The sequence below is a fragment of the Macadamia integrifolia genome, chromosome 10, assembly GCF_013358625.1.
Source record: "Macadamia integrifolia cultivar HAES 741 chromosome 10, SCU_Mint_v3, whole genome shotgun sequence".
NCBI classification, from domain to species: Eukaryota; Viridiplantae; Streptophyta; class Magnoliopsida; order Proteales; family Proteaceae; genus Macadamia; species Macadamia integrifolia.
This window is the reverse complement of record NC_056566.1, coordinates 16,407,468-16,551,646: the sequence shown is the minus strand read 5'-3', so window position 1 is coordinate 16,551,646 and position 144,179 is coordinate 16,407,468. Positions and strand designations below refer to the sequence as shown.

Genomic DNA, 144,179 nt, shown 5'->3' with positions numbered 1-144,179 from the left:
CGTTCATTGTTTGGTCTTGAACCTTAACTCTGATCCGCTGCAATTCAGGATCCAAAGGTTGCTTCATTATCACCTCTTGCCTAATTGCCGGATGCACCTGTAGAGCCGATAAGGATACCGTCAACCATTTAAGGTTTTCTGGTTGAGGTTCAAGCTCTAGGGTTGCCCCTTCATACAAGAGGGTTTCATCCATTAGCATCGCCTCTTGCACAAGTGGTGAGCTTACTGCTAAGCATGAAAGCGACACAGTCTGTGTCTTCCGACTCAATGCATCTGCCACTACATTAGCCTTGCCGGGATGATACTGAATATCGCAGTCATAATCCTTCATGAGTTCAAGCCATCTTCTCTGTCTCATATTCAAATCCTTCTGGGTGAAGAAGTATTTCAGGCTCTTGTGGTCACTGTATATCTCACACTTCTCCCCATACAAATAGTGTCGCCAGATCTTAAGGGCAAAAATGACTGCCGCTAGTTCCAAGTCATGAGTGGGGTAATTCTTCTCATATTCCTTTAGTTGTCGGGATGCATATGCTATTACCTTCCCGCGTTGCATGAGAACACAACCCAACCCAACTTTGGAAGCATCGGTATAGACCGTCATTCCACCTGTGCCTTCAGGGATAGTCAGCACAGGGGCAGTCACTAACTTTTCTTTCAATTCCTGGAAGCTCTTCTCACATTCTTCTGCCCAGTCGAATTTCACACCCTTTTTAGTCAACTTGGTCATTGGTGCTGAGATCCGAGCAAAATTCTCGATGAAACGCCGGTAGTATCCAGCCAAACCCAGGAAGCTTCTAATTTCAGTAACATTCTTGGGACTTTCCCATTCCACTACTGCTTTTACCTTAGCAGGATCTACTTCGATTCCAGCTTTAGACACTACGTGCCCCAGGAATCCAACTTGTTCAAGCCAGAATTCACACTTGCTGTACTTGGCAAACAACTGTTGATCTCTCAATCTCTGTAACACCATTTTCAAGTGTTGAGTGTGCTCCTCCTCGGTCTTGGAGTAGATCAAGATATCGTCAATAAAAACAATTACCCATTTGTCGAGCACATCCTGGAATACTCGATTCATTAGATCCATAAATGCTGCCGGCGCATTGGTTAACCCGAAGGACAACACTAGGAACTCATAATGGCCGTATCGAGTCCTAAATGCTGTTTTGGGTATATCACTACTCTTTATCTTGAGCTGATAATAGCCGGACCGAAGGTCTATCTTTGAAAATACTCTGGCTCCCTGCAACTGATCAAATAAATCATCGATGCGTGGCAATGGATACCGGTTCTTAATGGTCAGCTTATTCAACTCCCGGTAATCTATGCACATACGCAGACTACCATCCTTCTTCTTGACAAACAACACCGGGGCACCCCAAGGTGAAACACTTGGGCGAATAAACCCCTTTTCCAATAGTTCCTGTAACTGCATCTGCAACTCCTTCAATTCAGCTGGTGCCATCCTATATGGAGCCTTTGATACTGGAGCTGCTCCAGGAATCAAGTCTATGGCAAACTCCAACTCTCTGTCAGGTGGTAAATGCATCAGATCATCTGGGAAAACATCGGGAAACTCTTTAACCACCTTTACTTCTTCTAGAGGTGTAACTCTTGCATCAACATCAAGTACCGAGGCTATGTAACCCTGACATCCACTTTCTAGTAACTTTACCGCTTGGAGAGCGGAGACCAGAACCTTCCTCACCCTTTTCATGGTATCTGCTCGGTACACCCACTCTTTCCCTTCGTCATCTGTTACCTTAATCAACCTTTCCGCACAGATCACATTAGCTCGATGAGCCGACAACCAATCCATACCCAATATAGCATCAAAATTCTGCATATTGAATTTAATAAGTTGTGCATCAAAGTTCTTCCCACTAATCTCCACTGGGCACGGTCCATACACTTCCTTCAACTGTGCAATTTTACCAGTAGGCATACTAACAATCATCCCCTGGTCTAGGATCCTGGGTGACATCCCAAGCTTCCCTACAAATCTCTTAGATGCGAATGAATGAGTAGCTCCTGAATCGAATAAAACATAGGCTGGTATGCCCGATATGGGTAGGATACCTAATATAACAATGTATATAATTTCAGCAGGTCATCAACATTAATCATAATGAACTTCTTAATTTAAAATGTACCTGCTACAACTTCTGTACTAGCCTCAGCTTCCTCGGCTGATAGGGCATACATCCTTCCCTGCGGTTGATTGCCTCGAGGCAAGGGAGGTCGGTAAGCAGAGGGCTGACTGGAGGGCAAGGCTGGTCGGGACCGACAGTCTTTCGCATAATGCCCATAGGAATGGCAGTTGAAGCAACGAATCTGAGACGTCGGAACTGGAGCGGGGCCCCTCTGCACTTGACCCGATGCAGATGAAGGTCGAGGTGGCCTTGGAGCTGTAGGAGCCACACTAGTGTTCGGGCGAACAGAGGTTGAACCCGAACCACCAACTGGCCTAGGAGGATAGCCAGATGGCCTATAGGGCTGCCTATACATAGGCCCCGAGCTATATGATCCACGGTATGCCTTGGAGGAATTCCCCACATCTGGGAATGGATTTGATCTCTTCCACAGTCCAGGAGTGAGGGACTGTTCACCCTTTTGCTTATCTTCCATTGTTTTGGCCTTCTGTACAATCTGGCCATATTCGGTCAAATCCAAGACTTCAAGCACCGACCCAATAGATGCTTTTAGGCCTTTTAGGAACCTTGCTGCCTTCTCTTCAGCTGTTCGCATATGCCTTGGGGCGAAATGGAACAAACTTTCAAATTGTTGCTGATATTCAAGAACAGTTTTACCTCCTTGAGTTAAGGCCATGAACTCAGTCTCCTTCCGATCTCTGAAACTGCGCGGATAATGGTTATCCAAGAACAACTCCTTAAACTGCTCCCAAGTGGGTTCTGGATGAGCAGCCATCAATATAGGCTTGGAAGCTTGACACCACGAATTTGCCTCTTTCTTGAGTTGTAACCCAGCACAGATGAGCTTCTGGGCATCCGTGCACTCAAGCACCTCAAATATCTTCTCCAATTCTTGGATCCATTGATCCGGTTCTAGAGGATCACTCCCCACCTTAGAGAATACCGGCGGTAAGTTCCTCTTGAACGACTCTACCACCCTTGACGTATTACTCGTCGCCGGGAAGTTAGGAGCATAGGCAGGATAGTAGGCATAAGGATGAGGCATCCCATGCTGAGGAATGCCGAATGGTGGGATTGGAGGTGTACCCACTTGTGGTCCCGTTCCCGACCCGACAGGTGGGTCTTGCGGAGTGAGTACCCGGGGAGGTTGACCCGGTTGAGAAAAATCCAACTGTTGCTGGATGGCAGTCATAAATGCTTGCTGTTGCTGAAGCATTTGTTGTTGGAAAGCTTGTTGGGACTGCTGAATTATTGTAGCAACATCTCCCGGTGTAATGACCGGTGGAGGGTCCGGGAGTGCAGTCATAGGTGGGTCCCCATGTGCCCCACCCTGACCATGGGTCTCTGCAGGTAGTGGAGGCGAGGTATGCCCCACAGAACGGGCCCATCTGGGATTTTGTGGTCGACCGACCCGACGAGGACCCCGCGAGGTACCTCGGGCATTATTACCGGATCTAGTACGTACCATCGTATCCTTGTACCTGGAACATATCACACACCATATTGGTTAAACACCATAGACTGATTTAGGCACATAATCATATGCCATTAGGTGAGGTGTTGTAGTGTATGATAGCCTGTAATTATTCATAGCTCCATTCCAAGATACAGGCAAAGTTCACAACATACATGCTAATGGTCCCACTTGACCGTAGCATATCGATCATAGGATTAATCTCCACCATAAAACCAATGCATTCATAATAGGAGAAAAGAAGGGAAAAGACAAAGAAGGAAAATTTTAAAAATTTTAAAAATTTTCCCCTCTGTCCAAACCGGTGGGATGAACCGGCGGGTAGGGACCCGCCGGTCTGACCCGCCGGTCCCAGCACCCCAAACCGGTGGGTGTCACCGGCGGGTAGGGACCCGCCGGTCTGACCCGCCGGTCTTGCCCGAGGTTAAAACACGAACAGGGCCAGAAAGGCCCTGTTTCGTCTGTCACTCTCACCCTCTCCTTTCTCTTACTTCCTTTTTCCTCTTGGACGATTTTGGGAGTTTACCCGGCGCTTCCACTCGCGAGTCTACTCACCCACTCGACGCTTTAGAGAGGATTCAACTCGTCTTCATCCAAGTAAGTTCTTCTTCTTCTTCGTTTTCCAGAATTTCAAATTGGGTGATTTATTTGAATAGGATTTACTTTTTAGGCTTTCTTTCTCTATTTTTTCACCATAGAAAAGTATTATCATGTGTTTGTGATGATTCCACTGTGCTCATTTGTAGTTTATAGGATTCATCACCCTTTATTTGGAGAAAAACCCAAATTGATGCCCTAGGTTCCCAAATTTGGGGTCTCTTCAATCCTACTGTTTTTCTCAAATTGACGTCTTCTATGTAATGCATTTCACTTGTTTTACGCTAGATATGAGTTAGATTTCATTGAATCATCCATTATGCTTGAAATCCTCATGTATTTCCATGAAAATCCCTATTTTGGCATTGGTTTCCTTGATTTTCATCCATACTTGTACTCATGGAGTTTCATAGTCCTTTTTGGGGTATATTCTTGAAATTTCATCATCCCATCACTATGGCATTTCATTCTAGACCTAGGGTTTCAAGCTTTCTCTCCATTCCATTCCAATTTGCGCAATGGACTTGAATTTCCCCATTTCATTCATGCCTATTGCTTTTGCTGTCCTTTGCTGTCATTTTACTGTTTTGGCACGTTTCCATGCGTTGCCATCACCATGTTTCATGTCATAAGTTTTTTATCCTTCCTAGATCGTTGCCGTTCCCATTTTGCAGAAATTGGGTTTTGAATTTCCCCTTCTTTAATGCTGCTGTCTTTTCTTACTGTACTAACCCAACTTTCTTTACTTATTGTCAGGATGTCTTCACGCACCGGCAGAGGACCATCTTCCTCTGGTGTTCGACGCAAGACCACCGCTTCTAAGCGGAAAAGTGCGGAGACCAGCACTTCAGCTCATCGCACAGGGAGACCTGCACCTGTTCAGTCTGACCCTTCAGACTACGATGAGGAGCACTTCACTAGTGCCGAGGCCGCAGCCAAATGGCCTATCTTCCTGAAGGGGCCAGTGTTGATGGAAAAGACCGTGGTAGTCGAGGACTTCCACAAGGCCCAGCTTCAGGAGAGGTTCTCAGCATTGGGCTGGGACACTATTCTTCAGGTGGACCGACCGTGCTACGATCAGCTCGTCCGTCGGTTTTATTGCAACCTGGAGGTGTCGTATCAGTACGGGGAACTCACTGTCAGCAGCCTGGTGAAGGGAGTGGATATCCAGCTGACGGTAGACACCCTGGCCAGTATACTGGGCATATCGGCGGCGGGACACCGATACTACAGTCCCCCCAGGAGTAGACCTCAGGGACCGTTCATGAGCATGGAGACACCGGACTTCATCTACGAGACCATCTGCGGCAGCAGCAGTCGCCCGGAGTCCGAGACATCTTTCTTCCCTGAGGTCCGTCTCTTCGCCCGGTTGATCCAGTTCAACCTGCTCCCCAGAGGAGGTCATCGGAACCAGGTAGGTTTCATGACGGCTTTTATAGCATTTTGTATTTTCACAGCCGCAGAGGGAGGCAGGGAGCACTTGTGCCTTCCCTATATCATCCTCAGAGCGATGGAGCACCATGCTTCCCACCCAGAGGACGGAGGATTCCCATACGGCAGGATCCTCACTAGGATCTTCGAGTTCTTCGGGGTGGACCTGAGCGGAGAGGAGGGGAAGACTCCGGCCGATAGGTTCGATCGGAGCAACCTCTTGAAGATGGGTCTCCACACCCTCATGGATTCACCTCCGAGATCGGGAGCTCGGAGAGGTAGGGGTAAGAGGGCTGCCCCTGTAGAGGATGTCCTCATGGAGGAGGAGTCCAGTGAGGAGGACGAGGACTACGTTCCTCAGGACGAGGAGGCGGATCTGATGGGTGGCAGTATCCCTGAGGAGGTGCCTCAGGAGTCGAGAGGTACGGGCCCTAGTTCTTCCAGAGCTGCAGCCCCACCATATGGAGCCCCACCACCTGGGAGTGGTGACTACGATTATGAGGACAGGACAGCCTCCATGCGGGCCTTGCAGGATGGCCAGGTCCAGATACTGGGGCGGCTGGACGAGATTGCCTCCCGGCAGATCACCTTGGAGGATTCCTTCCGTAGGCTGGGTCAGGACTTGGACACCAGGGCCACCGCCATCTCAGCAGAGTATGGCCGGCTTCGGAGGGAGGTACGGTTGGTGAACACAAGGTTCGATTACTACGATCATCACTTCAACGTCAACTCCAGGCCTCCGGCGAATGTGGTGATCATCGACGACGATGACGACGACCAGTGAGGGGTTGGCTTGCCCACACTAGCTGTTTATCCATTTTCTCTCTTTTTGTAGACATTGTGTATTTATTTATCTCATTCCTTGTAATTGCGATGTAACTTGAATTTCATTTATGGAATGAAATATCTTTGGATAGTGGACTGTTGTGGTGTTTTCATATGTGTGGTGGTTTTGTGGTGATGTGACTTTTCTATTTTTGCTCTTTGTTATATTATTATCTGTTGTTTATCAGGTTTTGTGTAAAATTTTTGGAAATCCCACTTTACGCCGTTATGCTGCCGAAATTTCGTCGAAATAGTACTTTATAGGTTATAGTACCCACCTAATTACCCTTTATCTACACTCACGCATGCCATGAATGCAGCTTATAATATAACTCCATTTTATACTTTCTTTCTTTGACTTTTAATCTTTAAGCTTTTATCTTTAGCCCAACCCCATTTTCCTATTATAGAGTCTACGGGATTCTAATGGTATGCTGTGAGTGGAGCAGAGCATCACGCTCTGATACCACCGTTTGTCACACCCCGTTCACCCTGAACCGGAGCGGTGACCGAGTTAACACCGGTTAACCCAAACCTGCCAGGATCATCAGATACTGTATTCCACCACAGCATACACACACTAACATCAATTCATCATATCAGCGGAAGACTAAGTTTTACCTGTACATAATTCCCATATACTTGATACCCAATTGGTAATACAATAAATATATACATTTGGGCCCGAAGGCATAATATATACACAAAAAGAGTAAAGTTCAAATATCAAGTATATACAAGAATTAACCAAAATCATCAGAGTACACAGCTCGGCTCGGTCTCAAGGCTGGAGCTCAGCTCGGCCTCAGAACTGCTGTCTCACAGCACAGCTCTCACACGCGCAGTCTATGCCGTGCTCAAACTCCTCAGGGGTCCACCAGTCCTCATCAGGAAACTCGACTGCGGGACCCACCCCCTGCTCCTCAGATGCATGACCTGCAAAATCATCTAAAAAGGGGTGTACATGTGGAATGAGCTCACTAGCTCAGCAAGTAGAGAGGTGGACCACACACAACAGTCCACACAATCACAACACATCATATGCTCTACATGCCATGTAAGTCATTTTAAATCACATACACCTAATCAACATTACTAAGTCTTTGGTTTTAGTGCTACTACAACCACAGTGCGCGTATACTCCGGGTACGAGCCGCGAACTCCCTCCCGCGATACGCCCATAGGGCTGTTGGAGAAGGCCCACCGTGAGTACTCGGAAAAATAAAGACAATGCCGTCCACCGGCTCTCAACAGAAATGTAAATAAATTAAATGACAGTGCTGACTCCACCAATTTAAAAGCAGTACGATTGGCCCTCTTGAAATACCACCGGGGTTGCCGGCTGTCCTACACGACTCGCCGGGCGTAATGCCTAACCGCCACAGTGTCCGACAACCGCGACCCCTGCTTCCCCCAAATGGCAACCCAACACCTCAACCCCTGTTGGGAAGGGTCGTAGCACGGGATGGTGAGAATCCTAATACCGCATGCTCCTATATGCAGTACGACTGCATAGTGCCTCCGTGTCCCATACCACGGGCCACCAATGCATTCGTTTCCAAGCCGACCACGGCATCTAATCTATCAATGCATTATGCAACATGATGTCCACATTCAACATATAACATCTCATTTAATTTGCAATTGAAAGTAAACATAGCATATATGCACATCAATGAGTGGAATGACTAATCTATATAGCATATTCATGATGACATGACTAAATTAGATATAGTTATGTGAATGCCAAACAAATGCCTTGAAACAAGGCCAAACGTCCTCTCTCCACTTACTTGTAGCGTATAAGGATTCCCGCTCGGTACGGGTGAGATCCGGAGCGAATCGGGAAGGCTTTGGTGAACCTAACAAAATTGAGCGGGGTTAGTACTTCACCAATTTATAATCAAAATTAATGAAATCCGACGTCAAAATCGTGTTTAGAACGTCGAAAGAAGGTCCCACGTCCGATTTGGGCTCAATCGGACCTAAGAATCACATTCTGTCTACTCGGGTGGGTCACTCAGGTGGGTTGTCCACCCACCGGTCCAACCCGCCGGTTTGGGACCGGCGGGTAGGGACCCGCCGGTAGGACCCGCCGGTCCTACCCACCGGTTTGGCCAGGGACCCCCTGGCCCTCTCGGGTGGGTGTCTCAGGTGGGTAGGGACCCACCGGTTGTACCCGCCGGTTTTGGCGGAAAAACCCCAGTTTCTTCTCATCTTCCTCCATTCCTTGGGGACCCAAATAGGGCTTTTCTCAACCCATTCCTCACACCTTTAGAGTCCTATAGGATGGTTCTAGCTTAGATTTAAGTTAGATTCAAGTGAGGGGAACCATCTTACCTTCTTTGCTCAAGAATGACCTCAAACCCTCCAAATCACTTCCAACTCACAATGCTCCTTCTACCTTGTCAATATCTCTTCAAATCCTTCAAGATCAACACATAAATCATCTATTAAACCTTAGATCCATCATTCCAAGAGGTGTTTACAAGATCTTAAGAAATCATACTCGAACCAAGGGTTTAAAGCGTGGGTTTGGCGAATGTTTATAAAACCCAGGTTTTCTTACCTCCAACTGTAGATCTCGAGTTGAAGATTACTCTCCCGGCACCGGAATGGCAAGATCGAGCTTCGGCGCCGCTGAAATCCTTCCTTTCTTCTTCTTCCTTTCTTCTTCCCTTTCTTTTTCTCTCTCCTCTTTACTTTTCTCACCAAACGTACGAGGGGTAATAAATGGAAAGAAAAGAAGTCATAAAGCTTTATATACTATTCCTACTTAAGTGAATAGTGATGGATGGGTCACTCAGGTGGGTGGGTGTACCCACCTGACATACCCATCCGAGAGTCAAAACTTGGGATTTTGACCGGGCTCGGACCTCGGCTCAAACCCCACCCCAGGCATACATTGTAGCCTACGTATATATCTTAAAATACAGATATAATACCTGTTTATCCGTACATAGCCTTATGGTAGGTGCACGTACACGGTTTGGGCACTCCCGTCTCTTCTGGCACTGGCTCGGACTTGTCGGGCCAGCCGGTGTTTAAGGTCACCCGTGCCATCATAGCCCATAAGGAACCCGCTCTAACATCCTCTGGCTCGGTTCCTGCATGGTTAAACCGGTTCAACCACGAAATCAGACCGGGTTTAAGAAGTGGGATATTACAACACGTCCGATTTGGGTTCGATCAGATATAAGGATCACCTTCGGGGCCACACGGGTGGGTCAGACAGGTGGGCTGTCTACCCACCGGTCTTACCCATCGGTTAGGACCGGCGGGTAGGGGCCCGCCGGTTGGGCCAGGGACCCCCTTGCTAGGACCGGCGGGTAGGTGCCCGTCGGTTGTACCCGCCGGTGGTACCCGTCGGTTGGGCCCGAAGGCCCCCTGCCTTCTCAGGTGGGTACCCACAGGCGGGTAGGAGCCCACCGGTCTTGGCGGAAAAGACACTGTTTCTTCCCCATTTTCTCCATTCTTCGGGGAATCAAATGGGGCTTTTCTCCACCCATTCTTCACACCCTCAAGGTCCTATAGGATGGTTCTAACCTATATCTAGGTTAGATTCAAATGAGGAAAAACCATCTTACCTTATTTGCTCAAGAACGACTTCAAACCCTCCAACCACTTCAAACCCACAATGTTCCTTCCACCTTGTCAATATCTCTTCAAATCCTTCAAGATCAACACATAAATCATCTATTAAACCCTAGATTCATCATTTCAAAGGGGTTTTACAAGATCTCAAGAAACCATACTCGAATCAAGGGTTTAAAGCTTGGGTATGGTGAATGTTCACAAAACCCAACTTTTCTTACCTCCAACTATAGATCTAGAGTGGAAGATCACTCTCCCGGCACCGGAATGGGAAGACCGAGCTCCGGCGCCGCTGAAATCCCCCTTTTCTTCCTCTTCCTTCTCTTCCTTTCTTCTTCCCTTTCTTTTCTCTCTCCTCTTTACTTTTCTCACCAACGTACGAGGGTAATAAATGGAAAGAAAAGAAAATCATAAAGCCTTATATACCATTCCTAATTAAGTGAATAGTGCACTTGGATGGGTCACTCAGGTGGGTACACCCACCTGTCCTACCCACCTGAGAGCCAAAACTTGGGATTTTGACCGGGTTCGGACCTCGGCGCGAACCCCACCCCAAGCATACGATGTATCATACGTATATACCTTAAAATACGGATATAATACCTATTTTATCCGTACATAGCCTTATGGTAGGTGCACGTACACGGTTTGGGCACTCCCGTCTCTTCCGGCACTGGCTCGGACTTGTCGGGCCAGCCGGTGTTTAAGGTCACCCGTGCCATCATAGCCCATAAGGAACCTGCTCTAATTTCCTCTGGCTCGGTTCCTGCATGGTTAAACCGGTTCAACCGCGAAATCAGACCGGGTTCAAGAAGCGGGGTATTACAAATTTACTCTTGGATTTTGAGTTTAAATTATGGTATTAGCCGATTTGAATTAGAATTGGTCGTGAATTATCTAACTCCGGCAGTTCTAAAATGGTCAATTTAGAATTATAATCACTAGAGGGATTGTTTTGATACTCAATTTCAAGTTTAAAATCATTGGTTGAATAAACCAATTTCGATCCAAATCGACCATGGTAATACCTATCCAGGTTGTTTCATAATGACTGATTATAAGGTTTTTGTGATTGATTCTATCTATTTCAAATTTTGGTCACTTTGATCTATATTTTATCTAGTATTAGGCCAAACTGAAATCAAAGTTCAATTTCAATTCAGACCGGTTCGGTTTTTATTGAGTTGACTTAATGGCCTCTTGTAGGTAATATGTTATCTTTTATTAACTTTTTTAAGTTGTTATAAGGTTTTTTACGGTTTCGATTCGATTCACTTGATATGGTCAAATTCAATTTTTGATCGATTTGATAAAAACTCGAATCAATAAAGGTTCGTTTCACGTTTCTCTTGATTAGTCCAACCCGCTTGGACTGAAAATGGACACCCTTACTCGAAGCAATAGACCCAATCACCCAACGATTAGTATAATTTTTTTTTTCAATCCCATGTTGGATTTTAGAGAGACGAGGAATTGAGATTTGATATTCCAAACGTAGTGATGGGCCTATTTGAGGATAAAATTCCATTTCTACAATTTTTAAACACTTTGTTATAAAAAGTGGTGCAACAACTTTTTAAGTTTTTATTGGGAATATAAACACATGAAATTACTTTTTGAATCCTCTTGAATCAATCATTTATTTCACATTATTGGACTTTTATGTAACTAGAAGTGGGTTACAAGTATTTTGTAACCTACATAGGTTACAACTAGACAAACCCATCAAAGAAAGCCTAACTTTTTTTTTTTTTTGCTAATGATGAGTATTCATACCTTTGACCTGACCAGTCCCGCGGGTCCATATTAACCCCACAACCGCATGGACTGGGTCATACCATGGTTGAATGAGAACCATTCAACTTTCACTGAAAACAGTGAAGATCACTAAACACCCCCGTGTGAGTGGCCCAAGGTGTGCCTAGTACGAGTCGAACTTAGAACGTCTGAGTTTACGGCTCGCACCAAGTTCATTGCTCACCAACTGCACTACCCCCTTGGGTTCAAAGAAAGAAAGAAAGCCTAACTTATACAATATAAATATGGGTGTAATAAAACTATTCAAAACAATGTTCATCCCCATCTATTCATTTGTTTTATGTATTTACCCCTCCATGCCCAATGCTATCGTTGTCGTCAATTTGTGGTCATCGTTTCTCCTTGGATTTTACATCTAGATTCACCATGGACGCTCAGCTTCATTGCCGTCTTCTTCTTCTAACTTGATTTCAGGTATTAACAAAAGTCGGAAGAGGAGAACCTCCTACCAAAATTCATATTTACAAGAGTAGGAGGGGGAGATCACCACCAATACCTAGACAAACTAGACAGGGAAGCCCCTTTTGCTGAGACATGGGCTTTTCTATAGTAGCTGGATAGCAATGTCTAATGGCTAACGTGTTTATGTGTTTCATACATGGGTACCCATGTATAAAAGCTTATCTCTTTATGTATTAATAATATTAATATTCTATCAATTACATATAGTTTGTTATTTATTAATATGAAAAGATATGTAAACAAGATGACATAAAAATAAAATAGCGATTAAGAGAGAGGATTGCACCAAGAAAAATAGAGAAAAGAGAGAAGCTTTAAGAACACATTCATTGGATATCTTTGGACCACATGTATGATATATAATCGAGGGTTGGATTTTTTTTAGAGATGTAGGTCCATAGACCCTGTATCACATGTCAAATTTTAATTCAATTGGTGTTGGCCAAGCAGTAAAAAAGAAAATATTTTAAAAAAATATAGGTCTACCAAGAAAGTGCATTTTCGTACATAGTCTACTAATAATGTGCTCTACAATAAATATGAGGGATATTCGCCAAGCGGTGAAAAAGAAAATATTAAAAAAAAATATAAGTCTACCGAGAAAGTGCATTGTAGTACATAGTCTACTAATAATGTGCTCTACAATAAATATGAGGGATATATGATTGAGTTTAAAAATTTGGCAAGCGGATAGTCTAAACCTTTATCTAGATATCCAATGATCATAATTTTCTCGTCAACAATCCCAATGGCATAGGTCTTTTCACCAAAAAACACAAATGTCACTTATTTTTCCTCGAAGTGTTTGGCATAATGGAATACAACAAGTTTCTCATTTTGCAATTTGTTGCACTTTTAGTTGTGTTCATTTCCCTAGAATGTATAAAATATAAAAGGTGGAAACAAAAAAGATGGGACTTTATTTGTGGAAACAAATGTGACAAATTATTTTTTTATTGTCATATTTATCTATGGAGACACATGGTGGAGTCTCGATCATATAGGAAGGATATGAAGGTTATTTCAAAAAAGGGAAAAGAGAAGTGGGCGCCAGTTTGCGATGAAATGGCGGTGTACCCAACATTTTCACATTTATCTATTAATACCTAAACAAAAAAATATTTCCAAGCAAAATTTACAAGAGATACAAAGAACAAAAGAAAAAACAGAAAACAGAAAACAAAAAATAGAAAACAAAAAACAAAACGCATAATAATAATTTATGAAAATGTATAAATTTTATTGTCTAACTAACAACAACAATAGCAATGATAACCTTAATCTCAACTAAAGGGGGCCGGCTACATGAATTCAATACGAAATTGACTGTTTTTTTTTATTTTTCTAACTCTAGATTTAAAAAACAAATAAGAGAACAAATATCAATATCACACTATACCACGGACTTATTGAAATATTATTGTTCCTTGCCTACTTTCTTTTACTGTTTTACTGTTTTACTGTTTTACTCTTTTACTCTTTTGATAAATAAGAATACTCTTATGATAAATAAGGACATAGAAATTAAGGGATTGAGTCTTTCCCCTTCCGCCACATGAGAAGTTAAAGAAAAATTAAAGTTTACATCTTCTTCACTTCAACCACTCTTTTCCAACCACCTAAAATTAAAGACAGGTAGGTCAGATTGTTGTGGCTCTCATAAAACACAACAATGAAACATTTGTGTACTGGTACATTTGTCATCATGACATTTTCTTCTCCATTTCCTTTTTTTTTTTTTTTTTTTTAAACCCAAATATAAGTATTACCATAATATTGTCATTTAAAGATTGTCCTACTTTACGATTAATGCATGATTAAATAAATTGTATCCTAATCGTTTCCGGGATGGTACAGAAACCTCATGACCAATTACAAGTTATTAGGTGTATGGATTAAAGATAATTCTATTAAAACTCAAATTTTGTGGAGAGGCAGACCCCAATCTCCATTATGATATGTCAATTTGGTCCATTTATGATTTGTCAATTTTGTTTGACTACACATGTCAAGTTTCATCATGACTAGAGTCTCCATAATGACAAAGTAAACCGTTAAAAAATAAAAAATTAGGAATAATATTCATGGAACTAGGGGTGTCAATCCTAAGCTTGCAGATTCGATTGATTAGGCATTTAAATATCGTTTTAGCCAGTACCAATTATTAAACGTGTTGGGCTCAGGGCCGGCCCATTTATAAACATGTAAGACATGATGCAAGGGGTAAGCCCAACGGCTCCCGATTGGTCCAGCTTGTTTACAAGTTTGACTCGGCCATACACGTTTATATGCGTTTTTTTTTTTTTATATAGGATAGGGTATATATTGATATTTTAATCAATTATTGAATATAATTAAGTGTTTTTTTTTAATTGTTGATATTTTTAATAAAATATATTATAATTTAAAATACAAAACAATTAAAGACCGCTTAATGCTTTACTTATATATTACCCTATTTAAGGCCCAATCCGATAGAAAAGTCTGATTAAATCTCAAAACTCAACCAAACATGACATGACCGATTGACACACCTACATATTCCTACAAGGGACTGCATCACACATATAAGATGGGGGTTAATGATTGAATTTGATATTGAAAGTCCATACATGGCCAGGCCAATTAGGACCTTCTCTCTCTCTCTCTCTCTCTCTCTTTAATGATTAACGGGACCTTGTCACATTTATCCAACGGTTATAATATGCAACATCATACTCTAATTTGGGGCAATTGTTGTCGACCTTATAGTTGGAGGCATAGAATTTATAACTTGGCACAAAAAGAAAAAATAAAATAAAGTTTTTCTCAAGCCACGGCGAGCCTTTTCCTCCTCCCCCCTCCTTCTCCGTTGGTCATCATTGTTCTTTGATGAATGTTAGCGATCAATGAAAGTCAATTCATATGTCAAGCATATAAAGGGAGTAAAATCTATTGTTTTATGGATGTCATTGTTAGAAATTCGACCACGTGACAGTGATAACGTGGTTAGTTTGGGTGACGTGATAGCATTCAGTATCACCGATGAGATAACAGAGCCACATGGTGTGAATTGAGTGGGTTGATACATCTTTTGTAGGTAGCACGAGTTTCTAGGTCAAAACCTACAAAATTGACCTGTTTACTCTCAGGGACATTTTTTGCAATGAAAATGACATTTTTTAAATACTACTTACTCATGAAAAAGATAGATTGTAATTTCTTTAATCCAATTCTTATAATTTTGTCGCGTTTCAATACTGTATGAAGAAGTTACGACATCTGCGATCAAAATATAGCTATGGGGCAGTTGGGGGTAGTTTCGACATTGAAGATGCATCATCGAAAAGGTCTAGGGGCTTATTAGTCTTTTTAGATGGTTGAGTCAGATAATTGGGTTTTATGTAAAGTTATCAAGTGTCCATTCGTGGTTTCAACGCACTTTGTTTTGTTTCGGTCGAAAATCGTATCGAAAAGTTACATGCATTTCCGTGAAGCTAGTACGGAATTCGAAAATGAAAAATCTTAGTTTGCTCTCGACGATGGGATGATTTTTTATATTTTATTTTTTAAAATTGAGGGGTTTCTATGTAATTTCAATATTTTTAAGGTATGGGTTGCTAAGGGTGTTTTTGCAAATAAATAAATGGAAGAGGGGTTGTCTACAATTAGAGGTAATTGAAAGATCCCAAATGGAGGGTCGAGATCTTGCCGTGTAGGCGAGATCCAATGGCTTCAAGTTATTTCAGCTTTTGAAAAAGGGGAGACAAAGCTATTGATACAACCGATCAGGCGTCAACAATGAGTCGGACGATGTTAGCAATGCGTTAGTATGATATCATATTTGACTAATTTTAATCCTGTGGTGTAGATTCACTAAATCTAACAACTCAAATTGATAGATACTCTTTGATGATATATACGGCCAGATCTACGCCTATGTTGCGTGCACCATTGGCATAGATTACGCCATTCATCCGAATATTTGATTTTGAGTGTTATGGTTGGGCCAACTTTAAATGCCCATAACTTCCTAACACTAACTCCAAATGACTCCATCCAAGTTGTTGTCTTTTTATTTTTTCGAGCTCTACACAATAGAATAACCAAAAAAACACTTTTAAGTGAGAGAAGGCTACAGTTTTGGCAAGAGAAGCTCCCCCCTCTTTATTGGTTATTGAATGAACATGAATGCTTGATGATAATTGTGTTTATGCTATTAAATGGGCCAAAATAGGTGATTGAGGTGTGTTGATGATACATTAACTCAAAGACAAAGAAGACAAAAATAAAGCAAGGAAAGGTTTACTTGTCGTTGCTTTGAAGAGCAAGAAACCAAGGGGGGATAATGTGTGAGTACCGAACTTGTCAGTGCAAGTCTTCAGTAATCCCAAGCAATCGGTTGTGAGATTTCCTAACATTGGATTTACATTATATGCACATATGATGATATGTATGTATATTATGGTTAATTGTGGATGAATTGTATACATGCTAGGTTAATTATGGATGAATTGTATATATGTTAGGTTAATTGTGGATGAACTGTAAGCATACTAGCTAATTGTGAGTGTATATACTAGATAGTGTTTGGATCATAGGGCATTGATATAAGTCGTAATTTATTTATTGTATTATAATATTCAGTGATTTGTGGGTGCACTGGGAGTGGGTGCTCCCGTGTAGTGGGTGCTATACATTGTATTGACATTGCGAGAGCCATCACAGCTTCTGCTTGAGAAAATTCGGTGTGGGTGCTGTCAAAAGTAGTGTATTGAGTAGGTACGAAGCCTTTACAGACACTACTTCGAAAACGTAAGCAAATTGTCGAATCTTGTAAAAATCCTGTGTTGTGGATGTGCCCGTTATTTGCATTATATATATTGAAGTGTGTAGAATGCATAATAGGGGTGCACACTTTGAAGTATCTATAAGAGGCTGAGTATGCATACGACTACGTGCGAACATGGACAAGTACAGGGACATGTATATCAGGATTTATTGCGTCAGATACCGAACAGGTTTTGGGGATCATAATTTTATTCACTGATTCACCCTCCTCTCAATGACTGTCGAGTTATAACAAAATCAATCATAGATTCATGTGTTTTTTCCTTTATCATGGTGAAGAAAAACTTTATTGAGTTGAAAATGGATCGGATGAAAAAAAAAAAAAAGGGGAGGAAACAATTTCTTTCCCACTTACTTATATTTTTCTTGGAGTGGTGATACAAAAGTTTTGGGGGAGTATAGATCTCATGCGAACCATAATACTATAGTTTTATGATATTTTTGGTCGAATCATGTGAAACTTATAGTCTTATTTATTTATTGAGCCATATACTATTCATATATCATAAATATGTATTTGTTGTTGAAATAAACCATACGTTCGTTCTACAACTAAATATAACTCTAAATTTTTTATTATTTGTCTTCAATACTAGCATTTTTTTCACGTTCAAATCAACCATAACCGCACTCCCTTGTCACTTATAGAGAGAGAGAGAGAGAGAGCGAGAGAGAGAGAGATGGATGACTTCCCTTGACAAAGTTCGACTCATAGTTAGCAAAAAGCGGGAACGACAAAAAAACATAAACGGACAATACGGGTTTTAAATAGTAAAATTTTTGAATGATACGATCAAATAAATGGTAAAAATAAATAAATAACTGAAAAAACGAAAAACGGATGGGTCGGGTTTTAAACGTGTAGATTTCAAACAAACGGGACCAAAAAAACTGTAGCATACTCTTATAAATTAAGGATTTATTATATGAATACTTGCATCTAATGTTCAAAACAACTGCAATATCCAACACTAATGCATATATATCTTATGTCCCATTATAAGTTTTATGAAATATAATTGATTATCATTCAACATCGATTCTAAATTCATACACCACACATGTCCAAGTTTTATTGAGCAATGTGGCTTGGCTATGATGTTGTTCATTGTTGTCAACATAGTCAATACACTATTGGAGTAAGGGGAGTCAACAGGTTAGTCCAGCTCGGTTTCGGTGTGGGAAGGTTGAAACCGAAACCAAACCAATAAGAAAATTCTGATTTCGATTTGGTTTGGTTTCGATTTGTCTTTGGTTTCTTTAATCGGATTGGTTTCAGTTTTTTTTTTTTCAGTTTGGATTCGACTTTCCATACAAATGTATACAAAACTATGCAAAATTTGTTTTTTTTTAACAAAATTTTGAGTGTTTCGGTTTCTTATCGGTTTCGATTTCGATACGGGTTTTGAGCAAGTTTCGGTTTGATTTCTGGTTCATCCGATTTTCGATGCGGTTCGATTTGGTTTTGGGGTTGCAGAAGTAATGTATGTTCAACTTGAGTTGTGAGTCATCACTTTAGAAACATTTTTTAGCAAATGTATCAGTTTGTATCTCTATTTCGAGGTCCATACGTTGATATTGAGTCGAAAGATATATCATGAGAAATATAGGCATCGAGTTAGCTTCATGTCGGCAAAATAATCAGGTCGATCATAATTCAAAATAGAGATATGGTCAATTAAGTTGAAGTTTTTTTAAGTATCTTTGGAAAGCATACAAAAAAACGTGTTTTAAACAGTAAAAAACGAGAACGCATTTAAAACATAATTTTTATTGCGATTTTGCTAATAGTGGTTCAACTTGCTTGAGTTACCAAATAATGAAACAGTGTGAGTTGAATAGAAAACCTAATTTTTAAATTATGATGAGTGCACGGTAGTATAAATTACCGTAAATTCCATGGAGCGGCATACAAGGATACAACCCACGACATTAAGGTGGGAACCATTTGGCTTACATGTGCATTACAATATTTGTGATTTTATGAATCCAATTGAATTTATAAATCTAGTTTCATGCAATATAAAACATCAAATTGCCTTGAAATTTTACATGTTTCATATGTTAAATAGAAGAAGAAAAAAATCAAATAATATAAAATTTTATTTTTTTATGGTTGTGTACTTGTGTATGACAATTATGCATATTGAATGAGGAAAATATCTTAGTTAATGTAGCCCAACCCTGTGTTATACATGTTATATTATTTTCATTTTTCGGTTCAAGAATATATGCTATTTATTTAGGGAAAATGGTAGACATGCCACCAGTATAGTGTAAGCTAGCACCTTCTATGTTTATCTCTCTCCCCCTTTTTTATTTGACCATTCTTATTCCTGCATGATATCTCATCCTATGCGTCCATTGGTGTTGTTCATTGGCTTATTGTACACCGGTGGCATACCTATCCCTCTCTCATTTATTTATAAGATAAAATGTTTGGAGGGTAAGCTATCATCTTCCCTTTATTTCTCTCATTGTCATATAAAATGACCTCACTTCCCTCATATATATGTAATCATTCCATCATACCTCATAGGTGCACTCAAATTAAGAAATTGCCAATCGACCTAACCTGAGGTTCCTCAAACTTAGTCTAGACCTAGCCTATTCAAAGGTTGGGCTAGGATATCTCAGTACAAATTGAACCTTGTAGGCTCAGCCCAGCCCAACCCAATTCGGCCCTCGTCAACTTTGATTGGGTTGGGCTATGCTAAGCTCTTATGTATAATATAATCATAGATAATTATAATATGGGACATATATATATTTTTGACAGACCCTAAGCCACGGTGAAGGTGATTCCCTTGATCGTAACTTTCTTATGGACGAGGGAGGTGCAACAGTGAGGGTGTAAATAAAAGGGATGTTTTAGGATCAGAAAATCGTGGCACCTCAGCCACCGTTTGATAACGGTTTTGCTGTTTCTATATCTAGAAATTGTAAAAATGGCTTTTCATATTTTTAGAAACAAGAGCGGATTTTTTGATGTGAAAATGGCGGCACCTCAGGCACCGTTTGATAACGTTTTTGCTGTTTCTATGTCTATAAATCGTATAAATGACTTTTCATATTTTTGGAAATAAGAACGGATTTTTTGGTGTTTGATAAATATTTTTTCAAAACGTTTTTTGTAGACATAATGTCACTAAAAAATCCAATAGTATTATTGGATGCCCAAAAAGGAGAGAGGGTTTAGTTGCCTTTTTTTAGGTTTAAATAATTGAGAGATTTATTGGGCACAACAACATTTTTTTCTCTCAAATTCGTTTCTAGAAACGACGAAACAAGTCCGACTTATGTCGTCAAAATCATTTATAGAATTGTAAATAGACATAAATTTTGTTTTATTTTCTAGAAACGAGTGAAATGAACAACTTTTTATCAAACACTTTTTAGGCTTGTTTTGTCAAAGTCGTTTATAGAATTGTAAATAGACATAAATTTTGATTTATGTTTCTAGAAACGGGTGAAATGAAACAACTTTATCAAACACTTTTTAGGTCGTTTCTCCATTTATAAGAACAAGAAAACTCCAAAACAGTAGAAATAGGACATTGTCAAATGATGCCTCATTAGTCTACTGGTATGGTGTTTCCTATGTCAAACGGATAGAGTTCTCCCGCTCATATTAATAATCAAGGTCGGACAGGGTTCATAATGAATCTTAAATTCAATTCCAACCCGACAAGATACTGGGCCAGTCATCCCAGGCCCATCACACAGGCTGGAAAGCTCAACTCGACGGGTTCACCGGCCCAAACATGCCCTCATCCTGTGCTCTTTGACTTATTGGGGATATATCCGTAATTTGAAATGAAGATGAGGGCAAATATGAGGACAAAGGGAAGAGATCCGCATAGCTGTTGAAGAGCCAGCGGCAGTGAGCCACAGCGGTAGATGGCCCACAGACTCTTCAATTCTATTAACGAGAGAGAGACGAGAGAGAGAGAGAGAAAACAAACACAACACAAAGCACAGAAGGAAAAGCAAAGCATATAGCGAAAAGGGGGGCAAAAGCAATGTGAGCCAATAAAAGGAAAGCACAAGGATCGATGACGTGGCAAAGATTTTTCAAATCCCGCCCAAACCCGGATTTCATTTCAATTTGTGATTGAATTTTAATTTTGGTTCTCTCCTTATCACCCCCTCACCTCGTCAAGCCTTTTCCACATACACCAAACGAGAGTATCGCTTCTTCTCTCGTTCTCTCTCACTCGCTTTCTTCTCTCCCTTTCTCGGGGAAACCCTAACCCTAAAGTAAGAAAAACTCATTTCTACACCTAACCCTAACCGATTCTCATCGTATTTCAACGATTTGTGGCCGATTCTTCATCATTTTTAACTGATCCGTTCGTTTTTTCTGCAGGATTCATCATGAAAGGAACAAGATCGAAGCCGGATTCCAGGAAAGCTGACAACAAGTGAGTTTCGATCTTCCTTTGCTTTGTTTTTCATTTTCCTTTCAATCATCTAGGGTTTCTGGTGTTTTTGTTGTGAATACGTTTAGATCAGATGGTTTATATGATTGAGAAGTCGGTTTTTGGTTTTCGTATTTATACCTTGTGATCGTGGGTTTTTTATTTTTTGGGTAAGGTTGTCTGTGAAGAGGAAAGCTGCCGCTAGTGATAGAGGAGCTGGGAAAAAAACAACCAAGAAGGAGAAGGCAGTAAAGGATCCTAACAAGCCAAAAAGGCCTGCAAGTGCCTTTTTTGTGTTCATGTAAAAAGTTTCCTCTTTTGTTGCTATTTTTGTTCTTTTAACAGATCTGATTTTTTTCGTTGATCTCAATTTTTTTTTTAATTATAAATTATAGGAGCTAATTTCTGTACTTTTTTCCTCCTTTCTTTCCTGCTTGGAAAATGAAGGGAAGAGTTCAGGAAGTCGTACAAGGAGAAACACCCTAACAACAAATCCGTCTCTGTTGTAAGATCCCCATTTACGTAGATCCATAAATTTTTTAACCTTCAATTTCTACTGCTATCGCCAATTTTATTAATTTCCATTGTTCTTTCGTTACACAAAAAAATAAAGGTCGGCAAAGCTGGTGGTGATAAATGGAAGTCGTTGTCAGAAGCTGTGAGTATTCTAAGAATTATTTGGGAAGAAAATTCATTATTCGCTGCTTATAAAAGTAAACGATTCGAAATAATTCTTCTTTTTAGGAAAAAGCTCCTTATGTGGCCAAAGCCGAGAAAAGGAAGAACGAATATAACAAGAACATGCAAGCCTACAACAAGAAACAGGTTTCATTCATTTCCACATCTCATTTATGTTCTGTATTAACAGTTCTTCAATATCGAATGTGATTTATAAATATATGTATGGGTTTATTGAATCGGTGTTATTACCAGGCGGAAGGAGCAAATGCCGCCGATGACGATGTGGAATCTGATAAATCCAAATCTGAAGTGAACGATGACGACGACGAGGATGATGAGAGTGGAGAGGTTTGCTACCAAATTCCATTGCTTAGTTTATAGGAAATTGATATTAATGTTTTGTGTGCGCAACCCATTAATGGGATCAAAATTGTGTTTGGTTATAAAATATATAATTTGTTTTTTAACATTTCACATTCGATTGCCATTTGCAGGAAGACGAAGATGATGAGTAGATTTGAATAGGCGACTCGAAGTCTGGAAGATGGGAAAATGGAACTTTTTTAGTTGTGTAGGGCCGTTCTAGAATTATCTTCCATTTCTTGTTGACTTTCTCTTCTGTGGGAAATAGATTGTCCCCCTTTTTTTTGTTTAACTTTTGGATTATCAAGAAAGAAAAAGCCATGCTTACGATCAACCTCTGTACTTAAATTTTCATGTTCTAATGATTTCAGTTTAGGGCCCTAATTTTCTGGGTGTTGCTCTCCCCATGTCATCCAATTCTTCTGCAATGCTCTCTCTGCACTTGTTTATTGGGTTGATATCTTCTTTTTTCCTCTGGCTATGGTGGTTGGTTGTGTAAGAGAGAGAACCCATTTTTTGTAATGGTTTTCCTCTGCACTTGTCTATGGGGTTGATATTTCCCTTTTTCTTCACGCTGTGGCTATGGTAGTTGGTTGTGCAAGGGGGAGAACCCATTTCTTGAATATTTATCTTGTAATGGTTTTCCTTTGAGCTGTTAGAGAGATGGTGGTAGGTGTACTGGTTTTGTTGAAGCTCTTTCAATGGTGGTTGAAGCTGGGTGGTTGCATTATCGAAAGTTTTTAATACTTTGTAATGTAAGAGGACTAATCGAGAAGGATGATGGGGTGGATTTTTTTGTATTTTGTCTAGTTTCAGAGTTTCTTTTTTTTTTGGATCAATGACTTTAGTTTTTGGATATTAAGCTTCTGCTGTTGAGGGGTAAGGTTTCTGGCCCAGGAGTTGTTTTTCTGTATCTTATTCAGGGAGTCAATTGTGGGAGGTTTTAGTTGGATTGCATGACAGTATGACTGTTAAGGCCCCATTGAATGAATCTTTTCTGTGGGGATTGAGTGGTTATTTGATAGTGGAAAAGGTTGTCCCGGAGCTGTCAGAAAAGATATTGCGTAGCATGTCGTGGTGCAGAGTGGAAATGGTTGTCACAGAGCTGTGAGAAAAGATTTGGAGTAGAATGTCGTGGGGGATGGGTTTGCTCATCTGCATGGTAGAGCACCTGGAATTTGCACTTTTCAAGCATTGATAGTCCTTGCAGATTTGCATATAATAACTAAATTTGATGAACTCAGTTTCACTCTATTTTAGCCATGGAATGGACAATCCTCTGGATGGTTTGCTCTTTCTTTTCTTAATCTTACGACCCATTGTTTGATTATTTTTGGAGTTAGGTTTCTCTTGCTGTGCATGTGTATGAAAAAAAAGGGTTCAACACACATTTCTACCATGGAAAAGGGTCAGATGAGACTCAAATTTAATTGTTGGGTAGATAATTAAGGAATTTCTTAGTTCCAAGGTCAAATGGGGTTGATTTGATTTGCCTTTTCTCAAGTCTGGAGGTTAAGCATATGGTCAATCTTTTTAACCTCTTTTTAACCGTTAAAATTTTGATCAGTTGATCTTGAATGCGTTGAAATGCTATTTTGGTTAGTTAGTTTTCATTTCTTAGCAGAAAAGGTGCATTTTTATATTTATGGGTGGTTAAGAAAAGAAGCAATTATGGATCTGGAATGATGTTTAGATATTTGTCGTATTATTAGTATAAAAATATTCAAATAACGTCTTTTGTAATTAAAATTTTACACAACATAAATAACAATGACATTGTTTGTCAAATGTGTGCCAAGTAGGATAATTTAGCTTCTTTCTTTGGCAGCAAAAACTTCATATGGCAATCTGTTACTTACGTTTCTTGCCAAGAAGTGGAGATTTTGGATTCAAAAGGCTGATCATCACAAGTAAATTATTATTGAATTGCAAGGATATCAACAAAAATTGTATACTGGGGGATTGTGGGGATTTTAAAGCAGGTCCACTAGATGTGTGTATATTAGTTCTTTATTTGCTTTTGCTAGTCCTTTGTAATCATTAATGTTGTGGATATTATATGGATAGAATTTTGCATCTAATGTAGTTGCCATATTAAAGAATAAGAAAATTTAAATCGGGATATATATTTCTAACCTTTGCCCAATATAAACAAACAATAGTAAACTTATATAGATGCCAAACTTTTAAAAAAGTAGGTTGGGTGATGGATTATTTTGATGATGGACATAATGCATGTAAGATCATTTGACTTGATTGATCTATATGGCATGTTAGGTACACAATCGATATTTTATTATAGTTTTTCTTTATAAGGCTGTGGTTGATTTGTAGTGGTGTGTCAAGTCAACAACCGACACTTAATTAGCAATGACCTGTCAATCTTTTTGCATGAATCCTCACATTCATCTTTGTTTGAAATTTTCATGTAATCAACTCCATTAAGTTGGAATAAGATATTGGATAGTGGTGGTGATGGTGTTATCGTATTAAATGTGTTGGGATTCAAACAAAACCCAACAAATGATTAAAACAATAAACTTGTTTTGGGAACATTATTCGGGTGTGTGTGGCCCCTATACCCAAGCATGGGGGTGGACAAAATGATTGACCCGCTCGAAAACCGCACTCTCCCACATGAAACATGTTCCCATTTTGTTTTTATCATCTCAAATACGTGGCATCTAGAAAAATGTCCACCTTTTCCTTGGCAACAAAAGCTTTGCAAAAGAGCTCTAGTAGATTTTTGACAGTGTAAGCAATTCTCTATTTGAAAGGTTGATCATCAAAATTAAACCATTATTGAATGAGGAGTGTGACTCCTCTGTTTCTTGGGTTCAACATTACCATTAATGTTTTGTATAACATATTTGGGGGAAAGATCACTACGACGCTAGAATGTTGTTTACCACCGATGAGAACGTGGGAACCGAATCGTCAAATAAGGAGTGTTAATGAGGAATGAGGGTGTGGGGTTCATATGAAAACCTAAGAGGGTGTTCAGAAGAATCTACACATTGACATCGTGGCAATCTTTAATCCCAATATATTTATAGCAATTGGAATCCGACAAAGTTCTCAGATTAGATAATGAGGTTGTTAGTATGATCATGTTCAAATTGGGTTGTGTAATTAAACTTCTTACCCAATGTAACTAACAAAAGCATTGTCTATCAAAGTGCAACCTAGTACCTACATTTCTGGCAGAGAAATGATGATTATGGATCTGAAAGGTTGATAGCCAATTAGGGCTATTAGTACTAGAAAATCCGAAATGGGTTGTGTAATTAAACTTTTGCTCAATATATAAATAACAACATGTTGGTCACATGTTCAAAACTTGGAAACAACCTCTTCTGCGTACACTTGCCCCTCCTAGACCCTGCAGTAGCGGGAGCCTTGTGCACTGGGTTGCTCTATAATAAATACTCTATATAACAACATTGTCAATCAAATGTTTGAGATTCAAACAAAATCCAACAAATGATTGCATAAAATTCATCTCAAATGTGCACTAACTAAAGTAATGTAGCTCCTTTTCACATGAATGAAAGCTTCATGAGAGTAATCTAGTACCTGTATTTCTGGAAGAGAAAGATAGATCTGAAAGGCTGATTAGCTGGCACAAGTAAACTATAATTGAATTGCATAGGTATTAGAAAGAATTGTTTGTGTCTGGAGCTATCTAGTGTATTTGAAGCAGGTTCATTAGTTGTGTGTAAATCTGTTCTTTGTTCGCATTTTTGTTGCTTGTGTTCATTGTGACTATTAATGTTATGGATAACATTGGGAACCAAACAAAACCCAAAAATAGAATATAGCCATGAAAATAATTTTTATCATCTAAAATGTGGCCAAGTAGAATACTGTAGCTCCTTTCTTTGGTAACAAAAGCTTCATAAGAGCAATATAGTACACCTACATTTCTGGCAAAGAAGATGCAACTATAGGTTCAAAGTCTGATCATCACGAACAAACGATTATTGAAATGCATGGGTATTATCAAGAAGTGTATACGTATATAGAGGTATCTAGCACTGTTGAAGCAGGACCACTAGTTGTGTGTAAATCTGCTCTCTGATCGCATCTTGATTGCTTGTGTTCAGTGTGTCAATGCTGTGGATAATATACCTAAAGAATTTGACATTCAATGAAGTTGTCATATTGCAGATATTGGGGCTGTTGGTATAAGAATATCCAATTAGGTTTGAGTGATTAAACTTTTGCTCAATATAACTAACAATAGTACTGTCTATAATGTCTGAGATTCAAACAAATCCAACAAATGATTATAGCCATGAAAATGATTTCGATGGAAACTCAGGTTCCTGGTGGCACATTTCAGATGGCTGTAGCCTGAAACTTAAATACCAAATGACAAGTGGTTTAGTTGACTTACAAGAGATGAATCTTACATGTGTATACAGATTCCAATTTTGGGGTCATCAACAAATTGGCAAGCATGATTGAATGGATGAGAAATATGGATATTAGCCACATTTAAGGTGGTAGGGCTTTGATGAGGATGACAAACCTCTGGTGTATTACTTTTGTTTCTCGGTCACAAATTTATTCGACTCAACCAAACCATCAAAGGTTTCAAAAAGCCACCCGGCAATTCGGCCAGTGCCAATGACTCAAAAGGATGTTACATATACTATTACCTCCGCACATTAGGCCACCGAAGATACTCTAGACTGCCATTGTGAAGCATGCTTTAGATGGAGATGGCATAAAGCTGATAAACTTACAAAAGTAGGAGAAAATGTGAGTATTAATGGGAACCACTCCACCTGATAATATGACAGAAAAGTTCCTCAACCAATTATCCTTTGAATCAATTGCATTTGGCAACTAAAAGCTGTAAGTTTTGCACATTATTTCTCTGGCCACCAACAAGAGAGCACTTTCCAGCAACTGGAGTGCCCATTTAATTCCAGCCTGTTTGGTTGTCTTTTCTTTATTATTTAAAGTTGTTTGGTCAGATTAGGACTCTTCCTTAGCTGGTTAATTGGAAGAGTTAGTCAGTTTGTGTTTTGTTTCTTTCCATTTTGGTTCAGGATTGACTTTAATCTTTAGGCTTTCCTTGTTTTGGTCAGACTTAAGAGTCTTATCTTACTCAAACTCTAAAAGTATATGTAGGGGGCTACAGCCACAACAACAAATTTTGATAAATGAATGAAGCTGTTGCTTTGCTGGTCCGTGGATTTCAGGCTTAGACATCTGTGGATTCAGGTGTTGACTCAGTGGATTTTGAGTGGTTCTTCTATGGATTCAGAAGTGGGGATTTGGTGGATTCCAAGCCTGCAATCAGGTGGAATCCTGGTTGATTATCTTTCCCTTATCTCAGCTCAACCTCTCCATCTCATGTCAGGTCAGGCTTTCTGAACTTATCTTCCCTGTAATTTCTAATTCTGTTAGGATCTTCTGGTTTATTTTTCAGGTTAGTTGTGGTTTCAGTTTCACATTAATCATTGATTAATCTCCGCTGATTCTTGCTATCAATTTGATTAACTAATTACAAGTTCCAGATCCTGTTTATCTCAGTTTTCCAATTGATTTCAGGAATCCTTCCCCAAATTCTGATTTCTAGAATCTAATTTTCAGTTTTGTTTTTTTTTTGGCTTCAGTTCTTTGTTAGGTTACTGGCACAAGAATAGGATATTTATCTGGGGGAGATAGTAATGGCATTCGAAATTCAATGTATTTGCTCAAACCCCTACTTAACACGTTGACCAGGTTCTGTTTTAGGGCCCTAAACTGTCCATCGATTCTGCAGCTCACGAACTTTCGTATTTCCAGAAGAATTGTTTCAGAACTTGGTATCTAGCCATCAGTTTTCAATCAAACTTTACTGGACTGTTCCCCTTGACAAATAGATCACTCGACCAAGGTTTTGGCCTAATTAGATGTGTTTCATTAAGTTATTGATTCTCTTAAATCTGTTTGTTCCTCATTGCTGTGATTTTGGTATTACTTGAGGTTTTCTAACCCTAATCTTTTAGGTGCTTAGAAACCACATTACTAGGTTTGCAATACCTAATTTGGATCCTATCAGGCTGTGAATGTGCTGTCATTGGGGTCATCCCCACCCTCATGCTAATCTTGGAATGGCTTAATTTCTCTCTGAGAGCACATCATGCAAACCAGGTTTTCACAACAGTTTCAAGCAAGCACGATTCAATAGAAGATGAGATTACTTTTCTATGCCTTTACTCTTAAGAAGAGAACTAAATTGAAAGGTCGACACAAAGCATCATAAACCCACAATTACAAATAATTTATCCTGGAACAGAACTGACTGAAGGGCTAGACAAAGGATATGAACAAGGTGATGCATCTAATTCACAAGAGATAGATGACTGACCATTAACTACAGCTTAAGACAATTACCAATCAACAAAGCAATTAAACAAGTGGCAGATACCATATGGAGCTAAGATGGAAATCAATATAATGGGAACTGACCAGGTGAGCCTTTTGAGGCAATTTATAATCTCATCGGTTCACACAGCCAGATCCATGAAGTGGTGTAGCTTTGCTCATGGCCTAACCCACCAAACCATGAAGTCTTCTGTGCACTTCAGGACACCCATTGTTCTTACAGTGGCACACATTTTCGTATTTTATGAGGTAACTAACCATTTGTAGCAAGGGTTGACAGGTATCGACTACTAGTCCTCCCACCCGCTTTCTTTCTTCCCTTTGTTTGTCCTGCTTTAAGTTTGAGAAATGTAAGCCTTTTACAGCACCAGATGGCCATTCAGAGAAGAATTCAGACTTCATATCCATCCAGTAAAGCTAAAACTTGTTGTAAAAGGCTAAATCTCATCCCAAGAACTGTGGATTTTCGCATATATCTTTTTGAACTAACAAATAACAACCAAATGAAGCAGGGATACTAGAATGGTTAATAACAATAAAATGAGTGGATATTTAGAGGAGAACAAGAAACAAAAGTGAGTAAAGTAAACAGAATCAGAATTCAGAATCCAGAAGATATAGAAAGAGCCCTTACAAAATTAGAAACCTTGAATCTTCAAGATAGGATTTGAAGTTCATAGTTTTCTAACAGTCCCAACACCATAGTTCACTTCCTGACACCATGAGAAGTGAAAACTACAAACAAATAAGAGAGAAAGGGGGTCAGTTCATCAATGAAAATAAAGAAAGTAGAAATTTTAATCACACAGAAATTATCTCAGCAAAAAGCATATGGGATCCACAGTTCTATAGCAAGTATCCCTATTTCATACCCCAAAACTGTAAGATATATCAAGGAAATTAAAATATTTCTGTTTTATTCAACTTCCAGGCATTTTATGGAGGTTTAAATGGAGTTTCTTGAAGCTGAAATATCAGAAGCGTGTAAAACTTGAACATTACCAAATTGAAGTTGCAAATGGGGGAATTATAGCCCATGAAGATAGCTTATTTGGATTGAGAAGAAAGATCTACCACTAATGAAGAGTCTCCTTCAAGCTTAGAATCCATAGATCCTGAACAATGAAACCACCATAGGTTTTTGAAACTGTAAAAATGTGATTCAAAGCTAATGCATCATTTGATATCCAATTGGTTCCTTTCTCATCCTCTGAGACCTGGATTTCCTAAGGAGTAACCATTAAAGAACTCCATAAGAACAGGAAGAGGAAGTGAGGAACCAGAGATCGTGGAAGTATTGAAGATGAACGGATGTGAGGAAGGTCAGGACGAAACTTGGGCTGGGTCAGCTCTAGCCCAGCAACATAGGTAAGGGCCGAGCATCAATCCAGCCTAATGGTCTGGCCCAGCCCAATTTAGGGCTATATGATAAAGGATATCGCAAAATGAATATTTTAGATACTTGGATTCAATCATAAATATTTACCTTAAAAAAAAATCAATAATAAATAAATAATGAAAAATAGAGGATTATCATTTAGGAAAAAATAGAAAGGTACGTCTGAAGTATTGTGTGATCAATGAATTCCTTTAATAAGATAATTAGATGACCAATATTGATTTATGAAGCTGAATATTGGGCAGCCAAGATCGATATGATTTTTGATAATCCTACCTGAAATACTGCTGATGAACAAATTTTTTTTTTGGGTTGTTGTTGTTAAGGATGAACCATTCAAAATTTAGGCAATTCAAGTTTAACAGATGAAAATACAAGGGTGAAACATTAATGCATTGTGGGCTTAGTTGATATATGGGCCCTGAATATATATATATATATATATATTTTTTTTGGGTGAGAGTCCCTGAATTTGACATAAGACTAGTCTCTTTCTCTCTATCTGATACATGGCCCATGAACTTGACATAAAGCCCAAACAGGCCAACAAAAGAGGTCCCAGGACAGCAATGACAGCCAGAGTGCCAGAGTACCAGACCATTAAAACTTTGAAGAAGAGAAACTTCTTGGCGACCCAGTACAAGCCAAAGCCACAGAGAGAGAGAGAGAGAGAGAGAGAGAGAGAGAGAGAGAGAGGGCCAAACAGGCCAACAAAAGAGGTCCCAGGACAGCAAAGACAACCATAGTACCAGACCCTTAAAACTTGAAGAAGATAAACTTCTTGGGTACCCAGTACAAGCCAATGCCCCATAGATCAAAACCAACACAAAATCCATGCACTCTTTTTTTAGCTGATCTTTAACCATCCACTCTTTAGGTTGTGATACAATCAAAACCCATGCACTTGAAACAAACAGTTAGTGCTTGCTGACCATGTTTCTCTAAGTGCTCATACTCCCACTTACACCTACACCTCTGCCTGATGGCTGCAACAAGGAGATCTGCCATTTCATAGAGGATGATGAGCAACTCAGGATGGTCAATGGAGCTGAAATTTTATTGACATGTAGATCCTAAGGTTTTCAGCTCACTTGTAACGTTATAACTCAATTAGAGTTAGCCAAGTGGCAAAACAAAGTATTGACCATCGAGAGGCTGCAAGGGGATAAATGGGATGGCAAATATTTATGTTGGAGGGCATATTTCTTAGAACAAACACCAAGAAATGCGAATACAAAACAAACATATTCACATAAGACACAGAGATCTAATGTGGTTCACACACCAATGTGATATGCTACGGCCACGGGTGATGGTGAAGATAATTCATTATATGATGGAAGAAAATTACAATGGAGATATCTTAAAGAACACATAAACTCGCGGCATGAACTCTCGCCCATAAATCCTAAATCGAAAATCCCCATATCTCACTTGCTTGCATAAGCCAATATAACAAATATGAAGAGGGTTCCTTAAAAGGCAGTGTGGCCCCTACACCAACATGTGGGCAAATGGAAACACTAATAGAAGCATCAACAAGGATTGGATTCCATCTTTTATGATGTGTGGGCCGGTCATTTCACCCCCACTGTGTCTAGGTATAGGGGCCACACTATCTTTTAGGCTTCTTTTTCTTAATAAATATATAGTCCTTCAAGTCGGGTTGATCCCTTTGGTTGCATTCGATTGGGTTCTCATTGATTCGGTATTAATTTTGGTTTTTAGAACTAATTGAATTAACCAATAAGACCAACAAAACATGACTGTTTGGACTGAAACCAAAAACATATTAAAAAAAAAAAAATCAGTATTTCCTCTCCTATGAAATGAAATATCTACCTCCTACGATAGAGACATGAATGTGTTAGTGTTTGGAACTCAATCCCTTTACTATGCATGCATTCATATAAATTCTTTTATAATGTTCTCACATAATATGTAGTGGGACCCATATTAACATTTTCTTCTATTTCAACCATGTGATCCCCCACGAGGATGATACCAATTTCCAACTCCTCATTCATGTAGGAAAACCCTCCTCCATTTTATTTTTATTTTTATATATATGTAAAATTGAGATCGAAGATAAGGAACCAATTAGAGACTGTTAAAAGAAACTGATAACAAGCCGAAATAAATTATAGTATAATTTCAATCTATCTTTACACAAACAAATTGAACCAAACCGACCATTTGACACCCCCTAATTTCATCACCTAAATTAAAGGCTGAAACTAGATCTAAGTCTAATCTTGAGATGGCAAACATGAAGGACTTGCATTGGACATGAGTGAGATTGACATGTCTAAAATTTCGTTAGGTACAACACTGTTCTTTTACCAAAAAAAAAAATAAAAGGCCTCTCTTGTCTCATGTAAAATTACCAAAATACCCTTATCATCTAGTCACAATCTTAACACCTTTTTGATGTATTATTTGCCCATTGTTCGATGACTTGGATATTATTCTTAGGGTGCATAGTAGTCTCCCTTATTCTTATTAGGGTAGTAGCTAGGGTCCCTATTATTCCAATTATTAGGGGAAGAGATTCCATTTAACCCCACCACAGTCCATCCACTACCACTTGGGGTTAGGTGAAGCGTGTGTGTAGGGAAGAAGAAGATGTTGGGTGCAACTGCTCAAACCCCCTCGCGCGGCGTTTACTGTTTGTCCTCGCCATTAAAGCATTGAAAGCTTCACTTAGTTTAAGTGCCTTATTCAGTAGACCAGAAGTGATGTGAAAAGCTCCATTAAACTAACAATTTTAGGAGAAAACACTTTGAAAAGAAAGTGAAATACAGAAGAGTGTGAGCCCAACAAGGCAACAGCAGCACATGACATATGCTCTCAGTATCATTTGCAGAGAAGGTTTGGGAACCCCACGACGATCAAAAAGCTCTGTGTCTTCATCATCACTGTCATCGTTTATGTGAGTTGTAAGGGTAAGGTAGTGGTGGGTTCTTCCCTGTTTTTGAGGAACCATTACTTTATACTTTACAGTTTATATATATATATATTCTTTGCCACCTCAAAAAGGTTAAAACCTTAATTTTTATTATCTTGGAATAGGAAAGTGGTAATGGTAGAAAGAGATCACAAGTCAAAACTATTGCAAGACTTTGGCATATTTTGACCCATCATTTTGTTGCTCTTTAATTTTCAATTTTATAATTATTAGGAACTTAGATAGTGTTAATTGAACTGGGTCAGACTGGGTCCTGACCCTGTTCTTATATGGATTGTCCATTTGGGTTAATCATAGACCTATTAGGATTAGAAATCATACATGATCAATCTCTACAAATAAGAGGGTTTGACCACAAAGCAATGTAAAGTTTTTGATATAATCTTAAGAGCTCTCTCTCTTTCCCTATTCTCTTATGTCTCTCCCAATCAAGAGCGTGTGTCTCTAAAGATCTCTATTGTAATTCTTGGATTTGGAGGGTGGAACATTATTGAGCGAGATCGTCGCAATCCTTTGTTCATTACTGTTTGTTCGAATCGACGTATAGTGTAACCCGATCCATTCCGCTGCGAGGAAAACTACATTGAGGAAATTACCGATCCTCTATTTGTTTTTCTGTGCTACAGATAGAATTCATCTTTAAAAGCTAGTTGTCAAGGAGAGGGTATCTAAGTACCTATAAGTCTACATATTGGTTATCATTTTCAATGTTGGATTATTGCTTTCGTGTAGAATCCCAACAATCTCTCCCTCCACATAAATGTATACGTAAACCGAGATCTTCTTCCAGAGATTTTCTCCATCTTTAGAGGTGGTACATCAGAGTTGTCATACCTTAGCTCTGCTATCACTTGGGTAGAACTCATCATCAAAAGCTAGTTTTTAAGGAGAGGGTGTCCAAGTATCCATAAGTCTTCACATCGGGCTACCCATTTCTAATGTAAGATTATTACTTTTGTGTAGAACCCAACAATCTTCCCCTTCCACGCGGAGACATATGTGGGAATCGAGATATTCTTTGAGGAATTTTCTCCATTCTCAGAGGCACATCGAAGTTGCCACGCCCAAGCTTTGATACCACTTATTAGGAACTCGAGTAGAAGTGATCCTCAAAAACTAGTTGTTAAGGAGAGTGTGCTCAAGTATGTATAAGTCTTCATATCGAGCTACTCACTTCCGATTGCTTTCGCATGGAACCCCAACAATAATTTTGTAATAAAATGGTCACAGATTCAAGTTAGGAAACAACCTCTCTGCGAAGTTGGGGTAAAACAGCATACATTATGACCCTCTTGGCAGGAGCCTAATGCATTGTGGTTGAAGTGTCAACCACTATCCTAGGGTCATTAATAATTCTCCTTATTGTATGAAGTCGATAATATCCCTTAAATTTTTATAATTGACACATGCTCATTAAATTCTATAATCTATTAAAATCAAGAGGAATATGCAACACTTCTAATACTTCTATCCAATTCTAAGTTTCAAATTTAAATTGTCCATAAGCAATAATCAATCACATAATTAGATCTCCTCTTAAAAAAAAAAATCCATAAATGTTTGTCCATCCTAAGTAATTAACTAATAATTGATTGAATAAGGACATGCTACCCAAAAATTCAAACAGGAAATTGGATTAAAATATATGAATAACCCCTCTCAGATGATTTTAGTATTGTAATTCGCTTCTGCTAGAAAAATTGGTCAAGACCTTGGAATTAATCTTTGGATACAGGTCACTATTTCCATATCTTCAAGTTTGTCCTTTTGCCTTCTAGAAGTCTATTGCTTGTTTGGTAAGGTATTGTTAGCATTAAAAAAAGAAAAAAAGAAAATTAAATCCAACCCAAGCATCGGAAGAAAGTGGGTTCCATATTATAGACTCCCTTAAGATGGAATTAGATCTAATAACAATGCATGCAATTTGTTGCCATTTGCCACTAAAGTGGTGCGTTAAGAAATTGTAACTTTCATTTAATTGTCACGTGTTTTTATTCTCTAAAGTTATTTAATATAGGGATAAAAAAAAAATTCAATCAAAGGGTTGCATCATAGACCTTCAACCCCAATCCAATGGTTGTTTGTACGCACGGAACATTTTATTATGCAATATTTAATGCAATTTTTATGTGAAATGATAAGATTTACCTTTATTCACAAAAAAATGTGTATTATCTTTTCTTTTTTTCCCCTTTCTCTCTCTCTCTCTCTCACACACACACACCCACACCCACACACACACACACAAAACATGGCCCCTGCACCAGCTAGTCAATGCGAGAACGTGCACGAGATCGATTAGGAGGGAGTTCAATGGTCATTTTGTACGAAACCATATTAGGTTCATGTATGAGATTGTTCTCGTAGGCTCTTGGTTTTGGCATTTGGAATCCACCGAGTCCCTGCATTTAATGGATTCCAAATACTCCAAAATACTAGGGCCAAAGGCATACTAGAATAATATCGTACGTGAACTTGATCCGACCTCATTTTACATCATCTGTGTCTAGTACAGCGCCATGCATCCCCATAAAGAACACTCCCTCTAAAAGAAAAGAGAATGCTTTTTGTAGGGGAGTGTGACCCTTGCATCACAAATGAAAAGCAAAATGATCGATCCATTCCCATAAAATAAAAAATAACACATTTATTGATGCTTCCTAGTATGATCCCTTTAGTTCTCCTATGCTCATAAGCCGCACTCCCCCACTGTAAAAACTTGCCCTAAATAAAATTACAAAATGTGGTGAAGAGGGGGAACACCGGAACAACCTGATCGATTAGAGGTGCGTATCGCGCAATGTGGCTCAGTTTAGAACGATCCCAATAGAAAACTTCAAACGCATTTTACGGTTATTTTAATATGCCGCCAAGTGGATGTGTGGTGCGCTGTGCGCATATGCAAAATCTAACATCTGAGCTGGCATTCCTTATATTTTTCACTTTCAGAAAAAAAAAAATAAAAAAAATCTCAACGGTAAAAAAAAAAGTAACTGTCCTTACAGGCAAAAATAACGGAAATTTGAGGCTATAAGATCCCCTCCTTATCTATGATGTACACGTGGAAGGCATCAACGGTGATAATCATAGACAAGAACGGGACAAGATGCAGGGGCAGACAAATATATCAATGGCGAACTTCACTAGAATACTACTGTGATGATCATAGCCATCCAATCATATGTGGGAAGATGGTTTCTTTCCGTTCTCCCGAACGATGCGTGAATCGAATAAACCCTTCACAGTAAAGATAACAAAGGGGTTAAGGACTAAAGAAAACTGAAAATTGACGAGAAGTTTCGCTTTCTGGTCGTTTTTTCCAGCCATGGATTCTTCTTCTACTACTAAAAGTGTAGCTTTTCCGGCATTTTCAGGGTCCCAACACGAAACAAGTGTTCATAGCTTTAAGTGTCAACTTTGCATCGACTCACATCATCTGTTCGACGGTATATCCATCTTACTTTCTGTTCAATGCGGTGGAGGATGAGTTCCCGGTGATGGGTTTCTGTCCGTTTATGGTTTCTCTGGATGGTAGGTTTGGTTTATTTCTCTTGATGATGCATGCTGGTTCTCTATGTTTGGATTGGGGAATTGGGTTCTTGAGATATTACTCTGATGATTCATATTCAGTGTGACTTGTTCAAATCTGTTATTTAATTGTTTGGGTTAGAAGCTAAGCTCACAATAGGATTTAATTGTCTGAAGATCACTCAAATCAAGTGTGTTTTGGGTTATGCATTGTGGGTAGAATTGAAATTGCAGTATGGAGTTTGAAATTTGATTCCCCAACCACTCTGTAATAAGATCGGATGCTCAACAATTTATGGCCTTTCGCTTGCTGGGTTGGATGTGGAAACTGTTAAATTTGAGCTCGTTTAATTTCTTTTAGTAGTCATGAAATTTGTGTGTTTCGTATTTTGCTTGTGTTTGATATTTCAGTTTTCTGTTAATCTGGTGTTCTCACTTGTCTGGTCTTGGATGATGTGTCGGCAATAGGAGATTGGAACACTGCAGTCGTTTGAATTGGGAGGCTACGATTTGAAACTTGACTTGTTTTATATGAGAACCGAATTGTAAATCATTATATTGCAGTAAATCATGTTTCACTGTAACAAATGTTCTGGATCAATGACTGTGGATTCAATTCATATATGGTATATCCCCATGAGTTTGATCAGGTGGGCTAGTGGCTTCGAATATAGTTGGTTTCATGACTGCATTGATTTATTAAATTAACATACCCTTCATACATCAAATTACCAAACTTTTTCTGTTTGAGCTTTTCCCTCATTTATTTTTTGTTTATGTAGTAATTATCTCTTGCAGAAGTCCGTCTACACTGTAAAGAAAAAAATGTGGGTGTAAAGTTGGAACCTTGCGGTACTATATGATTATTTGACAATGAATTTAATTATTGATAAGATTATTCCTCTAAGTTGGACTTTTGTGATATTTTCCAAGATTTGAGTATCGTAGAGATCAATCCACTTGTCATTTCTTAACTGTTTTACTGACTTTTAATATTACTTATATAGACTCTATGTTGTGGATTTGTAGGGTATGAGTTGGTGTTTAGCAGTATTCATATTGCAGAATGAGAAACTACTAAAGTTACAGTGGGATAAACCATAGATGTGCTGCTAACCAAATCAAGCTTAAAGGACTGATCTGGCTACATGGGAGGTCTAATGCACCTATTTGAGTGTAGCCAGCCCAGCATGTTGTGGGCACATAAGAGACATGTCGATGGTAGGGTGATTATTTACTTATATGTCTTGTTCTTTTTGTAGGTATAAACTCTCGGTTTTTTCTATTGTTTTGTTTGGTATTTGGGCTAGGTGAGGATATCTGATGGTGGTAAGGTACACAATGTGGGGTACAGTCCATGAGTCTTAGAAAGCACTGGGCTGTTAAAATTTAAAATTTAAATTTGCAACCTCTAGTCGTAGTTGCAGCTAATATTTTAAAGCCTTGTATGAGTAGAACCTTTTCCCAGGTTTTAAGTAACTAATGCTTCATTGCTGATTGTGAATTTAATAAATGTTGTGGGTTGTGGCCTTGCACTTTTGTTGTCACAGTCCATGATGGGTTACTAATTTTTTAGCTAGAAGAAGGTGAAGATTCACCTCTGATAGAAGTTAAAACAATTTAATGTAGGAAGTTCTTGCCATCAGGTTTTGATGGATTACTTTACCACTGGCTTTCATCGCTAAGACCACCTCAGACATCCATGCACCCATTAGGGACAGCTGCCCTGAAAAATAAACTGCATAAAGTGCTATCCATCTAATTAATTCCGTGGTTATGTTATTTGGAAATGTAACGTTGTTGATTGCCTCATCATCAGGCTTCGAAGCCCCTCGAAATAGCTTGGAGCTGCCAACAGAAATTTCTCAGAACATTTGTGCTATGGAAAGCAACATACTGGTAATTTTCCCCTTATATTCTGTCTTATAACTTTCTGGAAAATAAAATGTACTCTTTCGTGGTTGACAAGAAGCCCTCTTGATGTATCATTTGTCACCTATGTCTCTCTTGCATGGTGCCTTTCTGTCACTCCTGTGGATGAGTTTTTTAATAGAGGGAATCTTTTATTTTCTTCACTTCATTCTTTCCTATGACATTTTAGTGTGTTATTTCTTATTTTCCTTCATGGGAAAAGACCAATCTATAGGTTTCCATTTAGTAATCAATGCACATGATCTGCCTTTGGCATAGCTCTCCATGAGGCTTACAGGAAAGCGGGTTTATCCCCAGTTTATGGTAGTAACTCATCCCTCTTGATGTGCTTCATTTGAATATCTGCACAGCTTGGAGAGCAGCTTCTTCCATCCTGTTCACAGAGGAGTGATAATTGCATATATTCTATAAATTTTATTCTTAGATATTTAATCTCTCTCTCTCATATATGACTCATACTGAACAATGATTACACGATTTAAACTTTCAGTATTCATTTCAAGAGAGGCAGAATTCCTCTGAAACGAACTATTATCCAAAAGAGAATTCCATGAAGAAGTTGATTGATGGGGAGATTTCTAAAGGTCCAGAGACCAGACGCAATGCACCGAGTGTTGTGGCTCGTTTGATGGGAATGGATGCGTTACCATCAGAACCAAAACTGACAATACACGTCAAGGAGAGAAGGAATGAAAAAACAGGAAAGAAAACACAAAGAGAGGAGCAAACAAAAAATGTCTTAATTGACTCTAAATCACTTGATTCAAAACACTTAAAGCAAAGGGAAGTAAAATTAGCGTTTGATCATAAAATAAGAGAAATTGACCGGTGCAGTTGTGACCCAAAGTTTGAAAAACCACGACCTCGAGAACATCCTCAAGAAGAGGAACTACAGAAGTTCAAGAGAGAATTTGAAAAATGGCAAGCAATGATGGTCAGGGAACGTTCAAGGTGTGTTGAACTTGGCAGAATTCCTAGTCAATGGCTTGCTCAAGAGAATCTCAACAAGGAAAAGATGGCTATATATGCAGGTTCTAGGAGGTCCACAGCAAAAGAGAAACCTATAGAATTAATGCGTCACAATTCACTGCCAATACAAGAAGTGAATTCACAAGGAAGTTGTGCTTTAAAATATCGTGATTTTAAGAAGGAAGCTCTCAAAATTAGTGAAGTGGAACCTGTAAATTTGAGAAATAGATCTCAAACTGGTGACTTGGAGCAGGTCCCTTTAATGAATTGTGATCCAAAACTGGGAAAATCTTCTGTACCCACAAAGATAGTGATATTGAAGCCCAGCACTGATAGAAATGGAAGCAGCGAAGACTCTTGGGCTGGTTCACCGGAGAGCATTCAAGGGGTAGGAAGTATTGAAGATTTTCTAGAGGAGGTGAAGGAAAGGCTGAGATGTGAGATACAAGGAAAGAGTGTTAAAAAGGAGATGGCGGTCAGAGGGGGTGGAATCGAGACCCCTTTCAGAGAGAAGTTGTCAGATCCGAAAGAAATTGCAAGGAATATAGCGAAGCAGGTAAGAGAAAGTGTTACTAAGGACCTTGGTTCGACTTTGCTCCGATCAGAATCGACCGGATCATATAAAAGTGAGATCCAAATCAATGAATCAAGTTCCCCAGAGTTTATCAACAGAGACACCAGGAAATTCTTGTCGGAGAGACTGAGGAACGTACTTAAACGAGAAAGTGATGTGGATGTCCTGAAAATTGGCATCGGTGGCTCAAGAGCTTCTGTTTTGGATAATGAAGGGAGGAAGCTAAGACCAACCAGAGATGTCTTGAAAACTGAGAACAAGGGGGGCTGGTTGAAACATATGAAAGATGAAGCTGAAAGGCAAACCAAATCTTTCAGACATGGTCAAAGCAACAAGATGCTCTATGTGGGGGAAGTGTCTCCAAGGAACCTAGTAAGATCTTTGTCGGCTCCTGTTTCAGGAACTTCATTCGGCAAGCTTCTTTTGGAGGATCGGCACATTTTAACTGGGGCTCACATCCGGAGGAAGCATGAAGCTGCTGCAAATGTTTCATTCGAAGTTAGAAAAATAAGGAAAGAGAGATTCAGTCTCAGAGGGAGAGTTTCAAATCTCAGATCCAGTTTCACTCTGAGGGGCAAACTATTTGGCCGGAAGATCCAGTCAGAGGAGGAAGCAGGAAGCTGTGAATCTGATTCCATAAAAGATATCATGAGTGGACCTAGTGTTGGAATGAATTTTGGCTATCCCCATGTAAGATCTACACTGTAATTTAGTTGATTATATGTCTTCTATTATAGCAATAAAATGCGTTCTGAATTTGTTGTGTTCTTTTTATTCCACTTTTTTTCTGATCTATGATTTTATGTTCTGGGGGTCAGGAGAACTCAACTGAGGTGCCACCAAGCCCAGCATCAGTGTGTAGCAGTGCTCATGAAGAATTTTGTAGGCCAGCTGACCATCCAAGCCCAATCTCCACTTTGGATGTACCCTTGATAGAAGATTGTCCTGTACCACAGGTTTTCAGAGAGATCAGCTCAAACCTTCATGGTATGAATGATCAGAGCTTAGATTTAACACACATATTACACTTAATTTTACGTCATCATGTCATACTACCTGGTTTTATCTCTGATCCTGCCACATTTTGCATGCGTTGCTCAATACACATTGTCTCATGGTCAATCATCTGTTGCATGCATTAGTGGAATGCTGATCTCATAGGTCCAGACTTTTGTTGGTCACTGTAGTATACCTGCATATCTTTGGTCAATGGGATAAACAGATGTTATACATGAGTAAAAAAATAAAAATAAAATAAAATGACTACATGAAATTCAGATGTAGGTTTGCACGAAGTGGAAAGGAGTAAGGACTAATTAACATGAAATGATTTTGGCATATTATATTGCTGGAGCTGTAGTATCCAGGGAGAAATGAGCTTATTAATGCTATGCATTCCTATTTACTTTTTAAGTGTCATGTTTGACATATCCATTTATGTGTTTTGGATTATTCCACATATTTACATTTTTGTGCAGGTGTATGTGTTCAACCATGATGAAATGTATGTACACTCACACACACAAACACACACACACACACACACACACACACACACACAGAGTCAATTGTGGTTGTATATAAGATAGTGCATTTCTTCTTTCTCAAGATAGACATAGACTGGAGGTGTCAGAGATGGTGGTCTCCATAAAAAAATGATAATTATAATCCTCTAACATTTGCTGACATTTTTGGAGATTTTGGTGTCAATTTATAGCTTTATATGTCCAAAAATGGAATTAAGTGTTCAGAGACACAGAAATGGAATTATATAGATTTATGCACCATTACAACCATGACAAACAAGAGACAACAAAAGAGGTTGTTTATGTGGATGAATGGATGCTTCTTTACATCCTTGAGAAATTGTTCCATGTCATTTTACCTTGTTTTGTTCATAGGCAGTGGATCCCTATGGATGGGACCTTCGATCAGCATAATCTGTTGGCTCGACTTGTGGGTCTTAATTAGTTATTTTTTTTTTAATCTCATTGAAGAAGATACATAGATGGGTTTTCAGAATTAGGGAAACAAAGTTCTCGAGTCTTACAGCTTATGAACACAATGCATGCACAACAGAGTTTCTTATCTATGAGGTTGCTTTAACCTGTTTTGATGATTTTAACCTCCCACTGCATATTGCATCCTTTACGCACTCAAAGTAAGACAAATGAAACAGAGAAAAAGATAGATTGATAGATAGATTATTGATGGTCATGAAAGTCCAATTCCACTTCACTTGCAAGGAGTCCTTTTGTGTGTGTGTGTGTGGGTTTTACTCCATTTTGAATGATTGTGACTTGTCATTTGTAACACTTGAGCATTTATAGACCATTGTGAAATAGATTTCATCCCGCACCATAGTGCACAAGTCTTCAAGAATGTGAAGCTCTCTTTTCTTATTGAAAGTGCAGTAGTGTTGCGTGTGCATATGCTGTCATCTAATAACTATTTCTGTTGATGACCACACAGAGCTGCGAAGGCAGTTGAATGAACTTGAGTGTGATTATTCCCAAGACATGGTGATCAGAGATGAGCCTTTAGAGACCAAGATGTTGGAGTTAGAAGGCCCAGCAGAAGCCTTCGTTCGAGATCTCCTCTTTGCTTCTGGTTTGTATGATGGTCTGTTTGATGGTTCTTCTTCCATATGGGACCCAATTGGAAGGCCCATTAGCAACTGGGTTTTCAAGGAAGTGGAAGAATCTTACAGAAGAAGGGACAAGGAAAAATGCTCTGAAAATCACTGTGAGATAGAGGTAGACCACAAGTTATTGTATGATTTGACGAATGAAGCTCTATCGACCATATACGGACCTTCCTCAAGGACCTCAAGATTAAAAAGCAAGATTGTTGGTACTGGCATGTTTCAACCACCTTGTGGACCTTGTGGGCAGATATTGTTAGATAATGTTTTGGAGAAGATCCGTGGATACTCATATCGCCCGATTAATGATTCATGTTATTCGATTGATTCCATGGTGGCCCGAGATCTGGGGATGAAACCTTGGTTGTGTATGATGGATTGTGATATTGAGGCAATGACAAGAGAGCTGGAGCAGACGATCTTATTCGAGTTGATTGGGGAAACTGTGAGGACCATGTTTGTATAATATGTGTGTTAAAGTGTGTATGCATGAAAGCAGTTTAATTCATGCCTTGTAGGCTGTAGTTTGTAAATCATGCTCTGTAGTTTCTGAAGGTTGGTGGTGGGTTTTTTTTAGCATTAGTTGAGGTGTTGACATACAAAATGTATATTGATTTTCACATAGTGAGTTACAACTTCCATGACTTTTCTCTGATTAATGTAATTGTTATCTACTGCGCAATGTTGGTACAAACTACACAGGCACTTCCAGATTGTTACCCAAATTTTTTTTTTTTTTGTTTTGGCAGAGGTTTCCCATGACACCAGAGTGGGTAATCACACCAATGGAGGATAGGAGACAGATTCATTCAGTAGGAGACTCATTTTGTCTAAAGAGAGAGTGTCAATGCGAGTTTCATGGCTCATTATTTCAGTGGACAAGGGAAGGAATCCCCAATATCTTATAATGAATAATTCCGACGATTTCAGATTTTAATATTAAGCCCCAAAGTCTAAGATTGTAAGCCCATGATAAAAATAATGTCAAGTTAAAAAGAAAGGCCCAGCCCAAACACATATCTGAAAAAGCCCCTTGGACCCCAACACATGAGAGAAGAGGGTGTCTCTCCTACAAGGGTTTACACATTCAAAGAAACCACATCTTGTATATATCCCTTTCACTTTCCCACAATCAATGTGGGACTAAAACTCCAAAGCAAAACACTTACTCAAAAAATGGTAATAGTTTTTATATCAGGGGCTTGGTCAGATGCCTACTCCTGCCACGTGGCACTAATACACAAGTGTTTATGTAAGCAAATGGATCATGCACCAATAATACTGGAAGGTCTATATCAGTGCTCCATGTGTCTATCTCTCTTGTTTTGATATAAAAAGACATCTCTACCTATTTGGAGAGGAGAGAGATAGACATAAGGTACACTGGTGTAGGCTACGCTCTGAACAGAAAACCACTTTCATACTAGTATGACAAGGCAAAGGGATCCCCTAGATTGATCTTTGGCTTACACATCTACCGAATGCAGCTGAAATTCTATGGATATGTAGACCCCATATGGTTCTTTGCTCACATTTCAACTTTTGACCCAAAGAAAATTGGGCAAGGTGCATAATAGAGCTTTGCAAATCCCAACTATCCTAAACCATTAGAGAGTGCATATCAATATATACAAAGCTAAAAGATACAATGAAAGCTACCGATATGTTGTCAATCTATAATATTTTTTAGATATTCAATGGTCAGAATTATTGTATCACTTAAGAATCTAATATTGATACGAGTCTCAAATCCCAATACTGACACTTAAAACCAAAACCCTGATACCAATTAATGGAAGAAGTGGAGTGTATCAATCAAAGTGGAAGAGGGTCGGCTTATGACGTTCCCCTATTAAGTTCTACATAGACCAGAGACTAAAATCTAATTAATAGGATCCAAAACACGTGTTCAACAAACAAATTGTGTCTTGGATTTAGGGTTAAAGGTAATGTTTGGTACACCATCTTGGCATAGCAAGGATCCAATGATATGTAACTTAATAGTCATATTGTCACTTTCTAGGGCTTGGTCCATTTTGTTTACTCTCTTCCTTAATCAAATTGCCTCAACAAAGTGACCACTAGTTTCTCCTTCTTTTTGGCTCCTTGGTATTATTTATGTGAAAAAAATCTCCACGCCGATAATGTGGAGATCCTATCCCATGGTCTCTTGTATTTTGCTCATGCTCTCCTCTTTGAATATATGAGTTTTCTATTGATAAAACCAAAATCATTTTTGCACCATGATTGGTGTGGTATGGGAGAATCTTTCCACCTTGGCAATGTGGGGACTCCTCTCTCATTATTTATTGTGATTTGCCATTTCTTTGACCTGAGTAAACAATATGTAAATAAAAGAGGTAAACTATGGGGTGAGCTTCTAGCTCAACGGCAGACAGAGAGATAGGTAGTTGGGCTTTAACGTAATTACACAGAAGATTGTTGGTTCGACCCTCATACCCCTTGATACCTTCTTGAAATATTAGGATGATAATTAGTAAAACCATGCTTACCTTTAATCTCACTACCTTTCCCTTACCCTTCAAAGGTAGGAGAAATAAGGAAGGTAAATGAGCACATGTTGCAAACCCTAGTTTGAGGCCTCTTATTTAAGTTTTAAAGAGGGAACACATCGATGAAATTGAGTGCAAAATAAGCTAATGGGTTTATTATTTGCCTATTGTGCTGCCTTTGTCACTCACAAGATTTAAGCCACATGGAAGACTGATGATGTGTTTAATCCAACCCATTTGCCTTGACAAATTTCCTAATAAATTATGTATCCAAGAGAAGCTGACAAAAGTTTCTTATTTTATATTTAAGTATATCATATTTATTCCCTACACCTTTTTATTAAATAATATATATCTTGTACCAATTTATTATAATTACTAATACATGTATCATATTTATTCCGACAATCTACTATTAATTTACATCATCCATTTTTTTTTAATTAAAAATTGATGCTTATCCAAAACAAGTCATATTTTCTAGCATCTTCTCTCTCCATCTCCCCTCCTCCTCATCAAACGAAATGACATTTTTACCCTCTTTATTTATGAAACTATTTCGTCACCCCTTATTGGTATGATCCCTTATGCCTATTGTCGGAGAATCCTCATCCCATAAATTTGATAGGTATAAATGGGCTTCATTCTCACACTACTAGCATGGGTGCATGGAATCTTCAGGACAAACTAAATCACGATGTGAGAAATAGTTTCATTGAATAGGAGACCAACATGTCATCTAAGGATTGGGATCTAGATCTTCTCTGGTGGCTGGGCTACCTAGAGAGGCATCTAGTGGCTGGGAGGACCCAGACGCACACCCCAACATACAATTGGGTCCTTTCAGCCATCGGATGTCTTTCTGAACAGCTCAACTACTAGAAAAGATCTGGATAGCTAAAGAGAGTGAGGGTTAATGTGAAATCCACAATCATTACATGAGAGGAAATAGAAAGAAATCCACACGTCACTGTAATCTGCGTGAAGATCTATCTTTTTCAAATATTTAATATCCTCTCTCTTTCTAGTTCCTATTTAGGGTTATCGAAAGTAAAATTTGTACCTCACCATCCAAGCAAAGCAGAAATTTTAAGGCACCGTTAGTAGTAGATTTCAACCTAAGTCACTTCACCAAAAAAAAATTAAAACCTAAGCCAAGTTCTAAACATGATTAATTCTTTAATCTTTTTTATAACCGAAAATAAGTGCTTAAACACGATTTGATGCCCTAAATTGAGTGTCTCCATCAAAGTTTTGACAAAATGGAGAGGGGATATGAGGGGTTGCACATGACATGTCGGCTAAGGGTAGGCATTTACAACAACCTTAGACTTCAACAGGAAAAAGAGAGAAAGAAAGAAAAAAATGTCCAAATGCAGCCAAGAGCAGCCCAATCAAAGTCATTCATAGATATAGAATATTTTTGAACTGTTTTTCTTGTGATTACTTTATGGTTGGTCTAGAAAACAAATCAATCTTTCCTTTTCTTCCATTTATACTAAGGAAAGGAGGAGAGAGGGAGAGAGGGAGAGAGAGAGAGAGTTGGACTATATGAAGTCAAAGAAACTATACTCTTGATAATGAGTTCCAATTAGCTTCCACCGTTACTCTTTTCATTTAAGATCTCACAATTCCAGTAGTATTAAAAACCCTTATAAACGGTGAGATCACATGTGGAAAAGTCATCACATAAGAGCCACAAGGAATTTATTAGTAATCTAGTGAATTTTCTTTATTGGGGTTTGTGTATATCTTCTTTTCCTCATGAATTCTTACGGTGCTTAATATATTTCTTCATTTATAGATGTATTTGCAAAATAAATAAATAAAGGAAAAAGAACACTATTAGTCTAGTATTACTTACGCTCAAACACAAGTAGGCATGAAAAAACTATGCTACCATCCTCCCTCTACGTTGAAGATGCTCCTGCATGTCTTTTCATTGGCCCTGCATGTCTTTTCATTTGCCCCGCATGTCAATGTAGATAGCACCAAATCGACAAGATTCTTTCTTCCAATAAATGTAATTAAAAAAAAAAATTCAAGTCCACCTATTCCTTGGAGCCTTATTAAGGTTTATTAGTTGATGAATATGCAGAAAAAATCATGATGCCTTTTGTCCAGTGCACTGAAGATACTCCTGCATGTCTTTTTATTAGCCCGTAAGTTAATATATATAATACCAAATTGATAAGATTATTTTTCCTAATAAATAAATTAAAAAATAAAAAAATTCAAAGTCCACCCATTCCTTAGAACCTTATTAAAGTTTATTAGTTGATGAACATGCTGATGCACAGTGCATGACCATGGAGGGTGGGAGGATCTCATGATTTAGGTCTCTCTTTTCACACATGTCTCTATTGCCTTGCTTCATGGTATTCATTTAATGTAATCACCTCATTCCCATGTGAAGCTTAACAGAAAGAATTTGATTACTTGAATTGGGGGGAGGGGGACCAAGTGCACCTTTTAGACATTAATTTCGTATTTTACTGAGAGGAGCATTCTCTCCAACCAAATCTATCTAAGAGGTAAACTTTGTAATTAACCTCATACATAACAAAAGCCATTGTAGATATACTTACAGTTGTATTCTTTCATTCTCCAAAGACTTGTTTATTTCTATACAAATATTGTTTGAATTGATGTGTACCCATTAGAATTAATCTAATTTTAAAAAATTATTAATTTATATTATATTATTAGGAGGTTGATTGTCATTAAATTTACATGGCTAGGGATAGAATTCAACATTTTGTTCGCATGGTTGTCACATCAAATGTACTGGCAACCTGATTTTTTTTTTTCTATTGGTCAAGTGGGAGCACAATACATGTTGTGGCTAACTCGAGATTATTTTTCAAACGAATCGTTAAAAGTGAAAATCTTGTTACTTTGATCCCACTTAAGTTACAACAATATGTCTCAGAATTAAAATTATCACATCATCCTACCACATATGCGGAGATTCTATTTGGACTTTGTTAACGATGAGAAACCTTAGATTACCTCTCTTTCTCACACTCAACATTGGTAGATGATGATGGTCTTTGTGCATTGTAATTTCCAATTGGACCGACGAGGCATTCCACGCTAGTCATTTCTTTACTATTCTAGAATTTTTATTTTTTTTTGGTCTTTTTTATCCATTTTTATCCAAACAAATACCTTAATTAAGAATAAATAAATAAAAAATAATCTCAAAGGTGGTGGCTCATACGCTCAAACGCAGAAGAGTGAAATGACTATCTCACCCCTCAAGAAAAGTAAAATCTCATCTTTATTAATGCTTCTACGTACTCTCCATTGGTCACGTAAAAAAAAAATCCACCGGAAGCTGTGGCCCACCCACCACCCATTATACCATCAAAAGCTATGAATTTGGTGGGCTACATTTATTAAATCGGTATCACCCATGGCCTATCCCGTGATGGATCGGTTAGCCCGATTCCTAAATCCAAACCGGGAAGTACATATTGAGTGGGTCCCCCACTCCCATGCAGACATGGCAGACAGGGGTAGCCCATCATATTCCAAGGTAAAAATAAAATATTAATTTTTAATTAAAAAGGGCAAAAATAATAATATTTTAATTAAATTATCATTTTTTTTTTTGGTAGAAAATTAAATTATCAAATCCCGTTCAAAATCCAAAACGGAGTAAAGAAGGAAAGGAAAGCGCGTTTCTTTTCTTATGTCTTGTCCTACCGGTCTTCTCTCCAGTCTCCCCTCCAGTCTTCCCGTACTCGTTACTCCACCACGATAAATTGCCTATTACATCGCGAAATCCCGATATCTCCGCTTAGCATATCCTTTTATCTCGGCTGATGATAGTTCGTGATGAGGAAGGAAAGCTAACATACGCTAGTATGAGCACAGAGACGTGCTTCTCCAGTTCTCTCTTCTTTTGCTCTGTGCATGTCTTTCTTCTTTTCCTCACCTTCCCTTTCTGTGTACTTTTGTTTCCATTTGCCTCTTCCCTTCCTTTTTTGCAGAAATAAAAAGAGAGAGAGAGAGATAGAGATTCTGAGATTGAAACTGAGAGTGAGAGCAAAAGAGAATGAAGGGATTGAGGTGATGGACACAGTTAGAAATGGTAGAGAAAGAGAAGGAGAAGTGAGGATGATGGAGTGGGAGAAACAAGAACAACAGCATCTGCAACAACAACAAGAAGAAAATGGTGGTTCTTTGTATGTGAAGGTTATGACAGATGAACAGATGGAACTTCTTCGACGCCAAATCTCTGTTTATGCCACCATTTGTGAACAACTTGTTGATATGCACAAATCCATTACTTCCCAACAAGATCTTGCAGGTTCCTTCTCTCTTTCTATCTCTTTCTATGTCTAGTTTCGTTTACAGTTGTAGTAATGGTGATGATGGTTTTGATGTTCTTTCTTGTGGGTTTAGCGGTTGCATCTTAAGTCATACTTTTATTGACCAAGTCTTTGTGTATTTTTTTTTATATTTCATTTAATGGGTCTTAGCGAAACTTCCTCTTTTGCAGTTTTGCTTTCCCCAATACGATATACTACTCGCTCTTTGCTGTTTTCTCTTACACATGCGTAATTCTGAATTCTGATTTCTGAGGTTGCTTTTAGCTTTCTGGATTTTAACATTCTCTTACGCTTATTTTAGAAAAGTACTAGGATTGATCAATTTTCTCTGGTGTTTTGTGTGTCTAGTTTATCTAATTGTTGAGGGATCAGAATGGAGTGAGGTTTGATGGACTGAATTGCAGACTCGGCATCTCCAGCTTTCCTTGATCTCGTTGTGGGTTTGTAATTCATTTATGGTTTAATTGTATATAGTTTGAATTTGTAAGCACACAGTAGATGAGGAAGTAATTTTGATCGAGTTGGGACCGGTGAAGAAGCCAGGAGGTTGGCATGAATGGTTTGTTAGTTAATTTTGAAAGAAATGGCCTGAAGTCCTGCTTCTTCTTCTTCTTCTTCTTCTTCTTCTTCTTTTTTTTTTTTTTTTTTTTTTTTTTTTTTTTTTAATTAATTAATTAATTCTAAACTATGGGTTTTAGTTTAGGTTGACGCTTAGGTTGCAACCTTAACTGCCCAAAACCACAATCAAATGTTTGTCGTTATTAAATGATACTATGGGCTGGATGAACAAGTGTACTGCCCTATTATTTCTATCCGTTGCCTCTGCTGATAGAATTTCGAATTTTGAAACTGAATGTGATTATTTAATTATCTTTTCTGTTCAAATCTTAGTCATAGAACATCATAAATGTTCATCCGTGTCCATCTATTTAGATTATTTTTCCTACCCAGAGACCAGCATTGATCTAGGCTTGGCAGGAATTTGATTCATAGTTGTCGAAACTTGCAAAGTTAGCCCATAAGTTGAAGAAACTTGGAAGGGGTTCCTCTACTACGCAATAGAGGCATACCTTACCGTAATGAGTACTATGAGTATTTCCAAATTTTTATTTCAATTTTTTGAGAATTTTAAATCTTTCATAAATTTGGGATGATAATACATGTCTATGAAAATCTGATGTTTGTCTTTATAAAAACAATGTGCTATGTCAGTACTGTGATTGATTTTTGTGGAAATTTTCTGATGATCCTGAAGGAGAGGAGAGGAGAGGAGAGGTCTCTGTAGTGTTTCCCCAGTTAAGTGAGTTAACCAAGCTATTCAAAAATCTATACATAATACATGTATGCTTTAGAAAAATGTGAGAAGAGAAAGTATTACCCTCATAGCCCTTGTCAATCAACTGGATCCACAATTAAGGCAGAAATCACATGGAACGGTGTTGATCTGGACTCCACATAAGACCATAAGCGAGATTTTACCTGGGTTAACTTCTTACATGACAAAGAAGGAAGACATGAGAGCATAAGCAGGTTTTGTGTCAATGAAGGAACTTTAAACATGTGCAACTGCAACCTCAAATTCCCCTGGACTTTCTCTGAGCAGGCTGTGCCATATGAATATCTTCATATTACAATGTATCTACAAGGTCATGACAATGGGAAATTAGAAGTTTACTAGTGAGGCGATTGGGAGGAAGTTTAATTAGACTTAGTGGAGAAGGGCATGATTTATTGTTCCTTGTTGCCTGCAGTATGACCTTCATTTCATGCCTTTATTGAGTTAAATCTTAGAACCAAAGGTCCTGTATTGGGATTTAGATAGTGGTTTCATGATGGTTGGATAGAAGATGCGAAGAAGACAACGCATTAGCATCTGACAGTGTTATAAAATGGATGTCCACTTACTGAACAAAGTTTCTATGCTCCTTTTTGGCATGCCAGTGCAGCCATTCAGGTTAATCTTAGTAATAATGTATCTGTATTGCCTTCTGCTGTTCTGCTTGCCTGTCTCCCCCCCATCTTTTCTAGGTTCCTCCTCCCCCTCTGCCTTGTATCCATCTAATTCATGCATGGTTATTCCTTTCTTTCGGACAGTAGGACTACCAAGTGTCCTGATATTTGCAGTTGATTTGCTTTGTTTTTATGACACAAAACTTCTACCAAATATTTGTAGAACTTCTGTTTATTGATGGGACATGATGTTACAGCCAACGATTTTATTTTCTTGTTTCTCCTTTAACATTATTAGATAGAAAAAGAGAAGGAATGATTTTATTTCTTATTACTTCAAAATTTCTGTTGACTTGTATACTTCAAGTTTTTCTTTGTGCAAGGGCCAAAAGGTTTAATTAGTTTCTCCTTTGGGGGATCTTTATTGATGCTTCAATCATCTGAAAAGGACTGGTAGAAAAGAAATATGAAAGGAAGAAAAGGATACTGGTGTGTGTATATTTATATTCCCTGAAGTAGAATGGCATGACTTTCATTTACTGCCCAACGTGACAGTTCAGGTTGGGCTAAAATTGTGTATAGGTGGACCCCTAGGTCCTCTTTTCAGCATCATGTTTCAGCCCTATCTGAGTTTGTCAAGTGGAAAAACAAGGTATTCAAAAAATCAAGAACCACCAAGGGTATGCAGTTGGGTGCATGGACATACATGGGACGGTGTGCCTACATATAGAAGGATACATTGAATCTCTATAAATTTGAGATGTGGATCAGTCTGCATCTTTTTCTAAACACCCAATGATCAGAACTTACATATCATCCTTCCACCTGGCAAAAGATACAGAGTATGCGGGTGAGGATGTGCTGGAATCTCTTATATATAGTGAATGTTGCCTTGTAATATTTAGCGGGACTTCAATTTTCCATCAAACAGAAAATAATATCATTGTCTTCTCCAGGAATGAGGCTTGGAAATCTATACTGTGATCCCTTGATGTCATCTTCCGGCCACAAGATCACTGCCAGGCAGAGGTGGACCCCGACACCAATGCAGCTTCAAATTCTTGAACAAATCTTTGATCAAGGCAATGGGACTCCAAGCAAGCAGAAGATCAAAGATATAACTTCTGAGCTGACACAACATGGCCAAATTTCTGAAACAAATGTTTATAACTGGTTCCAGAACAGGCGGGCTCGATCAAAAAGGAAGCAATTGGTTCCAGGATCAAATAATCCAGAATCAGAAGTAGAGACAGAGGTTGAGTCTCCGAAAGAAAAGAAAGCAAAACCTGAGGACGTCCATTCGCATGAGAACCCAAATCCATGGGCAGAGGATCTATCTTTCCGAAGTCCAGAGATAAGCTCTGACCTTCATGCCTTTGATTCACAGCCAAATAAGGATGAGTCCACATTTCCATCGGATGGTAGCTCAAAATCTCAAGGGAGTTTGGGCCACATATCTTTCTATGATAGTGTCCTATCGAATCCAAGTATGTATACATTTAACCTCTACTCTCTACATCATCCATCAGGTATCTTGGGCACTGCAAAGAGACACTGTAATTAGTTAAGACCTCTGGACTGTAATTATTTAAAGTTAAGTAGGAATATGGATAAAAATTAATCCTTGCCCAAAAAAACATGTACTATGGTTAGTAACAGAAGAATAGAAAAAACCAAAAGAGACAAAGTGTATGATACCAACTGTATTTTTTTATCAGTAAAAATTTTTCATGAGAGGTGGTTAAGAAAACTAATTACAGAAAGTAATGTAACAATCATGGAAGCTACTGGCTTTAGAAAGAGAAGTTTTTCCAGTTGAGTGCTATGTCTTTCTTAGTTTTTCGGGTATTTGTCATTTTCTTTTGACTTTTACCCATGAAAGAACTTCTGTTTAATTGGAACTTGTTCCCTCTCTTTTGATATTCTTATTTCCTTGTGTCAATACTTGCATGCACTATGTGTATCACTTTTTTTCATATAGTTTCTTTGGCAAACAGAATTGGACTGATTCAATTTATTGACCTTCTTGGAGATCAACACGTGCAAATTCACCTCTATTGCCACTGCTTCTAATCCGATGCCTTTTTTTCCTTGGGACTAATCCATTGAGGATGGATAAGCTTATCAAATAATAATCATCTTTTGGTATTATTTCTCCTAGGCCAGCCCATCCTTGAACAGTTTCAGATTCACTAAAATGTGCGTGATTTTCTAGGATGGGAAATTTAAAGTCATTGTCAGAAAAGGGGAAGATTTTTTTATCCTTGTTATATGGATTGCAACTATTTTTCAGTCATATAATTTTCAAACTGACCATAGTACCATACCCTTGTTCTTATTACTTTAAATCTCTGAATGCAGGAATTGACCACCTGATGGGGAAAATGGAAATGCCAGGTGTCTTTAATCCTTACCGGCAGGGAGAAGGCTATGACATGATTGGATGATGCTCCTCACGTGGTTGTTTTGTCATGCAAGATCAGGCTCACTGGAATCCTAGGTGCTGATGGCATCTTGAGATTGATAGATTAGTTAACAGTTAGAAAGTAGTGTTTATTTATGAAAATATATGGATAACACACAAAGTAATAGTTTAAAGTCATACATAGGTAGCTAGGTTAAGCAGGACTACCTAAGGACTGGGTGTCTTGGATCTGAAGTTACTTTCTTTGGACATGGAAAGTATATTCGTTACTCCATTTGCTGGAACATTATAATTTGTATTCTGTTGTGCTTGTTGATTTCTTTCTGATTAGTGATGCTTGGTTGGGTCTATTTGATGTTCTGATGGATGTGTGGATTCTGATTGTTTGGGGCATGTTGGAAACTGAAAATACTTTTGCTGCAAGTGGGTGAAGGAAGATAATTGGGAAGCTTTCAGTGTTTGTAGTTCGTACTGATTTGCTGTAAATTTTCTCACCCTTTAATGTAATTAAGGTGGATTGCTCTTTTTTCAAAGTTTTCTTCGTGAGGTCTTTTTCTCTTTTGGTATTGGGACTCAATCTCTGGTTGGAACCCCAAAAAGAACGTACAAGTCTGTATCACTGAAATCGGTGGGATAAACTCCCATTGGTTGATACGAATTGGATTTTTAAAGACAAATTCAGAAATGCCTCCTTTGCTTTAAATGGCGATGGAAGGGATAGGTGTGGAACGATGGCTGTACATGTACTTACATTAGGTGAATAAAATAATTTTTTTTTTAAAAGTGAGGTGTTCAACAGTGCATTAAACTTTAGCCTCTACTGTTTCTAATGTTTTCTTGTAAATAAGTATTGATCATAAACATGGAACCAATCCCATACATTTTAAATTCATGAGATTAATCAAGAAATGTAGTCAAAGCGAAAGGGCTGCCTTGAGCCAATTAGGTGGCTAAAACCAGCATAATATTTGTTCCATAATTTCTAGATGGCCGAATATGGGAAAAGAGAGCAGAAGCCAAAATGAGATTAGCATAAGGGTGTTTAGTTCATGCCATCACAACCAACATTTGTTTAAGAACTGGTGACATATAGGGTAGATATCACATATTAAGCCCCACCAAACACAATATATATCTAGGCAATCCAAGGTAATGTAATGTGTGGCTGCTAGAGAACAAAGACATGAGATGCCCCTAGTACCCAATCTTGGAATCAAATGCCAATACCAAATAGCATAATGTTGCAACCAAAGTAGTGAACTGAGAAGTAACATTTTTTCATTGCCCCTAATCTTATTTCTAAAGTTTTATGGATAAAAATGTGTATTTTAAAATTATTTGAAATTTAACTATCATGACATTCTCAAGAATTGTTTTGTGCAAGTACAGAGAAAAAAAAATGCATATGCCTATCCTATACATAACACCTACAAGAGGACCTCTTTAATCAATATATACAACTGATGTTTAATAGAAAATGTCACTAGGAAAACCCTTTTCTGATCTACCAGCTCGTGTATCATGGATAACATGTAGCCAGTGAGGAAAAAATTCCCCCACTCCCCCCAAAAAAAAGGACCTCAAGGCAGCCCTGGAAAATCCTGTGCATCAGTAGTGGGATATGGAACATTACTTTATCGAGGCTTGGTTATGGATAATGAGGATTATAATTAATTCCTCAACTAAATAATCAGAACCACAAGGTTCCTCTTCTGAAAATATTGGCCAACAAAATAGCCCCTTGAAAACAGTGAATTTTGAAACTTGGAAGAACCTTCCCTCCCCTTGAAGCATGAAGAAAGTGGCTTGGCATTATTTCCACCAATGGTTCAACCCTCAATTTGGCATAACAGCAAGTATTGATAGGAGGACGATCAGGAAGTTTGATATCACATAGCCCAATTTAGACACAAGCTTCCTTAAGCTCCAAAGTGATCCTCTGACCAAGGCAGACCTCTTTTGGGTAGTCTCAGCTGCAAGATTGAAGAAAATATTAGAGGTGACCATCACTAGGGTAAAGGAAAAGTGAAAAGTTGAAAATGCACTAACACTTCCAACCTTAGCTTTTGTAGTTCTCCAGCCTTCTGAATTCTGTTGTGGTAAATAAGAAAATTGCTCTATTGAAGGCAACACCTTCTACCCAAAAAAAAAACATAAGTCAACACCAAAACCTGAAAGATTAAGTGGCAAGAAGTTATAATCAAAATGCAAAATTCACCAAGAAAATTATTTTTATTCCCTGATCCCTTGTAACAATAAAAATGTTAGAAGTCAGAAAGGCTGGCATGATATCAGACCACCCAATAATGTGGATGTGGCAAGGGGGTACTTACAACATCAGTCCAAACTATTTCCTAGAAAAGTCTCAGCATAAAAATAAATGACATGAGAAAGGAAGGAAGCTGGGAACTCATGTGGCTTATCAAATCTGAGTTCCGAACTTAAGAAATATGATCTTTGAAACCATTGCAAAGATTCATTCTTCTGCTGGGTATATACACCTACAGCTGTATAGCTTATACATCCTTTTTGTATGCCTTTTCTTTGCAAAACCTAAAATAATTTTGTTACTTCTCTAAAAAAAATTGTAATTTCATCTCTAAGAATTTGATGGAAAGACAACTTGATTTAACACCCTAACAATTGCCTCGCATTCCATATTAAAACCATTCAAGTTCATTTAATCACAATGTAATATATAAAACAAGGATGAGGGAGGTGCAACAGGAAGAAAGAACAAGGAAGAGGACCAGATTTAGTTATCAGCAATGTTGCCTGTTCCAGGGGTGTGACAAGGATGGAGATAAATCCCTTTTTGTTCCCCCTCCCCCCCTTCACTTTTACAGCATACTACATTCTATTCTTTCACTAATCAACGGTTCCTTCTGCCTCTGTTCTCTCCAACTGAAAGGGAAACTGCAAAACAAGTAGACAGTGCCCTCAATTCCACATGCTACTTTTCAAGTAGGAGGTCAACTAGCTAGGAAAACCAAGCAGACCTCTAAACACTCCTATAATGATCATGATTAAGTTTATATGCAAGTCCTTTCCTTCTGCAAATGAAAATAAGAAATGCAGTTGAGGTGATGAGCCCACAAGATTTGGCTGAATATTGCACATGTGAAGCTGGTAGAGTGGTAAAACAGATGGATCATTGACTGCTCAACATGCTACACAGGTATATATTCTTGTATAGTTAAAATCCATTTCTTTATGCAAGCAATGCCACAATACCAAGCAACTTAGTACTGTCAAACATGACAATATCATAAGCCCACCTCATCTTTTGATTCTTCAGGGTTCTTGATTTCCAAACGATTAGGGTAAAACAAGATCTGCACAAACAAAGAAAAAGCAATGGATACCTTACACCTCTGTAAAATGCAGTTGCTGAAGGTACTAGGGTGGCAACAGCAAGAAATCGCAGAAATGAGGTTTCAAACTCGGAGAATCAATGCAATATGCAAAAATCAGGAGTGAAATCCCAAGTGCAAAATCAATGTGCAAGTATCCTGCTAAAACTTAAATATCCAGAAAATCCTTACCTTGTTAAGTAAGTGAATATTTGATGAATCAGTTGCCATAATCTGTAAACCAAGGCAACTGTCAGGAGAGGAACAGAAGGGGCAGAAAACAGTACCAAAAACACAACCATCTTCTTCACACCATACACCATGCTTTTGAGCACCTTCAAGAGCGAGCCTATTATAGAGCCGCTGATCGACAGATGAGATATCAGAGATTAGAACTCGGACAGTTATTGATCTATTTCTGGCTGGAGATGCACCTCGACTTCCAAGGAGGGATGCCAAGTAAACTTTTGAAGACGAAACAAATGAGCAAGTAACAAGGAAATGATTCTCAGACAATCCCAATGGGTTTTGGCAGATTGAGCAACAGATATATAATTGCTCATCCATAACAGGACTGGAAGATGCATGTAAGGTGACACTGTTATTCACTGGGAACTTTTGTGGAAGATTCAGCTTCTGGTGTTTGCATTTAGGGTCCTTCACCTCAAAATCGAATTCAATTTTGCGGATCGCATCTCGAGATGATCCCACACTTCCACTGCAATCAACATGGTTAGGAAACTTGGCATTGGGAATATCAAACTGTTTCTCTTGAATTAAGTTTACTAATGGAGAACTGATGTGCCTCCTCCATTTCTGGGTATGAGAATTTACACTCAAATTCAAAGATTCATTTTCTGATTTTCGATCACAGATGTCCATATTAGCATTTCTTTCAGGAGTATCCATAAGAAAACATTTGCTTCGCGAGGCAGCTCCACTTGGACTCGCTAGGGATGTTGAATGGAACGAAAGTTGGTCTGATAACTCATTGGAAGCCTGGAATACGGTTATACTTGAGTTCTCAGCCTTGGGAAAATCTTGAGGACTACCAACAGTTCCATTCTCACCCACACCAGATGTTTCATTGACTAAGATTTTTTCTCGACTCTCATTAAAGGATGCTGTGGGTATAGTCTCTGACCACCTGAAAAGTCATGAATTCAATATCAGCTAAAATGGTCTTAAGAACACAAGTAGATGCATGCGGTTGAAATCTGACTAAATAAGAGCACCTTGGTAATGTAACTCAATTGAAAGCATAAAAAATAAGAAAACATTCAGATAACAGTCTAGGTTCATACTTTCAGTTAAAATTAATAAAACAATTCCAGAAGCTAAACCTGCAAATTTAAACATGTTCTAATGTCCATGTAGTCTGTAAAATCAGAGGAAGAAAATTGTATGACCAACTAGCTGATCCGTTGGTTGACGAGTACATGATTAGTAATTTAGTACACAGCTGGCAAAAACACAACTATATTAACTTACCTCAAGTTTTTTTCAGAACTGCAATCAAAAACAATAGATTCTTTGTCGCTACCCAAATCCTTCTCAACCAGTGGAACAAATTCTTCATCTTCAACACCACATTGAGCTTTCACTTGAGGAAGAGTGAGATTATCCTTGCTCATAGACATCACAGACTGAGAGAACTGATTTTCCTTTTCAGTTGTTATACTGCTATAAATTACTTTCTGTCCATCATGATGATCATGCGTGTGAACAGCTCCTTTGCTTAAAGACTTCTGCTTTGTACATGGCATATGTTCCTCTTTAACTTTAGGAGTGCCCAACACATTCATGTCTTTTGGCCCAAATCTTTCCTACAAATTATTTGGATCAAGCAACTAATTTTTATAGCACAATAATTCTGACAAAAGTAAAAGACACTCAACAACTAAGAACAGAAAATAAATGTAAAAAAAAGACAAATATGTAACCTTTGCATCACGGAAAAATGACTGTAATCCTTCTATTGACATGTCAAAATTGTCATACTGTTTGATGGACTTTCTTATCCACTTGGAAATGTGTGATATATTTCTCTCTTCTCTAAATCGTTCATCTGCTTGCAGAATAAAGATAAATAGAAAGTTACACGATAACTAAAAGGGTCTTTAAACTGTAAGACAATTGATAGGGTCTGAATTTAAATTGATTGAAGACAGAAGATGAGTCTCAATTTGGATGGGTATACCTATAAAGAGAATGGCTCCATAGTCAAACATATGACGAATGCAACGGCCTAGAAAAAGAAGAAAGACATTAGTATTGGCAACACAAGAATGGATCATAACTATTTCAGTATATTAATATTTCTTTCCATCACATTTACCAATCGTTCAATTAAGAGTAAGTGTAACAGATAACTTTGTCTTTTCACATTTTAGTTAGGGAGTGGGGGAGGGATTACAGCATGTACATGTGTCTGAATTTGAGAAAGACTGATAAAAATAAAACAAGCTATGCCCAATATAAAGATTTAAATGACCATCTAAATGGATAGATCAAGAAGAATCATGACATTCTGAACTGGTTTGAAGGATCAAGCAATCTGATCTGAACTGGCTCTAACACCCAACCAATACCAACCATAGCATCACCCAATTCATTGGCAGGTTTGTCAACCAAAAAAAGCAATGTATAGGCAGGATCCAATTGATCTCTAGAGGACACTTTTTTAAAATCAGGAACTCGATTAATTCAGTGGCCAACCAAACCAAATGAATCAGCAATCTGGTCGAGTCGACAACCAAGTTAGTATAAAAATTAGAAAAATACAGAAATATAGAAAACAAAAAATCTGAGAAGACTAATACTCTAGGTTTCATTACACATGGTAAGCATGTTTTAAGCCAAGATTTAACGTATCGGTATCGTATCGACCAGGTGATTTTAATAGACGTCTTGTATCGTATTGAAGAGATGCAAGATACACTAGATGCGTATGGAAATGTTTATGATATATGCAAACTACATTTTGAAGCATAAAACACTAAATAAGTAATATGTAAAATATATCATGTATAAAAAGGAGGGCAAAGTACAACGAGACAACTGCATTCAATTGATTACATATGAAGGATCAGGTTTATAAAATGAATGTTAAACGGATTTAAAATGGATTCTAACTTTTTTTTGCGGTTTTTTTCCGTATCTTTCGAATCAATATGAAAAAGAGTTTAAAACAGAAAAATTAACAGGATGGCCAAAAATTGGTGTTTAAAAGTTAAAACGGCTTCCAACAAACTATGATGTGCATATCAGCCAGATTGCTTGCATCTGGATTGGGATTGTCAGTCGCCGAAACTGGCCAATACATCTGGGTATAGGTCAAAGATTGGGCAAGATTGAAATTGGCGGGCATTAATCCAGTCTCTAATACTCATCTTTAAATCCTGGTTTTTCTTGTTGCTATTTAGAATTTCCTAAAGTTCCAATTAAAAATTAAAAGATCATTTACGAAAATTTCTATGCATTTACATAATTTTAACAGGACTTCAGCTAACTTCCAAGAACCATCAGTACTAACTCCCATGATGACTAAAGTACATACCAAAATTGAAGGTGGGAACATTGGCATTAAACATCTAGAAGGAGTTGAAGTATATTGTTCCTATAATCTCATGGTATCAAAGGTCCCCTGATATGATAGTAGGTAAGGATTCATAAATAGTGGAAGCTCCTATCAAAAAATTATGCCTAATCAAACTTTAATCACCTTTTTTTAGCATAGTCAAGTTGAATGTTTTAGCCAACAGACAAGGAAGAAGCAGCTACCCTTTAGACAATAATTTGAATTTATACCAACTAATCCGAGAAAAAAAAAACAGAATGATTGCAAAAATTCTAAAAAGCAATGAATCATGCACACACACACACACACACACACACACATATATATATATATGGGGTGTTCCAGTATCTTTCATGATTTAAGAAAAAAACATGACTGGAACAATGTGACCAAAGAAATATATATACAGCACAGATCCATATCCAACAGGAAAATTAGAGAAATATAGTAGTTTTATGTCTTACACTGCAAGAATGAAGAACAGCTGAAGCTAGCACAGAAACCAGGGAAGCTCTTGAGAGAAATAAATTAGGCAAAAACTTGTGGATACTCCACCTCATAATGAAACAAAAGCACCTATGTCTACAACAGTGAAAAAGAAAACAACGGCAGAGTATACCTGCAGCCTGGTTCATAGCACGAAATGCTTGGTAGCAATACCACTTGTTCCCACTTAGAAGATTTTTGGATGAGTGGTAAGTGTCATTATATTTCTTTTTCTGTGCCACTTTAATATCATGTCTGCCACAAGTTTGAACAGATCAGCATGAATACACCTAAATCAGTGGTTAGTCTTGTTCAATAAGTTTCTATGGAACACTTACACGTTTGGAAATGGAATGCCGACAATTATCTAGAATAGTCAAGAATAACTCAAATTAGTATTATATAAGTATATTTTAACATGAATAGCATTATATTAATTCACATTAAATTCAAGGAACTAAGTTCCATACGATAGCTGGACACTACTAAGAAAATGGTGCAGAATTTAGGCACCAGAAATGCCAGGAGAAGAAGGGTCAGAATCTGACAGCCAAAGCAGCCTGCAGTTCCAGCTTCTGTCCAAGAATCAGAATCTTGATCACTTCTGGAAAATGGAAGTCAGTACAAACGTGAGCTCTTCTTTATGGTCTTATATTCTTTACTTAATTGTTAGTAGTCAGGCTGGATCAGTTTTCTAAAATCCAGTCATGTTGTGATTGGATTTTCTCAAAGTCCTAGTCAGTATAGAACCCTCCATCACAGCCTGATTGGGAATTTTTAGTCAGCCTTTGCTTTGGTTTTTTATTCCTTTTCTGTCCAGAATGACCATCACCCATGATTTTATTGAATGAGAGGCTTTGTTGCTTTCTGGTCTGGGGATTTCAGACCATTCTCTTATGGATTCAGCAGGGATCGCCCAGTGGTGTTGATGTAGATTCAGTAGCCAGCTCTACTGGATTCCAGGCCTTCAGTTTACTTTGATTATTGAACCAATTCTTCTCTTCTCTCTTCCATCTATTTTTCATTAAACAGGTCAGAATCTCTCTACCTTTTCCATCCTGCAACCTGTCTTGCTTTCAAATTCAGATTCAAGTTGCTTCAATTAAAAAATCAATTGCTGCTCTGAACATTGATGATAAACTGTTCTATTTCTTCCATCAATTAGATTCAAATTTCTATTAGAACCCTGACTTCTTCCTGTATTTCAGGTTTCCTAATCCAAACTTGCTTACTCAAAATCTGTCGATTTTCAAGTTCTGTCTCTGTTCTGATTCTGGTTTCAGTTTACTATTTTATTTAGGTTGCTTCCCTAATCGAATGCTGGGTTTAGACCCTTCAAATTGGGCACTTTGCTGCTGAGAAGTCCTACCTGCAATAGGATTCCTCTGTAAACATCTGACCATCTAATTTTAGTCCAACTTTGCAGTCATTTTCTGCCCACTAAACTGAGCATTCATCAATAGTTTGAGTGATGCAGAGAAGTGGTACTCCTTAAAGTGCTAACACAGGAACCAGCATCAAAATAGGCCTGTGGTTCCTTAAAAGAGGTATATGGTTCCTTAAGAACTAGTTTTGGTTCAACTGAACCAGATTTTGGTTCAGGCCAAGCCATATGTCAGTTGGTCACTTAAAACCAACAGTGGGGTTAGTATATTAGGACCTTACTAATTTATTTTATCTTTTTTTCCATGCAAGAGTCATCACTTAAAGTTAGAATCTAGTCTAGATAGGACATCTATTTCCAGCTTGGATGGGAGTGTGCATCCTATGCTGTTTTAACCCCTTTTTTTCTTTTCTTTTCCATCATAAGTATGTTTCTGTCTAGACAGCTTCTACATAAACAATGTAACCAAATAAGCCCCCACAACCCCACGATTTTATGATGAAAGAAATTGGCTTTTTTGCTTTCTTTAATATGTGAGATTCAGAATAAGAGAAACAGTAACCCTTCGTGAGATGCCAAGGCTGGTTGGTGGGATTCCAACTGAGTTCCAGGTAGGAAGCTTGGTCCATATTCTTCTACCCTTATTCTGTTCTTCTTCCTCTAATTAATCAAACAAGAAAATCAGGTTAGTAGCAAAACTTCTCTCAGTCCATGTGTATACTATACTAAAAATCTGAAATCTCTTTCAATACTTCATAGATTTCAGATCTGTTTAGAGATACAGCAACCACACTCTTTGCAGTACTGATCCATGGTTTCAAAATATGATTTTGCTACTGTTTTCAAAGAATCCTACTTCAAGTTGGAACCTTACCTCTACCCTATTTTAAGATCAGGATTGATTCTGTTTCAGATTAGCATCCAATTATTATTGTTGAATTCTGTAGCTGTTTTGAATCCTTTTTTATCATTGATTTGAGTACGTTAAAATTCTGCAATTGTTATTCAATTCTAGAATTCTGTTTCAAGTATCCTATTCTAGTAGGATACCATCATAACCCCAGATCTGACCATCAGATTTCAATCAGCTCCAGGGGAGTTATTCCTGCCTACTTAAGTGACCTTCAACCAGAATTTTAGGGCCATTTGATTTTCTGTTTATTAGCAATTAAAATTTATCTTGACTAGTCATTTTTTACATCACTGCGATTCTGAAACTTTTTTGGATTTCTTGAACCCCATCATCTAAGGCTCCTGGGAACCCATCATTGAGGCTAATCAGAACAATCTTCTTTGACTTGTATGATTTCTACAACTGTCAACTTTGTTTCCATCCCTGTGGTTCTGGAATTCTTCTTGGATTTCTAACCCTAATCCCTTAGGTTATTAGAATACCCATTACAGAATATGAACCCGTAACATCATCATTTTCAAGAAGTGTTGGTCACCACTCCAAAGCAAACTTGTAGGTTCAATTTTTATAAGGATACAACCACTCGAGCATTCTCATCCGAAAAGTCAATCCCTTCTGCGACCTGCAAAGTAAAATAACATTTCATAATCACTTTGATGCCATGAAAAAGATATATAAACACATGAAAACATATGTTTGAGCAGGTTGTACTGTTACTTATCCAATAATATTCTGTGAATTGAAGGAGTTATTATGTTTTTGTCAGTGGTATAACAACCATAAATGCTTTGCATGAATACTATAGATCCTAAAGTACATTATAATTTATATAGGAAGGCAAAAAATAAATTTCTGCCAGACTTTATAATGCAATCCCAGGTTCCTTCAAGAGGTTGTAGATAACCTCTTTTCATAATAACAACTAAAGACAAGGAGTTTAAATATTACATAAAAGACCTTCTAATCCTATTTTGCTTCTGTTTAAAATCTACTTAGGGGCAGAAGAATCTTGCTCTTGGCCTCTTAGACCTTATCACGCTCAAGCCTCCAACACTTCTTAACGCCAGCCTTCTATTTGAGGATCTACGAGTACCACTTCACCTATTCAATATTTTCCTGTCTTGCCTGGTTCTACTTCATCTCCCATCTATCATCCACTCATAAGCAAGCCCCACCCGTTTTCCTCCTATTGGTATGTGCCGCTTCCTGTCTGTGTAATCCCTAGACCGAGGGATTGATCAATTGACCAGGCAGGAAGATCAAGTCTCATTGAGAAAGGAGAGACCAATAGAGTGGAACAGACAGCTCGCAATTGAGAGACTTTCCGGATGACAGAGGAGCAAGTGCAAGAGATAGGGGAAAAAAGACAGATGTCACGCAGATTGACTTATTGCTACCCATCGACCTCTGTTGCTGCCTTTGACTAAGGAAGGGAAAATAACAGATTGAGTTGGGACACGATCGACTGAGACAGAAGGGAAGTGCTAAGGACAACATGAAGATAGCATTAACCAAGCATCAGCTCCATCTCTTCAACTTTCATCTACAATTTAGTCCTTCACTTGGTCCTTTTTTTTGGCACGTGTCCTTCAGTTGTTACTTACTCTTAAAGGCCAGGGTTGTTCTGGAAATTACAAAATTGCCACTATACTCTTAACTTGAGTTATTTATCATTTTTGTGGGCCCATAGTGACCATAAGCAAAAATTTTGAACCCGGATTGCATTCATTGGTATCAGAGCCGAACTAACCATGACAAGACCCTCTCACATCACCAACGATGAGCTCCACAAGTTGCGCAAGGAATCATAGGAAACAAGTAGGGAATTAAAGTTAAGTTTGAAAGGTTTATAGAAGACAATCATAAGTTCATTGTAGAATGACGGGGAATAGGCTCACAGAACTCTCACTGAAATTCTTGCCTTTGTGAGGAGGACCAATAGGCAAGATGATGCAAGGCCATCTACACCAGCACCCTAGCTTGCTAAACTATAACTTACAGATATGCCTCCGAGACACCACCAGACCAGTTATTGTCCAGAACATCGGACAATAGTTCTTAGACAGAGATTTCATCAACGTAGAGGTTTCACAGTTCAATGGCAATAAGGGACACGAGGATTTTTTTGAATGGTTGACTAAAGTCGAGAGGATTTTCACCTAAAAGTCCTTTTCAGATGATAAGTGCCAAACTCATCCTCAATTCACTAGATATGCATGTTCATGGTAGGATAATGTGCTCTAGTCGAGATTTATCAGGCGACTTGGACCTGTCAAAAATTAGGACGTCTTGAAGCAAATACTAAATGAGAAATTTGTTCCTCCTAACTACAAAATTTGCCCTTCCACAAGATGGTAAATTTCCACCAGGAAAGTAAATGTTTCTTCGCTGTTCTATTCCAACGGTAACAGCAGCGTACATAGATTGGTGTCGATCTCCCTCACACCTTTTCTTTTCAGGTCTTCCGTGTTTATTCTTCACCCTAGAGTGAGTCGAACCCCAGAGAATCAGACGCAAAACATCACCTTATCTTGAAAACCAAACCTGTAGCCAGGCTGGTTTCAAGTACTTAAATTAGAATATGATTGCAGAATTTATTATTATTCCTTGATTTTAGATTCTGCTAATGACTACATTCAAGGGAGCTGAGTGTTGTGATTCTTCACCTTAAATTTCAGGTTGATCAAAGTTCTCTTGAGTGAGTTCTTTTATCCAAAAAAGGCTAGTTTACTGCTGGCAGCCTCTCATCAAGAGGTTAAAGATAACCTCTTTTTGCAATTACAACTAGAGACCTGGGTTTTAAAGATTATATAAAAGACCTTCTTATCCTATTTTGCTGCTGTTTAAAATCCACCATTAACTTTAATTCCAGAATACTCCATCTCTTCAAATTCCATCTCCAGTTTAGTCATTCACTTATTTACTTACTCCCAAGGGCCTCCATAAATTACGGAACTGCCACTGTACTCTTGAGTTATTTATCATTCTATTGGGCCCATGGTGACCTAAAGCTGGGTTTTGGAACCCGGAGTTGCATCATTTAGAATCTGAGAAGTAATTAATGACTTTGAGCTGGGGCCTTGTGATTTTTTGTACCCTGGGATATAAGTTCATTGAACAGGCAATGCTCAAAGAAACTAGAACTTCTAATCTACTCGGATGCAAATTATCTACCCAATCTTGTGGATGTCAAAAGGTAACTAGAACTAATAATTTCCAACTTTAGACCCAAAACAAATAATCATACTTTCCAACATAAAATCAAAGAAAAGAAAACCTTCAAGCCTCTGCCAACCAACCTAAACTCAGGACTACACCAATTGTAGTCTGTCAATGATACATAGGTCAAGCTCCAGGAAAAGCATCTAAACTTCCTATTAAACATGTTCCTTTGTTATGGCAAGGAAAAAAACAAAAACTCTCTGCATGTAATCGCTGTGGCCAGTATGCAACAGAAAAAGGACCATATTTTTTATCATCTCAATTAACAAAGATATAAGAATCACTTCCAGGCTTCCAGCAAGCCCTTGATAACATGAGCTGCATGCAACGTAACTAAACAGCAGCATTTGCACCTCAATTTCTACTTAACAAAGAAAATTCTCCGGTGGTTGGCATGCCAAAGAAGGTTAAACCAGAAAACCTTAGTTTCTGAACAAACTGAAAAAGTACTGGGAGCTATCACAGAAAAACTCATATTTAGCCCTCCATCTTAGGCCACCCATGACGTTCAGGCAATTCCTGAAGAGCATACCTAGGTCAATTAACCTCATGTGAAAACAGTGCTTCAATTATATACAAATGAAAAACGCAGTAGCTGAGAAAATCCATAATCAAAGGTAGTCAAAATAAAATTTTGTTTTTCTTATTCATCTTAGAAAAAAAATCCCAACAATCAAATTGCAATCACATACCTTTCCTCTGCACACAGCAAGCAAAGCAGCACCCCCCTTTGAAGAATTCTGAGTGGACTTTGCATCGAGCTGGTTAAGGTCACGTTTTTTCCCCCTGCGTTTCCTAGGAGCAGGTCCATTACCTCGAAGAATTGAACCATGATAACCCTTCAAAGCAAGCGCAAAATCTTCCTGACTCCTTGGCTCTGCAAAAAACTTTAATATATTAGACAGCCTCAACCTGAAAACCTTGTGCCGATTTTTTTCTTCCACAAAAGTAAACTTTGTACAGAAAATACCCAGATAAAGAAGGCACTATTCAATAAGAGTTTCCATAAAAGTTCTTGCATCCATAGCAAGAACGCAAAGAAAAAGGTACAAAAGAACAGATTATGATTGTTGACAATTCTCAGAGGCAAATTTCTTTCTCTCTATATTGATAGAAATTGACTTGAGGGGGAATGTACAAGAAAACTTACCAACGAAAACGGGTTTTTGTGCATTTAACCTAGACCATTGTCCTGTTTCACGCCAACGGTTGCATAGCTTTTCCATCAAATGATAGCTAGGGAAGAAGACAAGAGCACCATCTGGCACAATCTTACAGATTTCTTCTAAAGTGGCACCAAGTGCATCCTTCACAACCAGTTTCAGAGATTACCACAGTGAAACCAGTATCATTTCATGGACAGTAAATTTCAGGGGAATACTTTTGATTATACCTGAAAAGCATAACAGTTGGCCGTTTTGTAGCTTGCATTCAATGGGTAGTTTCCAGGACCAGTAGAAATGGCACCAGCCCATAGCTGCAAGAAATGAAGGGTAATTTCCTGAAGCTGGAGAACCAGTAGCATCAAATGAACATGAACGACATTGTAGGAGAAAAATGAATCAAACCTGTGTTCCAACATCTATTACATGTGGAGCTTCAATACAAGTTTCAAACTGGACTCCAAGTTCCGCCGCAAATGAGTCCATTGGAGATAATGTCCTAGTTTACCAAAACAGAAAAGGAAAAGCAGACATGAAACCAAGAGCCCGATTACTCTACAAGGTGTAATACTAAGCTGATAAATAGTCAAGAATAACCAGAAAACCTGTCTAAAATCTCCCTTAAGAATGACTTGGGATATTTCCCAACGCATGTTTGTCAAATGAAACAGCATAATCACAGACACGCAAATGGTTATGGCGGCAGAGCCACAAATATGAACTTCGACGGTACTTTTATGGTCAATCCTTATAAGTACTCAGCATAGAGGCATATACAGTCCCTCATCTCTGTCCTTCAATTTCTGCAATATTGTATACAGCTATAGCCTATAGTTGGGTACATTACCTGTGGGTATTAAAACGTCATTCATCAGCTAAAGCAGGTACCCACCCGCATACCATAAACTAATGTCCAGTCAAGATGAGTTATAGATTAGTTACATGCTAGTTAAAAGTGTTTTAAGAGTTGTTATGATGCTTATGCATTTGTAGTTGTGTACAAAGAGTGGGTAACAGCTAGGGGTGTCAATCTGGGACCCAAACTGTCCCATTAAAAAAAAGCCAATTAGTATGTAGGATTGGTTCTTTTTTTAGGTTTATAGCATATTAGTCAATCGGGACAGTTATGGTCCTAGTGCCAAAAAGGTGGAACAGATTAGGACCATGGTTACAGAAATCAGGAATCAGATCGCTGATTCTGGTCAAATCAGATCAATAATATATTAATATTGATAAAAGGCAGAACCGATTGTCAATTCAATAATATTGATAGAAGGTGAAAGATTCCAATCTGACAATTAGGGGTGTCGATTCTTATCTGATTTGACCAGAATCGGCGATCCCATTATCAATTGGTATTGGTCCCAATTTTTGGAACTGATTAGTTGATTGGGACAGTTCCGGTCCTGGCCCCAGAAAAGGCAGAACCGATTGGAACCCATCCCAATTGACAACCCTAGTATCAGCTGGCTGCTGGTATGGAGAAACAATGAAGTCCATTATCTAATGGTAAAGCAGTAACTGTAAAATCCATTGCTATCATCAAGCAACAGTTCAGGATATAATTAACCATATGCATTTCAGGAAATACATACTCAGCTTAAGACAAGGGGTTTAATTCAATTTCCTCTCTGATAAGAAACTTGGTCAAGTAATTTTTTTAGGGACAATTTAATTACAACACAAGTAGGTGTAAAACAAACTCAACCCTACTGGTTTTCTAATTTATTTTCTTATCTAGTAGCTCTAGAAAATTTTCCCTTTTCTTAGTGGGCAAGGCTCTTCCATCAGACACCCCACACTAGTTGTAATACTTTTGTCAAATTAAAAAAAAAAAAGTTTCACAGTACTCCTTAATGAGGGAGGAGGGGAGGAACAGAAGAATTAGAAAAACACAGATAATCAAGTAGCATGTGCAGTTACTTACCCTGATGTAAGAATCACAGACATCGAAAGACCCGCAATTTCTCTGAAGACCACTGCAGGATTCAGACACCATAGACTGAAAGAATGTTTCCAGTTTCCACCATGTTCTGATTGCAGCATGATTACAAGTATAAGAGGTCAAAAGTATGTCATCACCATCACAATAATAATACAAATAGGAACTTAAAAGGCAATTTTTTTCCTTTACAATGTCAGTGTAGAGAAGGTCACCTCCATGTAACGCCTGGTTTTGCCACATGGCAGGCAGATTTGGCAATTCTGACTATTGTAGATGGAATAATAATTATATAAAACCAATGACATTATAACAATAGATAATTTTAAAATACTGTTACTCTGCTGTACACTGTTGCATTGCCAATACGCTGCTCGATAAAGAGAGAAGGCTTTCCCAAATAAACATTCATATAAACAAACTGATGTATCTAGTATTGCTATTACTTTCTACAAAAATGGTTTTAATTTTTCTATTGTTATAACCATGTATATATCTTAAGTATAATTATGTTGCCACCTTGATTAGAATCATTTCATCTTGAATTCTCACAAGCTCATTCCATAGCATGCATATGGTGATGCCTCAAAATGGAACCACTTGGGATTAATATTGGTTTGTTAATTGGAGTAGAAATACGATCATTTTAGGCTTCAAAATAAAGCTATAGAAAAAAGGTTCCTCCAAACCCGTAGTAGAAGCTTTTCCTACACGGCCACTTTAACCATTATCATGTGAACAAATAACGGTGTTATTCTGACCATTGTATAGAGAGGTCATGGCCTGGATGAGTCAAATGCAAAATTCAGATCCTACTTTAATCAAAATACCCCATAACAGAATTCGTTATGAGCAAATAAAGTAGCAGTAACATGTTCACTGATAGTCCCTATCTTGACGAGTGATATGACTGAATTTATCGATCTATAAGGGGACTCAAGGAACTAAATTCCTTGACAAATGGCCAAAATAACAATTATTCTTGAAATGCAGCTTTAAAGTAAAAGGTCTTATATCTCTCATTGGGCTACGAAGAATTGAGACACTGACCCCCATCTCTCGACGCATATCGTTGTAAAACGAGCTGATAATCAAGGATATGAAGCCCATTTCCAGAGAAAAAATAACTGAACGAAGAGAAAAGCCCTGCATGGCATGCCAAGGATTACGCTAAGAGAATAACTGTAAAAGCCTAATCTATGATAAATGGGTGGAAAAAAAGGGCCTCAAGTACCTTCCAGTACTGCTGCGGACATGCCAGTTAAAGAAACTTCCTTAGACTCCACATTAGATGCAGCTTTGATTGCCTTCACCAACCAAAATCAAGTAAGGGTGAGAATATTAAGAATTAAGCCTAAAGCAACTTCAAGAAGTACCTTCGCTGCACACTCTTTCAAGATTGGGAAGCAATGTTTAGATATACCAGCCTCTTGAAGCTCTCTTAAGGCCTTCTCACCAGTCCAACTGAAATAGACAACAAAATAAATACAGAAATAAATATCAATATATTTGCACAGAAAAAAAAAAAAATCTGGTTCTTTGGTTCAAGAACCTGTCCTCAAACCATAGTACTGGTTTTTTTGATACAAAAAAATATAAATAAAATTGTCAAGTTACCAAGTGCAATAGTGCTGAAATTCATGCTTCTGCAAGGTACTTTTCCTCTGACCAATCCAACTTATAATTCCCTGCACAAGCATGAGAGCAATGCTGACCAGGCAGGCCTCAATGATCACTAGGGTTATAAGCCCCACAAAAAAAATTTACCTCAATTGTCTCATGTAGAGGTTGATAAGTTGTTGAATCAGCAAAGCACAGTTGCCCTAATTCTGTCTGCAACACTTTCATAATGATTTACGACAAAAAGCATGATATTAGGCCCAACAATCAATTTGGCCAGTTTGAATACTGAGGATGACAGTTTACTGTCCAATCAAACCTGAACTGGATTTACACTGACCCAAAACAAATCAAGTAGGCAAACCATTCCTTGAAAAGAAGAGGGGTGGGGGAAGCAAACCAAGAACAGTGAAGAGGAAAATGATTGCATCATGGCTGTGACTGGATCAGGTTGTGCAGATGCTAGCTGGTGGCTATGGGTCAGGTCAATAATTGCCACCCTACATACAACAGAATAAAAATAGCAATAGATGCAATATTTACCATCCAGCATATCTTCTTCAACATCCACACTACCAGCTTCACGTGCCATGTCCTCTATATTGCTGTAATACAGTCAAATCTAGTTAAAATTTGGAATAACCAAAAATGAACACCAAACATTACACCAAATCTAGAAAGAGTAATAAGAAGATCTAAAACTCATCTCCTGCTAAGCAATGAAACAATCTTTTGAAACCTAAATGGCTACAAATAATAGTTTATATGATAACAAGGAAGAACATGGTTCTAGTCAAGTCCATGATTTTGAGGATTGGACAATGTCTTTGACACATCAAACTAGGGGTGAAACAGGGCCGGGTTGGGCTGGGTTTCTTAAAACCCTAACCCAACCCTAGGTCCTCAAAATTCAACCCAGGCCCAACCCAACCCTATCGGGTTCATGTTTAGGCCCAACCCTGCCGGGTTCATACCACCCTAGTTGACCCTATCAGGGCCAGGTTGGGTCGGGTTGGGCTGGGCTGGGTTGACCTTGGCTTCTGTAATGGTTGGATTAACCTTGATTGACATGTTTTTTCCATTCATGTCTCATATATTAAAAATTATAAAAAAATAAAATACCTATTGGAGCCCTAATTTCTATTATAAAGATGCAAGGTCAAATTTCGGGCAAGGTTGGGTCGAGTTGGGCCAGGTGAGGCCTCAACCCTAACCCAACCCAACCTTGACCCAAGGTTGGGGTTTTTCAACCCTAACCCACCCTCAGGGTAAAAAAACTTAGCCCAAACCCTGTTCGGGCTCAGAGCGGGTTCGGGTTGTCAGGGCCAAACTTTCACCCCTACATCAAACAGTCATGAATAGCATAGTTCATCATCTTGGTCGAAACATGTAGTTTTGACCAAGATATTTTGGTTTCGCAAGAAACTAAACGGAACCTGGGCTCAAAATGGTATTGGAGCAGGTTTCAACCAGGTTTCAACCCAAACCTGGATCAACCCCAGGCTTTAAAGTCACATCTCTCCCACGAAGCATGACAATTTTTGATAGTTTTTGACGGAGAGCTCGAATATCCCAATGGAAACTTGGAGGTAGATTTGTGTCAAAATGCCTCCCTGGGTTTAGAATATTCAGTAAACAGCACCTAGGAACAACAGTAATTGATGCCTAATATCATTTAAATAAGGACTTTATGAATATTTCCATTTACTTAAGATATTATTCATAAATAAGCAAACACCCCCACCAAATGAAAAAAAAAAAACAAATTCCAAAAGGATAAGAAGTCAACCCCATGGTTCGAGAGTTTACCCCGCCCCCAAAAAAAAACCTAGTTCAAGAGCAAAAAAATAATTTTTTGTTGTAGTGGGGATTTTCAACTTTCGAATGCTAAGGTTTTTCTCAAATCTAAAAATTCCATAATTGTAATAATGGGTTTTACAGAAAGTGTCAATTTCAAACGGGGCATTGTAATACTCTAGAACTTTCTCTCCATTATTGTAAATAAAAAGGGCTGGTGTCATATTTAATACAAGTTAGTGTCCCATCCAACATCTTTTTTTTTTTTTTTTTTTTGAATAAATAATATATTAAAGAGAGAAGTAACAAGAATATACAAACAAAGGGGGAGAGATAGAAAAGGAAAAAAGGGGAAGGGAGACAAAGCAAGAAGCTACATAGCCGCAGCAATCAAGGGGGGAAGTAAAAAGGAGCTTGGCAAACCCGAGAAGACAACAATAAGCCTATTCCTTGGGGAATCCCTTACACTGCGATGGGGGAGCATGGCTGGCTTAGAACTAATTTAAAAAAAAAACGGATTTCCAAATCATATCAAAGGATGTAGAGGTCAAAGGTTACGTTCCATCTAAATGTGATTGATGGACGAGCAAAAAGCAAACTAACCAGCGGCATCGAATATAGTGCTACCTGCAAATGTCATGTCAACCCAAATTCACTCTCTCTAGAGAGGTAGAACAAGCCTTCTCGAGGGCCAACAACAACTTAGAATCTGCTTCCAAAGAGAGGTGGCAAAAGGAAAAGAAAAGAAAAGATGATCAACATCTTCAATACCATTCCAAGAGAGGCAACAGGAAGCGGGGACATGGATGTGTCTATAGATTAAGAAAGACTAGGTGGGAATGGGAAGACAGTTGGAGAGAGCATGCCAAGCAATAAAGGAATGATGGGGGATATGACCTTTGAACCAAACAATTTTCCTCCCAGGAACTAAGGGACCTCTAGCTCTGACCAAATCCCAGACAGAGAAGGAGCTAAAAAGACCAAAGGGAAAATGGGTCCAATTGACTCTATCTACTCTTCCGTGGTGGAGAGAGAGAGAGAGAGATCAAAAAGATGAGGGAGAGAGGGAGGGGGGCATCAAACTCCATTAGAGATGATGGAGGTAACAGGAACATCTCTAGGAAGACCAAAGGAATAGTGTGGATCTAGTACTAACTAAGGAGGAGAGGACACCAGAGTGGTGCTAGGGATCAAGCTAGTGGGAAGTGGAGGAACAATCCCCGATGGAGGAGGAAATAGCCGTAAGAGCAATGGATTTAGTCTTAAGGATATTGCGCCAAACCCAGTAAACATCAATGGAGGGGTAAACATATCAAAGGGACACCTTAAAAAAGAGAAAGGAGTAGATCTAGGATACCCAAATGTTGTTTTGCTTGGAGATAAGTTTCCAAATAAGCTTTGAGAATGCCAACAAAGTTGACATCCTTGATACTTCAATGGCTTAGACCACCCTCAGCTTTGGGGAGGCAAACAAAAGACCAACTAAGGGGATGAAGGACTTTGGCAGAGTCAACCCTTTCAGAGGAAGGTACAGGAGAGATTTAAAGGCCTTGATGGTATATTGGGTAAGACAACGACTCCCGACCAGTAAAGGTAACAAGATTGGAGCATAGATTTGACAAGAACAAGGCAACCCACATAAGAGGAGTTTGCCTTCCAATGTTTGAGCCTTTTTTCATGAGGTGAAGCACTAGACAGACAGCCTAGAGGAAATGAGGGGAAGGCCAAGATATTTAACTGGAAGGGATCCAAGAGAGAATCCAATCAGCTAAAGGAGATGGGCAATGGAGGCAATAAAACCCTAACAAGAAAGAGCAGGGATTTGAGAAGGTTGTTACTAAGGCTTGACATAAATTCGAAAAGGCAAAGGGAAGACATAATGGACCCAATGGAGAAGGTATCTGCTTTGGACAAGATCATTAGATCGTCAGCGAAAGTGAGATGAGTGATGTTAAAGGCCTTGCATTTGGGGAGGGGAGAGATGAGGTGGAGATTAGTATTAGATTGGATGGCTCTAGAGAGGACCTCAAGAGAGAGGGAGCAGCCTTGATTGATCCTCCCAAAGAAGGAAAGTAACCGGTCGGGTTGCCATTGACCAGGACTGAAAAGCTGGGGCAAGAGATGCAGGAGAGAATCCAATGCACAAGGACAAGGAGAAAGGACATCTGAAGTAGGACATCAGAGATAAATCTCCAACTGATGGAATCAAAAGCCTTATGGAAGTCAATCTTGAGGAGGGTAGCAAAGGAATGAGATTTCCTGTTAAAACCTCTCGCAATCTCATGACAAAGCATAATGTAGTCAGAGATACTCCTCCCAATAAAGAAAGCAGATTAGTTAGGACGAACCAAGGAATTGATTACAGTCTGTAACCGGTTGGAAGGATTTTGGCAATGAAATTGTAGAGGATGTTGTAGAGAGAGATAAGCCTGAAGTCAAACATGGAGGATGCTCCATCTTTCTAGGGGATAAGGCACAAGAAGATATGGTTCACTCCTTTTATTTTACCAAGGTCAAAAGAGAAGCTATGAATAGCGTGGATGAGGACCTCATGAATAATATCCCAACAGGAAGAAAAGAATCCCATGCTCAAGCCATCATGGTTGGGGGCTTTGTTGGGCTTGAGGAAGTAGACAGCCAACAAGATTTCTTCAGAAGAGGGGATAACCTGAGAGTGGCCAAGAGATGATTGGGAATGAATTTGTTGAGAAGGAGAGGAGAGATGGGAGGGGGATTGAAGATATATTTAAAGTAGTTAACGGCCTCAGCTTTAATGCAATCAGGGGAGAGGAGAGATCCATCACTTGCGATAAGACTGGAATCGATGGAAATAGGCAGAGTTGGAATCACCAAGCTCAAGCTATTTAATCCTAGATTTTTGTCGAAGAAATCTCTCAACTAATCAATTAGGGAGGATACCTCATAGGAGATGGAATTTTCTTTGATGGCAATGGAATGGTTGTCGCATCCAAATTGAAAGCTAAAATGAGGGCATCCATAAATCTTATCATGATAGAACATCATTAAAAACCAAAAGGGTGGTAAAATAATCGTTTGTTTTAATATCTACAGTTTATTTTCATTCAAAGCAACACAATCAATAGATTAACAAAGATAATACTATAAATTCTCCACACAGCTAATGGGAGCTCCTCTATTGCCTTCGTTCGAAGCCCAAACATTTCACCACCGATTTTGATGAATCAATGGATATGGCACCAAAATGAACAGGCATGGGAAAAATCTAAAGATGTAAATTAGTTATATTCTAAATACACATGTTTTCCACTGCTAATCCTTTATTTGGTTCATTTTAAAACCGGTGTGGGACTTTTTTCTTCGTTCTTTTTCCTTTTCTAACCTTTTAAGTTCTTTCCAACAACAAACAATCTAACGATCAAGAGAAGACTACTAGCCATCAAGTCCTTAAGCTAAATATACTAAACTAAGAATGTAATTGTAACATAAACATAAATGTAAATTGTCATTGAAAGGAACATTAAGGAGAGGAGAAGGCAAGAAGTAGAAAGAACTGATGGTTATAGTGCATGAATTTGAATTTTGCTTAGTATTTGGTAGTCCACCATTGATGCTTCCTTTTCAAAAAGCATAACTATCAATAAATAATAGGACAGCTGAGACTAAAGCTGTAAAGCATCTTCAAACTCCTTAAAATAAACCCCCATAGTAATGACGCATATACTGCTTTATAAAGATAAATTACATTAATCTATGAAGGGGGAGAAGAGAGAGGATAAAGTTACATTTTTTAAATATTAATAGTAAATAGAAATTAATATAGAAGGAATTTGTCAATAGTATGAGCATCATTGATAATTCCACTGTTCAACATAAAAGTGAAAAATGTAGAAATAATCTCATGCATCTAAGGAAAGTGCATACTGGGCTTCATCAAGAATGAGAATTGATCCTTTAAGATCTACTTCCATTGCTCTCCGAATTATTGGATTAATTACATAGCTATAAGGACAAAAAACTAGCTTTGCCACTTCTGCCATAGAACGTGCTGCATAGTAAGAACAACCTACAACAAAAGGTATTCACATTAAGGCTTTAGATAGGATCTGCAATTTTTTATGAACTTAAACCAGAGAATATCTGGGTCAATAATAATAAGAAGAATAGAATAATCTAAACCATTAACAGCTCGTCCAACTTTCACAAGGTCTTCAATATCATGAGCTTCATGGCAGCCGCCACTATGAAGTGATGGGTGAGCTTTGACTTTATGCGCATTTCTGATCAGTGAAAGAGATAAGGTATCAATTGTTCATGGAAAAAAAGAAATAGAGAAACATAACGATTGATGACCAAATATGGATATACAAACGAAAAAAACTCACTTGAATTCAAAGCATCCAACACCTGCTGGGTCCTTCAGAAGCTTCTTGCTGGAAAATTTACAGCAACCTCATGTTAGCAGAAGATCAGAAGAAAATAAACACATTAAACACTCCTTAAGGCTTAGACTTGCACCATTTCTCATCAATGTTTTCTTGTCCACATATGTGCTTGTTGGTGCAGTAGTGTTTCTTTGATGCCTGAAAAGATTGGATGTGCAATAACAGAACAACAGTAGCTATATCAAATTCTAAGAACATGAGTCTGAATAAACAATTTATGCTATATTTCTCAAACCTATATATATATATATATATATATATATATAAAACAATAGATACTATTATGTATCATATATAGTTATCAAGGCACCGGCCATATACCTTGGAGCCTAGGTGAGGCCTTTTTGGTCAATGCATGCATAAAACAGGTCTTGAAAACATAGTCATCAAGGCACTGACCAAGTACCTTGGAGCCTAGAAGCCTAGGCGAGAGCCTAAGTTTATTGGACAATGCATGCATAAAACAGGTTTAGTTTAGGACATTTCAGGTTATTCTAGTACTTCCTGGTTACTAATATCCTGAACATGTTATGTCAATGTTAGTTTTCTTTAGCATCAATATAAAGTAATAAAGTAAAGAGGGGACATGAAGCATTCAACAGTCAATCAATTATCAATCAAAAAACTCATCAAAAGTCAAGACAAGCAAATAAACAATCAAGGAAGTATTCATTTTTCCAATACAACAATTATAGGGCTCAGTTGTACTCATTTTTCCAATTTTAACCTCTTAGTTTTACTGTTTCTCTAACTTTAACCACCTTGACGATATGAGAAATTACAACAAGGTACCCTAGAGGCATACAACCATAGATGAGTTTGAAGAAAACTAAATTAAACCCAACATGATGGCCAAATTGTAAGAAATTAGGCAAGTGCACACCCTGCCGATTCTAAAGGGCCTTGGGGGCTAGACAATGCCTTGACAACCAGAAAACTACAGTTCACTCCCTTAGTAATCTCGATTTTTATGATTTTTAGAGCACAGTATTTCCTAGATTCAATGCACTGGTTATATTCCCTAACAATCATAGTAGCTTCATAGATAAAACTCAACTCAACTCAACTCAACTCAGCCTTAGCCCAACTAAATGGGGTCGGCTCCAAGGATCCTTCTTCTCCAATCAGCTCTATTCAAAGCCATACTTATTATAGTCCTAAGCTATGCATGTCTTTCCGCACCACTTCTCCTAGAGTCATTTTTTGACTACCCGTAGCTCCTTTAGCTCTTTCAATCTAAATCAAATCACCTCTCCAAACTGGAACATTCAAAAGCCTCGTAGCATATGTCCATGCCACCTCAAACAACTTTCTCGCAACTTAACATGTATCAAAGCTACTCCTAAATTAGCTCTAATTTGTTCATTTCTTTTTCTTTTCAAATTTCACCACTCATCCATCTCAACATCTTCACTTCAACTACACTAAGTTTGCTTATATGTTGTTTCTTTATTACCCAACATTCTACTACATATATCATTGCTGGTCGTATAACTATGCTATAAATTTTTCTTTCGAATTTTAAATGGATATTTCAATCCACAACACTCCAAACACAGCCCTCTACTTCTTTTTTTCTTTCTTTCTTTCTTATCCCTTTTTGGTCTCCACATCAATGTCCTCAAATCTCGGCCCTTCCTATATGGGATCCCTAAGGAATCCAAAGCTTGTCTCCTCGATCCCAACGGCTTCTCCATAGGTTCGCTCCCCGTTAAATACCTTAGCCTCCCACTAAACACTGCCAGGCTGATGGCCCATCATTGTGCTCCCATGTTGAGCAATATCGGCAAGAAGCTTCAGCTTTGGAAAGGCAAGATCCTTTCTTACTCAGACGCGTCGAGCTCATCTGATCAGTTCTTCAATCCTCTTAGATCTACTAGTCGAGAGTCTTTGAGCTTCCAAAATCGATCATCAAATCCATCAAATCCTTTTTTTGCACTTATCTCTGGAAAGGGGTTAATTCATCCAAATTCCTCCATCCCATCCGATGGTCCTCTGTCTACCTGCCTGCCTGCCCACGGCTGAAGGTGGTCTTGGTCATAGTTTGTGTAGAATCAAATATGCCAACTCTCCAAGCATCATCAAGCTTATCTGGAAATTAGTTTCCAAGCAAAACAACATCTGGGTTTCTTGGGTCTACTCCTCTCTCCTCCACAATAATTTCCTCTGGAACTCCCCTCTCCTCGGACATTTCCTGGGTGTGGAGCAAAATCCTCCAAGCTAGAGCTATTGCCTTGAATGCCATCCACTCCAATATCGGGGACATGTCCTCCACCTCCTTTTGGCTTAACAGTTGACACCCTGATGATATCCTTTTCCTAAAAATGGGTCCTTGAACCATTTACTCTTCGGGGATCCCCAAGGATGCCCTTATCACCTCCTTTATCTCCAATGGTTCCTAGTCTATTGCCCCCTTCCCTCTCTCTTTCTCCCAGCTGGTCCTCTCTCCCTTCCCTACCTCCTCTTAGTGGCAGATACGCATCATCTGGTCCCCTTCTTCCTTGGGTTGCTTTTCCTATTCCCATGCTTGGCACCTAGTTCATTCCCATGCCTCTTCTTCCCCTTGGCATAAAGTCGTTTGGTTCAAATCTCACATCCCTCGTCATAGCTTCACCGCTTGGAGAACGCTCTCCAACTGTCTTCCACCCAATCCTTTCTCATTTTCCGTCATATCTCCGTCCCCCTCCCCCGCTTGTTGCATGAGTTGGAAGTTGGAATAATATCTCTTCTTTTGTTACCCCTTTTTCTCCTCCATCTAGAAGGGTGTCCTTGCGAAATGTTCGCCTGCTAGTAGAAGACCCCTCCCACTTACGAGAGAATGGATATGGATTGATATGACATTTGTTGGGAACTCTATATGTGACACTACCGGAAAGTTCATGCTTTGTGCTGCCATCAACCATATTTGGTTGGAGTGTAATCTTCGTAGATGGACTTACAACTCTAGATCATTCGACAAGATTTAGAATGTCATCCACTTCGATGTCTCCTCTCCTCTAAGCTTTCTTCGGTCCTTGGTAGCCATGTTGTGGACTCCCCCAGGAACCGACTTATTATTGCTTCTAAGGGTTTACTTCATCGCTTTTGTTTCCCCATCCCCCCTAGGGGTGTAGCCTCCTTTGGTTGTGCTTTGCTCCCCTCGGAACCTTGATTTTCCCCTTTGGAGCCTTGTATATTCCCCATCCCCTTTTTTCTCCCTTGTTATATATTTCTTATTCACCCAAAAAAATATTATCAGCAAAAAGCATACACCACAGAATTTGATCTTTTAATGCCTTTAGTCAGCTCAACTGTAATCGAGAATTCGCTACCCTCCCCCCCTCCAATCCTTGCACTAGTCAGTAGTCACTACACCCTTATACATATCTTTAACTACATCCACATATTTACTCAGAATACTTTTCTTTTGTAACACTTGCCAAATTAACTCTCAAGGGACTCTATCATAAGCTTTTTCTAAGCCAATAAAAACCATATGAAAATGCTTCTTACATTCTTTAAATCTTTCCATTAGTCTCCTAAGCAGATATAAAGCTTTCGTGCCCCTATCCCTCCCGGCCACCGTGGAAGGGACAAACCCTTTGGCTTCTCTCTTCCTAGGGATTGTTTACCTCTACCTCTGCTGGGGATTTCATCTGTTCCAAAGGTTGTGCCTTGGCAGTAACACTATCTGGTTTAAAGGCCACATTCCTAGTCATAGCTTTATGGCCTGACGAGCTCTCACTTACTACCTTCCCATGCAATCTTTTCTCATATACCGGCATATTCAAGTTCCCCCCCTCTTGCTGCCTCTGATGGAATGGTACTGAAGATGTAGACCAGATTATCTTCTCTTGCCCCTTCTCCTTTGTTTGGAAGAGGGTCCTCCGCTCCTGTTGGGCGTTGGCCATCCAGCAAGAGAATCCTTCCTTTATCTAAAGAATGGATCTAGACTGACATGACTTATGGAGAGTCTTCTATTTGTGATTTGATTGGGAAGCTAGCTTTTGGTGCCACGATTAGTCACGTTTGGATGGAGCACAATCTTCATAGATGGACTTCCAACTCTTGATCTTTCGATAAGAATTGGAAAGCCATCTACTTTGAGGCAAGCTTCAAGCTTAGTTGTCTTCGACGTCGCCGTGTTCGTGACACACCAAGGAACAGTCTCATTGTTGTCTCCTTGGGCCTCCCCTCCTCCATCATTGCCCCCTTAATGTATACTTTCTCTTAGTTGGGCTCTTGTCCCCCTGATGTTGCCCCCTCCCTTGAGGTCTTGTCCCTTGTGGCTCCACCCTCTTCCCTTTGTATATTATTCCTCTTGTTGATGCAAATATTTATTCACCCCAAAAAAATATAAAGCTTTTGTGGTTGATCTTTCTAGCATAAATCCAAATTTAGTTTTATTCCTCTACAATTAATGCAACTTTAAATATCACCTTTATTGTTATAAATCAAAACTATCAGTAGTTAATTGTTGCACACAGATAAAATATTCATGTTTGGAGATTTTATCTCATCCATTGCAAATATTAAGGACATAGTTGTTATTGGCACCAAGCCCGTCGACAACAGCCTCAAAGCTTAGTTGAGTCATTGGCAAAGCCAATCTGCCCAAGGTAAGGCCTCAACTGCCATATTTTTATGCCAATTCCAAGTATGTTTGCCAAATCTAGAGATGTTTTTTCTTCTTCCCCTCTTTCCCCCTTCCCTTTGTCACATATTTCCCCTCTGTTTGGCATGGCACCTTGACAGGAAACTAGTGGCTTTGTGGCCTAGGCGAGGCCTTGATAACTATGGTTGGACAGCAAAATCCGTTTTACAAGCCCTAATCTACAAGTATAAACTTATTCAATGATTACTCAAAAGGAAATTGACCATGGGAGATCATAAACCTTCAATTTCTCTGGTTAATTTTTGCTCTTAGGTGTTGTTTTTGTAGGCCCAAAATCAATCAACTTTATATATGATGTTAAGGTATGCCCACCCAGGTCTTAAATTTTGGCCGTCAACTAGTAAATTTAGGTTTCAATTTCACTCAAAACTGAATTTGTAGTACAAACTCAGAAAGAACATCGATATCCAGTTAAATCTAAGGGAAATTTTTTTATATTTTTATCCTATCCAATTTTTTTCTGCTTGTATTTTCTGCCTTTTCTCTCTGTTATTGTGTGCTGATATATATACTATTGTAGCCTTTACTTGACAGCTCGAGATTTTGGGATAATCAGTAGTAATATGGTATCAAAGCCAGGAGGGCAGGTGCCCGATCCCTAGTATGTGTGAGGGGTTTGTGTCGTGTGTTATTGTGCCCCTAAGCTTTGTGCCCCTTGGTGTCATGTGATGGTGTCACATTCAGAGCCGTGCATGCGTGTGGACCTGCATGTGCAGGGCGGGTTGTTGTGTGTTGAAATACATTGTTGTTGCCTTTAATTTAAAGCTCGAGCATTTGGGATAAATTGTTGTAACACTCTCTTTCTTAATCTTCCCTTTTTTTACATTTCTTCTTGTTCTTTTTTGCTTCTTGATTTCTTCTATGCTTCTTCAGTTCTTTCCAATCCCATCCAAACTCTAGCTTTGTAGATTTCATCCTAGTTATTATCAAAACCAAAACCAAAATAAGAATTCCAGTAAACCAAAATTCTTGTTAGTTATTATTCACTATTATTCAGGACAACAAAGTCCATTTCTCTTGTGACTCAAACTCTCAAATGACCTAAAGTTCCATCAGTTTCAGCAACACTAGAAACCACTAAATTTTTTGTCAAGATTTTCGAGCATACGTGGACCCAGTGGCTGTATGTATAGTGAATTTATTTGTTTCAAGGCATACCTACATGAAACAAATCTATATTTGAAAATTGGAAAAAGTTTTACCATCGCAAACTATATGAAATATACATAGGATAATTGACATGGAGACCAACGAATTATTTTGATAGACTGATTGCATGACATACTCAGGAGCAAAATCCGAGCTTTGTTGCATATCCACCCTACTTGACAGCAATTATACCGACGTATTGGAAATGAAGGTGATTGAAGGGGAAAAAAAAAAGAGATTGAGGATCAACACATTGCTTAATCATTTTAGGAAGTACCTCCAAGGTTCTTAGAAACTAAAGGGGAATAAAGATAAAAAAAAATTAAAAGGGTTAACTAAAGCACCCCAATGCTTGCTGGCTAAATAAAAATAAAATAAATAAAATTTAATATACATCCTCTCAGGACATCGTCTTAACAACCATCTGTAAGAAATGAAACCCTAAATTTTAAATTAATGATTAATACACATGTTACCATTAAAAGAATATGAGCATCTAATACAATTGATAGCAAGTAGGTTAGAAATCTACAGCAAGCGAAGTGGAGATGTTATCAACTCATCAAAACAAAAGAAATAAATGACAACATTTAAGAGTATTAGGACCTACCAAAACTGCCATTTTAACTCGATATGATGTTTTGCGGTATTCCCGAATCAATTGACTAATTTGTGAATGTGTCCTCCTTATATAACCAATGGAAGGCAAGTTATTACTTCAAATAATAATAATGATTGAGCAACAATAGTAGCATCTATCAAACAAACACTAAGAATAGTTTCAACTTTATCATCTCTTCACTGAATCAAATCTTCCATCAAAAGTCCATGAATTACATTTTAATTCATCCAACTTCACTGTATAATAGATTACCTAAGTAACATTACCATAAATTTCTCACATTAGCTGCATGAAGACAGCAATTGTGTCTAATTCTGATGCAGAGAAAAATAAAACTCACGAGGCATAAAAGATGGTAGGTGTCTTTTTCTTTGGACTCATACTGTTCATTGCAGATGGAGATGGTTGTAGAGCTCCCGGTATTGAATTACCTGAGCAATTCCATTTGAAAAATGTTGTTAGAACTGTCAAACTATGCATGGAAACCAAGATTCTAATCAAAGAACTGTCACAGCTCTTGGTTTTTCTGATGAGTCAGAAGATAACATGATATGTTCCATTAGATCAAATGAACCATAACAGCACACTATCATCACCCCATCCATACTCACAGAGTGACTGCTCTTTAGTGCCCTCAGATATCCTATATAAAACATTTATTATAAAATATTTATATTAAGGAGAAAAAAAAAAGACAGCACACAGACAAGATCAACATAATGGTGCACTAGAGTCAGAAGCTTGAAGAGGCAGATTTCAAGTTCAAGATGGCTCATGCATTTCCCCTCAAAGCCACTCCAGATTTTACACTCTAGGTATTGTCAATTTCCTTATGGTAATTAAAGTTAGAAACAGTGCCCTAGAAAAACAAAATATAAAATCCAAAACAACAATTGACATACATGTTGATTATCCAATGAGAAATCTAAAGAAAAATGCATACCCCATTTTTGTGAGTTAAGTCTAACCTTATTGAGTGATTCGTAGATGATCACAAAATGATGCCACTTGAATTTTCAAAGACATCATAAGCAATCAAGGTGTTCACCCCAACTGATGGTTAGATATACCACAATCCGGTATTTTGAGCTTCGTCCCTTGTTGTGTGACTGAGATAATATATATACAAGAAACTGGTCTCGATCAAAACTGACCAAAATCACAGAGTTTCTCTCTTTTGAGCCAATCTAAAATGAAACCTAAGTTTTGACCCTAGGTTTCAACCTAGGGAGGGCTCAATGTCAAAACCTTAAAACAAGATCTGGCACATTTCGGCCTAAACAAAGTCTGAAACCGAGATTTGATCCTAATCTCTAAGGTGTAGATGACCAACCATAAAATCCAACCCCAAGAGAGATGCTAGCCACCTAATGACCACATTCAAAATGCCCCTTGGGCTTACCTTTGACACTTGCCAATATTCACCTAGACAAGAGATATGGACTAAAAATATAGACATTACTTTCTATAGAACAATGAGAGGAAATTTATGATATTTTGAAGTTACTAGATAAAAACACCTTTTACAATAAATCTTTTCAAAATGAAATTTTGTAGGTGAGTATACAGTTCCATAATTTTCAAGTCACTAGCAATGGAAAACAATCACTAAGATCAACACTCAATGTACACGAGGTCTTTTCATCAAAGGACTTCATAAAACTTATGGGCAACGACTATTGAGAGACTATTCATCATGTCTCCCATAATCTGAGCATTTTTTATTTACACCCTTCAAACCCATCATAGTCCAACGATGCACATGTAAGCCAAGGACTACAAAGTGGCTCACCATCCACAAAACCTGTCCACTAATCCACTAAATCAATAACAATAGTACCATTAAATTAATTTTACAAGCCACAAAAATATTCCACGTGCCACACAAGAAAATAGAAATGTAAATGTCCAATATTGATGTGCAAGATAATCACAAAATACTTGTCTATTAGCCACAAGCAATGGTATATGCCATACGGGCGATGGAAACTAGGGTGGAGCAACAAGCAAGGATTTCTAGCTAATACACATATTAAGTAGCATGATTACCGGAAGGTTCTGGTTCAGGAATAAATCCACCACCATGTGCGATGGGATCAGATAAGGCCTCGGGAGCTGGTTTGGATTCAGAAAGATTCTTCGTGTTTTGGTTCTGCTGCCATGCAAGCGTAGAGCAGAGGAGCGACAGAGATTTCCCAGTCCCAGTCGGTGATTCAAGTAATGCATGACAATGACCTTGACTCTGAGCTCGATCTAGGGTTGAAATCACCCTGCCCATGAATGCCAGCTGAGTACCATAGGGTTTGTACGGGAACTCCACCGGAATTCCCCCGATGTGGTAGACGCCGCTAGGTTTGTTAGGTTTAGTGGCCGTCGAATCCATCGTCACTCGCCTTTGCGGGTACTGAATCTGAAATCTTTGTAAGATAGTGAAGAGATTGAGCGATTGAGCACTATTATACCTTTCTGCTTCAACTCAGATTGTTCACAAATCGCAAACCCGTCATGGGAGGGAGGATGATAGAAATGGAAAGCGACAGACATCACGTTTTGGCGCGCGACAATTTTTAAGTTTTAGGGGAAAACTTTTTGGGGGGGAAACGAGAAAGCAGCAGATCCTTCCTCCAAAGGTCTCCAGGCCGAATGGTGGGTTCGGAATTACAGATCCATCCAACGGCCAATACTCGACAACGAGTGCAGGGGTGAGGTCTGAGATTGACGTATGAGATTCGATTTTGCGATCTTATTCCCGTTTGTTTCGATTTAAATAACCGAAAAAAATAAAAATTCTGTATTATGGGAGTTTTTATTAACTTTTTGGATTTTTTATATGGCCGTCTGACTATGATTATATTACAAACCCTTCCTGTTTTGAAAAATTACATAGAAATCTTAAGAGGAAAGGAATCTTGAGGGTCTGGTTGTCTAGCGCTTTACACCTTGATATAGTCAGATGTTTTCGTGCGCATTTTCATTGGTGTTGTCCACATCAAAGCGAATGTTGTGAATTCTCAAAATAACGGATCCGGCTCCTCTCCTATCAAGGTAAATGACATGTGTACATAAGCAATCCAACGGCTGTTAATAATTTTTATGAAAAAACCACCCATTTTTGTCCTTAACCCATACCCGAGCGCTGTATCCTTCCCCATCTGAAATCTTTCTTCTATTTTCTCCACAAATCAGACCTAACCTGCAACTCATCCCTTCTCTTTCGAACTACTGTCTTCCGAACTGCCCACCCCGAGAGCTTCTGCTACAGAGTGAGGATTCACAGATTCAAGTTTAATGAGAAGAAGCTCTACAGATTCAAGTTTCGTCACGGATATCAATCCATTCTGATCCCGATCGTACATATTGAAAGCATCTTTCAATTCCTTCATCCCACCAGCTTTCTCGCATCTCCGTTCTTACCTCCGCGGTGGAAATTAGCGAACTCTTGGAGATCGATGAAGCCATCTCCATCAGTATCAATGTCAGCCATCATCCTTTGGATTTCTTCCGGCGAAGTCTCGGGGCCAAGAGCATTGAGAACATTGCCAAGCTCCGTGGAAGAGATCTTGCCATCGCCATTAGCGTCGAATCGCTTGAATACCTTCTCAAGCTCTTCCATGTTCTCCAGATAAACAGAATATTTGAGGCCAGGGTTTTCAGAACTCATCGCGACTACCTTCTCGTGAGGCTGAGCAGTACTGGCTAGTACTTCTTCTGTTGGGTCGAAGAGACTTGCGAGAGAAAGAAGACAGATTTAATTGCATTATTCAGAGAAGAGTTCGAAAGAGAAGGGATGAGTTGTAGGTTAGCACGGCGCCCGGGTATGGGTTAAGGATAAAGTGGATGGTTTTTTAATGGGAAATAATAACAGCCGTTGGATCCATTTTGTACACATGTCAATTGCTCAGGATAAAAATGGGTCGTGCATTGAGTACGCTCTTATTAGAATAGCATACCTATCCCTCTCCCAACTTTTATATAGAGAAAATTGCATTGCCATCCCCTGAACTTTTGTCCTTATTCAATGTCACCTCCTGGACTTTTCAATACGTCAAAGCCATCCCCTAAAAATTCAAAAAATTTCAAATCAGTCCCTGCCGTTAGTCGACCGTGTTAAGTGAATGAAAATCGGTTAGTTTTTTTACAATATACCCAAAACACCCCCACTTATTGTGAGATAACAATATTGCCCTCCCTTTCATTTCTTCTTCTAAACCCATCTCCCTCTCACTCCTCACTCACTCAAATAGGGTCGAACAAGAAGAAGAAGAATATGGTAACCTGCAACTCGATCGTGCCCTCCGATGTGCGATTCTCAGGTAGAAAGCTGACTGGCGTGCGAACCTCTTCCCTCTTGCGTGCAAACCTCTCCCAAGGTATATAGTGTTCGGCTTCTTCTTTTTTGACATTTATGGTTCTTCTTCCTTGGTTAATCTAGAGTTTGGTTATTTCATTTTTCAGTATTTCTTAATGGAATTGGACTCGAAGGAGAGAGTTGGGTTTATGTTGGTGTCTTCGACCTTCAAAATTGGGATTTGAGAGCACACTGTTTGGGATTTGTATGGCTTTAAAAGTATGATAAAAAATTCTCAGTGTTAATTGTGGAATATGACCAATTTCAAAGGGACTTATCTTCAATATCTTACATGGAATGGATATTGTTTTATACTTTTTCTTCACCCCTCCCCCTTCTTACAAATTGTTCGCCTATGTCTTCTATTGCTATTATTTTTAGGGTAATTTACAACGCCACCCCCTGGAGAATGCCAATATTATAGGGACACCCCCTCTCTTTCACCAAATTGGACTCGGACCCCCTGCCGTCAGTCAGTGTTACAAAATACTTTGAAATGACGTTTTTGCCCTTATGAGTAAAACACTGGTAAGTTACCCATTTTCATTATCCCAAAATACCCCTCTTTACTTTTTTACCATTTCATTCTCCTTCTCTCCTCTACCAAAGGTTCAGATGAGTTCCAGCCAAGATAAACAGGACAGTCGCCGGCGAGTTTTGCCGTGCTAAGGTTTTCTCTCTCTCTCTCTCTCTCTCTCTGTTTTTCCACCAGGTTCGGCTGAAGTTTTTTTTTTTTCTATGTTTTTTTTTTTCTATGTTTTCTTTGGCGAGTTGCGTTTCCTCTCTCTCTCTCTCTCTCTCTCTCTCTCTCTCTCTCTGTTTTTCACAGGTTGGTTGATTTTTTTTTTTTCTATGTTTTTTCTCTGTGCCGAGTTTTACGTTCTCTCTCTCTCTCTCTCTCTCTCTCTCTCTCTCTCTCTCTCTGTTTTTCCACCAGGTTCGGCTGAAGTTTTTTTTTTTCTATGTTTTTTCTCTGTGCTTCGTCCCGGTTCAGCTGAAAGTAGAGCTGAGTTTCTTTTCTTTCTCTGATTTTTCTCCCTTTTTTTTTTTCCTGATGTTTCTCTGTTCCGCTCTTCTAGCCTTTTGAAGAATTGAAAGTACTCTTCGTCCCCTTCAACTGGTTCAATCCATGCTCTAAGGGCTGCTTGTCTCCATACTTTATTGATTCACTGCTCAAAGTTAGGTTGTGAGTTAGGTTTTCTTCTTCAATCGATTTTGGGAATAAAATCTTTAAGGGCAATTTCGGCACTCCCCTATTTTTAAGGGTAAAATGGTATTTTAAAAAAATATGAACTGCTGATATCAACATTCTTGGTATATTCTGTAATGTTGACTGACGGCAGGGGGTCCGAGTCCAATTTGGTGAAAGAGAGGGGGTGTCCTTATAATATTGGCATTCTCCAGGGGGTGGCGTTGTAAATTACCCTTATTTTTATGAGTTGTCATATAACTCGGTGTGATTGACATTTGGTCATAAATGGACAGCATTTTGGCTTTTTTCAGTGTTTTTTCCGTTATAGATCTATGACTTGTGTTCCCTATGTTTGAGTTATGGGTTTATATTTTGAGCATTTCTCATACTCTGGATGCTAATATATTGTAATCCACTTTTATCATGTTTAATTTACAGATAACCGATGTCTACCACGAGTGTCAATGACAGCAACCAAAGTGGATTAAGGTTTATGAATGTTATATGCAAATGTCCTTAACCCAAAAAGGGCATTGGTGTGAATTTCAGAGTCTAGTTCAAACCCAAACATGTTGTACTACTGCTGCCCTGAAGCACCAAGAGGATGTCGATTATTCTCATGATGTGAACCTATAGCTGCACCAAGACTTTTGCCACCCCCTGCAATTAATTCATAAGCAGTTGTTGGTGAAATAATCCAGAGTCAACAGATGAAATAAGAGATTCGTGCCTTGAAGAAAATAATTAAGCATTTAGAGAAAGCGTATGGAAAGATGAAAATTTTAATTGGTGTGCTTGTGGTGGTGTGTTTAGTATTATGTGTTAAAAAATGATTTTACAATGTTTAATAGTGAAGTTGTGTTGAGTATGTAATAATCTGAACTAAATGAAATCGTTCATTCTCACTGTTCTTATTACTAAGATGTTGGTTAATCATGACCTTCAAATTGAATGGGTAACATTTTGAGGGAGAGAGGGTCAGCATTGTGATGAGTTCCTAAAACAAATGGGCAACATTTTGACTGTAAACGGACAGCATTTTGGCTATAAAATGATATTTAATAATTGTAAATAAATAATTTTAAATCAACAATGTGATTTTCTCATACCAAATTGACATCCCATGTCTAATATTAAATTGACAATATCTTAATTAAATACTTGTAACATTACACACCTGAAACCAACATATTTCATCACAACCTATATCATGAATAAACATCCAAAACATATCCATGAATACTTGTTAAAAAACCTATTCATGACATATTCCGTACAACCATGTATAGTGTGAAATATAAATAGTTCTTACAAAAATCAAATCCGTCAAAAACATCAAATACCATAAGGAAACACCTAACTTTCTTAAACTCATAAAAAGTAACTTAATATAACATTATTTTATTGTTCTAAATTAAAACATTCAAATTGCTTGTGCTTCATTTATTCTCCCTCTCACTTGCTATCCCCTTTGCTCGATTGGTCTTATGTTTGGTCAGTACCTTGTCTTGTAAACCCCAACTGTACTAGCCATAGATACCTGTGATTTAGTCATTCGTTGAAATGTGTTGATCTCATCTTGACTCTCTCCTTTATGTTTCTTCTACACAACAAAAAATAAGTATGAGATATTTATTAAACAAGTTTCAACTGAATAAATAAAGTGAGTTGCATTTACCTTCATTTTCTTCTTTTTACTAGTACATCCATCATGCTCAGCATCTCCAGCCCTCGGGCATGTCCTCCTATTGTGTCCTTCCTTCTTGTAGATGTCCCATCTAATTGATGATGATCTCTTATTGAAATCTGAAAGAAGTGCTTCTCCTGCTTATCTTTTTTCTGGTTTTGTGAGGTCTATCTAGTAACCTCTTCATATTTGGTGGTAGTACTCTCTCATTATGAGCATCGTCCTTCAATCCTGCCATATCTGAAAGTGGATGGATCATCTCGTTGTATGTATCCAAGTATTTTCCAATACTGAAAAATGGATCACGATAGTTGACCAACTCTCCCCTTATGTATGATATAGAAGCTGCAACATGGATAAAGGTATGCCAGTGATTTCTCAAACTCTACAATCACATATGTAATGGTTCAGATTAACCACAAATCTGTTTCCAAATTTATCTAAGATCTCAAATTGACCTTCACCTGTTGGTCGACACCTGCAACGCCTTGCTTCTTGCTAAACATTGTTCAACTTCACCATAACCCTTGGTGTTACTTTACCCTCCCACATGGTTGCCTTTTCATACCTTTTATGTAGCCTACCCATTATTTTCACCCTCAGGTGATCAACCAATGTGATAATGGGTTTGCTCCTTAAGTTTTCAACCCATTGATTAAATGACTCAGTTATATTGTTCGTGATATGGTCACTCATTGCTCCTATATCAAAGGCATGCATTTACCACGTCCTCGGGGGGGGGGGGTTTCATTCGTACAAGTATGTCTTCTCCTTAATCTCCTTGATGCTATTCATTTCCTTTTGAAACTGAGGTTCAGTTGAAGCTTGTGAGACAACCAAAAAGTGTAGTCTCAATAGCATACCAGGGTGATTTACCTTCAGGTTTTGATATAGATGCCTAATGCAAATTCTTTGGTGAGCACAAAGGAAGATTGTGGAAATCACATATGATAGTCCATACACAACACATATGGAAAATGTTATGACATTAAGATGAGCAATTGAAAATACTTATAAAAAACAAAAAAAAAGGAAAAAATAAAAAGAAAAGTATACCTTATGTCTGTTTGACATGAACGTGAGTGACATATCATCACTGTCAACAAGTAGAGCATCTCGTAAATTATTCATAAACCACATCCAGCTATCCTTACACTAAACTTCAACTACACGATATGCAATAGGAAAAATACCGTTGTTCCCATCAATAGATATTGCACTCAACATAACCCCTCCATATCAGCCCTTGAGGTGGCAGCCATCAAGACCAATGAACTGTCTACATCCTCTCAAGAAACCCTTACTGCAAGCATCAAAACAGATAAATAATATTTTAAAAATCGAATTATCTGACATACGGTTCATAGTCTCAAACTGGATCTTAAAAATACTCCCAACATCCTTCTGAAGTACCAACCTAGCATAAGCAGATAATTTTGCATATAACGTGGAATGGCTTACTTCATTAATCTCCAGGGCAATCCTGCGTGCCCTGTACAGCTTGGTGTAGTGGAACTGAAGATCATCATGTTTTCTGCATATGATCGGTCATGGTTTCTATTTTCATTTATGGTTGAACATTCAATTGTTGAAGAAGTTTCATTGCTATTCATCTAGATGTAGCATACTTGTTCTTGTAGTATATACTCTCTCAAAGCTTTTCTGAAATGGTGCACACTTCCATACACATTACCTCCAGATATCTCCATCTTGCCATTTTTACCCACATAGTTATGTTCACCAAATTTACCATAACTCTTCATATTCATATCCATATAGGTCATCATAAATTGAATCCTCAACATTTTTCCCATACCATCATCATTTATAGATTCACTGTCATTTTTACCATATTCTCTTTCACTTTTATCATCACACTCATCTTCACTGCCAATTTTCTAATATTCATCATATCTAACCATAGAGTCATCCAAACATACATTGTTGTTGCTAATAGTCCCGACAACCTCATCATACACTCTCAGTCTCTTACCAGTAGCTTCACTTCTGCTACTAGCTCCTCCACTAGAAGTAGCAGTGCTCACACACCTTGCAATGGTCTTGGTACATTTACCTCCCCTAGCAGTAGCTGTAGCACTTGCAGTAGTACTTTCACTTCCACTACTATTAGCACTAGTAATAGCCCTACATACATCAATTTTCCCCTTGCTCTGACCAGGACGAGCACCATATGGTTGCAAAGGCTGTTGACATTGTCCAGCAGGTTCATCATCAAGTTCACCATCTCTATCATTAACCAGGCTGCTAGGGAACTGGTTAATTGTAAATTCATCGGTTGCAGACTTGCTGTGAACAATGTCATCTACATATATATTTATCATATTACAACTATGCAAACCAAACAACTCATACACTGATGGATCATCTGTTACCTCCCTTATCTCATTGTTTGGTAGTATACACTTCACTTTGAAAACTACATTGTGACCCATAGGCACTTGTGTGATGAGTTAATCGTAGATGTCATACACCATGTCCAAGTAGCCATATAAGTCTGAATCAATAATTTTAACTATAGTCTTCCCACTCCAATGGTATTTAATAAACACTTAACATTCATTTATAGAAAAAAAATCAAATGTGAAAGCAGAGAAAATCAATAACAATACTTAATACTCATCAATACAATATGTGGAGAGGCATTTTAGGATCACAAGTTGCCAAATAAGTTATATTTGTCATGGTAGAGGTTGATAATGAAATTAGGAACTGACAACTAAGAAGATAAGCTAAATGCATTCCCAAACAAGCTGAAGCATTGGAATGGTAAACTGTTCATCAAACATTTTAGATAATACACAAGTTAAAGCATTTATAATAACAAAATAACCTGGTTAACTCATCAATCCAAACTTAACATAAATAATTGATATTTTCTAACTCTTTTTTATTTTATTTTTTTCAAAAAATGATCAATAGTTTCATAATTTACCCTCACATGTGAATAAAAACAACATTTGAGATAAATAGATATGATATGGATTCCTCTTACAGAGGCTCTCACTTCCAAAAGATTTTCAAAAATACTTACCAATATTGGATTTAAATATGTCAATGTGAATCAGAAATACAAATTAGACAAATCCAGATAATTAAATTCAATGATTCAATAAGCTCCCTCATTTTTTGAATCACTTAACAATAATCGCCAAATAAAATCGAAATATACAAGAAAATGAGGTAAAAATCTCAACATATGAGCACATATCGCAAGATCATCACCCCAATTGTGAGATAATTATTTGTGCTGCGAAATCTCATCATCATCTTCTAGAGATTTACACTACTTAATCAATATGAACTAAAAAATAAAAAAATTCTCATCTCCATTATGCCACAGGATGTAAACCCTAAATGTCCAAGAAGAAGAAGTCGAACCCTACATACCTTGGGGGAGGTTCGCGCGTCGAAGGGGAGAGGTTCGCACGTCGGAGGGAAGAGGTTCGCACGTCGATCAGCTTTCTACCTGAAAATCGCATGCTGGAGGGCACGATCGAGTTGCAGGTTACCGTCTTCTTCTTCTTCTTGTTCGACCCTATTTGAGTGAGCCAGGAGTGAGAAGGAGATGGGTTTAGAAGAAGAAATAAAAGGGAGGGCAATATTTCTTATCACAATAGGTGGGGGTGTTTTGGGTATTTTGTAAAAAAACTAACAGATTTTCATTCACTTAATACGGTAAGCTAACGACAGGGACCGATTTAGAATTTTTTGAATTTTTAGGAGTGGTTTTGACGTTTTGAAAAGTCCAAAGGATGACCTTGAATAAAGACCAAAGTTTGCGAGGTGGCAATGCAATTTTCTCATTTTATATATAATCTCACCCGTTTTAGAAGTGAGCCTCGTCGTGAACAGTTATTTGCCGGGAGATCGACGTCACAGTCCTCTAATGGCGTCTAGAACGAGAAGATCCAGAGGGTTGCTTGCGCATGACCACTGAACCAGGTACCCTCAGTTCCTTTCAAATTCATCGATTTCATCTATCCCATTTTCAACCCTAGATTTAATCAAAAGCTCTTGAATTTGCTAACCCTCAGACGTTCAAATTAAGTTAGCATCTAACATAGACAACTATCTGTGCTAGAAGAACTCTCTAATCTGTTGTCTATCAACACAAACACACCGAGAAATCATCTAATCATAAAAAATTAATCCGAGAAACAGATCCATTGTAGGGCGGTGGATGGGTACTACACCGACAGAGATTCTCTCAATGTGTTTAATTCGCAGTTTATGCCAGTGGTGGTACTGCACATTCACTACTTCTTGCAATAATCTGGAAGATACCCCTTAACCATACAATATACAATATCATCATCAGTGGGTAGTAAAAGAATTAGGTGGGGTGAGAGTCTAGGAGTGATTATTCATTGGATGTAGATGTTTATGAGTTTGTCATTAATGGGCTTGGCAATATAAGGCCAGTTGGAAAATGCTGAACTTGTAATGGAAGAATCCTTGTGGAAAGGATTCTGTCTCAGCAAGTTCGTGTATAGCATATTGAGTATCAGACTAATGGTTGCAAACAAATTGGAAAAGGAAAAGGTTGAGTTTTTTAAAAGTTAAAGATGCTCGTCTGAAAATGCTCGGAGGTTTTGGCGTGCTAATGGCTGTCATTTTCGACTTGTATTCTTAGCAGACGAAGAATGCTGAGTATTTTGTAGCCGTTTCTTTTCTCAAGTGGTTTCTTAGTCTGGCATAAATAATAAAAAATACTTATATGCATTCCGATTTGTTATGCCATCTTGAATGATGGATTTAGTTATGTTGTATATGTTGTCATATTATCAACTAGATTATTTAACAAATTAACATTTTGGAAAACCAAACTTAGTCTTTCATTCACATTCCATGCATATAATAAAGGAATTGGACAGGTATTTAATAACAACTTCATAATGCTCAACACATAGACATTATTGATGGTTATGGGACAGCAGAACTTATTACTCCATTTATCTAAGAAAGTGTTGTTGTTATGAAGTAGCTTCTCTTAGTGTTACTGGTGTGACACTTATATAAAGATATTGATTCACACAAGCTTCAATTAAGCAATTTAGATACACAATGTATCATTGACTGACAAATGGTTCATGCTATTTACAATGGAGTTATAACCAAGGATTGTTTGAATGAATATTCATCTGCTTCAGTTTAGGAATGACCAAGGTCACCTTTGCCTATGGGAGATACACCTACATTCATGATAACCATGATGGACCTTTCGAAGCAGTTGATGCTCACCACATTGTCGTTCAGAGGAGTAGCACAGGGAGGTTTCTGGCATACATTGCTTCCATCCTCTTGCTGGCAAATGCCTTTAATATCTTAACGTACAAGGTAGATATTTGTCTCTCTTTGCCGCATTCTCTTTCTTTTTCCCTTGTTATATTTCCCAGTCCTGGATAGATATTTAAGGAGACTACTGCTTCACTTTCCTAAATGGCTGGAATTAGGTAGAAATGAATTTTCTAATTGATAGTGATTTTGGATGTTATTGTTTAGATGCTCCCACAATCATTCTGTTTCTGAATGTTTTAGCACTGCGTTGATGCTTGTTGAAATTCATTCTCAACTGGGCCTTGGCAAGCAAATTTTTCGAGGGATTTTCAATATTTTTAGTGCCTCCTTATCTTAAACTGTAAAGAAAAGGAAGAAAACAATCTTATAAATTTGAATATCGAAGAGATCTCAAGATCTTTTATTCAAGAAGATTGTTTTTGGGATATTTTGTTATCACCATCACCATTCTATTATTAGTACATGGGAAAGAGCTTAACATATGGTGGGCCACATGATTTAGATTGGAAACTAAATTTGGCATGTGGCCATTCTAGACGATAACCCCATTTGTCCACTGGTTAGAATGACTAGATTAGCCTCCATGTGGCAGAAATGGACCTCAGACAAGAAAATGTTTTTCTTTGTTGTTATTACTATTACCACTGCTGCCGCTGCTACTGGTACTACTAATGCTATTACAATTATCGTGGTCGTTACTAACAATGATGAGATTGACTTAACCTCTAAGTTATCACTAATAATACATAGCTGATATGGTTGCTTTGCAAAATGAAAAACAGGAAAATTTACATGCTGTTTTTCTTTGGAGCACTCTTTTGGGTTTGTTATTTGCCAAATCATCGCATTGGAAGCGTGTGGTAAAAGGTTAGTTAAGCAGATACTCAGTTTTTTATATTTACTGATGGGAAAATTCAGCAACTGAAGCTTTCTTTTCATGGTAGGCATCCTACCCATGATCAACATCATAGGGACTTTACTATGATAGTGGCATTTGCCTCTCTTGCTTTTGTTTTTTATTGCACATGGTCAATCCTTTGTTCTATTTGGTTTGCCTGGAGAGCAAGTTTGTTTTGGAGCAGTTAAATTAATCAGTATCACAAGAATCCTGTTGCTTGTAGCACAAATAAATTCACAGAAACTTGGAAAAAGTCTGAAAAACTTGATAATAGGACTACAAATAACAATAAAATTATTTTAAAGTTCTTTTATTTGTCTTTATTTGTTCTATGCAAGGAAAGCCATGGAGTACAAAAACAAATTTAGAAATCTAAGTCACAGCTGAGTTTAATTACACTAAGGACCCACTACTAGCTGATTACAAGAATACCAAGAGTTCTTGACAATCTACTTGAGCCAACAATTCATTGCTTCTTTGACTTTCTTCCTTTTTCATCTTGAAGATTTAGGTCCAGTTGGGCCCACTCAGGCATATATTAAAGACTGGAACTCTAACTCCTGTATCTGTCTCATGGTCTGTTTTCATATTTATTTCATGTAATTCTGCTGTATCCCTCTTAATATGTAAGATTGGGTTGAGGTATTTAACATTTCCTTAAGCTTACATTGAACTGAGTTTGAATGATTTTCAGCCTCTCCCACCCTAATTTTAAATTCATCCTTGATTATTTTCTTTATTCTCCTTTTTTCCCCCATGGAATTCAAGCAAGCATGAGTTATTGTGCTTGTTGTTTGTTTTCCTAGGAATCTTCACATCTTACTACTTAATTTATGCTTGAATAAAACAGAGTCGGTGGTGGTTATGCCGACATTTGGTGTGCAACTCGAGACACACTATGGAAGGTAGTATTGTCTTTCAAAACAGAAATTTTCTATTAATTAAGATTGTGTTTAATTATTGTTATGAAAGTTATTCTGGATGAAGTAGTTTGTTTTGTTATTATTTCTGATTTATGAAAACTTAGAACCACAGTGAGTACTTCCATATGTCTGTAAATGCGAGATTTTGTTTGCAGTGATCCTTGTTTTCTTTAATAGACACTTGTGGACAAGCTGATCAACCAAGAAAAATTCAGCCATCAATAGAAGACAAAAATTAGATTAAAGGAGGAGAGACTGCTCGTCTCATTGCAATAATAACCAGAAAAGAGAAGTCGTGTTGGCATCTTAACGAGGATTCTTTACTGATGCAAGCATACATATAATGACCAATTAAATTCTCTCTCAGGAAATTTATGATGACTGTACTGCTGAACCTGGGGAACTAATTAAATAACAGCATATCTATAAAACCCAGTGCAAATGACTCATAAATCTTAACGACTGCTAGAAAAAGTATTTGCAGCTGAAAGCTACAATAGCCACTTTGCCACCATTAGTGCTGGAGGACCAATGTGGCCTAGTCAAATGAAGGGAAATGCTAATGCATTAGGTGTAAGGGCTAAGGATAAAAGTCCACAAGACTTTACAAGAGTACACCCTCAATTTTTATTTGTCAAGATTAAGGATTTTCCCTTCATATGGTAATCAATTATGTTAAGCTTAGTATAGATCAGGGCTCACATCTTATGTTAAAGGTTGTCCTAAAATAGATCCTAAATATGGGTTACTTCTTGAGACTTGCAGGACAGTGATCAGGCTTTAAGGTTGTTGACTTACAGAAAAGGCAAGAAGATTGGAGTTTGGTAGGTATGAGAGCTAGAAGGGCCACACTTTTATTGTTGTAAAATGAGTTTTATGGTTTATGGTTAGATATTTAGGGCCGCAGAAGTGGAGCCTAGTTTTGAATTCACGGGGGTTGGATTGTTGGAATAGGTTGGGTCTAATATGTACTAATGCAGGAATAGATTATAGGAAACTACCCCAGCAGTTTATAACCCCAAATAATACAAATAGGACCAGGAAACAAAGAAATAAGACCATCAAATAAACCCCAAAGGACATAATACCCATTCAGGAGCAAAACCAGCCCAAAACCCAACCCGATAGGAGAGAGAAAGACCTGCTATAGAGCTGGAGAGAGAGAGGTGCGGCCAGGTCTATAGGAGTTCAATTGAGCTGCACTCTTCGGCATAGATAGTCCCTAGGGAGGGGACAAAAACCCCCAAAGTTGAGAGGATTCTAATGGCTGGTTGTGAAGTTACAAGCTTTCTTGATTTTCTGACTTAGGACAGAGAAAACTTCAAGATTCTGTAGAACAGTTGCTGGACAGATTTGGACAGCTCCAAGAAGAGGACCGAGTGGTCTAATAGCAGCCTAGAACACACCCTTAAAAGTGTTTACAGATCAGAGGTCAGAGGAGGGAGATATCGAGATCGATCTCTCTCCTAAAATCTTCACTGATATTGGTCGGTTCTGGACTGTAGCTTCTAACATAATCTGAAATTTACTTCTTGAATGTTACAACAAATAAAATAGAAAAAGAAAAATAGAACAGGTGGGGGGTTGAGAAGGGTGAAAGAGAATAAAAGAATGGGTATCTCACCCCTCAGGTTTTGGGTATCACACCCCTCAAAGGTTTAGTTATCTCACCTCTCAATAACAATTTTTTTAGCTAAAAAGGAAACACTCAATAATTCATTCATTCAAATCTAAGAAATATCAGTGCATAGGCTCCTTTATTTAAAGAAGGTAGAATTACAATCATACTAAGACTAGGAACTAGTTTCCAAAGAGGACTAGACACTCCTACTACAACTAGGAATTCAAAATAGGACTAGGATTTGACTTTATGACTCCAACATGGATTATGACTAACTAACTAATAGTTCATATAGGACTTTACAACCGACCAATGGCCTAATGGACTTTTATTGAATTAAATAACAACTAATTAAACTAATGAATTAAATCCCGTTTTCCTACATTCTACCTATATTTTAGGCCTATTATAGTGGCCCATTTAAAAAAAAACCCATAGGATCAAAGGCCCAACACATATATAACACAACCCAAGGCTTATTTGTAATAAAATAAGTGCAAGTGACTTATCTACATCATGTCCATATGGAGAAGATGGTACAAGGGAGAGGGAAAAAGTTCATTGTTTGAGTTCTCATATGTACTTAATCATTATGATCATGATAATCAATACTATTTGGTAAGTATTGTAATTACATTTTATTCATTTTCTTATTAATAATGATTAGATAATTAGAAATAAGAGAATAATTAGAATGGACAAAGGAGCCAACCAAAAGAACTAGGCAAATGGAGTAAACTATCAGATGTTTTCGTGGTGCTTCCCTCAACTCTTGGTTGGCTAGCTCATCCTCCGAAGAACTACAGTGCTTTATGAACCTGGGTGTTCCTCATGAATCCTAGACTATACCAACTAAACAACCTATCTTCTTGGCAAAATACAACTAAGCTTGTAGCTAGTTCTATTTGTTATTATTAATTTTATTGTGTTCTCAATATTTTTTTTTCCTCATCCAGTGGGAGAATTATCCATCGCTTTGTTCCCTTGGGCAAAATCTTGAAACCTCTACTGAATGAGTGTGTGACACCTGTTACTTGTTATTGGAGCCTGGCTTTGATTATACGTGGTGAATCAGAACTGATGTTAGTTTTTCAGGTAAAAGTTCTTCCTGTATTCATGACCCTCTGACCTGTTTATGGTTACTGTCTATTATATTTTGAAGTTAAATGTGGTTCCGTAAATATGAGAACAATACTAATCCTGTTCTTCAAAAGGATACCTTCCCTAGTTACACTTGAACCCTAGATTAGGCCATGTAGAAAGCTGTGGGTATAGTTGGTGATTGTGGGTTTCTCACTCATTCACCAAGAGTTTTTTTTTTTTCTTTCTTTTTTTTTGGGGGGGGGGAGGTGTTGTGGGTGTGGGTGTGGGGGGTGGGGGTTTGATTCTCCCACCTAAGTGAGGCAGGAATCAATCCCCTGATCTTGCTAGCAACAGCTGGAGACCTTACCTCCAAGCTAAGGGTGGCACCTCAACTAAGTCCAATATTAATTTTAAGAGGAAATTACACTCCCCTCCCCTGACCTTTGGCTTAATATCATGTTCCACCCACGTACTTTTATATATAGCACTAACCTCCCCTATCGTTTGAAGATTCTATCAAACGACCCCAAAGTGACTGACGTTGTTAAATTGGTCTTTTTTACCTTTTTGGTATCTACCTTTCAATCTTCCTTCTGGAAAGGGGTTTCAACCGAAGGAAGATCGAAGGGGGTTCAAACCAGAGAGAGGAGTTGCAGGGTAGTGGTTTTAATGGATTGGGAATAGTCGAAGGATTTACCGGACTAGCCGGACTGTTTGAAGATGGCATGGAGGCCGGCGTCTACAGTGAACTGAGCAATGGCTTTGCTTATGGAGTCTCCTTGGGAGGATTTGACGCTGCTTCCCCCTAAGGGATGGGTTTGGTGAGCGTTTTTGTGGGTTCATAGTAGCTCTTGATGGATAGAGGGGAGCACTAATCGTCAAACTCTGTTTCATTGGATTTCGTGACCTCTGAACTGAGTTCTACTATTTAGAATTCATGGAATCCTGCGTAGAAATTGATGTTTGGTCCTAGAGGATTAACTGTTTGGTCCTAGAGAATTAACTGTCGGACCAGAAAAAAACAATTGAGGCCCATAAGCATCAGCCATCAAGGGCCTCAGGTGATGTGGCCCTCAATTGCTCATCTTCCCAAGTCCTTCCTTCCCAGCAACAAGAAAGAAGAAGATATTAAAGTATTGGGAAGATGATTATCTCAAAAACCTGCAACAACCGATTTAGCGTCATCTAGATTTACAAGTTCTTCTCCTCTTATGCCTTACCTTAGATTCTCTTTGTTTTGATTTTCTATAAAATTTTAATTGTCTCGCCTCCATCAGTTTTCCCATTCGTTTAAATTGCTATCTTCTAATCCTCAAGAAATGATACCCTCGCCTTCTGATGCTCAAAAATCCTAAAACACCCAACTTTGGTTTCATCCCTATTCATGATAGGTCAATGAATTACTATAATTTTAGCAGAACAAAATAGCCTGGCAATGGTGGAAATTCCTCTGCTGGTTTAATTTTTTGGAGATATAGAGTTATTCACTCTTCTTCTCCATGGAACTGTGAAGAAGGAGGTTCTGTTTAGTTTTTTAGGGCTTAAAGCTTATTTTGTGTGGGAAGGTAATTTTGGTATGAAATTACATGTTTGAAGGATGATGTCATCACTTAGCAGGGTTATCTAACGGAAGGGGTACGATTGAAAGCATCTTCAAACTAGAGGGGAGGGTGTTGGTATATATGAAAGTACGTGGGGGGAACTTGCCATAGTTCAGGGGAGGGGAGTGTAATTTCCTCTAATTTTTAAAACTTTTGGGAGATATTCCTACCTCAATCTCCTTTCGGGTAGTGCGGCATCCAGATTTAAATCAGAAGCCAACCAGCAAAGGTACAGAGAGAACCGAGAAGGAAAATTGAGTTGATGGGATGATTTAATGCAATCACAGGGAAAAGTAGTCAGTGAATGAGGTAGGAAGAAAGGGGGAGGTAAGAGCCAGCTGTTCACCATGAACAGACTTAGTTCTGCCCATCAACCTTACTTTACCTTGTCAACCATGTCAACCATTCCATTCTACTTAAATTCACTTAACAGTATACTGGTATAGGTAGACTAATACCCCTTCCCTAAAAACTTACCTAAAATCAAAATATTTATTAAAATTTGTAGTCCCCTTTTAGACCCCACAAATAGGCTTTATAATTCAACATAACACAATAAAAACCCCTTAAAAGAAAAGCCCAACTGATAAACTCAGAGACCTTTTATTTTTATAAAATACACCCCACCCCTTGATAATACAATCCTCTGCTGGAAATACCAATTTCATTGACTGAATATAAAGATAAAGCCACCAAATGCATAGATTCTTCTGCATCACTCTTGACTAATGGGGTTGGCATTCTGTAGGAACTAAGACCACCGGTGAAAATGTTGGTTCCTATCTGGAAGGCTTTGTGTGCTGCCACAGATAGTAAAGAAAGTTCAGATACTGACATAGAAGGTGATGATCGTTAATCTTCAAATGTGGATGCTTTATCTCAACTAAGGGAAGCACATGCATCTATGAGTGCAACCAAAATTTTGTAATTTATCTTTGAAATCTTTTGGTAGCAAATTTGTTTGAAAAATTGAAACACATTTGCTGACAAGCAAGTAGTGCACTTTATATTTCCTCCCCTTGGGAATTTGCAAAAAAGTTTCTTTTCTTTTTTCTAAATGCTTTGGCCATTTTCTTGGTTTTTTTTTTTTTATGTATATTTTATTTTTGTGGAAGTTGGCACGGAAAAGAAATGCAATATATTGTCATCATAAAAGAAGAGAGAGAATGTGCAGCCTTTGTGCTTACTTTGAACCAGGCTCAGCACCCTGCATCCTGGTGTTTCTTTGCATGGATGTATTGTGGCAATCCAGGGAAATTTTCTTTCATCCGTTTTACTTCCTCAGACAAAAATACCACTAACTAGATTCGAACATTTCATCTCATCTTGTAAGTCTTCCTTCCTTGTATTTCATATAGATTTTATTCCTCCAAACGATTTTTTCCCCTCATTCTATTGGAGTAGGGAAGAGGGGAGAAGTGCAACTTACAGAATATGCATGCAGATTATCTGTCAGGTTGACTTGGCATGATTGTCCCAGCAAAAAGGGAAGAAACTAAAAGAATTGGCATCAGTGTTGCCCCATCTTGAAACAGATTCAAAAGTTAGATTCAGATCCTCTCCAGCTGTTAGGACGCCCAGTGCGGTATTTGAAGACTGGGGGACCTGAGCACACAACTCAACACATGGGCATGCACCCGAGGTCCTCCCAGCCATTGGATGTGAATTGGGACGCCTAGCGGCTTGGGAGGATCTGACTCCAGTGCATGCCAATGAATGTGGTACATATGTCAGTCCCGGATCTTCTCCAGCATGCACAAGATGGCTGACAGCATCAGATTCACACCCCCAGCCATCAGACGCACTAGCGTGCTGGAGAGAATTTGATTCCACATGTGAGCCATGTCATTGTTCTGCTTGATCCCCAAGCCCCACTCTCAAAAGGGTGTTTCCCTCATTGTCCCCATGCATGGTGGCAGTTGGCATATGTTACTATATTTCCTTAGGTTGTGTTGGTAGTCATTCAGTTTCAAAAATGATGTTCTATGTAAAAAACAAAATTTTCAGTTTTATGTCAAAATTTCGTTTTAAAATAAAAAAGTGGTGTTTGGTGAACCTGTTTTAGGAACGATTATGTTACAATCCAGCTCACTGAAGGGCCCATTGACGCCTCCGCTGATGACATGGTCCGAACCACTACAGCTGAACCTCTTCGCACACCAGGGAGGATGAGGAAACGACCTACAAGGCTAGATGATTGTGTAAATAGGGTGCCAGTTGTAAGGGGAATTCTGTTAGAATTTAGGGTAAGTGTTAAGAAATGATTGGGTGGAGATCATTGCGTCAGGTAATATAATCTGTTAGAAAATAGCCTATAAGTATGTAATTTTTAGTGATGAAGGATATGAAAAATATACCCAATTCCTCTCTTCTTCTTCTTCTTCTTCTTGTTTCGAGGAGGTCGCTACCCTCTAAGTTAGCCTTCTTTAGAAAATTCCCCTTTGAGCAATTGAGCCTAATAGATTACCTTAGTTGTTCACCTTTTTTTTTTTCTTTGTATTTGGAACGAAACCGAAATGACGGAATAAGGTTTTGTTGTTCCATCATTTTGGCAAAAAATATACTCAATTCCCCTCTTTTTTTTTTTTTTTTCAAAATAATTAAAAAAAACATCAACTTGATACCAAATGCTTTAATCCGTTTTTTTGTTCCCATAGAATGAAAAAACATCTTACACTTCATGGTGGTTAGGGCTATCCGGGCGAAGGGAAACCATGGAGGACAGCAACATTGAAAACATAACCTCCCAGGCTTCCAAAAGGGGGAGAGAGATAATCAGCCATCTTTGCCCTACAACCACTAACGTCACATATAAAAAGAGAGAATTTCCATTTATGCAATAATTAAGCTTGAACAGATTTGTTATTGGAAACATTGTATCAAAACATTCTCCTTCATGTGATAAATTACTTATCATGGTTTTCTTTGATGGCTGATGGCTCCGTCTAGTTTCTAAAAGTGAGGATACTTGAAATTTTGGGTAAGAGAAGTCACAGACTGTGAGAACTTGGTACCAATTTTATTGCACTTGAAAACCGAAAGGAAAATAGCCACGTAAGAAGTGATTGGAATTAGTTAGTTAATTGTTTATTCACTTGAAATTCCAATGATATTGGACAAATTTATAACTCGTCTGCACATTCTGATTGAAGGAGGAAGCCTCTTTGTGCAAGAACCATGGTTTCAAAAATCGGTTTAGGATTGGTGAAATCGCCCAGATCAGAGTTCTCTGATCCATATCAGTATCAGTCAAGACCGATCCCAATATTACGAACCTCGGTAAGAACATATCACAAATAGATCATTTTCACTTCTGAAACCTAACTCTCTAAGTCTGAAGTCTCAGGCTCTCTGTGGTTTGATTTCTATTTGTATTTATTTTACTTATTTCTATTTTTACAAGTGTTTGGTATAATTTATAATACTTATTTTAATTTATATTAAATTAAAATAAATCACAAATCACAAATTACTCTCAAGCTATTTGTGATTTATGACAACAAATCATTTATGTTGACTTTTGAACTACCTTAAATGAGCATGTGTGCTAAACTACTCAAAATAAAGGGTAAATAGGTAACTTCAATATGTTTTATATTTTTCCAATAAAAAGCCCTAAATCCTATCATCTCCCTCGCTCAAAGCGCAATGTCAAAAATGAAACATGGAACCTATTTTCTCATTATATAATCTATTTTATAAATAGAAACTTAGAAACAACCTCTCGGCAAAGCAAAGGGTAAGGCTACTTTCACACTTCCCCCTCCTAAACCTTGCAGTAACAAGAGCCTCATGTACAAGGTTACTCTTTTTTTTCTATTTTTAATTTATTGTCACAAATAATTTATAAAAAATAGTTAATAAATACAAATAAAAATCATACCAAAGAGAGCCTAAGTCTTAAGTCTCAGTTTTAACAAACATTTATAGGCCTTTGAGTGGAATAGTACCTGGATAGCAAAAATTTATGTTCGATCCCGGGGGAGGGGGAGGGGAGATCAATCCAGCATCACAAACATGTAGCTGGTTTAGTTCACTTGAGTGCAGAACATCTACAACTCTCACCTATAGTGGCAGAATATGACCTCCACGAGAGAAACAAGAACTACTACTGCCTTTTTCTTATGATGGTAAATGTAATAGCCCCGTCTCGACACACATCCACAATCACTGTACAATTCATGTTCATGTGTCCTGTTGGGTCAAAACATTAGCGATATCTGTTACCCAGAGAAATCAGCCGTGCAGGCTTCATTGAAGGATCAAAGAGGAACTTTGAGAACTGGGTACCCAAAAAAAAAAAAAAAAAAATCAAAGAATGCATTTCAAATTAACAGAATTGTACAAGCTTGGCACCCAATTGAGGGCCACCAAATTACAAAGGAAGGCAACCTTGCTTCGCTTATCATCTTCACTGAATTTGAGCTTAAATACCGCTTTTCATGTTTTAGGTCCAACCCATATCAGTGAAAGTCAATGCCAAAGGTAATTTAAAAGCAAACTCACAGTTGAGGCTCAGCAATCCACTTGTGCAAGGCCTTTAAAATTGATAGGAAGGAAATGGGTAGGCATAAACCTGACACCATTAACGCATCCTTGCTTGTCATCCACATCAATCTCTACCTGAGCTTAAACGCTGTTTCACACGTTCAAGACTCAGCTTATGTCTACGCAGACCGTGCCATGACCCATTGGAATTTTCATTATACAACTGAAGCTCAGCAATCTGCTTGTGCAAGGCCTCCAAGTTGACAAGAGGGGCGGTTGTTGGTCGCCCATGAGCACACTACAAGAAATCTCCTTTCAATCGGTGTTTTTTATGTTTTTAATAGAATAACGAAATATTAATACAGAAAAAAGAGAGAACAGAAGAGGAGCCTGAAAACAATAAAATAATACAATAGCATGAATCTAACAGAGAACTACAAAGGGACAAAATAATTCTACAAGGTGGAAGACGGTCCAGAAAATTTGAGTCCCTATAATCTCCTTTGCTTGGGAAACTCGTACACACGGGTGTAGGGGAGGAGTGGAAGATTCAACTGATTCTCTTTCCTAGTTTCTTCCTCTTCAAAAATGGGAATGTTTTGGGCCTGGGACAAGGAGAGCTAAACATAGATCTGAGGCACCAATAGCATGCCACATGTTGAACCTTTAAAGGATCATAACCATCGGCTAAAAAGGTTCCGTCTTAAATATTGTACATTAAAAAAAAAAAAATCAATTTGATTAGATGAGTTTTAACCATCTGATCTAAATGTTTGGAATTTTTTTGGAACTCCTCAAACATCCTATTACATAAACAAAAAAAAACACACCTTGGCATCATCCTTTGATGCTGATTTTTTATTCAAGAGATCTACATGGGATCCACCTGACAGAGGCATATGATACATAACAGGCTATAAAGGCCCCAGACCTGAAAGCATTCTAAATATCTAGACCTGAGATTTTCCCTTCTAATATTTACTCCCCATTTCAGGATAGTAAATACAAATTGAAGCCCCATACAACGGAATTTAAACTTAAAACATCTTTGCGCAACATTTGAGAAACAATGAACTTACTTGAAAACACAGTGAGGTCTGCTTCAGTTCTTCAATAATTAATGAACATTCTGACGGCAACAAAGAGTCCCCAAACATGATTGCTCCTTCATTGTGAAGTCCAATGATCATAATTAGAAATGCATGTAGGGACAACAAGGTTCTAGCTACTTCTTGTTAAAGACATTAAAATTTGGGATTTCAGACATTTCTACCTCTGCATGCTTTAAAATTGAGGACTCGAAGTACAGAAGGCGGCATAGTTGATGATCCATCCGTCTCAGCAAGCTTAGAGACAGTAGCAAAAATGAAGCCAGATCATCATAATCAATAACTTGAGTATATTATAAAGTTTCAGCAAAGTTAAAAATTGAGAGATTTATTAGTGAAGGAAATGATTTTGTGAGAAGTGGGAGACGCTACCTGCTCCAGAAACTCCAGAAGATCCTTGTCCGTTAAATTGACACCTAAAATACAAGGTACCTACATAACCAGTTAGAAGAACGTAAACTAAGTATGAGAACCTGACAGCATAGAACTACTAATTTTGGAGGGATCACTCCCTAATTTTGACAAACAATATAGTTTATTAAGGAAATGAGTTCTGATTTTCTTAATCCTCTTACTATCTTATCCATTTGATGCTATTAAAACAAGAAAACAGAACCTAAAAAAGAGAGTCCAGGAACATCAAAGTTATCAGGCTGCACCAGAAATAAAAAAGAAAGTTGGGTCTTCACCGCAAGAAGTGTGACACTGGATGGTTGCCTGTTTAGGAGGTTCATGTTCCTGAACAAGAGATTAAACTTGGCTCATTATTTAAGATAGAAAATTAGCTTAATGTAAATCAAGATTTCTGGGTAAAACATCTATAATTGTAAAAATAGATATGCCTGAAACAATTCATGGAGGAAAGTTGAAACACTACAAGAGCATAGACATTGAACTACTTATATTTCAGTGATGCACTTAAATCACCTAAATAGGATTATTTTAGTGGAAATAAGCTTTGGGCTGGGCTGTGTATTCTGAACCTAGGGTTCATCCTACCTATGCCATATCACCCAATCTAAAAAAGGATCCTCAAATGAGATGCACTTATTATTTTCTTAACATCAGATTAGCACCTAGCATTGGAGTCTCCCTGACACCAACCTAACAGTTAAAATATAGTTCCACATGTCAGAGGTTTCTCATTTAATATGACCTCATACACAACACTTACTTCATAAAGGAACCTGAAACATTAGCATGGATGTTACAGATCCAACCCCAATTCTTTATCTGTTCTGCATAATTGTGCAGTAATTGATATCCAATCTCAGGAAGTACCTGGTATTTATAAGAGTGTAATTAAACAGTGATAATCACTCAATAATATAAAACAAGAACAAGAATATACAAGATCTGATCCCCAACAATATATTAGGAGCATCCATCAGCATTGACTTAGATCTTGCATGGCATCAAACATGGACATACCAACTCTTGCTCAGAGTCCAAATAAGCAACAGTCTTCCCTTCACCAGATAGCACCTGAGAATTCACATAGTATTATGACCTATTCTTTTTAGGGCATGAAGCAACAGAATATGATCTATTGTCACTGCAAGAGTTTTTACTGGAAAGACAAGACTACCTTATGACGCAGCTCTTCCAGTCGAATCCTTTCATCTGCAGCATGCTGTGAACAAGAAACCCACCGGTGTCATAAGTGTAGCCAAATGCTATGTGAACAAGAAACCCACTTATCTATTCTATTAACGGCTATGACTTCAGCCTCATATGTAACCTATAGCTCATAATTGTCAACAGTCCAAATAAACAACTACAAAATCATCTTCATGACAAAAGCAGACTTACAGCTGAAGTGTATTCAGGTATAAAGCAACCTCCAGATTATGCAGGGAACAAAGCAACACAAAATTCATGTGAAGATGAGGAAGGAAAAAAAAAACAGTAAGTGACCTGGTCAATGAGGGTCAATGTTCCACCAGCCATCACAGGGATGAATTTTTTATCCAGCTGCAGGAGAATCTTGGCATTTTCAAGGAAATCCTTTTTGATAGATTCAGGAACTAATGAACCAGCAAGTTGCAAGATCCCGGAAGAGACGTCAAGTATATCATTTAATCCGTGCAAATTCTCTGGTTCATTTCCATCCTAAAACAAAAGTGCATTGGAAGCAGTTGGGTTAACAAATGAGCCAGATTTTGTAAATAAAAAATGTGAGTAAATGATTGGCAGACTTATCTCAAGACCTGCACTTAGCAAACCACTTGAAAGTTGAAAATTGCTATATACTTAACTGTAACCTGCAGATGGCTATTCCGCCACTTGACCCCAGATAGTTCCAAATCTTCCAGACAATCGGTTGTGAGGTCTGAAATCATCAAAAGTAGAATTCACAGTAGTTAAAGGGTATCCAGTCTCAATGAGAGAGAGAGGGAGAGACATTTCAGAATTGACCACAAACTATAGAAGAATTTTGTAGATCAAGATTAAAAAATCCACATTCAGCATTAATGAAATCCCCTTTCAATATTAATACAATGAAGTAAAAGGGGGTTGTTCCAGGAATACGATATACTGAAACTGGCAAATTGGTTTCGATAAATCCTATTCCCTTTACCATTCTCTAGCTTCCACAAACAATTCACATTAAATCACATGTCAACCACGAAGACTGACAGGCAGTAAATCTTGTCTACCTTCAAGAGAATCTGGGTTGTTTATCTTCTCAACCTCTGTAATCTTTTCGATACCATGGATATTTTGTTTGCCATGTTGCTTTGTCTCCTTGATTGTCCTGCATACAAGAGCAAATCAAGTGAATGAAAGGAAATTCATTTTGCATTTTAACATGAGTTGATGATGGGATGAACAGTGGCAGTACCCCATGTACAAAAAAGAACCATCAGAAAGATTTCGTTCAGAATATTCCTCAGATACACCAAAAGAATGTGATGAAGACTTAGATTTATAATCACCTGTAAAAACATGGGAAATAGTCAAATTGCAGTAGCACAGGGTTGGGGAGGGAGAAGAATACCGTACATCCTAAAAAAAACCTGGTAATGAAGTGGCATCATGGACAATCCATGCATCAGGTTCAGCTGTAGTAGTCACATGGTGATAAACAGCGGAGAAGTCTTTACGGCCCTTGTGAAATGGTGGAGCTGAGTGGCTTCTCCTGGAATGTCCCTTATGAACATAATCCTGTACACAATTTTGAGATCCCAGACCCCATTGATTGTTTCCCTTATTATTGTAACAAGGAGAAGGAAAGGGCCGTGTGGGTACTGTACAATTATCTGTCCTTGAAGGGTCTAAACCTAACCATCCTATCACATCAGTTGATTTATCAGAAAAGATTTCCCTACAAACAACAGGGCAACATTCTTCAGTGGGACTATTCTGCATAGTATCATAACCAAAAACATCATATTCATTGTTCCCTTCTCCAAATTCAGAAAGTGCATACATAGAACTCTTGGTAGACCTAAAATTCTTTCTGCATGCATAGTCACCAGAAAAATGTTCACCCTTCCAAGGTGCATCCCAAGAAATAGAATCAGAGGTTTTGTAACACCATTCAGTGTTTCTGGATTGATGATTAGAGCCTATTTCTCCAACTTGCAGGAGGGAATCATTTGGAAGGTCACTCTCTTCGGTAAAGAACTCCCAATCAGAAGGAGACGGTTTCATGAAGTCCCTTGGCAATATATCTAATTCTGTAGCTGTGCTGCATTTTGTGATGCTGCTGCTGGAGGACAGTCGAGAGGTTTCTGCCTCATCCTGCCAAGTAGATTTCCCAAAGAAATCATAATTTTTTTGACCTATCTCAGCATCCAAGACACTTGTCATCTTATCAGACGCAGAAGGATATCGTTTAATGAAGTCCCTTGGCAACATGTCTAACTCTGTAGCTTTGCTGCATTTTTTAATGCTTCCGGAGGACAGTTGAGAAGTTTCTGGCCTATTCTGCCATGAAGCTTTTGAAGAGAAATGAAAACTCTGGTTATCCTCATCATCATATCGAACACCCATCAATTCGTCAGGATCAGATGGTTTTGTTTTGCTGTTGAATCTATCATTGTGAACTTCGAATTCTTCATGGCTTGTATACAATGACCCTTCATATAATACATTTCTCGGCATTGAGCATTCAATTTCTTCATGGCTTGTATTAAATTTCAATGAACCTTCACATGGCACATTTCTCAACAACGAGCGATGCCCCAAAAGAGGTATCGTAAGACTGTTTGTAGAGTCTGAAGGAAATGAATCTTCCCTCACACTGTTTCTGTATCTGAACTGGTTGTTGCATGTCGAAAGCCACCCTGTGGATCCTCTGCTATTGTTAGGAGATTCATTTCCCAATCCTGAGATTAAGATAGAACCTTCTAACTCATCCTTCAAGAAATTATCCACCGAAGGAAAAACATTGTTGCCAGGTGTCCATGTATGGCTGCAACCCTCCGGACAAAATTCTGGCATATGGTTTGCAATAGAAGAACACAATGAAGTTGGAGTCATGACTTGGAAAGCATACCCACAGTAATGATCATATCCTGTCTTGGTATTTTGTCCTTCAAACCATGGAGTATTTCTACGAAGTTTCCTCGATGGAGTGTTACAGTTCTTGTGGTGGGATACAAGATCATACTCTTCAGATTGGACATTCATAGGGCAAGAGTATGGGCTAATATCAATCAAGTCATATTGGGTTCGACACTTCTTTCTTGCAGCTTCAGATTTCACTGACATATCTGCAATAAAAAGTTCAACAGATAAAAGCTTCAGAATTTGATCTTGAAAAAACAATTTCATTACTTCTATCAGTCTCTATAGAACATGATTGATAGGTTTTATGCAAACAATCATTAATTCGAGAAAGTGATTTTATTCTTAGTAAATGGTTTGAAAATGGCAAATCATGGAAGATGAGATCAGATTTGATGCACATCTAGACCAAATAGGATTCTTAACATAAAGTCCAATTACCATGTGCTGGCAATGCAATCTTGTCCTCTTCCCTGCATATTTCATATCCTCCTAATGCCTCACAAGCATGGACAGTGTCTTCTATAAAATATCATTAATAAGATTAGTTTAACAAATTATCCGAAGAAAGAAATCTAACATATAGAAAGTCCTTCGAGTTAACCTTGGATTGGAATTTGTTGCCAGAATTGCTTGATAGAATGCTCAACAAAGGCAAGTACAGGAACCCAATCCTGGAAAACAAGGGGGTGGATATGACATCTGCTCCACAATAACGCCAAAAAAGTTTCTCCATAGAAGATAAAATTTGATGACAGATAAATTGAATCAGAAAAAAGGTGAAGATGAGGTAGAATGGCAGGACAGCTAAAATAATATTAAGTTTCTAAAATGCAGCACAATCTTCCTACTGCTAACCATGAGAAACTGGGGGGGGGTGAATATCCAGAAGGATGGAGGAACAATTAGCAAAAAAATAAGATGAGACTCTTTTAATAGTCAATCTAGGAAAACCCAATTTTTAATAGTAAGTTCGTAATACATTTTGATTTTATTGAAGAAGCTTGGAAAGAAATGTTCTTTGATTATATGTATTTGACAACTTATGTTGGTCTATGGATAAGGATAAATCCCCGGAGCTAGATTGATTCATGATAGCCTTCTTTCAGTGGTGCTAGGAGACCGTGAAGGTTCACTTGACAATGGACTTTTAAGAGTTCCTTGGGAGAGAAGTGATTAGCAAGATCCTAGATTGCACCTTTATTCACTCGTTTACAAGGAAACAAGTGAGATTGGGGAAAGGGCCATCCTCCTAAGCCCCTGGGCAACAAAATAATTGCCAAGCTTGATGTAGATAAGTCACTTAAGGGGCTTATTTTATTGCAAATAAGCCTTAGGTTGGGTTATGTATGTGTTGGGCCTTTGATCCCAGGGATTTTATTTGTAATGGACCACTTTAATGGGCCTAAAATATGGGTAGAAAGTAGGAAAACGGGATTTAATTCATTAGTTTAGTTAGAGTCCTGTTTTGAGTCTATTTTCTTTGTTATTTCAGTTTCCTAGTCAGTTTAGGTTTCCCAATTAGTTAAGGAATGGGTTAGGCCTTTCCTTTTTAGTGTTCGAGTCAGTTTTGAGTCTTCTATATAAGTTTGTAAGGGGCTATAACATTGAACACGAATTTATTAATGAAAAAAAAAGAGAAGGCTTATGCTGTTGTGCTGTGGGATGCAGTTGGGTGAGATGCCTAAACCAGAGGGTGAGATGCCCATTCACTAGTTCTTCTTCCCCCTTCTCAACCCTCCATCGAATTCTCTTTCTTTTCTTATTTTCCTTTTATTTGTTTGCTGTGAGAGAGTATTTGAGAGCTAGAACCAAGCCTATTGGAGGACATCTTCTCTGTTCAGCCAGAATTTCAGATCCTACCTGGGATTAGGATCACTTGTGATTCTAGTTCTACATTATTTAGATGCCCTAGGTGAGATGCCCAAACCTGAGGGGTGAGATGTCCATTCACTAGTTCTTCTTCCCCCTTCTCAACCCTCAGTTTTTTCTTATTTTCCTTTTATTTGTTTGCTGTGAGAGAGTGTTTAAGATCTAGAATCAAGCCTATTGGAGGACATCTTCTCTATTCAGCCAGAATTTCAGATCTTGCTTGGGATTAGGATCACTTGTGATTCTACTTCTACATTCAAGCTACACACTAAAAGCTTAACAAGTGCTTAATGGGCTCATTTTATTGTCCTGGAGAGGAATTTCATCAAGAATAGTTGGATTCTTGATAGGATTCTCAATGCGACAGTGTGTCAAGGATAAAAAAAAAATCAGTAATAGAGCTGGACAATTAATCTTCTCAAACATTTAAGCTCAAAGAGGCCTGGATTCAAGGAGAAACATAGAATTTCACAAAACACAGAGAGCCTCGTCATCTCGATCCAGGCAAGTGCACAGCCCATAACTAAAGGAGTACTACAGTTCAAATATTGAGAAACACCAAATTGAGCCTACAGTTAAACTTCAAAAATTGAGAAATGAACCAATTGTGCCTTGTTTTCACCCCCATTAATCATCAATCAGAGGCTTGTGAGCTTGTAAAGTCAGTAAATTGTATACATTTATATGAACATTGTCCTGTACATGTCTTTACACAAGAAATTGAGGCTGGTTGCCAACAAATGAATTTCTAATTAAGTTATACCTACTATCACGTAAAACTGTACACATTAGAGTTTGGTGATCCTTCAAAACTTTCCTCACCTCATTTGGGAGTCTATTGCCTAATTTGTGAACACCTCATTCCCGTGGAATCCAAGATAATCCAATTGTTACTTGGGTGACTTGGCCAAAGTTAGGGTGGACAGGGATCTGATGCACTTAAATGATTTTTCCATACCTGATTGTATATTTTCTCTGACCCTTACAAGATTAGTCCTCTTTATATTATCTCCACTATTCCTTCCTAATAACATTTTGCTTCGTGAGTATAATTTGCTTTTGTGGTTTCATATATGTAGTTAAATACTTATTTTATCACAATCGCTTACCCTAACTCGAGCTGTTAAGTAAGGGCAACAAAAATGTATGTCAACACCCACGCACGTATAGGTCTGTCAAGGTACTAAATCTCGGTTTCAAGGCTGGTTTCAACCCCAGACGAAACCGAGATATGCCAGGTTTAGACCGAAACCTGGTATTTTCTAGGCCAAACTCGAAACATAGGTTCCTCACCCTGGAAATATGGTTGAAACCTAAGGTCGAAACTGTCGAAATACAGTCGAAACCTGGTACAAACCAGTATCAACCTTAAGTTTCATCTTGGTACCTGTCGAAAACCGAGATTTTGTTCCATGATACCTGTACTTCTGTACACACATGGCCTTGCTAGTGACACGCACTCACATCGAAACACTATCATGTGGTACCGAGATAAGAATGTGTCTAGAAACCCCATTGGACTTCCCAGGGATCGAACACTCAAGCTCCCTGCTCTGATACCAAGTTACAACCGCTTATCCTAAAAGCTTGAGCTGTTATGTAAGGGCAATAACAATGCATACCCATGTTGCCTCTTTCTTATTTTAACTAGCATACAATGAGTGAACCAAGCCTAATTAGTAGGACTTAAGAATTCCTTCAAACCTGAATTTTACATGGAAGAAAATCTATACAATTGCAAATTTGTAAGCACTAAGATACCCATTGTATGTCTAAAAAGAATTTGCTGAATCAGGAAATTTTGAAATGAATGAGAAAGAGAGAGAGATCACCTTGAATTCAACAACTGTTTTTGACGGTTCAAAAGTTAAATCATAGCTAGACTTAGGGCAACACAAGTTCAGGATATATGCCGGATAAGCTTGGGGCCTAGTCCTTTTCCCATATTGGGGCTCGGTTTCTCTCTTCCACAGATCCAAACACTTGTCACTACAAGCCAAATTTCTAAGCAGTTTATGGATTGGACCCTTGCAGACAAACCGTGAGTTGATGTCTGGAAATGTAAAGGTCAAAAAAAAACAAACTGCTAGTAAATTGAAGTCATCAAGGGGGAAAACGAAAAGGATTGTCAGATGGAAAAATATATTCACAGACAAGGAAACAGAAATATGGATACAAACATATTGTAAAACCTGCCAAAAAAATAAAGCACCCTGATTAAAACAAAGAAATGAAGGACATGATATGTTAAAACACCATGGTACTACAGTCATTCGGTCATATGAATCACATCTACCTTCATGGGGAAGGAGTCACCAGGAGCACTTAAATACCCAGAAAGCTTCAATGAGCCCTCAGAGAAACTCAGTTTGTGAAGAGAATTAGAAATCTCAAAACCAAAATTGCTCATCACTAGTGACAAAGGAGAAAAGGAAGAAGGTGTGCAAAGCATTTCATCTTCACTGCATTCAGGACAATAAAATATAAATAAACACATAAAATCGGCATCATCTATCTTCCAGTTGTAATGAAATGATACCTCTCAATATCGATGACTTTGAATGAAACATGCGGATGCACAAGGGCAATTCGAAGTACACATTTCTTGACCGAATGCAAGACCTTCTTGGGGCTGTCAAAGACAGATATAAGAATTAATAATAATGCTGAAATCAGAAGAGCCAAAATCAATAATAGAAACAACCAGAACCATCCTCTGAAATATTTGACAAAAGTAAGGAGTTCCATGATCTCTGGAAAATACACAACCTGGATTGCATAGACTTCCTTCGAACTGGTTGATTGTAAAATAATTCGCGAACAATGACTGCAAGGACACAAATTTCTTAATATAGCTACAAAGCCAGATAAAAATGTTTTTTCTCTGTCAAATCAATAGCAAGATGAATATCTGTTTTTGGCCAGTTATCTTTGTAATCCCTTGAGTGTATGAAAGAAAACTATCCAGAAATGTCATTTACGAGTTCTTGTTCTTTGAGAGATGTAAGGGTAGGAAATGTAGTTGAAAGTTTGTCTGCTGAAAATAAAGATTTCAAAATGTTCAAACTTATATTATCAAGCAATATTAAAGACAAAAATCAGGTGCTTACAAGAAAATTAAAGTAAAGACAGTCCTACAACCATATGCTGTTCCAATCAACATTGAGACTTTACCTGTTGTACCTGCATCTTGCCTATGGTTATCAATTCCAAGATACAAACACTTGCATCCCTGAAAATATTAAGAAAAACAAAAACAAATAATCTCGCATCAAAGTAGAATGAAAAAAAAAAAAATCCTAATTACAGAAACTAGATTCAAAAACCAAGAGAAGAACCCCTGCCTTTATGACCTTGCGGTATCCACTTGGCCGCCCATGAGCTTTGGTTATGATCTCTAACAAGGAGACATCAGAGAGGGAACCCAATGCTTCTCCTCGGAAACCAAAGCTTCGACTAGCAGCATCCATTTCGGCCAAATGGTGCAGCTTGGATGTTGCTGTTCACATATCAAACAGACTATACTCACCAGATGGACAACACCAAATATCTCAACAGTCAATCATGGACTAAATAGGAGTCTGTGAAGTATAATGGAAGAAACATAAAAATGTCACCAACAAGATCTTGGACTATTTAGAATGCTAAAAAAGCCATGATGACCAATGTTGGATATTCATGACTTTATAATCGTGAGGCCAATATGATCAAGGTCTCAAGAACAATTGCAAACAGTAAGCTTTAGGTTTAAAAAGAAAAGAAAAAAGGAAAAAATAACAATTCAATCAGATGCAGTTCATCAATATAATAATTCAATCAAAACCAGCATGCAAACATGTACACACAAATGCACAAAGAGGCAAGATTATACATTAGAAGAAATTGGGGAGGACAAGAAAAAGATAACATAAATACCATATCTTTCTCCCAACAAAACCAATCCATCCCGAGTAATACCAGATCCTGCAGTAAGCATTGTCAAGTGGAGAAAAAATAAGCAGGAAAATAATTAAGTGTGTTACATGATATGATAATTAGAAGGAAATGTTGCTACTAACCATCATCCTCTACCTTCACAAAGCATGCCCCAACTCGTATAGCAACAGATACCTAAAACGGTAAATAATAGAAAGATTTTACATCACTCACTGAAGCAAAAAATAAATTAGCAAGTAGCATATAAAATTAAAGTTCATGCTAATAAGCATTTGCTGATCCTAAAAATTGTAAGCATCTAGCAGAAGACAAATAATTAAAACATAAGATTTTCACTGGACAACAAGACGATGTAAGGGGTTCATATATTATGTATTCAGCATTTCACCAATGTTAATAGACACTGGATGTACTGCCACATTTTCAAAGAAATAATTTGGTGTACTAGGTTCTATGAAGCGTAATTTCTCACATGGATATCCATTTTCCATGATCTATATGCAATCTAAAGACATCTCCAAAACTTATAGCGACAATTTCTATACTTATGCCAAGACTCTCTAGTTTTGGACCTCAATAATTTGAACCCATAGGATTTGAACTTTGGGCGGTTCTATTGAATTTATTTCACTTTTCAAAATCCTCACTAAAAATTCTCAAGAATCGCCTTGCCTGTGACAAAGAACCATTCTAGAGGAACTATCCACTATCAAATGGCGTATCGGTTACAGAACCATGCCTTTGATCTGTCCACAGGACATTCTGAGGATGCTCTATTCCTCTCAGTGGATTCTGACCATGTTCCTAGCCTTACCCATGTCCCACGACAAATTTCTCGAGATGAACTTCTTCGTCTCCTTCCCTCTTCTTGGGTTACGGCTTATGAACAGCAGATGGCTTCTCAGCAGCCTGCTCCGGTTGAACCACTCCAGTCTACAGACCCGCAGTACATCCGTCACTCTTCTGGTGAGGTTGAAATTAGGTTTCCTCCTCCACAACCATTACCATCTCCTTTCCCTACTCGGTTTCAGGGCATGATTTCCCCAGAAAAGATTCCAATCAAATCTTTTGATGCTCAAGGCAACCCAGTATACTACTTCTCCGATCCAGTCACCGGTCACAAGTATTTTGACCTCTGTGACTGTGATGATTGTCTCCAAGACTCTGATAATGATGAAACCTATCGTCCTAAAAGAAAGTCCTCCCAGACTATTCTCAGGGAACGATATGAGTTAGGAGATACCACAGTTGGCCCCTTAAGCACTGAAGCCCGGTATCCTTTTATGGTGAAATATGGAAACCCTCCTCTGGAACCACCTTATGTTCCACCTCCCACTCCAGTTTGTAAACCTCCTCCACCAGTTATACCACCCTCTCCTATGATTCCTCCTTGTTGCATGTATTCTCCAGGATCTTCTTCTTCTTCTTCTATGAAGAATTTTCCTGGTCCTACTGATTATGGTCCTGATTCTCATGGTATCCGTCATGTTTGGAAAGTTAAACCACCCATTCTCCCTTCTGGACAACCAAAAGAGATCTCCCCCGCAGAAGCAGCTCTTAATTGGCAAAATGAAAATGCCATAGTCCAAAACCAGTACTTGGAGCGTATTCTTGCTACTTCCCAACATACTCATAGTACTGTTGGTCGGCATACTCAGTTGATTCAATCCCTGAAAACTGAGATGGATCAAGTCCATATGGAACTTGCTGGTATAGCTTCCTCGACTACTGATACAGCTCAGGCCTTTGCCATTATAGGCCAAAAAGAGAAACATCTGAGGTTTCTTGAAGCTCAGCTTCACAGCCTTCAACAAGCTCCACCTCAGGCGGCAACATCTAGTCGACAGCAGCCTCTTCCCTTGACAGTTCCCAGTATGGCTCCTCAGGATCCTTTTGCCGTATACACTGTACCGGCTCCCCCGGTAGCCTCTCAGAGATCTTTTCCCCTTGAAGAATTAAAGGCATTACAACGACAGCAACGGAATCTGAACCCCAGGCAACAGCAACAGAAACAAAAACTTCCTATCATAAACCCAACCTTGGACAACCCTGCTCCTCCTCCCCAGTTCCAACCATATCCTATGGCTGTTTCCTATCCTGCACCCACACCACCTATTCCTACCTATCCATCCCCTTTACCTTCACCTTCACCTTCTCCACCTCGAACCAAACCAAAATATCCTCCTATCGGTGCCATAACTCCTTCCGGTGATGATGTCCTCACAGATCTTCTCACCACTTTAGCTCTCCATGATCCCACACCTGTCCCTTCCTTCATGAATACAGGCCAAGATCCCCCTGCTCCATATCCTGCACCTCCTACTGTTGATGAGATGGATGGTGATCAGGATGACCCTATGGTCCATAATCCTGAACCTGCACCACAGCCCCCTCCAACATATGCCCCTTTCTCTAACCAAGACCCTAAACAGTTCTTTACCTTAGATGATGTCCCTGTCTCTAAATGGGCATCTAAGTTTGCTGATTTCCATGCCTGGATCAATGCTGAACTTTTACAAGAAGGTGCTACATCAGTCAGTGTTCTGACTAAGTTTGTTGCACGACTTCAAGGAAAACTCAGGGAATGGTATTTAGCTCTTGGTGGTTATCGACAATTACAACTTGTACAACTACCTGAAGGCCAGTTCATTACAGTCTTATATCAAGAATTCCTTGGTCCTGTCTCCAATGATATTGTAAAAGCTCGTGAAGAGTTTTTACAGCTCAAGTGTTGTTCTCTAGCTCGTCCAGATCTTGACAAACACTATGTGCGCATGACAGACAGGTTCCATAAGATTGGTGGCCTTGATGATGAGAACCTCAAGCAGATCTTCTTGAATTCTCTTCCAGATCCTCTTGGTGCTGATACACTGCAGTTCCTACGCAACCAGAACATTGCTCTGGCATCCTGCAGCATTGGATCCCTTTATAGCTTTGCTCTCACAGCTCTTGACAAACTGTGCAATGTCAAGAAAATCTGGAAAGAATTACAGTCTAAGTCCGATAAAGTGTCCTCTTCCTGTGACACTTCCTGGATGAAGATTAAGTGTAAAGGTTCTGATCACAACTGTGATTGTCCGACAAAGAAGCAGTTCCATCACAAGCAGTTCTTTCGTTCCTCTAGAAAGCACAAGAAAAGGTTTCCGTTTAAGCCTTCTCGGTACAAACGATTTAAACCTCAGTGGAAATTCCTTCGGAAAAAACAATTTCGGGGGAAATCCAAGAATACTTCTTGCTTCATCTGTGGAAAAGATGGACATTTCGCAAAGAATTGTCCTAACAAAAGTAAGAAGGACAAAGTGCTACATATGCTTGCCTCCCTCCATCATGATGATTTACAAGATGCTGACCTTGAATCTCTGTATTCCTTAGATGCAGAGCCTACTGACCTCTCCCTTTTTGCTATTGATTACCCAGATGAGGTTGATCCCCAATACCTCACTGACTCAGACCTAGAGTCCTCCTATTCCGAGTCCGAGGAATCAGATCCCCTCTACCAGGTTATCCCTTTCCTTTCCCAGAAAAAAGACCCAATACCTCTTCCATGTCAGTCTATTACCTTACCTCATGCAGCAGTAACCCTTATCCCTGAACCATATGCTAAACCTGTACATCTAATCGCCTTTTTAGATACAGGTGCTGCAACAACCATTTTGTCCCTAAAAGTCCTTCCCAACCATTTCTGGAAACCTCAAGTCCCTCCTCTTCCTTTTTTAGCAGCTAATGGTGAAACCTTCTATATCACCTTAGTTACTAGGAAACCTGTTAAAATTCAACTCCTTCCGACCCTTTCCTTCTCCCATGTTATGTTAGGATCCCAGTGTCCCGGTAAAGACCTTATTATAGGTTTTGATGTCCTCAGTCACCTTCCCCTTAAATGGACTCCCCAAGGTCTTGTGTATAAACAACAACTTCTCCCCTGGTCCCCTTTTTCTAACATATTTCTTGCAGGAACAGGTCCTACACTGTTTGATGAATTCAAAGGAAAACTTCTGCAGACCTCTTGTGCAGACTCTCATACTGAGTTCCTGACAAAGTGCACACATCCTCTCTGGCAGAATTCAAAGTTCTTCATTTCCTTACCCTTTAAGAAAAATGAAGATGTCAATCCAACAAAAGCCAGTCACCCTGGAATGCCCCCTGAACATTTGACCCTAGCAGTTCAAGAACTTACGCAATTACAAGCTCAAGGACTACTTGAATCTACTGTCTCTCCCTGGGCATGTCAGGCGTTCTATGTGAACAAAAGAACAGAACAGATCCGTGGAAAAATGAGAATGGTTATAAATTATCGGCCTTTGAATTTCTTTCTGGCTGATGATAAATTTCCATTACCAACTCGTCCGGCTCTGTTACTTCAGTTAGCCTCAGCAACTGTCTTCTCCAAGTTTGACCTGAAAGCAAGATTTTGGCAACTTGGCATTATTCCTGAAGATAGACCAAAGACAGCTTTTTGCGTCCCTGGTCATCATTTACAGTGGACAGTTATGCCATTTGGTTTGAAGACGGCTCCATCAATATTTCAGCGTGCCATGATGCAAATCTTTGCTCCCATCCAAGAACATGCCCTGATTTATATTGATGATATTCTTCTATTTTCATCTACACAGGATGACCATCTGAGCCTCCTCCAACGATTCCATCAAATTGTCCAAGACTATGGAATCATGCTCTCCCCAAAGAAAATGCAGATTGGTGTCTCCACCATTGATTTTCTTGGCGTCACTATTACCAAAGGAACATATGAACTTCAGCCGCATATTGCTACTTCTCTACAGCAATTCCCTGATGGTCCTCTGACAAAACATCAGGTCCAGCAATTCCTTGGTATATTCAACTATATGACTGAGTTTCTTCCTCAACAAATCAGACACACGTCTGTTCTGCATCAACTATTGAGAAAGAATGCTCCTCCCTGGTCATCTGAACACTCTACAGCTATTCATGCCTTGAAGCAGCTAACTACAAGACTCCCCTGTTTACAGATTCCTTCTGATGGGCGTAGGATTCTCCAAACAGATGCTAGTGATACTCACTGGGGTGCAGTTCTCTTAGAAGAAAACCCTGATTCTACAAGAACGGTTTGTGGTTACAAGAGTGGCTCATTCAAAACCTCTGAAGCCCATTATCACTCCACATTCAAGGAAATTCTTGCAGTTCGCCATGGCATTGAAAAATTCCAGTTTCACCTCATTGGACACAGGTTCCTCATTGAACTGGATATGTCAAGCTTCCCTCGAATGCTTGAGTTCCGACAGAAACAGCTTCCTAATGATCTACTACTCCGGTGGGCTCAATGGTTTTCAAAGTGGTCCTTTGATATCAAACATATCAAAGGAAAAGAAAATGTCTTGGCAGACTTCCTTTCCCGACCAAACTCTACCTTTTCGGTCATCCCACTCCTATACCCTTTAACCCCAGGAGCCTCATCTTCCTCCTCCTCAGCCACACCACAACCTTCACCCGGCCATAACCTTTGCTGTCATATCCCTCCTCATCTTCCTCCCGAAATCCTTCACACCTTAACCTACAAAGCCATCCTTACCTACAGTACGCTCACAGCGATCCAGCTTCTCAGGATAGCCCTTCGCCAAGAAGGTCTCTTTCTTGCTGGTTCCTCTTGCCACCCAGACTTCCCCTACCTCACAGTCTTTACCTTCAATTCCTTCCATGACTTACAGGAATTACCCCTTATATATAAATGCATATTCTGGCATTTATGTACAGCCTACTCCATCGCCATCAGTTTTCCCCTTCAAGCTATTTATGGTATGTGTTCACGATGGTGTGATCCCATACATCCACATCAGCCTAATCGCCCTATTCTCCAGTTTCTACAGCTTTTTGCTCCCATGGAAACTTGGTTGGATCTCTTCACCTCTCTTCTCCCACCAGAAGATTCCCCTGATATCCCTATGCACCATACCATTATCCTTTTCCATAGACCCCCAGCGGTCCTCCAAATCACTGACCCTCCGCATACCCTAAACCCCTGCCATTTCATTAACTACACAACAGACTACCATGTGTATGGAACAAAGCCCTATACTCTCTTCATCAATCGACGACAGCATCGTTCAGAGTGGCAACAGTTTCTTCACACCATGTGCCAAGCCAATGATACTCAGCCCCATCAAGTTCCAGCCCCTCTTCTTCAGACCGTTGATTCTGCTTGGGAACTTCATCAGAACGGTCGACTTCCTTATCCTCGTCTCATCCCTCTCATGGATGCCTATGACGATTGGCTCATTGACAAGGCAGCATTCTATCCGTACAGCAGTTCTTCGGAGCCCGATACTGATTGAGTATCCATTCGAGTATGGGTATTATATTAAAGGTTTTTGGCGAGTATTTGTATTGTATTCAGTATGTGTGTCAGTATGTATTCAGTGATAATGTATTGTATCAAGTATGTGTGTCAGTATAAGTTGTATTGTATAAGTCAGTATGTATGTGTGTCAGTATAAGTTGTATTTATAAGTCAGTATGTATGTATGCCGATACGTATGTATGCCGACACTTGAGACATACGGCCCCACAAGCATGTGAAGTCCATGTGAAGGACACATGGCTTGGGACCCACATGTCCTCACATGTCCTCCCTTATCCTTTGTATCCTCTTGGCTATTTAAAGCCAAGGAAGTAATGGTTTTGGGCAGAGCCACCTTAGCCTTGCCCTTCCCTTAGCCTCACTGGAACTTTAGCGGAAGCTCGGTCAGAGTGCCACCTTAGCCTTGCCCTCCTATAGCCTATTCTAAGCAGAAGCTCTACCAAAGTGTCACCTCATCCTAGCCCTCCCATAGCCTATCCCCAGCGGAAGCTTTGTTGGAGTGTCATTTCAGCCAAAATTCGAAAGTAACCCTTCCTAGCTGAAGCTCTGCTAAAATTTAAACCCAAAAGTAACCATTCCTAGTCGAAACTCTATCCGAATATTACCACAGTCAACATCTCTCAAAAAAGGAAGTTAGAGGTCAAGACCATCTTCCCCTGAGCGGGGAGAATTCACAAGAAAGTTCATGCCAACACTAATCAGAGAGTCCACCCCTCATGACCTGAGGCAGGGGTCAAGCTCAGGTATAATTTTTCACCTAAATTAGCATAATGTAGACTTTATATTGATCGTGTTTTAGTGTACATAATTATTTAAATTCAGTCAATGTATATATGTGTGATAACATAGCCATGCATGCGGAATAGGAATAATCATGAAAAATGTTCGTTCTCAAGCATCTAGTAGGAAGATCGGTTGAACCAGGTAGATTGGGTGCCTAACACCTTCCCAATTCTACAACTTGACATGTACCCTAAATCTCTAGACTAGACCAAATTCTGGGCCCTTTTCTTAGGAATTGGGCCCACCCCCAAGTCCTAGGTCTATAATCCTAGGTGGTGACTCCAAACCTTTTTGTATGATCCCAATCACTCGTATTGGACCATCATCAAACCCTCGTATCAATGATGACCTTTGCACTCTTACGAGATAGGCCTCCATGTATCTTTTAGCGGTGGTACGATGGTGTGGGGCCCACAGTTAAGCACACACAACACACCCCTCCCTAAGAAAGAGAAGGAGATGAGAGAGGGCCGAAAGGACAAGTCTTTTTTCCCTCCCATGAAGGGTGATGAAGGGAAGAAATTTCGGCTGCTATCCTCACAGCTATCGGGAAATTTCGTTTGGGATGAGAGCATAAAAAATTCAAGTGACAAAGCTAACATAGTAACCCCACCCTGTGAAATGAGAGTAGAGTTGTGGATAGAAAAAAGGAAAGAGTATAATTAGAGATTATAAATTAATCAAAGGAAATTTACCACCACTGATCTTTGAGCTAAAGAAAAACCCTAAATATGAGCAAATATATGCATAATATAGAACTTATCTTAAAATAAGGCCATTAAAGTAATCTAGCAACCTTCATGGCAGGGTTTCAGTATGTTATTTATAGACAGTTGCTCTCTACGTAACCCTAAATGATCAAGATTGGGTAGAGTTTTTAGAGATAGAAATGGCTTTCCTCTTATATGCTTTGCAAATTTTGAAGGATTTTCTATGAACTTTGTTGCAGAGTTCATAACTTTCTTTATTAGTTTCCATGAGGTGGTGGCAATAGATTTGAGTAAGCTTTGGATTGAATGCGATTCTTAATCTGTGGTGTTATGCATTCAAAACCATAACACTCCTTGGATGTTTCAGCAGCAATGAAGGAATGCTTCAGTATCAATGATTATTTTGTAAAGAATTCTTGGATAGCTCCTCAACGACAATATCACATTGCTTCCATGAGGCTAACAATGTCACTAACAAGCTCACAAAGCATGCAACAATCACAATGCCTTCTCCAATTTGGGATGTTCCTCCATTTTTTATTGTTGAAGATGTTACCTGTTATGCTCAGCTGAGACCCAGATACAGGTTCTTATAACTTGTTTCTTTAGCTTATCTCTTCGATTAAGTTATTTTTTACTGATGGCTATGTTAAAGGTGGATTGGCAACTCAATGATGATATATTATCTAATTCTTTCATCATCATCTAATAAAGTCTATTTTGCTGATCCTTAGCCAAAAAAAAAAAAAAACTGAAATAAGGTCACAGTTATGCTTAGGATTAGTTTCACTTGTATGGTCCACTTAGGACAACTTTTTTAAATGTCTTTACAAATTAACCACATGGCAAGTGTTACACCTGTGCCCTAACCCGATCTAATTTGAACTGTTGTGATAGGTCTTGGCTTGCAGTTGCCTATTCCTCGTGTGTTGCTTACCAATCCAACTGGATGGGATTCAAGCCTTCAGATCACAAATAGTAAGTGACCCGACACCCTACCCTCAAATCCCAACATGAACCAAAACTGTCGGAAGGCTATGTGCATAGCCTAGGCCAACTACCCATGTAAGACTAACTTGTGGACAACAAGCAATCAAGACAATAAACTGTCTTGACCACTGGTAGCACCTAGGCCTGAATTCGGTGTCCAAATCTAGTGGCCACCTGTGTTGTTAAATTAGTTTCGATGCTCGTGGACCCCACCTCCTACATCAAGAACAGCCCTAAATGACCACACACACTCTCCCACACCTTCCCCATGAATTGTATTTCGTATGAGTCCAAGGAGATGGGCCCACATGTCTCGACTGCCAGAATAACCTACTTGGACTGGACTAGGACCCAAATAAATAGGCCCTATTGAGAACTTACTATATAAATGGAAATGAGCAATCATTTCCTCATTTCTCACTTGTACAAAATGTGGGAGAGGAAAAGAAGAGGAGAAAAAGGAAGAGAAAGGAAGAAGGAGTTTGGAGCTCACATTGGTACCGGCTACCCGCTTAGTTGCCTGGATTCCCTATCGGAGGTAAGAGCCACCTCTCCTACCACACTCTCTCTTCATTTTAAGCTAAGGTAAGGTGTGTATGAATGTGAACCTCGACCTCCACACCACCCCAAGATTGGGAGTGTATGTTTCACCTCCCTGGTGTGATTGTCGAGCTCAAACCAAGTTTGGTGAGCTCCGAGAATGCTTGTGACCAAAATGACCATCTAGGGTTTCAATCATTTGATCGATGTATCTGTAAAATGGCTCGATGGAATTGGGATTTCTTTATCTTGAAATGATTCTAGGAACACCCCCTACAAACTCCATGAAACAAATCTCAGCGACTAGGCTTGAGTCGTAAAGCCTTAAATGACACGGGCACTTTCTGTGTTTCCACCGAAAACAGCCATTGAAAACACTGAGACCTAAATCCGGTGGGTTGTTTCCAGTGAAGAGGAAGCTCTTATGAGCTCTCTATTTTCACCATCGGATTCACATTTGATGAATCCGGTGGGTTCCAACCTTGTTTCCAGTGACTGAATCTGGTGACTTGCACTGTCCAGGTTGGACATTGTCTGACTCCTTTGGGGGTAAACCCTATGGTTTGTCCCTGATGTTCTTGACACGTAATAACCCCCGATTGCCTTTGTGTCTAGGATAAAGATGCACAAATACCTTGAGGCTAGAATTGAATTAAACATTCAATGGCTGTACTTGGAACTTGATCCATTCAAACTTAATCAAGGTGAGGGATGGTTGACTTTTATTTTGGGATTTTTTAATTATTAGAGAATCGCTCGCATGTGTAGGATTTTCACATGATTATTTAAATTTCTTAAATGATGATGATGTTCTATAATATGTAATATTCTGATAGAATTGATATGAAATTAATGTTGCGAGACAAAATCCAATGAGGCCGAGGTGGTTCTGGTACCATGATTGCCGTATGTTTGTTGCATTCATGCATTAAGTATGTGCATTAGAATATATGTATTCATAGAATACACTTTGTGGCTGATGGTTTCCCGGTATTGTGTACTCTGGGACTGCATTTGGAAATGGATACTCTTCATAGCCGATGGGAATCCTATTGTTACGTAGTCCATACTCAACTAGTTTGTATGCTAAAATAGGTATATAGTCGTGGGTTACACCTTGTGGCCGATGGTATCCTGGAATTGTGTACCCTGGGACTATACTTGGAAATGGACCCGCTTCGTGCCAGATGGTGATCCCGGTGTCACGTGGTCCATACTAACTGTATCATTATGAAAGGCACGTAGGCTATTGAGGTTAAGTGAGATTCCCCATGCTATGTCCCCTTGCCAACAAGGGGTAAGGCATTGGAAAACCCAATGGTGATATGTTCGATGAACCTTCCTAGAATGCCACACCTACAGAATGATGTGATTATTGACGGAGGCGGAAACTAGTTCTGCACAGCCTATGGTGATCCCGGTGTCATGATTGCTAGGAGGGGGTTATTAGGGTTTTGTTGGGTGACCGATGGACGCATCCTGGGACTGGCAGGATCCTAATCACGGATAGGGCTTGTATCGTTGTGTAGTTGATGGTGGTTCCATGACTAGGGATATAGCCTAATGTGCCGTAATAGCATTACCAGACTTTGTTGTATTGTTAGGTGGTTTAATAATCAAATGAATTACATCATTCGCATCATGGACTATTTTCTTAATTTCTATATTTATATCATCATGGAATATTATATATGTGAATGTTGTGATTGGTTGTGAATGAACCCCACCCCTCACTAAGCAAGGTGGAAGCTCACCCCACATATATGCCCCTTTTTAAATGATGATGTAGGTATAGTAGTGCCTCTTGGTGGTGACTCTACCTCGGCGGGGCCTGACTATGGAATAGGTGTGTAACACCCCACTTCCAGTGAACCCAACTTACCATTAGGAATATCGACGGTGTGAGTAAGACACGTACCTATCTTACAAACCTACCAGGATCTCTAATAGCAGTACCTTAACAATTCACAATCTCACATCACAAACCATCTAAAAGCAACGGAATCAGAGTATAATAGCGGAATCATCAATAAAATGGGAAAATGTCTAATGATAAAATATTATCCATACTCGAGTTATTCTATTACAAACATCCATGACTTATAAATAATAAGTTCAAAAGTGTACTATCTACAAACTCGTATCAAAATCACCAAAAATACGCCAAACACCTCATGGTGCCGCATATGCATAGAAATCTCAAGCACAGTTCTGACTATGCTCCTCCGCTTCTAGCAGTCACCAATCGCTCACTCTGTACTCAGGACCAAAGGAAAGAGAATCACTAGCCATAGGCATGACCATACCTGCATCATCATCTAAACAGTGTATATGTGAGCTTTCCAACTCGCTCAGTGAGGGGTGGGGTTCAAGCACATCCAAGTATAACAATCCCAGTAATAATTTATGATGCATGATTATAAAAATTAAACACATAGTCCATGATGCTCGTGATGCAACTCATTTATTTTATTATCCACCTAGCAATACAACTAAGTCTGGTAGATGCTACTATGGCATATTAGGTTGTATCCCTCGTCTCGGAACTGTCGTCAACTATATAGGGATATAAATCCTAGCCATGAATAGAAGCCTACCAGTCCCCGTATGCATCCATGGGTCACCCAACAAACCCCTGATAACCCCCTCCTGGCTATCACTGCACTGGTACCAATCATCGGCCATGCCTGACAAGTTTTCACCTTCGACAACAATCACATCGTACCGCGGGTGTGGCATTCCAGAAAGGCACATTGAACATATTACAATGGGTTATCCAACACCTTAACCCCTGTTGAAAATGGTTCATAGCATAGGGAGTGATACCTAACCACATATATGCCACATGCCTTCATAATGATACAATTAGTATGAATTACACAATACCGGTAACACCTCGGCCACAAAGTGTAATCTATCTCCAAATACAGTCACGGATACACGATACCAGTAAAACATCAGCCACAAAGTGTAACCCATGACCTTTTACCTAATCTAGCATGCCATCTCCACATCATTTCATATAATTTTAGTAAAAAATGTAACATGTGGCAGCATGCCATCATCATTGGGCAATTAATAATCATGTATAACCCAACATATGTGAGAAATTCTATAATAATAAAACAATCCCAAAAATAAAGCAACCATCCCCCACCTGATTTATATTCATATGTTTGGGTTCAGATAAGGCCATCGATCGATCAACTCAGTTCTGACCTCAGGGCTCGTGCGTGTCATTGTCCTAGACGCAAAGGCAATCATACATCAATATATGCTAGGAACATCAGGAGGGGACCACATGGGTTACTCCCGAAGGGTACAGACAAGGTTCCCCAGTGACAGTAATGTCATTGAAAACACCCACCAAAAATATGGACTTTTCCACTGGAAATATCAATCCTGTTTTCGGTGGTGGTGGCAGAGAGCTCACAAGGTTCTATGGTTCACTGAAAATAGCCCATCGAAAGCAAGTCCAGTGTTTCTAGTGGCTTGTTTCCTGTGGCAGTACAGAATTGCCCAACTCAAATTGGGGCTTTCTGGCTCAAGCCCGATCGTCAAGATTTATTTCATGGAGTTTGTAGGGAATGTTCCTAGCATCATTTTAAGCTAATAAAATCCCAATTCCACTGAGCCATTTAGGAGATACATCAATCGAATGATTGAAACCCTAGGTTTTCATTTGGTCATTCATGTTGCCGAAGCTCACCAGACTCGGTTTGAGCTTGACAATGGCACTGGGAAGCTAGAATACGCATTCCTCTACCTCAAGGGGCTTTGTGCACTAAGATTACACCCAACCTAGCTTAACCTAGGTCAAAATGAAGAGTGAGGGTAGAAGGAATGATTGAACTTACCTCCGATAGCAATTTCGACAACTAGGTGTCAACCGGCACCTAGGTAAGTCCCCTCCCTTCTTCTTCCTCTTCTTCTTGTTCTTGTTCTTGTTCTTGTTCTTGTTCTCCTCTTTCTCTTCTCTCCTATGTTTGAGAAAAGTGGAAATTCCCACTTATAAGGAAAATTGGCCTTAGGGCCTCTTTGGTTGAACCCTATTCTGATCGATTGGGTAAATAAGACTTTCGGAGCACGAGAACCTGACTGCTTAGACCCGTGAAATGCTCATGTCACAAGGAATGTGTGAAGGATGATTTGGGATCATTCGAGAATGTTTGCGATGCGACTGGCAGGACCCAAGGGCATCAGAACCTTGATAGCAGCCTGTTTGGCTCATCGAAAATAGCCCACCGGATTCAGGCCTAGTGCTTCTGGTGGCTTGTTTCTAGTGGTCAAGATAGCAAGCTATCATAATTACTTGATGCCCACCACTGGTCTTGCATATGTATTTGCCCTTGGCCATGCTCATGGCCTTTCGGTAACTTTGGTAATTACTGAGATTCATGTGTGGAGAGTTAAGTCACTTACTGTTTGGGATCGGAAGGTACGAACCCCCTCCAGTTAGACTAGAACGTGATGCACAAACATTTAGGGTCATCTCTCCCCCTTCAACAATGGGTGGCCATAAACTAAAACCCAATTGTACTTTCGATCTCCAGTCCGAGACCTATCACAATAGTTCAAATTAGACCGGGTCAAGGCATGGGTATAACATTCCCCCCACCTTACAAGAATTTCATCCTCAAAATTGAACATACCTAGAAAATCAAACAATTCAGGATACTGCTTCGACATCTAATCTTCCCACTCCCAAGATGCTTTTGTTCGGGGTGATTCATCCATTTCACCTTGATGAAGGAAACAGTGCGGTTGCAGAGACCATGTTCTTTCTGGTCATTAATCTTCTCTGGATACTCCACATAGGAAAAATCCTCGTCCAACTCACAGGGTATGTAAGTCAAGACGTGAGTGGGGTCAGGAATGTACTTCCTTAACATGGACACATAGAAGACATCATGTGTACCCTCCAACTCTGGTAGTAAAGCTATCCTGTAAGCTACCAGTCCGATCATTTCCAGTATATCATACGGTCCCATAAACCTCGGACTAAGTTTTCCCTTCTTGTCGAACTGCATCACCCCTTTAGCTGGGGAGATCCATAAGAACACCTTGTCTCCAACTCCAAATTCCAGATGTTTCCTTCGGACATCTGCATAGATCTTCTGCTTAGACTGAGCTGCTTTAATTCTTTCTATGATCACATTCTCCTTCTCACTCGTCCTGTATCAAGTCTGGACCCAAAATATGCTGCTCACCAACCTCATCCCAGTAGAGTGGAGTCTGGCACTTTCTGCCATACTGTGCATCAAATGGAGAATTCCCATGGTGGCCTGATAACTGTTGTTGTAGGAGAACTCAATAAGGGAAATGTGCTCATCCCAGCTATAACTCATATCTAAGGCACATACTCAAAGTAGGTTCTCTAATGTCAGGATAGTCCTTTCCGACTGACCATCGGTCTGAGGGTGAAAGGCTATACTGAAATTCAACTGTGGGCCCATAGCATTCAGCACACATGTCTGAACTTAGAAGTGAATCTGGGATCTCAATCAGAGATAATGCTAACTAGCACATGATGCAACTTGATGATGTTGTCAATATACAACTTGGCTAACTTGTCCATAGAAAATATGACCTTAATTGGGATAAAGTGAGCTGCCTTGGTCAAGCGGTCCACAGCTACCCAAATGGTATCCATACCTTTCTGTGTGTGGGGTAAGCTTGTGACGAAGTCCATAGAAATATTCTCCCATTTTCACTCCGGAATAGGTAGGGACTGTAATAAGCCATTGGGCCTTTGTCATTCAGCCTTGACTTGTTGGCATGTGAGGCATTTAGACACATGTGTGGCAACATCATTCTTCATTTCTTTCCATCAGTAGGAGCCCTTGAGGTCCTTATACATTTTAGTGCTGCCAGGGTGAATAGAGTATGGAGAGTTGTGTGCCTCTCTCAAAACTGTCTCTCAAATCACCATCACTAGGCACACATAACCTCCCTTTGAACTTGAGGACCCCTCTTTCAGTTACAGAGAAATCTGGGTCATTTTTGGTTCCTTCGTTGCATTCTGCTATCAGCTTCTGCAACTCTGCATTAGTAACCTGAGTTGCAGTGATCCTATCCACCAGAATAGGTTTTACCACCAATGCCGACAGTGACAAGGTGACACCTTCCACTAGTAGCTCTAAATCTAGCTTTTTGGCATCCTCTACAAGATGTTTATTGGTGGTCAGTATACAAGAGTCAGTGACTAAGATTTCTGACTAAGTGCATCAGCTACCACATTGGCCTTTCCTGGGTGATAGTGGATAATACAGTCATAGTCCTTCATTAGCTCCAACCAACGTCTCTGTCTCATATTGAGCTCTTTTTGGGTGAAGAAGTACTTAGGGCTCTTATGGTCACTGAAGATCTCACTCTTCTCACCATACAAGTAGTGACTCTAGATTTTTAGTGCAAAAATTACAGCTACCAACTCCAACTCATGGGTGGGGTAGTTCTTCTCATAATCCTTCAACAGACGGGATGTATAAGTAATGACATTCCTGTGCTATATCAACACACAACCCAATATCAGCTTGGAGGCATCACTATACATAACCATACCATCTGTACCGGTTGGAATTGTCAGAACTAGAGCTGATACCAACCTTTGCCTTAGCTCTGTAAAGCTCTTTTCACAAGTATCTGACCACTCAAATCTCACACCCTTCGATGTGAGTAGGGTCATTGGGGTTGCAATGCGGGAGAAGTTTTGAATAAGCCACCTGTAATATCCAGCCAATCCCAGAAAACTATACATGTCTACTACACTCTTGGGAGTCTCCCATTCTAGGACTGCCTTCACTTTTCCTAGGTCAACCTTTATGCCCTTGTCTGAAACAATATGGCCTAGGAATGCCACCAGTGACAACCAAAACTCACACTTGCTGAATTTCGCATAGAGTTGTTTTTCTCTCAAGCATTGTAGTACGAATCTCAGATGAATAGCATGTCCTTCTACACTCTTGGAGTAAACCAAGATGTCAATGAACACAATTACAAATGTTTCTAAGACGTATTGGAATACCCGATTCATCAAATCCATAAATACAGCCGGTGCGTTAGTCAAACCAAATGACATCACCAAGAACTCATAATGTCCATACCTTGATCTGAAGGCCATCTTGCTAACATCACTATCCTTAATCCTAAGCTGGTGGTAGCCCGATCTAAGGTCAATCTTGGAGAATACCTTGGCACCCCGCAATTGATCAAATAAATCATCTATCCTTAGCAAAGGATACCGGTTTTTTATGGTTAGCATACTAAGCTCTCGGTAATTAAAGCATAACCTCATACTTCCGTTCTTCTTCTTGACAAGCAATATCAATGCTCCCCATGGAGACACGTTAGGTCTAATGAATCCTTTCTTTAGAAGTTCCTGAAGTTGCACCTATAATTCTTTCAACTCTGTAGGGGCCATACGGTAAGGGGCTTTTGACACTGGTGCCTAACTGAGGAGTAAATCTATAGCAAACTCTGTCTCTCGGTCTGGGGGCAAACCTGTTAAGTCATCTAAAAATACATCAAAAAATTTCCTCACCGCATCAAGCTCGGTCAATGGCCTAATCTCTATATCAGTATCCATCACAGATACTAAGTAGCCTTGACACCCATTACCTAGTAACTTCTTCATCTAGAGTGCAGATATAATAACCTTCTTGGGTTTCTTGGGCTTATCCCCTTGAAACAAAAACTCATCATCATCACGACATTTGAAAATGATAATCTTTTCTGCATATAGCACAATGGCTCTATATGTAGAAAAATAGTCCATTCCTAGAATCACGTCGAAGTCGGTCATATCCAACTCGATCAAGTGAGCATTCAACTCATGTTCACCTATGGTCACTGGACAAGGCTCATATACATAGTTCAGACCTACTACACTCCCTATAGGGGTACTCACTACCAACCACTGAGTTAGTCCCTTGGGTGGAATTCTCATCTTTGCAAATGCCAGTGACACAAATGAATGCAAGGCTCCTGAGTCAAATAACATATGTGCAGGCAATAATGATATCAATAATGTACCTGTCACCACACTGGGTGCAGCCTCTGCATCTTCCGTGGTCATGGCAAACACTCTATCCTGTGGTCTCTGGCCCTGTGGGGGTTGTGCTAGCCTAAATGCTACATATGTCTGCTGGGGCCTAGGTGGCATAGTCTATGGTGCATCACCTGGCCTCCAGTGGGGGCATGTCCTCGCTAGATGGCCTGGCTGATCAAAATGAAAACACCTTGGGCTCAATCTCGAAGACTGAGACACAATACTAGATTAGGAGGACTAGGAAGTCTGACTGGCTTTAGGGTTTCTGAACTGTACTAGAGTTGGGTTGGTATAAGGCACTCGGAAGGGCTTGCTACCTCCCCGAGAATTAGTAGACCCCATTACCCTCTTTCCTTCTCCCTGTTGGGCCAAGAAATTATCTCTATGCCGGTCTTCAATAAACTCGGCCAATTAGACCACCTCGGCATAAGTCTGCAGTTTCAACCCAACTATAGTTGATCCAATACTTGGCCTTAACCCTTTCTCAAACTTCTTTGCTTTGGCCTTATCACCTCTAAGATCCTTAGGAGCAAAATGTAATAGCTCCTCAAAACATTGATGATACTCGAGCACAGACCGGGAACCTTGTACCAATTGAGAGAATTCACTCTCCCTCTTGTCCTAAAAGCTTTCCAGAAAATAGTTCTCAAAGAAGGCCCCTTTGAAGTAGGGTTTGGGTTACCCGCCCTCAGAATGGGCTCAATAGCACTCCATCAATTACCAGCCTCATTTCATAGTTGATAACCCACACATAAAATCTTCTGCTCATCGGTGCAGCCCATTAGCTTGAACGCCTTTTCCATACCACCAATCCATTTGGATGGACACAACAGATCTTAGCCCACCTTGGAGAAACATAGGGGCCTAAGCTGTTAAAACTTTTTCATCATCTTTGTCAAGTCTATCCAGCCCTCTACATGGGCCTGGGCTTGTTCCGTCATCAGGTCTTGCACATGCCTGTGTACATTTTGTCACCCTTGTCCATGCATTTGTGCCCCACCTGATGTTTGAAGGGTAGCGGATCCAGAGGTACTAGAATGGGTTCTAGTGGAGTAGGAGGTGTGACCGATGCACTACAGGGTCCCATTGCCGCGTAGATCCAATCATCGATCCCGGTCATAAACTGACTTTTTCTTTCCTCAACTCCCCGCATCATATTATCCATGATGGAGGCCACATCATGTGCAGTAATTAACGGTAGAGCAAGGGGTGCATTATGGGGTCTACCCCGATTCTGTGTAGGGGAAGCAAGAGGTGACGGGCAAGAGTGGGACTGGGACCAAGTGTTCTGACGTGACATGACTCTTATGGAGGAATCCAATTAGTTCACATGCACATATGAGGTTGCATGTAGTTTGGAATACATGTATGTATAGTGAGTCCCACACATATACAATAGGCAAAATTTTGGGTTAGATTATGCATAAATGGGGTCCACAATTATTTGAATCGATCGCATGCATATCACGAAGGGTATGTAATTAAAGGCATGAAATAATAATAAATATTTGGAAAATAAAATAAAATTTTATTTTCAAAAATAGCCACCGGAAACAGGGACTATTTTCACTAAAAATATGGATTAGTTCACTGAAAATATCAATGTTATTTTCGATGATCAAAACAGAGAGCAAATTGGGACTTTTTTCTTTTACTAGAAGCAGGTCTAGTATTTTCGGTGGGTTGTTTCCGGTGGACCTAAAACGGCTATAAATAGGCTCAGGTTTGGGCTTTAGTGGACAAAACCCTAATCTAAATCGTGGAGAAGGATAGGAAATGGCAAAGGATGGTTTTTCAACTCATTCCACACCTTTTCCTTACGATTTCATGATCAATTGATGCCATTTACGCATCTAAGGTATATTTTCTTCCTTCTCTGACCTAGTTTTGAGATTTTCTTCTCCGTGAGCGTTGTTTCAACCTCCTAAACTAGGTTTTTCTCTTTGAATCCATACGAATCATATTACAAGCATGTCTAGACGCCATGTACATACTTGCTATGTCATTGCACAAGAGGAATAAGCCATCCCCATTGAAGCATAGTATAACCCACTCCTACTCTGCTCTATAGCTAAGCAAGATCATTGGGAAAGCTTTGAGTACCGTAATGACCTAAGAAAATATGTGAGGATGAGATATTTTTGACAGTTTCGCCTCCGTCAATGCTTTGAGGTGATTGGGTGGTACTGCGTCTTGAAACCCAACAAGAAATATTACCTAAGGCTAGTGAGGTTGTTCTACTCCAAACTCCAGTGTGTGAATAGAGGCACTAAAGAGATGCGGATCACCTCCTACATGAAGGGGGTTAAGATTTCTTTTGACATGAGGCAACTAGCCAACCTTCTAATGGTTGACAATGCCAATGACCTGGTTTATTACCCGCCTCGGACTCCAACCTATGATTTTCAGAGCCCCGACACCCTTCAAGAGATAAACAACATGTTGACCAAGAATGCTTGTGGATGGGATCGCACAACCAACTACCTTACCACTCCAAAGGTTGTCTATCGCGTAGTCCAACTAAACATTCTCCCCACCTGTGGGCACTACGATGAGGTATATATATTGCATGCCTACGTGACTTACTACGTTTATATGGGGGTGCAGATATGTCTTCCCTACCTTTTGATGTGGACCATGGTAATTCGGTCCAAGGGAGGGGATTGCAAAGTCTGGAACTTATGTTATGGGAGGATACTGATCGACATCTTCCTTCACATTGTGGTGGATTTAGAGGGCAAAGACCTGCTAAGGAGGAGGATGAGTAGCCTATGGAGGTAGAGGGTGGTGGTGCCGATAATGTTGGCGGCGATGCTAGTGATGTTAGTGGAGTTGGTGGAGGCAATGGTAGAGGTGCTGGTGGTATAGGGAGAGGAGCTGCTGAGGTTGGTGGTGTACTGACACCTAACCCACAGGCTATAGGTTCCAAAGTAGCCTCCACTTCCTAGGGCATAAGGGGTGCGAGACCCTATGGTCTCAATGATGTTATGGTATTCCTGGACACTACCACATCACTGTTGAGGAACATGGACAGCCACCTCGAGAGCATGGATAGGAGCTATTGTCTCATAGACAATAGAGTGGCCTCCCTTGAGGCACAGATGCACATGATGGTTGTCCATCTTGGTGTTCCGGTGCCACCTCCAGGAACACATGGTTCGAACCAGGCTCAAGGCCAAGGATAAAACTAGCAGCATCAGCAAGAGTAGTGGCATGTTTTCATTGTAGTTTTAGGATTTCCCTTTTTAGTGTTTTCCTTGAGATTTCATGTTCTAGGTTTAGTTGAACTTTTATTTTCTGTCATTTGCTTCTATTACTTAAATTCTTAGATTTAGGCTAGTTAGGATTTCTAGCTTTCAGTATTTTATTTTATGAAAAGGTGTAAGTTTATTTAATCAAATTCCTGATTTAATGAAACATATTTAACACCTATTCTTGTCTCCTAGTTTGTGTAATTCTATTATTGTTGTCTTTGATATTTTTATTTAATTCCTAATTTCCCCAAGTCATGATTTGGTTGAGATTGTGATTTAAGGTAGAGCTTCACGCTCTAATACCAAGCTATCAAACCCTACTTCCAGTAGACCCAATTTACCATTAGGAATACCGACGGTGTGAGTAAGACACGTACCTATCTTACAAACCTACCAGGATCTCCGATAGCAGTACCTTAACATTTCACAATCTCACATCAAAACCCAACTAAAAGCAGTAGAATCAGAGTATAATAGCATAATCATTAATAAAATAGGAAAATGTCTAATGATAAAATATTATCCATAACTGAGTTATTCTATTACAGACATCCATAACTTATAAATAATAAGTTCAAAAGTGTACTATCTACAAACTCATATCAAAATCACAAAAAATACGCCGGACACCCCATGGTGCCACATATGTATAGAAATCAAAAGCACAGTCTTAGTCATGCTCCTCCACTTCTGGCATCCACCAATCGCTCACTCTGTACTCTGGTCCAAAAGAAAGAGAATCACTAGCCATAGGCATGACCATACCTGCATCATCATCCAAAAAGTATGTATATGTGGGGTGAGCATTTCCAACTAGCTCAGTGAGGGGTGGGGTTCAAGCACATCCAAGTATAACAATCGCAGTAATAATTTATGATGTATGATTACAGAAATTAAACATATAGTCCATGATGCACGTGACACAATTCATTTATTTTATTATCCAACTAACAACACAACTAAGTCTGGTAGATGCTAATATGGCACATTAGGCTGTATCCCTCATCTCGGAATCTCCATCGACTATGCAGGGATACAAACCCTAGCCATGAATAGAAGTCTGCCAATCCTCGTATATGTCCATAGGTCACCCAGTAAACCCTAATAACCCCCTCATGGTTGTCACTGCACCGTTACCAATCATCGACCACGCTTGACAAGTTTCTACCTCCAGTAACAATCACATCGTACCACGGGTGTGGCATTCCAGAAAGGCACATCGAACATACCACAATGGGTTATCCAACACTTTAACCCATGTTGGCAAGGGTTTGTAGCATAGGGAGTGATACCTAACCACATATATGCCACATGCCTTCATAATGATACAGTTAGTATGAATTATACGATACCAGTAACACCTCGGCCATAAAGTGTAATCCATCTCCAAATACAGTCACAGGTATATGATACTAGTGACACATTAGCCACAAAGTGTAACCCATAACCTTTTACCTGATCTAGCATGCATATAATAGTTGAGTATGGACTACGCAACACCGGTACCAATCATCAGCCACGAAGCGTATTCATTTCCAAATGCAGTCCCAGAGCGTACGATAACGGTAACACACTAGCCACAAAGTATAATCCATGACTACAACTAAATATAATGCACATAATCAATGCATGAATGCAACAAGCATACGGCAATCATGGCATCGTACCACCTAGGCTATGCCAGATTCTGTCATACATCTCCACATCATTTCATATAAATTCAGTAAAAAATGTAACACGTGGTAGCATACCATCATCATTTGAGCAATTAATAATTATGTATAATCCTACACATGTGAGTAGTTCTATAATAATAAAACAATCCCAAAAATAAACCAGCCATCCCTCACCTGATTCATATTCGTGTGTGTTTGGGCTCAAATAAGGCCACTGATCGATCAACTTAGTTCTAACCTCAGGGCTCATGCGTGTCATTATCCTAGACACAAAGGCAATCGTATATCAATAATGTGTCGAAACATCAGGAGGGGCCCACGTTGGTCACTCCCAAAGGGTATAGACAAGGTTCCCTGGTGACAGTAATGTCACCGAAAGCACCTATCAGAAACTGGGACTTTTCCATCAAAAATATCAGTCCTGTTTCTGATGGTGGTGGTAGAGAGCTCACAAGGCTCTGTGGTTCACTGGAAACAGCCCACTGAAAGTAGGCCTAGTGTTTTCGATGGCTTATTTTTTGTGGCAGTACTGAACTGCCCAACTCAAATTAGGGCTTTCTGGCTTGGGCCCGATCGTCGGGGTTTGTTCCATAGAGTTTGTAGGGAATGTTCCTAGCATCATTCTAAACTAATAAAATCCCAATTCCACTAAGCCATTTGGGAGATACGTTGATCAAACGATCGAAACCTTAGGTTGTCATTTGGTCATTCTTGTTGTCAAAGCTCACCGGACTCAATTTGAGCCTGACCTCAAGGGGGTTTTTATGCACTAAGATTACACCCACACCTAGCTTAACCTATGTCAAAATAAAGAGTGAGGGTAGTATGAGTGATTGCACTTACCTCCAGTAGCGATTTCGACAACTGGGTGACAGCAGGCACTAAGGTAAGTCCCCTCCTTTTTTCTTCCTCTTCTTCTTCTTCTTCTCCTCTTTCTCTTCTCTCCTACATTTGAGCAAATTGGAAATGAGGAAATGAATTTCCTCATTTCCCACTTATAAGGCAAATAGGCCATAGGGTCCGTTTGGTTGAACCCTATTCAGACCGATCGGGTTAATACGACTTTCGGAGCAGGAGAACCCGACTACTTAAGTCTGTGAAATGCTCTTGTCATGAGGAATGTGTGAAGGATGTTTTGGGATCATATGAGACTCTTTACGATGCGAGTGACAGGACCCACGGGCATCAGAACCTTGATAGCAGCCTGTTTGGCTCACTGGAAACAACCCACTGGATTCAGGCCCAGTGCTTCTGGTGGCTTGTTTCTAATGGTTCTGTCTTAATCTTGCTGTCCACCACTAGTCTTGCATATGTAGTTGCCCTCAGCCTTGCTTATGGCCTTTCGGTAGCTTCGGTATGTGTCGGGATTCATGTATAGGGAGTCGAGTCACTTACCGTCTAGGATCGAAAGGTATGAACCCCCTCCAGATAGATTGACATGCGATGCACAAACATTTGGCGTCATCTCTCCCCCTCGACAATGGGAGGCCGTAAGCAAAAACCCAATTATACTTCTAATCTCCGATCCGAGACCTATCAAAACAGTTCAAATTATACCGGGTCAGGGCATGGGTATATCACTAGATGTTCCCTATTTTAATTATGATTCTACTATTATACTCTGATTCCGTTGCAATTGGTTTGGTTCATGTTGTGAGATTGTTCATGTTAAGGTATAGCTATTAGAGATCCTAGTAGGTTTGTAAGATGGGTATATGTCTTACTCACACCACCGGTATTCTTAATGGTAAGTTGGGTTTACTAGAATTGGGGTGTGACAGCTTAGTATTAGAGCACGATGCTCTGCCTTAACTCACAATCTCAGTTGAACCTTTACTAGGGATTAGGATTAAATAACAATCTTAAAGACAATAATTAATTGAAATTACAAAAGCAGGAAACAAGTATAGGTTTCAAAGCCATTTCATTATAATCAAGAACTGAGTACATAAGCTTGCACCAAAATTTTCTTGAAACAAAAGATAGAAAGCTTCAAATCGTAAATAGCCTAAAAATCTAGGAATTCAAATAATAGAAGCAAATGACAGGAAATAAAATTCAACTAACAACTAGAACATAAGGACTGTAAAGAAAAGCATAAAACGGGAAATCCTAGGACTAACGTGGCAATATAAGCCACTACTGCTACTGGTCTTGCTGCTGATTCTGCCCACAACCTTGAGCTCGATTCTGACCCTGTGCTTCTAGCTCTGGCACTAGAATGTCAAGGTGGAAGACCATTGCCTACATCTATGCCTCAAGGGAGGCCACCCGGTTGTCCAGCAAGCAGTAACTCCTGTCCACACTATCCAGTCAAGTATCCATCCTCCTCAATATATTGATGGTGGTATCCAGTCGGGCCATCACATCATTGAGTCCATAGGGCCTTGAACCCCTAGTGCAACTAGAAGAGGAGGCCATAGAAGTCCCCATAGTTTGAGGGTTGAGTGGTGGAATCACCATAGCAGAAGGCACATGTGGAGGGGCAATAGGATCAGCACCTCCATCACCCTCCTGATCACCATCGTGACCACCCCCATCACCACCTTTCGGTTAGACCTCTACCTCCATTGGTTGTTCCTCCTCAGCCTCATACTCAGTGACCTCGTCCATGTTCAGTGCCATCTTCTTCAAAGAGTCTTGGTTGAAATTCAAGACACCAGTTCCCA

The 144,179-nt window shown here is 39.0% G+C and overlaps 6 protein-coding genes, 3 long non-coding RNA genes and 1 pseudogene across 19 annotated transcripts; 6 read left to right on the top strand and 4 right to left on the bottom strand.

Annotated features, from left to right (window-relative positions):
- The first annotated feature begins 21,295 nt into the window (after nt 1-21,295).
- On the top strand, nt 21,296-23,036 carry LOC122090575 (HMG1/2-like protein). Its single transcript, XM_042660216.1, has 8 exons — nt 21,296-21,447; nt 21,557-21,611; nt 21,784-21,909; nt 22,056-22,113; nt 22,222-22,266; nt 22,353-22,433; nt 22,542-22,637; nt 22,784-23,036. The coding sequence occupies exons 2-8, from the start codon at nt 21,565-21,567 to the stop codon at nt 22,802-22,804; spliced, it is 474 nt and encodes a 157-aa protein (XP_042516150.1). The 5' UTR covers nt 21,296-21,447; nt 21,557-21,564; the 3' UTR covers nt 22,805-23,036.
- A 3,434-nt stretch (nt 23,037-26,470) lies between these two features.
- On the bottom strand, nt 26,471-30,373 carry LOC122090610. Of its 3 annotated transcripts, none has more exons than XR_006143692.1 (3): nt 30,039-30,357; nt 29,121-29,771; nt 26,471-26,783 (listed from the first exon to the last, which is right to left on the bottom strand). It is a non-coding gene; the product is annotated as an uncharacterized LOC122090610 (long non-coding RNA). The 3 variants fall into 3 exon arrangements; XR_006143691.1 differs by having other exon boundaries at nt 26,471-29,521; nt 29,671-29,771; nt 30,039-30,354; XR_006143690.1 differs by having other exon boundaries at nt 26,471-29,771; nt 30,039-30,373.
- Nucleotides 30,374-36,664: 6,291 nt separating this feature from the next.
- LOC122091882 lies at nt 36,665-43,732 on the top strand. The gene is made up of 6 exons (XM_042662108.1): nt 36,665-36,934; nt 37,961-38,152; nt 38,751-38,830; nt 39,354-41,096; nt 41,225-41,393; nt 42,879-43,732. The coding sequence occupies exons 2-6, from the start codon at nt 38,080-38,082 to the stop codon at nt 43,514-43,516; spliced, it is 2,703 nt and encodes a 900-aa protein (XP_042518042.1). The 5' UTR covers nt 36,665-36,934; nt 37,961-38,079; the 3' UTR covers nt 43,517-43,732.
- Nucleotides 43,733-49,505: 5,773 nt separating this feature from the next.
- On the top strand, nt 49,506-54,628 carry LOC122091506 (WUSCHEL-related homeobox 8). Its single transcript, XM_042661492.1, has 3 exons — nt 49,506-49,881; nt 52,810-53,340; nt 54,215-54,628. The coding sequence occupies exons 1-3, from the start codon at nt 49,644-49,646 to the stop codon at nt 54,298-54,300; spliced, it is 855 nt and encodes a 284-aa protein (XP_042517426.1). The 5' UTR covers nt 49,506-49,643; the 3' UTR covers nt 54,301-54,628.
- On the top strand, nt 49,888-50,516 carry LOC122091507. Its single transcript, XR_006143947.1, has 2 exons — nt 49,888-50,156; nt 50,252-50,516. It is a non-coding gene; the product is annotated as an uncharacterized LOC122091507 (long non-coding RNA).
- Nucleotides 54,629-55,602: 974 nt separating the features above from the next.
- Nucleotides 55,603-87,272, bottom strand: LOC122090493 (Fanconi anemia group J protein homolog). 6 transcript variants are annotated; one of them, XR_006143658.1, is made up of 29 exons: nt 86,637-87,272; nt 84,928-85,018; nt 84,576-84,651; nt 78,236-78,300; nt 78,103-78,150; nt 77,897-77,997; nt 77,642-77,783; nt 72,485-72,546; nt 72,089-72,162; nt 71,939-72,009; nt 71,698-71,785; nt 71,556-71,628; nt 71,372-71,467; nt 70,307-70,412; nt 68,785-68,878; nt 68,610-68,693; nt 68,367-68,523; nt 67,909-68,093; nt 64,572-64,616; nt 62,036-62,064; nt 61,831-61,952; nt 59,832-59,879; nt 59,575-59,699; nt 59,123-59,457; nt 57,824-58,778; nt 57,557-57,613; nt 57,029-57,194; nt 56,337-56,414; nt 56,195-56,251 (listed from the first exon to the last, which is right to left on the bottom strand). XR_006143658.1 is itself a non-coding variant. In XM_042660112.1 (28 exons), the coding sequence occupies exons 1-28, from the start codon at nt 86,968-86,970 to the stop codon at nt 56,198-56,200; spliced, it is 3,795 nt and encodes a 1,264-aa protein (XP_042516046.1). In that variant the 5' UTR covers nt 86,971-87,272; the 3' UTR covers nt 55,603-56,197. The 6 variants fall into 6 exon arrangements, 4 of the variants coding, with proteins under 4 accessions (XP_042516046.1, XP_042516047.1, XP_042516049.1 ...); XR_006143659.1 differs by having other exon boundaries at nt 56,207-56,251; nt 56,337-56,411; XM_042660112.1 differs by lacking the exon at nt 57,029-57,194 and having other exon boundaries at nt 55,603-56,251.
- Nucleotides 87,273-87,365: 93 nt separating this feature from the next.
- On the bottom strand, nt 87,366-88,389 carry LOC122090494 (annotated as a pseudogene).
- Nucleotides 88,390-88,770: 381 nt separating this feature from the next.
- On the top strand, nt 88,771-90,783 carry LOC122090495. Its single transcript, XR_006143660.1, has 3 exons — nt 88,771-88,957; nt 89,043-89,154; nt 90,566-90,783. It is a non-coding gene; the product is annotated as an uncharacterized LOC122090495 (long non-coding RNA).
- A 4,844-nt stretch (nt 90,784-95,627) lies between these two features.
- Nucleotides 95,628-104,317, top strand: LOC122090483 (phosphatidylinositol N-acetylglucosaminyltransferase subunit H). 2 transcript variants are annotated; one of them, XM_042660092.1, is made up of 6 exons: nt 95,628-95,777; nt 96,986-97,172; nt 97,916-98,000; nt 98,882-98,936; nt 101,532-101,670; nt 104,008-104,317. In XM_042660092.1, the coding sequence occupies exons 2-6, from the start codon at nt 96,993-96,995 to the stop codon at nt 104,113-104,115; spliced, it is 567 nt and encodes a 188-aa protein (XP_042516026.1). In that variant the 5' UTR covers nt 95,628-95,777; nt 96,986-96,992; the 3' UTR covers nt 104,116-104,317. The 2 variants fall into 2 exon arrangements, with proteins under 2 accessions (XP_042516026.1, XP_042516025.1); XM_042660091.1 differs by having other exon boundaries at nt 95,653-95,777; nt 96,991-97,172.
- A 3,237-nt stretch (nt 104,318-107,554) lies between these two features.
- Nucleotides 107,555-119,349, bottom strand: LOC122091908 (DNA mismatch repair protein MLH3). Of its 3 annotated transcripts, XM_042662150.1 has the most exons (24): nt 119,302-119,349; nt 119,159-119,206; nt 118,588-118,742; nt 118,418-118,475; nt 118,013-118,070; nt 117,783-117,875; nt 117,540-117,705; nt 117,420-117,435; nt 117,076-117,296; nt 113,976-114,045; nt 113,813-113,890; nt 111,877-113,577; nt 111,702-111,795; nt 111,517-111,614; nt 111,115-111,188; nt 110,774-110,968; nt 110,445-110,489; nt 110,288-110,341; nt 110,031-110,137; nt 109,546-109,594; nt 109,229-109,288; nt 109,021-109,093; nt 108,827-108,912; nt 107,555-108,045 (listed from the first exon to the last, which is right to left on the bottom strand). In XM_042662150.1, exons 3-24 carry the CDS (start codon nt 118,711-118,713, stop codon nt 107,872-107,874), a joined length of 3,696 nt encoding a protein of 1,231 aa, XP_042518084.1. In that variant the 5' UTR covers nt 118,714-118,742; nt 119,159-119,206; nt 119,302-119,349; the 3' UTR covers nt 107,555-107,871. The 3 variants fall into 3 exon arrangements, 2 of the variants coding, with proteins under 2 accessions (XP_042518084.1, XP_042518085.1); XR_006144061.1 differs by lacking the exons at nt 107,555-108,045; nt 110,031-110,137 and having other exon boundaries at nt 108,844-108,912; nt 113,813-113,893; XM_042662151.1 differs by lacking the exons at nt 117,420-117,435; nt 117,540-117,705; nt 119,159-119,206; nt 119,302-119,349 and having other exon boundaries at nt 113,813-113,893; nt 118,588-118,720.
- Between the last annotated feature and the right edge of the window lie 24,830 nt (nt 119,350-144,179).

What these genes read in the sequence shown, in the direction of transcription:
- LOC122090575 (XM_042660216.1), top strand. Translation starts at nt 21,565, where the DNA reads ATGAAAGGAACAAGATCGAAGCCGGATTCCAGGAAAGCTGACAACAA. An exon ending in TCCAGGAAAGCTGACAACAA is followed by an intron (nt 21,612 to 21,783) that starts GTGAGTTTCGAT and finishes TTTTTGGGTAAG; the next exon opens with GTTGTCTGTGAAGAGGAAAG. An exon ending in AGTGCCTTTTTTGTGTTCAT is followed by an intron (nt 21,910 to 22,055) that starts GTAAAAAGTTTC and finishes TGGAAAATGAAG; the next exon opens with GGAAGAGTTCAGGAAGTCGT.
- LOC122091882 (XM_042662108.1), top strand. Translation starts at nt 38,080, where the DNA reads ATGGGAGGTCTAATGCACCTATTTGAGTGTAGCCAGCCCAGCATGTTG. An exon ending in ACATAAGAGACATGTCGATG is followed by an intron (nt 38,153 to 38,750) that starts GTAGGGTGATTA and finishes CCTCATCATCAG; the next exon opens with GCTTCGAAGCCCCTCGAAAT. An exon ending in CTATGGAAAGCAACATACTG is followed by an intron (nt 38,831 to 39,353) that starts GTAATTTTCCCC and finishes TTAAACTTTCAG; the next exon opens with TATTCATTTCAAGAGAGGCA.
- LOC122091506 (XM_042661492.1), top strand. Translation starts at nt 49,644, where the DNA reads ATGGACACAGTTAGAAATGGTAGAGAAAGAGAAGGAGAAGTGAGGATG. An exon ending in TTCCCAACAAGATCTTGCAG is followed by an intron (nt 49,882 to 52,809) that starts GTTCCTTCTCTC and finishes TGTCTTCTCCAG; the next exon opens with GAATGAGGCTTGGAAATCTA. An exon ending in TAGTGTCCTATCGAATCCAA is followed by an intron (nt 53,341 to 54,214) that starts GTATGTATACAT and finishes CTCTGAATGCAG; the next exon opens with GAATTGACCACCTGATGGGG.
- LOC122090493 (XM_042660112.1), bottom strand. Translation starts at nt 86,970, where the DNA reads ATGGATTCGACGGCCACTAAACCTAACAAACCTAGCGGCGTCTACCAC. An exon ending in ATATGCGTCGAGAGATGGGG is followed by an intron (nt 70,413 to 71,371) that starts GTCAGTGTCTCA and finishes TGCTGCAATCAG; the next exon opens with AACATGGTGGAAACTGGAAA. An exon ending in CTGAAGAATCAAAAGATGAG is followed by an intron (nt 56,415 to 57,556) that starts GTGGGCTTATGA and finishes TTTTTTGGGTAG; the next exon opens with AAGGTGTTGCCTTCAATAGA.
- LOC122090483 (XM_042660091.1), top strand. An exon ending in TTAATATCTTAACGTACAAG is followed by an intron (nt 97,173 to 97,915) that starts GTAGATATTTGT and finishes AATGAAAAACAG; the next exon opens with GAAAATTTACATGCTGTTTT. An exon ending in TTGGAAGCGTGTGGTAAAAG is followed by an intron (nt 98,001 to 98,881) that starts GTTAGTTAAGCA and finishes TGAATAAAACAG; the next exon opens with AGTCGGTGGTGGTTATGCCG.
- LOC122091908 (XM_042662150.1), bottom strand. Translation starts at nt 118,713, where the DNA reads ATGGATGCTGCTAGTCGAAGCTTTGGTTTCCGAGGAGAAGCATTGGGT. An exon ending in AGGAAGTCTATGCAATCCAG is followed by an intron (nt 117,876 to 118,012) that starts GTTGTGTATTTT and finishes TGTCTTTGACAG; the next exon opens with CCCCAAGAAGGTCTTGCATT. An exon ending in GCAACAAATTCCAATCCAAG is followed by an intron (nt 113,891 to 113,975) that starts GTTAACTCGAAG and finishes ATTTTATAGAAG; the next exon opens with ACACTGTCCATGCTTGTGAG.